The sequence below is a fragment of the Eublepharis macularius genome, chromosome 4, assembly GCF_028583425.1.
Source record: "Eublepharis macularius isolate TG4126 chromosome 4, MPM_Emac_v1.0, whole genome shotgun sequence".
In the NCBI taxonomy this organism is placed as follows: Eukaryota; Metazoa; Chordata; class Lepidosauria; order Squamata; family Eublepharidae; genus Eublepharis; species Eublepharis macularius.
The window spans coordinates 184905985-185023100 of NC_072793.1; the positions used below are offsets into that span (position 1 = coordinate 184905985).

A 117116-nucleotide genomic window follows, 5' to 3' on the forward strand; every position below is an offset into this window, starting at 1 on the left:
AAGGGGTGTGGCATATGCTAATGAGGTATGCTAATGAGTTCCTCCAGCTCTTTTTCTACAAAATGACCTCTGCATATAGCTAATGTTCAACAAGGTTCTATCTGCAGATAATTCAGTCCAGGAATTCGCATCATGAACAGGAAAACCAGGACATTCCAGAAACTTAAGAAAAGTCCCAGGTTTGCAGGAAAAAATGAGGGGGGAAATACATGGGGCGGGGGGAGGGTTTAATCTCCTGCAAAGAGAGAAGCAGTATCTGTAGCTGTAAGAAATGAGTGATTTCAGTGGCTATTCTAGGGGTTTCTAGAAAACCACACCAGTATTGCCAGCCTTCAAGCCTTGGTTTCTGTTACTGTAAGGCAGAGGGAGAGGGCAAAGCTCTTTCCAGGGCTGTTTTGGTCTTTGAGGGAAGACTAACTGGGACTGCTCAGGCCACTTGGTACCAAGCGACTTGTATGATTCACCCAGGCTTATCTGCTTGCCAGTGTTCAACAGCACTATACCAGCAGCCACCTCCTGAGATAGCTACTATGGAATAGTAAAAGCTTCATACTAGGGCAGCAATAGCGAACCTATGGCACGCGTGCCACAGGTGGCACACAGAGCCCTCTCTGTGGGCACGCAAGCCAAGTCGCTGGATGACTAGGTCCAGGGCTCATTCGGAGGGGGAACACATTGGAACGGCGTTCCGTAGCTCTGAACAGAGATCATATGGGTTTTGGCCCTGCCCACGTGATTCCTTTTCCTCAATGCTGCCTCCCTGCTGTGGGTCTCTTTAGCAGCAGGAAGTGGAGGCAGCAGCTGGGCTGGCTTTCTAAATGAGGGCAAGCTGCTTTGATTTCACTTGCTTTGCTTTCATTTGTCACTCCTCAGTGAGTGAGTGAGTGAGTGAGTGAGTGAGTGAGTGAGTGAGTGAGTGAGAGAGTGTTTGCAAGCCGGACTGCTGGTATAACGGCAGGCAAGCTGCTTTGATTTAACTTGCTTTGCTTTCATTCCTGACTCCTAAGTGAGTAAGTGACTGAGAGAGAGAGAGAGAGCTTGCAAGCTAGGCTGCTGGCGTAAAGGAGGGCTAACTGCTTTGATTTCACTTGTTTTATTCTCATTTGTGGCTCCTGAGTGAATGAGAGAGAGAGAGAGAGATGTCAATTAGTTCGGACAACTGTATGACTTGTTTTTTCTAAATTAAAACCTCAGTATTCAGGTTTAATTGCAGTGTTGGCACTTTGAAATAAATAAGTTGGTTTTGTGTTGCAGTTTGGGCACTCAGGCTCAAAAAGTTTCGCCATCACTGGACTAGGCTCTGGGAGGCCCAGGTTGAAATCTACACTTAGCAAGAGTCGCATAACCTACTGGCAGGGCCGGCGCCACCATTGAGGGTGGGAAAGAGATGAGAGCAGGGAAAGGGGAGAGGATATGGGGGCTGCCAGAAAGAGGGGATACAAGGGTAAAATTTGGTCCCCCGCTGCCAAGTTGTGTATTCCCCACTTGTCTAATTTCCCCTCAGCTCCGATTGAAAAATCCCTTGAAGATTGGAGCTGGCTTTTCTTCTCCATTTCTGAGGACTGTTTTTACTGATAGTGTTTTACTATTTTATTTTATTATAAGCTGCCCAGAACATGTTCTGGAGGGTCGGGAGAGAGACACCTCAAATACGCTTATTTATGTTTCTTGTCTTGACTAAAATTTGCCCTTCAGGCCAGCTCTCCGGAGGCTCCGCTTGGAGCAGGCAAGCGACTCTGTAGCCAAGGAGTAGCCTGGCTGCAGAAGGACTAAGACCCCCCCCCCCTCCCTTTCCCAGACCACTTCAGTGGAGGGTAGAGGAGAGCTTGTGGGCCTGTCAGGTGACCCCCCCCCCCAAAGGAAGAGACATTACTTACCTGTTGCTCTTTCATAGCTGCTCTCAGGACAACGATTTTTTTCTGTAGAGAAAGAAACAGCAGGTCAGATCTGAAACTCTTAGTTCAAGAGAATTGAGGTGCCTCATTTACCCACGGAGAGGAACAGAGAAGTCCCTCCCAAGTATCAGAGCAGAGGGGGACCAGAGCAGACCCCCCCCCTTCCAGGCAAGAGGCTTCAGCATATTCAGAGGTGCCGTGCAAGAAGGGAGGGGGAGCGGACAGGCCTCCGTTCCTAGAATTGCAACATCAAAGGAAATTGCCTCTTTAAAATGAGAAATATATTTATACGCCAGATGCATTCCACAGAAGTTGGTGGGGCTTAATTCATTCCCGGCGTGTTTAAGGTTCTGGGTGAAAATCCAGCCAGGGGACAAGATGACCTCACTTGCCTTTCACCCCCCTGAAATTTGGATTTTGTAGGTTCAACATGAGAGGATTATTTTAAGTCTCATGTCCCGAAACATCCTGCCTCTTCAGCAAGGGGGAGGCCTAGAGGCCCTTGAGGCCAGAGTGGGGCGGGTTCCAGGCAGGGCTGGGGGGGGGGACAAGATGCTCAGCCCCTCCCTCCCCTCCTGCCTGAGGCACTGAAGGGACCCCTGGCCTGGGGAAAGACCTGTGAGCTGTCCCACCTCGGAGTGGGGGATTTTTACTGCTGGTTCCATGTCCTGTCGTATCTGTTTGGTATATGACTTTTGCTGTCAGCCACCTTGAGTCCTGCTTTTCGAGAGAGAGAGGCGGGCTAGAAGTAGTTTAAAGCCAACAAACACTTTCCAGTCCATGTTCAAAATATTATGTGAGGGGAGAGATTGTGGATCCCACCAGATGTGGGAGCTCTGCTGCTGCCCGAAACCCTTTGCTTCCACCACAGTCCTCAGTGGGAATCTACCACAAGAATCAGTCACAGACACGCCTCCTACACACACACACGCCTCCTACCCAGCCGAGGCATTCCCTGTTTACTTACTCAAGTAGTAGGCAACTCCAGCCCCCAGCAGGATGAGAGCAGCCAGGACCCCCAAAAGGACTCCCACAATGAGCCCCACGTTGGATGCTGAGGACGGAATGGAAGAAAAAATACCGTTATTCAGCCCGGCGGCAGCTCTCCGAGGCCTCAGGCCTTGCTGTTTCCAGATGAAGGATTTCAGGGTGCTCAAGGTGGTAGGCGTTAAATTTAGGAGTTTCTTTGTGCAACTCCACGCTCCACACGCAGTTCCTACCCCCACTCCCCCTGCCAGAGAGGGGCCCCCAGAGCCCCCCTCTACATTCTGCCCCGACTCACTAAGTCCCACCCCTTTAACAGAGGAGTACAAGCAAACAGGTGAATACCCCCAAGCAAGCACTGGGGGCTACTGGGAGATGCTGCTGTAAACTTTGACATTGTGTGTGGGGTGGTTGGCGGGGGTGTCATGGAAAAGGAAAAGAACTCAGATATCTATAGTTAGGTACACAGAGCTCAGGGGCTGGATGGAGAGGCAGGGACAAAAGCAGGTATCTTGTGTTAGTGTATCGAAATAGCAGTGACTGAGGGGATCGAGGGAAATATCCTGAGACAAAGCAAACTATTTCGATAGGCTGAATTTCTTGGGTGGGTCTATTTGTAGAAAAAGAGCTGGAGGAACTCATTAGCATAACATATTAGCATAACTTATTAGCATATGCCACGGCCCTTGACATCACTGGAAATGTGTCATTAGCATGACTGATTTGCATATGCCACACCCCTTGACATCACCTACCCTGGCTGCTTTGGACCCAATCCTGGCCATTCAGGGCCGAAATTGGGCCCAAAATGGCCAAAAGGGGCTGGAACTGGCCAAAAAGGGGCCCAAAATGGTCAGGATTGGGCCGCTGCTGAACAGGAGCATGATCCACCACCCGTCAGAGGCCCGATCCAGGCTGTAACGGGCCCAAAATGGCTGAGAGTCAGGTGGGTGGGGGCCGCCTGACATATGACCTCTTTGGGGAACTGCCGGAACTGCGTTCCTGCGCATTCCCCCTCAAAATGAGCCCTGGGTCTATTATTTATTTATGTCACATGACATTTATATTGTTTTATTTACGTTTTATTTATGTCTCACTGAAACTCAAGGCAGATTACATAGTGTGAGATTTGTACAGTCAGTATCAGGGACATTTCTGTAAACTATGCCACAGGGCAAATAAATGCAAGTTTCCAAAGGCAATGCCTTAGCAAGACTCCAATACAGAGTTGAGGAAATGGTGAAAGAGAGCATAAGCAATTCGAGGGCTGACATTAGACAACAGGAAGCACGGCTATCACATAGGAGCACACATTTAAAGCAACATATACAATGGAAGGCAGCATAACGGTGAAGTCGATGGTCCCTAACTCATTAGTGAAGCATCTCTGAGACCATCTCCCTACAATACAGTCCTCCTATATTAATTAAAAGGTGTTTTGAATAGTTCAGTTTTGCGTCGTTCCATCTTTCTCTCTCAGGCAGATACAGCCTGTCATTTCAATCAAGGCGGGGTGTGTGTGAGCGATTGTAATTTTGTTGAAGCAGAGTCCTGCTTTCCCCTCCTGTAAATAATTCTAATTTGTACTCCTTGCTTTATCCACCAACCCAATCAGCGTCGAGCCCGTCTAAGGAAGAGAAAAATCCACTCATGACGTTCATTGTGGAACAAGAAGCAGCTGAAATGACCTCCGGTTCCCATTGTGACCTCCCCAGTGTCTCTCTGTGACAGCAGCATGTATTTGTTCATATGGCCTCAATGGCCACTTGCAACTCAGGCCATAATAATAAAATCAACTTGGTCACTGCTGCTGGAAGGTGTGATAGGAGAGATTGGAGACCCCAGAAAGCACCTGGCGGTCTCAGCCTCCCCCCCTCCTCTATAGGCAAGAATTCACACTCCATACTCAGCTCCTATCCAACCCCAAAGGGAGACAGCCTTGCCCCCCCCCCCCACGTCTCTCACCTGGCTCTTCCCAAGCTAAATGCAGGGGCTCCCGCAGGCTGTCATGTCCCACCTGGCACCGGTAGCGGCCCCTGTCCTTGGGGTCCACCTCGATGCTGAGCCAGGTGTGGTAGGTCCCATCTGAGTTGGGGACAACACCCCCTGTCAAGGTGTCCTGCCACTTGACCTCCCCATCCTTTGTCCAGGCGATCTCAATCTCCTTGGGGTAGAAGCCGTGGGTCTGGCAGATGAGGGTCTCCTGGCCACCGTAGCCCTCCTTGCGTGCCACCTTTACTGTTGGGCGCTCTGTGGAAATGACAATGTCATCCTGTGTTAACTCACTACATCTCCGGAGGTGACAGATTGGAGGCTGGCCTTGAGGGGAACCCCATGGGGTCATCTAGTCCTACCCCAAACCTGGAGCATCTCCTAGAGCTGAAACACTCCCTAGAAATGGATTCTCTAGCCTTTATTTCAAAATTAATGGTGCCTCTGAGACAGGCCCAGTGAACATTTCAGGGCTTGGGGGTGAACATCCTTCCTTTACCTGCATTTCATTTTTTACTCTAAATAATAATATTCATTTAGTGAACCCATCAAGAAGCAACTCCTCCTTACACCCCACATATACACACTGTCAGGCCTGGCTAGGGACTCTCTCGGGCTCTATCCTTCATCAGACACAGCTGTATGAGTTAAAGGTCTTTATTATGAGATTTCCACTAGTAGAACACTGTACAGAGCAAATTGCCTGAAATGCCAAAGCGAAGCCCTCCCAGAAAAGTTGTCCCCCACCCATCTCCTCCCCCTAGTCCAAATGAAAGTCAGTTGAAGTTGGCGCATAGCTTCTAAGCGGGGAAAACCCAAGGAGAGATGCAGAGCTCAGTCCTCCAAGTGGGTCGGCTCCCAGATGCTCCCTCCCACCTGCACGGATAACACCGTTCGGCAGAGGCAGCAGCGAACGCCCAGCCAAGAAAACAGCGAAGCAGCTGGTCTACTCCCCATCCCCTCCCAATAGTTAGACCCCCACATGAATGGCTTGCTAGCCTGTCTGACGTTATCCCCCCACCCCAAACAATCTTTATATCACAATTACTCCTCCAATTCATTGAGGGGAATAGTGCAAGGAGGAAGGCAGAGGGAAAAGCGGTAATTCATCAAACGTATTAGCAAGGCTTGTTTTAATAAAGAGCGGGAAGCATTGGCATAACTCCCCTCCCCCAGGCAAGACTCTTGCACGTGCCTGCCTGGCTCTTGGGCAGGATCTATCTGCATGGGCAGTCCTGGGGTGGGGGAGGACTGTAGCAATTTAACCTGTGGGGGGGGAGGGAAGAAGGAGCCACTTCTTTAAGCGCGCAGCCTAACCTGAAGACTGGGCTGGGACAGGAGAGGGAAAGATCTTGAGCCCTGGGAAGGATCTTTTGACTCATGGGGAGTGCCCAGACCCAAGCCCCAACGGAGCCCCCCAGAGGATGCCTCTACCCCCAGGTTCCTCACCTGTCCTCTGCAGAGCCTCCTTTCCATACTCCAGGCGCTTTTGCAGCCAATCAATGCATTTCTCGTCCAGGTAGGACATGCATTGCTTGGAATAGTTCAGAAGGGAGTCCAACTTCTGCTTGGAGATCTCGGCCTGCCTATCTGCCGCCGTCCAGCTGAGGGTCTCCTTGTCGAAGTCCAGGAAGTCCTCCCCATCATAGCCAAACTTCCAGTACCTCAGCCCAAGCTGCTCTTCTGTTCCCCCCTCACAGCCATACGTGAGCTGCAGCGTGTGGAGCCCTGGAAGAGGCAAGGGGAGAAGAGATGTGTCTGTATATGGGGAGGGGCCTCTCGCCTCTTAAAAGGAAGCAACAGGGGAAAGAGGCTTGAAGAACAGGGGGCTGCAGACTGCTCTCCCTCTCCCTGGTGGCCCCAGCCTCACAAAGGCACCCCTCCCCCAGGGGTCCCTGCCTGCCCATTTGCAAAGGGGCTGTTCAGACAGGAGCTGAAGCAGGGAGGGAGGAGTAGATCTTCCTTCCTATCCAGTCTCATTGGAGAACTGTTCTGCACCCCTGCAGTGATGGGGGAGGATTTCCTAGGAGGAGGAAGGATCATGGAGGTCATGAGATTAGGGCATATGTACAAAGGAGTCACCCTCGCCATATCTCCTGCTTGGGGTTGCTTCCAGTGGCCTGTTGGCGGGCAGTCCAATTGAATTCAGGTCTTGCTACCAATCCGCACCCCCTCCCCATTCCTCAGGTAAGGAGGCCTAAAAATTAAGGACGGAACTAAAAGCGAGTCTGGTGGAGTGGTCAAGAGCGGCAGGACTCTAATCTGGAAAACCAGGGTTGATTCCCCACTCCTCCGATTGAAGCCAGCTGGGTGACCTCAGATCAGTCACAGCTCTTTCTGAGCTCTCTCATCCCCAGCCACCTCACAGAGTGATTGTCATGAGGATGATAGTAACATACTCTGTAAACTGCTCTGAGTGTAGCATTAAGTTGTCCTGATGGGCAGTATATAAATCAAATGTTGTTCTAATAGCCTAATATTCTTGAAACCCAACCCGGTACTTGGGTGTTTGTTTCTAAGTTATTTTGGATGATCTTTTATGTTGAAAATTCCCAGGAACTTGAAAAATTTACTGCATCCTCTTCCACACAGCATTGCCCATGCAAGCCCTTCCTCCATTACACATTTGAAGGGCCTGTTCTCAGAGGGTCAGTCTAGATGTTCTCAGGAGATCCCCAAGGCGTGTCAGCACCTGGGACCTGTTGGTCTCAGGAAATGTTTCCCAAACAGAGTTCTGCCGAACCCTGGGCTTCCATAGATCATCATCTAGGGTTCCATTAGAAATTGTGGGACAAATATAAAGTATGGTGAAAAAAACCAAAAATTGCTCAAAAGATCACAGTTATTAACATTCTATTTAGTTGTATTGTGCCTGTGTTTGTTTCCTGATGTTACACAGCACTGACGATACAAATGACAATAATTTAGCAGTAACAGAATTGTTCTCGCTGCCATCAACTTTTTCTGGCCTGCAATTAATTTCATAGGCAGGGATTCCTCGGGGTTTGGAAAATTGATTTGGGGGTTCCTCCATGGAAACACGATTGGGAGCACTGGTCTAAGGGAACGTTCCAGCAAGGAAAGCCATCTTTCCTCCCTCCCTCCCGTTGTAACACCTATGGAAGGGAAAAGTGGGAGGCGGATTTCCGCACCCATCCTCCTTCCACCTCCCTTCCCCAAGTTGTAGGGATTGCAACACCCCTCCCCCCAGGCTCTGTGCTGCACAATAAGGAAACTTTGCTGCTGTGGGTGGGGGCAACTTTTATTCTAGCCTGCCCCCCCAGAACACCCCCCTGCGCTGATTACTGGCTTTGCCAGGTGCTGAAGGGGAGGTGCAGCTACCCCACTGCTTTAGTTGGCATCAAAGTCTGCCAGTGAAAGAAAAGCCAGAATTGGTGTAGTGGAAAGGAGAGAGGGCTTCTTGTCTCCTGGGAGGAGCCCCCACCTTTTCCTTACCTCCTGAGCAGCAGCCCCGCCTCCTTCTCTTATGCTGGGGAGGGATGGGGAGGCGGAGACACTCTGGCTGGCTCCTCCCACCGCCACTCACCTGTGCCACTGGTCTGGTTGTAGCTATTCTGCAGGGCCACTAAACTTTTTTTGAACAAATCCTCATTGCGTAGCAAGGCTTGACTCTCTGCACTCCAGTCCCTGGGATTGTCCTTCTCCACCTTCTTCATCCAGGGGGCAACAGGCACCTTTTCCTGAGTGTTGCTGTCATAGTGAGTGATGGGCTGGTCATCTATGTACACCACAACGATGAACCGGGGCAGCCCCTGGCTGGGCTGAGATACCCCCGTGTAGAAATACCGCATGGAGTGTGAGGTAGAGGAGGAGCCTGGAAGGAGGAAGAGAAGCTGAGGGGGGCAGAGTTAAGGGGACGGCAGGTGAGGAAGGAAACTCCCAAACCTCAGTCCCTGATCCAGAGACCCAGTCTGTAGGGGGGGGGGACTACACAGGAGAGAACAAAAATTGTTACAAGGGACTTCAAGGAACGGGGGAGGGAGTTTAAAAGCTGGGGAGGGGAAGGAAAGAGGAGAGGAGGGTGGCACACCTCTGTAGAAGGAGAGACCTTTGGGATGGAGAGAAGATTGTCTGGGCTCCCGGGCATCGCCCCGTCTCCTCGCCAAGGCTTCCGCAGTCCCACATAATCCTCTGGGCTGGACTGAAAGGAAAAGATTCTTCAGAACCAAGTGGAAAGCTTCTGGATTGCTGGCAGAGACTGGGTGAGTGATTCAGCATTCGTTTATTTAAAATACATTATTTTGAATTATATAAAATATAAATTCTCCCCTGGATTAGCCTGCATGAAGAAAACCCTGTTGCCTGGAGAGTCCCCGCCAGCAAGCCAAGGGGCGGACTCTGCCACAGCACGCAAAGAAGGCCTCAGCCAGGCAGTCCGCTCAGCAAACAGGGTCCGCCGCTTGCTGGCCTCAGGTTGCTGACCTCCAGCATTGCAAGGGATTCCCACCCATACAACCGACATCCGATTGTACTTGTTCTGTCAGTGTCCCAGCTGCAGTTCATACTAAGTTGCGCCGTATACTCCACCTTGGGTCTCAGTGAGAAAGGTAGACTATGAATGAATGGCTGAATGCACGCATGAATGGCATTATGCACTGGGTCTCTATGGCATTATACAGCTCTAGATCTCCTGGAATTTCTGAAGATTGAGTTGACAACTTTAGCTTGACTCACCGGGGGGGGGGGGCAAGTCACAGGAAGCCTTCAGCATATATTATGGGGTGGGGGAGAGACAGAAGTTCAGGGAATCTTCTGTCAGAAATGCGGCCAGAATGAAGCAAACCATAGGGGGAAACGCCCCCCCCCGCAAAGGCCTGAAAGCTCAAGGGGGGGGAGTTCCCTGGAATTCCCCCAGCTTTAGAAAAGAAGGTACCTGGGGACCCCCCTTGAGCTTTCAGGCCCCCATACAGGCAAATTTCTAGGAACAGGGCGGGGGGCACTTTAGGCACTGGAAGCGCGGAGTTCCAAGGGGAGGGGGCGCCATTTAGGGAACTGGGAGCCAGGCGCTGCAAAGAGGGGAGAGCAACGCGGCGCCTGCCCCGAAGCACTTACAAAACGCGCCAGTTAAAGAAAGGGGTTTTGCAAAGAGCTCCGGGTGGAGAAACGCACCCCCTCCCCCAACACACACACATACCCCATGCATCATCCCCCGGCCACTATTGCCCTCCCTCCAGCAATTAAGGAAATGTTGGCACTCACCGTAGCCCCCCACCAGCAGAAGGGCGACTACCCCCAGAAGCAGGCGGCCCCGCGGGAGCGAATTCATCCTTCATTGCGGAAGAGCCATGGCCACCTTTTTGATCCTGCAAAGTTCGCGCGGAGTCAGTGCGAACCTGCGAGCGGTCCCAGGAAGAAGGCGAAATTGGCAGGAGAGGGGGCTAGTCCTCCAATCGGGAAGAGGCACTCTAGTTTCGTCATCGGTCGCCAGGCAGATCCTCCGGCGGCAGCCTGAGCGCTCGCTGGGAATTGAGGAAGCCGCTTCGGCGGGGGCGGGGGCGGTGCAAAGGAGACTCTGCACGAGAACGAGACCTTGCCAACCCGACGGGAGAAGCTCCGGGGGGGGGCGCTGTAAAGGAGGCTCTTTGCAGGAGAACAAGCCCTTACCAACCCGACGGGAGGAGCCCCGGGAGCGTGAGCACGGCAGGAACTCCAGAGGGCGGCCGAACCGAAGCGAGCGGGTTGGAGCAGAAATCCCGGTTCCCCTGGGCTAGCAGGGCAGCGTTTCTTGGCTGTCCTGCTTGAGCGCTGGGGCTCGCTGGTTCTCGCGTCGGGAAAAGAGTCTCAAAAAGAGCCTCAAAAAGATCTGCTGGGGACGGGGTAGAAGCCGGGACGGGCTTGGAGCCGGCGCTAAACAAACAGAGGTACCCCAAAACAGTGGGAAGCATTAAAGACTCTTACAGAACAAGATTTTAGAAGTGAAAACATGGAAGTAGCATGCTTTTATTAACCCTTTCCCAGCTAAAATTGCTCCCGGGCTCTCACTGAATACTAGAACCACCCAAACCGGTGGGAAGCATTAAAGACCCGGGAGAACAAGATCCTCGAAAGGGGGTTCCTCCTTTTCCTAAACCCTTTCCGTCACAGGTCCCACCCCCCAAATCTCCAGATTTTTCTCCAAGCAGGATTTGGCGCCCCTAAAACTGGGGAGTCCAAGGATGGTGGTTGGAGCAGCCAACGTCCTCCTCGAGCATGTAGCAACAGGCGAGGAAGAGAAGGGGCTTCCAAGCCGGAGCAGGTTTGCTATTCTATTTCTGGGGGACTGGCCCTCAGGAGGCCAGACCTCCGACTGAGTTCTGCTGGCAGCTGAGCGTGGAGGAAGAAAGGCGTCCCCAAGGACCCTCAAGAGACCCCCCCCAAAAAACTAGGAAAGCTTAGAAAGCGCGCATTAGTGTCTAGTCGGAGGGCCAGGCTCTTCCTCCATGGAGGGAGGAGGTAGGGTGGAGAAAGTCCTGCAGCTTTGGGAGTGGAGGCGGGAGGCGTGGCGTTGGGCTAGGGGCGGGACTTCAGTGGAGCATAACGCCAAAGGTCCCCCCCCCCCTCCAAAGCAGACGTTTTCTCCAGAGGAACTACTCCCTGCATTCTGGAGATCAGTTACAATTCTGGGAGATCTCCAGCTCTCCCCTGGAGGATGGCAGCCCAAGAGGGGCTGAGGCAGTGGCCGCTGCCCCTCTCCTCCCATCTGGGGACTCGCCTCATCTCCACCCACCCATGGGGGGCGTGGGGGGCAGAAAAGAGGGGCTGTATGTGGACAGAGGCCCGTCTGGAGGGTGGATTCCCAGATGCTTGTGCAAATCTGTTGTGCTTTTTAAAATTAATCCATGCTTCATCTTAACATTAAAGAGCATAAAACCACGGCTGCTGAATAATAGATGAAATTTGCTGGGGAAAGGGGGTCCACCATTCTGATTCCCCCGCCTCCCCTCCACCCACTTAGGCAACAGCCTCCACCTCTCCCCTCCTCCACCCGTTTTTCTAGCCAGTGTTTTGAGTGGGCAGGGATTAATGGCTACATGGAACCTCCCTCTTCAGTGGCAGTGTACCTGCCTGCCTGGCTTGTGGGCTTGCCGGGGTCACCTGGCTGGCCCTCCAGGAAGCGGTGTGCTAGACTAGATGGGTGCCCCTTTGGATCCAGGAGGGCTGTCCTTTCTAGAGTAGCCGCTTAGCGGATGCCCTCCCCCAACTGATAGATATAGGGAAAGTTGCCAGCCTCCAGTTGGGGCCTGGAGATCTCCAGGATTGCAACCAATCTCCAGGCTGAAGAGTTCTTCCCCTGGAAAAATGGCTGCTTTGGAAGATGGACTCACCAGATCTCCAGGAATTTCCCCAATCTGGAGTTGGCAACCTCAGTTTATAGTCCGACTATCTCGTTTGAGTGGCCGTAGCGTGTTATGTATGAGTGCCCCATTTCAACCACTTTTAAGGACAGGTGGGAAAACCCAGGCCTACCCACCCAAGTGCTTTGAACAAAAGAGGGGCGGAAATAATCCGTGCACCTTGCTGGACCATTGGCCGTGTCTCCCTTCTCTTCAGGCTCTGAGAAGACCCCTGTCAGGGCCTGTTATCCATTGTGACTCCATGTTGTATTCAGATGCTTTCTCATACTGTAGTTTCCCAGTGCCTTTCTGTCCACAGGTTGCAGATGCGTTCCCAGGGAAACGGGAAGGCATCTTATCTCCTAGTCCTAAGCAGCGCCCTTCGAAGTTCTCCCTCGCATTCCCAGGCTTCAACTGTAGCTAGACCATGGGGGGGGGGGATTCTGAGGGACTGTGTGATATACTGCTTTTGGTATCTGTCAAGTCATTATCAACAAAGCTTCCCTGTCAGCCAGAAGCTTTGATGCCTTTGGATTAATTATGGACACTTGTGCTATGAATGTAATCTTTCAATAAAGAACCTTTTGAGTCAAGACCTTGGATTTCTTGTAGCAAGGGGTTGGGAGATGAATTCAGAGTAACTTGAATTCCATAAACTGACAACCCATTTCCTCACAGCATCCAGAGACGGCTCATCACCTCCAAGGAGCAAAAGGCCCACCTGGTCGCCCTGAAGATGGCCCTTCTTCTGCTCCAGGGGCTTTTCTGCTCCTTCCACAGACTGTCCTATCCCTCCCTCTGGATAAAATGCCTGGGGTGGTCCCTCCCTCCCTCCCTCCCTCTTGGAGTTCACCCCCCAAGCCGAAATCAGTTTCCCTCTCTTGCGCTCAGAGCTTCCGGACCAGTTCCCAAGATGCAGGGAGAAACGGCCCACAAGTCTTCCAATCATAAAGGTTTACAATGGTAGAAGAGACCCCAGGCCTTCCCGCACCATTCTTAATATTAGCTGGCTTAATGTGGGGTGTGGGAATTGCCGGCGGGGGGCATTGCCACCTATCCTGCTCCTAACACCAGCTGGGTTAAGGCAGGCGGTGGGCATTCCCATCTGGTCCTCTCATAATATCAGCTGGGTTAAGGCGGGAGGGTGGGAATTGTCAGGGTGGGCACTGCTACCTGCTCTGCTTCTAATACCAGTTGGGTAAGGCGGGGGGCAGGCATTGCCACCTTCTCTGTTCCTGACCCCAGCTGGCTGAAGAGGGGTGCCCATTGCCATCTGCTCTGCTTCTAATACCACGGGAGTTAAGGCAGTGGGTGGGCATTGCCATCTACTCTGCTCCTAATACCACCTGGGTGAAGGCAGGGGACAGGCATTGCCACTTGCTTAGCTCCTGATCCCAGATGGCTGAAAGGGGGGGCATTGCCACCTATTCCGCTCCTAAAACCAGCTAGGTTAAGGTGGGGGTGGGCATTAACACCTCCTCTGCTAATAATACCAGCTGGGTTAAGGTGGGGGTGGGCATTGCCACATGCTCCACTCCTAATATTAGCTGGGTTAATGTGGGGTGTGGGAATTGCTGGGGGGGGGATTGCCACCTATCCCGCTCCTAATACCAGCTAGGTTAAGGTGGGGGTGGGCATTACAATCTGGTCTGCTCCTAATACCAGCTGGGTTAAGGCATTGGATGGGCATTGCCACCTACTCTGCTCCTAATACCAGCTGTCTTAAGGCAGGGGTGGGCATTGCTATCTGCTCCACTCCTGGTCCCAGATGGCTGAAGGGGAGTGGGCATTGCCACCTTCTCCGCTCCTAATGTCAGCTGGGTTAAGACAGGGGGTGGGCATTACCTGCTCTGCTCCTAATACCAGCTGGGTTAAGGCATTGGATGGGCATTGCTACCTGCTATGCTCCTAATATTAGCTGGGTTACTGTGGGGTGTGGGAATTGCAGGGGGTGGCAGGCATTGCCATCTGTCTCGCTCCTAATACCAGCTGATTTGGGGGGCATTGTGATCTGGTCTGCTCCTAATACCAGCTGAGTTAAGGTATTGGATGGGCATTGCTGCCTACTCCACTCCTAATACCAGCTGGGTTAAGGCAGGGGGTGGGAATTGCCGGGGTGGGCATTGCCATCTGCTCTGATTGTAATAGCAGCTGGGTAAGGCTGGGAGCAGGCATTGCCACCTGCTCTGCTCCTGGGCTCAGATGGCTGAAGGGGAGTGGGCATCGCAACCTGCTCTGTTCCTAATATTAAGTGGGTTAAGGCACTAGACGGGCATTGCTACCTGCTCTGCTCCTAATATTAGCTGGTTGTGGGGTGTGAGTGTGTGTGTGTGTGTGGGGGTGACTATTACCATCTGTTCCGCTCCTAATACCAGTTGGGTGAAAGCGGGGGTGGTGGTATTGGCACCTGTTCCCCTCCCAATCCCGGCCTTCCTGTCACGGCATGTTTTCTCCAGGGACATGGTGCCTCACCTGGGCTTCTCTCTGCAGCAGCGCCCTCTGGTGGTGCTGCAGGGTATAAAGTGAGTTGTCTGAAACACGCTTATTCAATTATATAGTAGGTGGTATATGTCTCCAGATAAATGAGCAAAAATGGGTAAGGGAATGTCAAAGAAATGCTGGAAATGTGATCAACACGAATGAACATTTTTATCAGTTTTGATGGAGTTGTCTTAATACAAAAAATTTTTGGTGCAAATTCATATGATAATAACAGAAAATTTTGAAGATCAATATACAGCTTAAACCGGAAGCCTTTTTGTTGGGACTAATGGACAAAGAGATGGAAAATAAACATGGCACCCTATTTTTATATATGACAACAGCAGCTAGGCTTTTATATGTGCAAAAAATGGGGAAATACAGTACTGCCTTCTGTGGGTGACTGGATTGTGAAAATGACGGAGTTAGCAGAGATGGCTAAACTTACAGTTCTGATCAGAGATAAAACACTGTCTACTTTTATAGTAAATTGGAAGCCCCTTATTGACTTTCTGCATGGGATGAGAAAAAATGAACTGATGATGATTTGTGGATTTGATTTCTAAGAAGATACGTTTGGGAAAACTAAATAGAAGGGGGCATTACTGAACAGGCAAATTTTGGCGCTATCAAAACAAGTATGATGTTTTAAAAGCTATGATAGGTGCTGTAGAGAAAAATGATTTTTATATATGTAGTTTTCTTTGTGCTTTTTCTTTAATTTTTGTTCTATTCTTTTTCTCTCATTTTTTTCTTTTCTCTCTCTTTCCTTTTTATAGGGATTTTAAATTTATCAATAAATAAAAAGTATTCAAAAAAGAGCAACTATTATTCAATATAAAGATAGAAATATATTTAAATAGAAGTGAAAATTAATTAATTGAATTTACTTTATTGGATTTCTTCCACGCCGCCCCTGCAAGCCAGCTCAGAGCAGGTTACAACACCATTCCAGTGATGCAATACATTAAAACAACAATACTGAATAGGGATAAAACTCCACCATTTCATTGTTCCAATACAAAAGTAAATCAGCATTAAATGGTTCACCATAATACATCCCACACACCAGTATCATGGAGGGAGGGCAGGCAGGTCACCAAGAATGTAAAATAAATGGACCAGAGGTTGCAGCAGAGGGGCCAACTGGGCAGTTTGCCCACACCTCAACCACCTCAAGTCTGGCAGAACATCCATCTTACAGGCCCGGTGAAATTGTATCGTGTCCCAGAGGCCCTAGCTTTGATGGAGAGTTCCACCAGGCTGGAGCTAGGGCCCTGGCCCTGGTTGAGCCAAGGTGAACATCCTTGGGGACAGGGACCACAAAAAGGTGTTTGTTGGCAGAATGAAGTGCCCTCCGGGGAACATATGGCGAGAGGGGGTCCCAAAGCTATGTTGGTCTGAATGAGGGGTTATTTCATAGAAAAAGAGCTGCAGGAATTCATTAGCCTAACTCATTAGCATATGCCATGCCCCTTGACATCACCAAAAGTGTGTCATTAGCATAATTGATTTGCATGTGCCATCACATATCCTGGCTGTTTTGGGCTTAATCCTGGCCATTCAGGGCCGAAATTGGGCCCCAAAAGGGAACATGGCCGAAAAGGGGCACAAAATGGTCATGATTGGGCTGCTGCTGACTGGGAGTGGGAGTGATCCACCACCTGTCAAAGGCCCAATCCTAGCCATTTCAGGACCAATTCTGGCTGTTTTGCACCTGATCCTGGCCATTTTGGGCCCAATCCTGGTGGAAATGGGCCCCAAATGGCAGAAAGTGGCCATTTTGGGCCCAGATTGGGACTGAAATAGCTGGGACCAGGTCGGTGCTGCGCAGGGGAGGGTTCCCTCACCCAGCACCGACCCAATCCAGGCTGAAATGGGCCCAACATGTCTGAAAATCAGGTGGGAATTGCCAGTTGACATGTGACCTTCTTGGAGAACTACCGGAACTGCGTTCCTGTGCATCCCCCCTCGAAATGAGCCCTGGTCTGAATCCATTAAGGGCTTTCAATACCTTAGTTAGTACCTTAAACTTGACCCAGAACTCGACTGGGAGCCAGTGCAGCTGACGCAAAACAAGTTGAAGCTGCATCCTAACCAGAGTCCAAGTAAGGATATGTGCCGCCATGTTGTGGACCAGTTGTAACTTCTGGATCAGCCTCAAGGACAGCCCTGCGCAGAATGATTTACAGAAATCTAACCTGGAGATGGCCGTTGCTCGGATCACCGTAGCTAGGTTGCCACTTGAGAGGTAGGGAATAAGTAAGCCACCTGATCTGATGAAGATAGAATAATGCAGATCTGGCAACTGCCATAACCACGGCCCCCATTGACAGACATCCAGGATCACGTCCAGGCTCCTCACCGGCATAGGTGCCAGCGTTGCTCCATCTAGGGCTGGGAGCCGTATTCCCGTACCTATCAATCCTTAATACAGGTAGAAGACCTCTATCTTCGTAGGGATCAACTACACTCGACTCTGCTTTATCTATCCAGTCACAGCTGCCAATGCTCTAACTAAGTATGTATATAAGCAAGTTTTATATAGTTACGTGATTTAATTGATGAACTATGATTTAATTGACAGTATGTTATACATTATGTACACACACACAAATAAAGATGATGTGTTTGGGTTCATATATGACCTAGATGATTACTGATGACCAAAACCGTGGATCAGTGTAGAGTTATGATTTAGATTATTATATTATGTAGTTTATATTTTATGGGTTTATGTTGATGAGTTTATTATTTGAAATATATAATTAACTATTTTTAAAAAATAAAGTATTGGCAAAATTATTCAAATTTAAATAATAACCATATCTTTGAGGGAATAAAAATAAAAAGCAGGGAAGGTCTTCCCATCACAGTCCCGAAGATAAAAGTGTTTGACAAGAAGAGGCTGGATGAATACTTGTCAGAGATGCTTTAGGCTGATCCTGCACTGGGCAGGGGGTTGGACTAGATGGTCTGTATGGCCCCTTCCAACTCTATGATTCTGTGATTCTATGATTCTATTCTATATATTCATGCTCTCAAATTCCAAAAGAAAAGTTATATTGAGGTAACAGAGATGTAACAACCCTTGTCCATAAATGAAATAACTGTTCAATTTTTATATTACAGAATCAAATCTATCAAACGACTAAGAAATCAAAATTGGCAAATGTTACGAAACAAATGATGAAAAAACAGAATAAATCCAGGCGGTATTCAGTTCTCCTTTTGACTAAATGTGAAGAACGTTGAAAGACTGATGTGAAGAAAGCTAACTGCGATTAGGTGGCTTTCTTGTGGTGTAAGGTAAGACAGCAACTGTGGGCATAACTCTTTCAATTTTCCAAGCATTCATATGGTTTCTCCCTTGAATGCATCTTTTGATGCAAACTTAGTTTGTCATTCCGAGAAAAACTTTTTCCACATTCCAAGCACTCATATGGCTTCTCCTTTGAGTGAATCTTTTGATGCACAGTTAGGATGCAGTTCCGAGAAAATCTCTTTCCACACTCCAAGCATTTGTATGGCTTCTCTCCTGTGTGAATCCTTTGATGCACAATTAGGCTGCTATTGTGGTAAAAGCTCTTTTCACACTCCAAGCATTTATATAGCTTCTCCCCTGTGTGAATCCTTTGATGTGCAGTTAGGTGTTGATTCTGAGAAAAGCTCTTTCCACACTCCAAGCATTTATACGGCTTCTCCCCCGTGTGAATTCTTTGATGTGCAGTTAGGCTGCCATTGTGGGAAAAACTCTTTTCACACTCCAAGCATTTATATGGTTTCTCCCCTGTGTGAATCCTTTGATGATAAGTTAGGCTGCTATTGTGGGAAAAACTCTGTCCACACTCCAGGCATTTATATGGCTTTTCCCCTGTATGAATCCTTTGATGCTTAGTTAGAGCACTACTGGCAGAGAAGCTCTTTCCACACTCCAAACATTTAAACGGCTTCTCCCCTGTGTGAAACCTTTGATGTATAGTTAGAGTACGAATGTCAGAGAAATTCTTTCCACACTCCAAGCATTTATATGGCTTCTCCCCTGTGTGAATCCTTTGATGTACTGTTAGGCTGCCATTCTGACAAAAGCTCTTTCCACACTCCAAGCATTTATATGGCTTCTCCCCTGTATGACTCCTTTGATGCTCTGTTAGGTGGTCATTCCGTGAGAAGCTCTTTCCACACTCCAAGCATTTATATGGCTGTTCCCCTGTATGAATCCTTTGATGCTCAGTTAGGGTGCTATTCCGAGAAAAGCTCTTTCCACACTCCAAGCATTTATATGGTTTCTCCCCTGTATGAATCCTTTGATGCTCAGTTAGGTGGCCATTTCGTGAGAAGCTCTTACCACACTCTAAACATTTATACGGCTTTTCCCCTGTATGAATCCTTTGATGTGCAGCTAGCCTAACACTGAGATGAAAGCTCTTTCCACACTCCAAGCATTTATATGGTTTCTCCCCTGTATGAATCCTTTGATGAGCAGCTAAGCGATAATTCCAAGAGAAACTCTTTCCACATTCCAAACATTTATATGGCTTCTCCCCTGTGTGAATCCTTTGATGGGCAGTTAGCCTGACACTGACATGAAAGCTCTTTCCACACTCCAAGCATTTATATGGTTTCTCCCCTGTATGAATGCTTTGATGAGCAGCTAAGCAATAATTCCAAGAGAAGCTCTTTCCACATTCCAAACATTTATATGGCTTCTCCCCTGTGTGAATCCTTTGATGTGCAGTCAGGAGTCCATTCCGTGAGAAGTTTTTTCCACATTCAAAGCATTTATACGGCTTTTCTCCTGTGTGAATCCTTTGATGTGCAGTTAGGCTGCCATGCTGAGAAAAGCTCTTTCCACACTCCAAACATTTAAATGGCTTTTCCCCTGTGTGAATCCTTTGATGTGCAGTTAGGCTGCCATTGTGAGAAAAGCTCTTTCCACACTCCAAGCATTTATACGGCTTTTCTTCTGTGTGAATCCTTTGATGTGCTCTTAAGGGATCAGTCTCAGGGAAGCTCTTTCCACACTCCAAACCTTTATATTGTGTTTGCCATGTTGTAATGTTCTGGTATTTTTTCAGACTGAATTTGTAGCTGAACTTTTTCTCAATTACGGGACCTTTCTGTCTTCTCTTTCTAATCTGCATTTCATCTTCAGCTGGGGCTGCCTGCATTTTTCTGCTCTGAAAAGCAACCAATCCCTTCGTCTGAGTTTGCTTTGCTTCTATTTTCCATCTGCATTGTCCGTCTGGTACCCACTGATCTCCAGACGTCACTTCCGCACACAGATCTTCCTCTTTTTCCACAATCCCTCTTCCTGATTCCTTCTCACTTGCCCTCTCTCGTCTATCTGCAACTGAAAAAGAGAGAGAGGAGTCAGTGGGGATGAAAAGGAAGAGAATACTAATTAGCAGGTACGGACAGTAGAGAAGGACTTTTTCCACAGTGAGAACCAGGGAGCTGGAAAAACCTTAGCAATATCTAACCACATGCTAGTTTGTTTTGGAAACAGAGAAAGTGATAAGATAGAGAGTTGCTGTTAAGGTTCATCTGTTTTTTGTACTGATTTAGGATGCACACAGATACAGAATGGGAAAAGAAATGCTTTTTAAAAAGTCATGAATTTTACTGATAGTTTTTGTTTACCTGAAAGGAAAAAACTATGGAAAGAGTTAAATCCAGAGTCTGAAGTCATGAGCAGACAAGACAGGTCCTCATACCTGAAAGAAACCCAAGTTTGCAGAAGAAGCAGAAATAGTAAAAAGAAATAGATTGCCAGGATGGGGGAAGGGATGGGGAGCTATAAGAAACAAATGTCCTTGGTTGCTGTTGCTAGGCAACCGCACAGTATTGCCAGCTTTCCTGTTTTGGTTTCTGTCAGACAGAACCACAGTGATCGGGCACGGCTCTTTCCATGGCTAAGGGACAACTCATCAGGGTCTGCAGCAACCCCTGGGTTACTTTAGACCACACGAGTTGCATAACTCACCCAGGACCGTCTGCTTGCTACTAGTCAACAGCAGCCATACCCAAAAATACAGTGTAAAATAGTTAACAGTTTCAGTAGTTGGGACAGTTTTTTGTTTCCTTGACATATTTCTCCGATCGCCTCCTGTGTCTTCTGAACCAATTCAGTAGATAAAAGTTTGGAAGTGGCGTGACGTGGAGGACATTACTGCAGCTTACCACTCTGCACCACAGGGTTCTTTCTAGGGGAATACAGAAAGGGTAAATTTTTGAGGTATTATGACTACAAGTATAGTATCTGTAAGGATATTACAGGTATTGTAGAGAAAACTGAAAATGATTTCTTACATATGTATTATAGATCCAGAGGAGTTAGCCGTGTTAGTCTATAGTAGCAAGAAAGAAAAGAGTCCAGTAGCACCTTTAAGACTAACCAACTTTACTGCAGCATAAGGTTTCGAGAACCACAGGTAAGCCCTTTTGTTTCTCCACAGATGAGAAAGGAAGTCAAGAAAGGGAGTGTGGGAACAATCTCCTGCTTTACAAAACAAAGGAGGGCAGGGGGGTTAAGAACATCCCTAAAGTATTGAACTTTAGTGGGCAGTGTTCCCCCGCTCCGGAACTTCTAGCTTCCCTGGCAACTCTGGGTGTCTCTCAAATAGTGACACATGAAAGCGGCCACACCCGATACTTTACACTGAGCCTTTGAGGGAAAACCCTATTTCAACATTGGAGGTTCAGTCTGGGCAAAGTGATTGAGAGAGCAGTGGCTGACCACTTCCAGATCTTGGCTAATTCTAGTGCTCTGGACCCTTTCCAGTCTGGATTCAGACCACCGCATGGGACAGGGACAGCACTAGCTGTGTTAGTGGATGATCAACTGAACAGAGACAAAGGCCATGCTTCCTTATGGCTCCTCCTGGAGGTGTTTAAATAGTTTTTCATGGAATGGACTCAAAGGGTTGCCGTCTAAGATCAGCTATCTCCAGAATGGGAACTATCTTGTGGGGTTCCGCAGGGCGCAATCTTATCTCCCATGTTATTCAACCTCAAAGTTTTTAGGAGAACTCATTTACAGCTATGGAGTAGGATGTCACCAATATGCAGATGACACTCAACTCTGTATCTCGCTATCTCTGCTGAAACAGAACATAAATCAGTTCTAGGACTGACATTAGACACCATGAAGCAGAGGTAGTACAAAGGACATAGGAGTAGGTATTTAAAGCAACAGATAATACGTAAGGCGACCTAGTGGTGAAGTCTATGATCCCTATCTCATGGGTGAAGCATCTGAGACCCCCTCCCTACAATACAGCTCTCCTATCTGAGCAAAAAGCCCTTTCTGAACAACTCGGTTTTTCCATCGTTTGTGGAAAGCCAGGAGACTGGGAGCAATCCTGACCTCTTCAGGCAGGCCGTTCCACAGGGAGGGGGCACACAAGAGAAAGCCCGTTACTTATTATTACTTATTGTTGTTATTATTATGCTGGGGGTGGGTGGGAACATTCTTAGTAGCAGCTGGAAGAAATCTTTGCCTGGAACAGGATGTTCTTGGCTGAGTTGATGAGAAAACAGCGACACAAACAAACAAAAACAAAAATAAATAAAAGACAAATATCAATGCCAGTGCTGTCTAGCGTTTGGAGTGTGCCAGTTTTGAGTAGTCAGGAGGACTCTGCCCTAGAATCTGAACACAGAAAGGCCGGAGAGGGAAACAGGAGGGGCAGGGTTTGGCTAGCGTGAACCTAACCGAGTGTTGTCCATCTCTCCTGAACAGGGCTCTCTTCAAGCACAGATTTCTCTTTACAGAATGAGGGTGTCTAATGCTTTCATTCACAGGGGATATAGATTCCCCAGGTGTGGGACATCCGTTTCTTCCTCTTTGGTAAAGGAAGGGGTGTTCTGAAAACAAAGAGGGCCAAAGGAAGGTAACACCCCCTCGCTTCTCTTCCATATTCACAATCTAAGGGGAAAAAATCCTTACCAAGGGAGGCCACGGTCTGGTAATTTTCCTCCATCACCTCCCAGTAGAGTTTTCTTTGGCCTGGATCCAGCAGAGCCCATTCCTCCTCCGTGAAGAACACGGCTACCTCCTCAAAGGACACGGGGGAGCACTGAAAGAGGAAAAGATTTTCCACCTGTTCATTTATTCCTGTCCATGAGCACTCAAGAAAGAAAGAAGACTCCCATTGGCCAGTCAATGGATTCAAAGAATGCAATACATGAAAACAGTGGCAAGAAATTTGGATTGCATCAGGTCTTGCAATCTCCAAGATTAGATGTGTTCCCTGTTGAATGCTAGAAACCCTTTTCAGATTTTTTAATCCCAAAACATATCAATTGTACAATGAGATCTTTGACTCTGGTTTCTTGCCAGTCTTCCCATATAATGTTTGTATTACTGCGATTTCAAAAGCTGCAGGCACAGCACTCAATGTGCATATTTCCAACCCATTTCTTCGATGAATGCAGATACTAAAATATTAACTGATGCAGAGGAGTTAGCCGTGTTAGTCTGTAGCAGCAAAATCAAAGAGTCCAGTAGCACCTTTAAGACTAACCAGCTTTCGAGAATCACAGTTCTCTTCGTCAGATGCATCTGATGAAGAGAACTGTGATTCTCGAAAGCTTATGCTACAATAAAGTTGGTTAGTCTTAAAGGTGCTACTGGACTCTTTTTGATTAAGATATTAACTGCTATTGCAGAAGTTACTTATCTGTTCCCGTTTTTTAAATGGAGTGTGTATGTCACTGAAATATCAATTTGACCCATTTTCACATATTAAATTAACATTATCGGCCAATCCAGATTTAAAAATTGGGAGGAAATCTTTTCTAGGAAGGGCTTGGAAAGACAGTGGGATCTTTACTTTGGATCCACTGGGATGATGACATGGGGGCTTTCTTGACTGCCCCAAGCAGACTGTTTCACCAGGGGGGCAACACAGGGAACATGCAGGTATAGGGAGTCCTTAATTTTGCCCATATGCAGGGTGGCGCTTACAGAAAGCCCTGCTCAGACAAGCGAAGCTGCCGTGGGGGAGCATAGGGAGAGAGCCAGCCCCATAGATATCAGGAGTGATGCCAAGAAGGGCTTTGTAAGTGATCGGCAAAAGCTCAGTACTGTGACACTGAGAGATCTCTGTCTTTTGGTGCTACACCTCTGAAGATGCCAGCCACAGCTGCTGGTGCAACGTCAGGAACTACAATGCCAAGACCACGGCTATACAGCCCGGAAAACCCATAACAACCATCAAAAGCTCAGTAACTGATGGGAAGCCAATGGAGTGAGGGCAGAATGGGGGGGCCAGTACAGCAAAAAAGTCCTTCTCCCAGTTTAGACTAGCCTGGAAGATGGCCCTTTTCTTGATCCAATAGATCTGGCCGCATGGATTCATGCCATGGTAACATCGAGACTGGACTACTGTAATTTACTTTACACAGGTCTCCCCTCAAAGCTGACTTGGAGACTCCAGCTGGCACAGAACACAGTGGCTTGTTCACTCTCAGGAACGAGGAGCATGCAGATAACTCCATTTCTATAGCCACTCGATTGGCTTCCCATCCATTACCAGGTCCAGTTCAAGGTCACGACTACCATATTTAAAGCCCTTCATGGCTTTGGGACTGCACATCTGGGACTCCCCCTATGTTCCACCAAGGCAGCTTTGCTCACCTGGACAGGGCATTCTGCAGAGACCACCCTACAAGTGGGGCAAAATCAACAGCTGCCCGTACACGTGCTTTCTCTGCAATAGCCCCTACTTTATGGAAAGGCCTGCCTGAGGAGGCAAGGAAAGCTCCCCCTCTCCTGGCTGTCTTCAAAGTATGCAAAAGTGAATTATTCAAGAGGGCTTTTTACCCCAATAACAGGACTGTGTCACAAAAAATAACTCATAGAGATGCCTTGGTAGGGACAAGGACTATATGCTATGCTACTGGGGACTGCCTGCTGATGTCGATACTCGCCTACTAGAGAGTTTCTATGCTGCTAAACATGCCATAGAAATTAGTTATGCTTTGTTTTAGAAAGATTTCATCTTTGTATTCAGATTTACATTTGTTTTCAATTTGTCTGCAAACATATCCTATTGTATCTGTTTCACTGGATCGCCTAACTGTTGTAGATTACTTTATTTTGCTCAGTGAATGTCCTAATTGTTGACTATATTGTATTTCACTTGCACTGTATAATCCACCTTGGATCTCAGTGAGAAAGGCATTCTATAAATAATAGTAGTAGTAATAGTAACAACCACTGAGCTGCAGTGTTCAGCACCTACTGGTGGTCTCTGAGCTGACTTTGAGGGGAGACCTATGTAGAATGCACTGCAGTAGTCTAGACTTGCTATTACGTTAGAGGGGATCCAGGTGGCCACATCAACTGAGTCAAGGCAGGAGACCATCTTGTGGGCTAGACTGAGTTGAATGATGCATTAACGTGCTTTTCTAGCGCTAATGATGCACCCCCCCCCCCCCGCTTGTGACCGTTGGACACCATCAAAACTGGAGGAGCACTTTTGCCTTGAATAGGAGATCAGTGCTTTTACACATGAGGGAAAGTATAAAATCACCAAACTTGTGGATAGAATTTACAGCGGTAAGTTTTATTTGTCATAAGGATAAGGGCAGCAAAGCCAGCCAAGGTTTCAGAATTTGCAAATTCGAAATTTGGCCTTTTCAGTTCTGGGACTGCAAATGAATGTGCAAAAGACACCTCCGTGTGAGTTTCTGACATTGCATAGTTTAAGGATGAGCTTTTTGTTCTGCCTAGTCCCTGTGGCTAACTTCGGACCACAAAATACAGCTACTGGCCTCAGTGAGGAAAAGATCTCGTTTTTGCTTTCTCAGAATCTGGAAGAAAATCCATGATGTGATTAGGGCTCCCTCACTCTTGAGTAGGAGGTTCCTCTGCCAACCATCCCACGCCCCATAAAGGTTAAACAGGCTATTTAATACAAAACAGACTGCTTGGAGGGGACGTTATTCTTGTCTATACTAATAAACTGAAAGGAGCTTGCCAATGACTGAGGGTGGGCGATGCAAGATCAGCGGGGAAGGGAATTGCCCCGTCCGGACCCCCAACCTCCCCGGAACACCCCTCGGCTCTTTTGCAAGGGCGGTTTACTCCCGAGAAGCCCGGAAGGTGGAGGCAGCGCGGACGGGGAGGGGGACGAGAAGGGGGAGACCCAGTTCAGAGAATCCCTCTCCCGAGGAAGCCACGAGCCAAGCGCGGCCAGAGCCCTCCTCGCCTGCGGGGACCAAGGGCGCCTTTCGGAGCCAGCGCGGCGAGGGTCGCTTCGGGGCCCAGAAAAGGACCCTTCCGGATCAGACCGGCGGCCCGTGCAGCGGCTCCGGAGGGAATCGGCCCAGGCGGCTTGCAGGGGGCGGGGGCACAGGCAGCCATCTTGCCCGGGAAGCTGCACCGTCTCTGCGCTCCCCCCGCCCAGTCCTGCCTCATTCACACGTGTTTTCTCCCCCCGCCCCAGATCCCTCCGTGCAATCCCGAACTCACCTTCCCTGCAGGCGTGCAGAGGCCAAAGTCTCCCCCCGGCCAAGGGAGAGGCGGCAGAGGAGAGGCCCCGCGGAACTCCATGCCACCAGGATCGCCTTCTCTCTCCGAGGGGAAACAAAGCCCCGTCCCCGCCTCGAAGGCGCAGGCTCGCCTCGCTGGTGCTCGCGGAGCCTTCTGGGGATTGTAGTACTCTGGGACTACAAGACTCCAAAGTGGATTTGGAAACTTGGAAGAGGAGGGGCCTTGGCTTTTCCGTGCAGGCGAGGCCCGCTGGATAGAGCCTGAAGAGAAACAAAAACCGAGGGGAAGAAACCTCTCCAGGATAAGTTTATATACTGCTCTTCAGGACAACTGAACATCCACTCAGAGCGGTTTACAAAGTATGTCATTATTTGCTCTGCGACAACAATCCCCCTGTGAGGTGGGAGGGGATGAGAGAGCTCTGAAAGAGCTGTGACTGACCCAAGGTCACCCAGCTGGCTTCACCTGCAGGACTGGGGAATCAAACCCGGCTCTCCAGATTAGAGTCCTGCACTCTTAACCACGACACCAAACTGGGTCTCAGTAACCAGTTTCAATTAGTGTAACCTCTTGGGGGGGGGGGGTCCTATGGGGTTAATTTAGGAACACAACTTGCAACACACACCTCAGTTAACAAAATGCCTTTAAACCAAATCTTTCAACCCTCAGAACAGTCTTTTAGGGGCGAGAAGCTTGCAGCCAGTCATGACCTTTAAGTTCAGGTAAGTAACTGGTTGTCTTGGAAACCCCTCAGGGTAAGCCGGGCCCAACTTTTTGGGTCCCACCAAGAGCTGGAACCCAAGCGTCTCTCTGCAGCTTGGGAATGACGGCCCTTATTCAAGGTGGCAAGAGCAGGAAAAATGTCCCCCCAGCTCCCCCACCCCACCGGCCTCTTCCTCAGCTGCCTGCCCCAGAGAGGGACTCCGCCCGCCTGGGCTAACCGAGTTCGCTCCTGGGGGCTTCTTCATGTCCTTCCTTTCCAAGGCATCCTCCCAGCAGGAAGAAGGTCCTCCTGCCCGGCTAGAGTAGCCAGGGAGGAGATGGTACTAGCCAATCTATCTAACTCTATGGTTCCTGCCTTCCTTTTGTTCCGCTTGCAGTTTTGCAGTCTGAGCCAGAGACATCGCCAGTCTAACAGACCCCCCTCCCCGAGAATTGCCCCCTCCTGCAAGTCCTGCTCCGGGGAGGCACCCCCTGCATCAACCACCCCTTGAGAGGGGCGCATCCTGTCCAGGCAAGGTGCTGAGAAATGGATGGGGGGAGATCCAGGCTGCTTCTTGGTTGGGGCTGCCCTTGGCGCAGGGATGGGATTTGGGGTGCCCAAGTGCCAGGCGGGGCGGGTCTCCCTCTCCCCCCTAAAGTCTGGGCAGGCATAGGAGCTGCGGGGCTTCCCTCGTGGGGCTTTTGTGCAGAGGGAGCATCTGAGGGGAGAAAAGGGTGCATGGGTCTTTCCAGGGCCTGGTGAAGGGCTGAGAAGGCTAAAGGGGGAGCCCAAAAGTCTTTGGGAAAGGGAGGAGGGGGAAAAGGTGGGCTGGGGTCTGAATGCAAGAGCTGAAACAGGGAAAGGGTGGGATGCATGTGTGTGCACAGAGAGCCCCCTCCCCAGTTCCCCTCCTGCCCTACTGAGAGCCTCTTGGCCTTCTGTGCAGACCAGCCTGTGGAGGCATGAGGCTTAGAATTGGAATCCGGCACCTTCAGAGGCTGCATGGGTTCCAGTGCTCCGCAGAGGGACCTGAGGGGGAGATTTCGGGTCGAAGCTTGGGGCAGATATGAGGGAGGGGGCTGAAGAAGATTGAGGGAGCTGGGAAGTGGAGTGTAGAGTGGGGGACATGGACTGTGTCTGTGGCACCAGGGAGAACTTGTTAAAAAGATCAGAAAGCTTCAATGAGCTTATAGAGCTTTGTGGGTGATATCTAGGCTGGCGTGGGTGGGACCTATCTAGCGTGTTACCTACAATGTGGTTAAGGTCCCACCCTATCAATAGCCCCCCTTCGGCAAAGGCTGCCAAATCAGACAGCGATTCCTGGATAAATTCCAGTTGGTTGCTATTAGGGGCATAAACTGACACCAGTGTCACTATAGCGCCATTTACCTTTCCCTTGACCCACAAGTATCTCCCTTGGGAGTCAGCCTTAACTGCCAATGATTGAAACATGATATTTTTAGCGACCAGGATAGCCACCCCCCCCCTAGCTTTAGAGGATCCTGGTGCTTGGAAGTGGTATTGGAACCAGTTTGACTTGAGAACTTGGGGCAATTTACCCTTCAAATGGGTTTCTTGCAACAGCACAATGTTAGGGCGTTGCTTGACTAAGCAAGACGTCACTCGCTTCAGTTTAATAATGTTGTCAAGCCCCCGGCAGTTAAAAGAAATTACCTTGAGGTTTTCAGACATGGCTTATTGTAGTAAATGCTATTCCCCTACAGTGCTGGCGATTTCCCTGCGCAGTTGCGCCTTCTGAGACAGAAGGGAATTTTTCATTGAGACTGAATCTAGTGTGGTGGATAGCGAAGAGCGCACCGTGATCGCATGGCGTCTTGAAAGACCAAGGGAATAGAACAACAAGGTTATAGGCCAGTTCCAGGTCACTATGATTAACATGTTGCAAGAAAAGAGCAGCCCATTTAATACACCTTTCTGAAGTGTTGCCAAGCAGATTTAACACACACCCCTCCCCTCCCACCCCCCTTCTTACCTCCTGTACCCCTTCCCCTCTCACCATTCCCCCCCTCCCTCCCCAACTCCCCACCCAAAACTAACCAAACATGAAAAACAGTTAGAACAGTAAAATCAAAAGAGAGTCCAGTAGCACCTTTAAGACTAACCAATTTTATTGTAGCATATGCTTTCGAGAATCACAGTTCTCTTCGTCAGATGCAAGTGAGAACAGTACTAACTCCTCCTGCAGAGGAAAAACTCCAGCTGCACTGTATTGTCGAACGCTTTCACGGCCGGAGAACGATGGTTGTTGTGGGTTTTCCGGGCTGTATTGCCGTGGTCTTGGCATTGTAGTTCCTGATGTTTCGCCAGCAGCTGTGGCGAAACGTCAGGAACTACAATGCCAAGACCACGGCAATACAGCCCGGAAAACCCACAACAACCATCCAGCTGCACTGTTGAGAAACAGAGCAATGAGGGCACTGCACCCTCGTCCTGGAGGGCCCTAACCCTATGTGGGGGTAAAGAGAAGTCACCCCCCCCCCACGTCTCCAGCCGCGTCAGAACAGCTTGAACAACCTGAGGACAGAAAAGCGGTTAATAACAATCAGGTTGGTAGATAGGGCCAATTGGCTAAACAGCAGCTACACTGGCCTACTCACTGACATATAGCAAGACGGGCAGTGGGACTACTGTCTATCAAGCATCGATCTGGTGGGAATCTTGCTTCTTTTCTTCCTGGTGTCGGTTGACAAGTCCGATTCAGTGTCGGAGTCAACATTGGCGCGTTTATCAGAGCATAAGTTTAAGCCCTTCAGAAGCCTCTTGCCGGAGTCAGCGTCGTGTGCTTGATAGGAGCGGCCTTAATGGTGGACCAGGAGTTTAGTAGAGGAGATCCATCTGTATCTGATGTTTTCTTCAGTAAGTTTAGCCGTGGTGGTTAAGCATCTCTAGGGCGGATGCTTGAGAATCTGACAATAATGTCCTTTCCCTGTTTAAGCTTAGAGTTGCGAGGTGAGGCTTGTCTGTATGCATAATCAATTAAGGGTGCTTATGCCCTCCTCTTAGCTCAGCAAGGCTGGCAGCCAATTGGCTATAAAAGACACCAGTTCAGAGGAGCCTTCTACACTTTCATCAAAACCTCGAAATTTAAGATTATTGAAATTCAGTTTGTTCTCAAGATCAAGGATTCGTGCCTTCATCCAACTGCCCTTCTCTTGTAAGCTTTTAGTTTCTTCCTGCACAGCGAGCCCAAGTTGCAGCGCAGTTTCAGCCGTTTTAGCCACTTGCTGAATGTTGCTATTCAGCTCCTGAAGCTGCAATGTCAGGGGCTTTAGCAAAGCTTCCAGCTTATTGATTAGCTTGCTCTCAAGCAGGTCTACTTTAAGGGAGATTTCCTTGTCTAGTGCAAGGATTGCTTCTTCTTTGCCTGCCTCAGGGCTCACAGTGGCCATCTTGGAGCACTTAGCAGCGCTTTTATTAGCTGATTCTTTAGGAGGCCCAGAAGGAAAAAGGCTTTTACAGAGTGGGAAGTGGGTTCGGCTGTTTTGCCCTTGCCTCCCCCAGACTTTCCCGTTACTTGCTATTTCGGATGGTGTCCTTAGGGTGCTTTTAAGCGGCTGCTGGAGACGCAGGAAGACAGAGCTCTCTTTTTAGGCGTCCGGCATCGTCGGCGCCCCCTCCCTCCCTCAATGGAACGTTATTTTAAAATGAATTTCAGCAGAGAGAAATGTAAAGTTCTGCAGCTAGGTTGGAAAAATCAAATGCATAATTATAGTTGCAGGAGACTTGTCTTGGCGGTAGCATTTTCGAAAAAAGATCTAGGGCTCTTAATAGACCATACACTAAATATGAATCAGCAGTGTGATGAGGCAGCTAAAAAGGCAAATGCGATTTTGGGCCCTATCAACAGAAGCATGGTGTGTAGATCACACAAAGTGATGGCATCCCTTTACTCTGCCCTGATTAGAGCTCACCTAGAGTATTATGTTCAGATTTGACCACCGCAATTTAAAAAGGATATAAACAAGCAGGAACGTGTCCAGGGAAGGGCAATGAAGATGGTGAGGGGGTCTGGAGACCAAGTCCTCTGAGGAAAGGTTGAAGGAGCGTGGTAAGTTTAGCCTGGAAAGGAGACAACTGAGAGGTGATATGATAACCATCTTCAAGTACTTTTTTGTTTTCCTTTTTTTTAAATCAATATATCTTTATTTAAAAAATTATAACAATAAACTATTAAACTATATACAATCATGAATTTGCAGTCATACAAGAAGTTAATACTAAAATCCATTAATAAATACATACATCAAAATTAATAAACATAACATGTCATCATAAGTAACAACTGCGTGCACTTTAAAACATGTATTGTCGAAGGCTTTCACGGCCGGAGAATGATGGTTGTTGGGGGTTTTCCGGGCTGTATTGCCGTGGTCTTGGCATTGTAGTTCCTGACGTTTCGCCAGCAGCTGTGGCTGGCATCTTCAGAGGTGTAGCACCAAAAGACAGAGATCTCTCAGTGTCACAGTGTGGAAAAGATGTAGGTCATTTGTATCTACTCAGGAGGGGTGGGGTTGAGCTGAGACATTCTGTAAGAGTTTCCCAGGGTGTGGAATGCTAATGGCGGGAGGCTTCACTGAATCCTGAGGAGGTTCTTTTGCATATGGATTGGTGCTTGATGTGCTAATCTTCTCTGCAGGGCTATTGTCGGGTGTGGAGTGTTTTGTTGGCCTGGTGTTTTTCAGAACTGGAGCCCATGCTCTGTTCATTCTTAAGGTTTCTTCTTTCCTGTTGAAGTTTTGCTTATGCTTGTGAATTTCAATGGCTTCCCTGTGCAGTCTGACAAAGTAGTTGGAAGTGTTGTCCAGTATTTTGGTGTCCTGGAATAAGATACTGTGCCCTGTTTGAGTTAGGCTATGTTCAGCCACTGCTGATTTTTCAGGCTGTCCAAGTCTGCAGTGTCTTTCATGTTCTTTTATTCTTGTCTGGATGCTACGCTTTGTGGTCCCGATGTAAACTTGTCCACAGCTGCAGGGTATACGGTATACTCCTGCAGAGGTGAGGGGGTCTCTGCTGTCTTTTGCTGATCGTAGCATCTGTTGTATTTTTCGGGTGGGTCTGAATACTGCTTGAAGGTTATGCTTTTCCATAAGCTTTCCCATCTGATCAGTAATTCCTTTGATATATGGCAAAAACACTTTTCCTGTAGGTGACTGTTTTTCCTTGGTTGTTTGATTCATCCTGGGTTTGATTGCTCTTCGGATTTCATGACCTACATCTTTTCCACACTGTGACACTGAGAGATCTCTGTGTCTGAAGATGCCAGCCACAGCTGCTGGCGAAACGTCAGGAACTACAATGCCAAGACCACGGCAATACAGCCCGGAAAACCCCCAACAACCATCGTTCTCCGGCCGTGAAAGCCTTCGACAATACATCGAACACCTCTACGGGGAGGAAACATTCCAACAGACCCGAAGATTGGAAACACTTCGGAACAAGAAAGCACATCTACTCTGTTCTTTGACCTTTCTTCTACGCTGCAGGGACACAAGAACCATTCCATCTTTTCTCACAACTAAAAGAATCTTCAAAACCACACAGGCGAACCGCATTTATGACCGTCTAGAACAGGCCCTCTTACGTGAGAGAATCCACACTACCCGCAGAGAACTTGCTGCCACAGACAAGGAGCTATTTTGCTTGCATATCAACACCAGCCATAAAATGAGAAGTCAGGATTGGGACAAGGTCGATAATCTCACCTACAGGAAGATGGAACAAGTGTTTACCAACCACACATCCAGACAGAAGCAGAAGTTTAACAAACTACAGGAAAAAAGACAGACAAGCCCAATGCTCGACAATGCACGCATTGTCATCAATCTGACAGACCGTCAACTCTCACCAGAAGAAACCTCCATCTTGGCAAAGGGAGGAAACTTTGCAGTCACCCCCACCAGAATTCCTGTGGAAGACATCATTGCAAATGTAGAAGCTGCCATCCGTCATCTACCGGAAGAGGAAGCTGAGGAAATAAGAGGAGAGACAGCCAGGATTCTACGAAAGGCAAAGCTTCCCACCAGCAATTTAACACGCAAGGAGAGAAATGCCATCAAGACCCTCAATGCAGATCCAGACATCATCATTCTACCAGCTGATAAAGGCAATGCTATAGTGATCATGAAAACGGAGGAATACAAAAAGAAGATTAAGGAACTCCTGGACCCCTCCACCTACAAAAAACTAAAACGAGATCCCACTTGCAAAATCACCAGGCTAACAAATGAGCTGATCAAGAATTCCTCACTACATCCCGACACGCACAGAAAACTATGCAAGACTGAAGCACAGCCACCTAGACTATATGGACTCCCCAAAATACATAAAGATTCAGTCCCACTCCGACCCATTGTGAGTGCCATTGGTTCACCGACATATGAATTAGCTAGACATCTGGCAGATCTCCTGCAGGACCACATCGGGAAAACCTCGTCTTACATCAAAGATTCAGCAGATTTCATCAACAAAATCAGTTCTCTGAAACTCAATCCACAAGACATACTTGTCAGTTTTGATGTTGTATCCCTGTTTACCAAGGTTCCAGTAAAAGACACTATTGCACTGATTAATCAGATTTTCCCAGAGGATGTAACAGCCTTATTCCATCATTGTCTGACAACCAGTTACTTCCAATGGGACAACGAATTCTATGAACAGATGGATGGGGTGGCCATGGGGAGCCCACTCAGCCCAGTTATAGCAAACTTCTACATGGAACATTTTGAAAAAACAGCTCTAGAATCAGCACCCCACAAACCCAGTGTATGGTTCCGGTTTGTGGATGATACATTCATCATTTGGAGCCATGGGGAGGAAGAATTGAGGGAGTTTTTGAATCATCTCAACAACATCCACCTGAACATACAATTCACAATGGAGAAAGAAAGTGAGGGAAAACTCTCATTCCTGGATACCTTGGTCATCCGCAAAGCAAACTTTCAGTTAGGTCACAAGGTCTACAGGAAACCAACTCACACTGATCGGTACTTACACAAAAACTCCAATCACCACCCCCGACAGAAAAGAGGCATAATGAAAACATTAGTGGATCGTGCAAGACGGATATGTGAGCCGCGCTTTCTCAATGAGGAAATTAATCATCTAAACCACGCACTTCAGGCAAATGGCTACTCCAGAAATGAAATCCGAAGAGCAATCAAACCCAGGATGAATCAAACAACCAAGGAAAAACAGTCACCTACAGGAAAAGTGTTTTTGCCATATATCAAAGGAATTACTGATCAGATGGGAAAGCTTATGGAAAAGCATAACCTTCAAGCAGTATTCAGACCCACCCGAAAAATACAACAGATGCTACGATCAGCAAAAGACAGCAGAGACCCCCTCACCTCTGCAGGAGTATACCGTATACCCTGCAGCTGTGGACAAGTTTACATCGGGACCACAAAGCGTAGCATCCAGACAAGAATAAAAGAACATGAAAGACACTGCAGACTTGGACAGCCTGAAAAATCTGCAGTGGCTGAACATAGCCTAACTCAAACAGGGCACAGTATCTTATTCCAGGACACCAAAATACTGGACAACACTTCCAACTACTTTGTCAGACTGCACAGGGAAGCCATTGAAATTCACAAGCATAAGCAAAACTTCAACAGGAAAGAAGAAACCTTAAGAATGAACAGAGCATGGGCTCCAGTTCTGAAAAACACCAGGCCAACAAAACACTCCACACCCGACAATAGCCCTGCAGAGAAGATTAGCACGTCAAGCACCAATCCATATGCAAAAGAACCTCCTCAGGATTCAGTGAAGCCTCCCGCCATTAGCATTCCACACCCTGGGAAACTCTTACAGAATGTCTCAGCTCAACCCCACCCCTCCTGAGTAGATACAAATGACCTACATCTTTTCCACACTGTGACACTGAGAGATCTCTGTCTTTTGGTGCTACACCTCTGAAGATGCCAGCCACAGCTGCTGGCGAAACGTCAGGAACTACAATGCCAAGACCACGGCAATACAGCCCGGAAAACCCCCAACAACCATCACTTTAAAACAGTTTAGAGGATTATATCTGAGTATCTATCTGAACAAATATAAGGAGAAAGTACTTGTAAATGCTAACGTATTAAACTGACAGATGACTTATATATTTGCATATGTATGAAAGAGTTTAAGACCAGGTAAGGAACTATTATTTTCGAGGTATTCAAAGAAAGGAAACCATTTCTCAATAAAGTTGGTTGTTCTTGGAAAATTTTCTACTTGGTAAATTTTATCATATAATTTTTCTGATATATAATGGTCCCAGATTTTTTTGTGCCAGTTATCAATTGAGGGTGTAGACTTGGATTTCCAAAAGGTAGGTATTGCGCTCTTTGCGGCTACTAGTAGGGTGGCTATTAGGTCTCTTCTTGTTGTTGAAATTTGGTCTTGGTATTTGTCCCATTGGTCCAATAGAATAATTTCTGGCATCAGGGGATTTCATATCCTGTTATTTTCTGAACTTCCTTTAGCACTGCTTTCCAAAATGATTCAATATGTTTACATCTCCACCAACAATGGGCAAAGTTCCCTTTCTCCCCACAATTTTTCCAGCAGTTAGGTGGAGATGTGGAAGAAATCTGGGAAAGTTTCTTTGGTGTTATATACCATCTGTTAATTAATTTATAAGTTTGTATTTTGGTAAGACAGGGTTAACATACCTGTAACTTATGTTCATCGAGTTCTTCTGTGCCGACACACATGGGTACTGCGCACACGCAGGCCAGCCGCCGGAAGATTCTTCAACGCTTACCCAGCTCCGAAGGGGCCGTTTGCCGTGCGCCTCAGCGACCGTTTCCCGCCCAAACGGTCACATGCTCCTCCAGCGGCCAACGGCCCCTTCCCTCAGTTCTCCCTTGCCGCCGCTCATCCAAGACACATAGCCCTAACTTCACTAGGGAACTCATGTTATAGCCCATATATGTACAACAAAGCAGCAGTGGAGTTCACAGCGGGGCAGGAGGGAGGGTTGTGTGTCGGCACAGAAGAACTCGATGAACATAAGTTACAGGTATGTTAACCCTGTCTTCATCTTCGTTCTTCTGTGCCTCCACACATGGGAGAGTACCAAGCTTCACACAATAAGGAAGGTGGGGTGAAATCCAACTCAATTTTATTATGTACAGTAGGAACAACACATATACATACGCACACATGGATAAACATACTAAACCCCACAATATTCAATAAAGTACATATCTACAACTATATACAGTGCCCTCGTCTCCCCCATCAGAGCAGATTAAACCAACAAACTCCTAGGGGAACAAGGAGTGGAGGACGGCCCTAGCTACAGCCACATCCTCATTAGCATTTACATCAACAGCGTAATGTCTTACAAAAGTATCAGCGGACGACCATGTTGCAGCCCGACAAATATTAGCTAAAGGTACACCCCTGAGCAGAGCTGAAGACGCTGCCTGGGACCGTGTGGAGTGGGCCCTGATACCCAAAGGACAGTCCACCTTGGCTGAAGCGTAGGCCCTTACAATGGCTGTCACAATCCAACGGGACACCGTCTGTGCTGACGCCCTGTGGCCCTTGTCTTTTGCCCCAAAACATACAAAAAGGTGGGGGCTGTTCCTGAACACCTTTGTCCTCTCCAAATAAAAGGCCAATGCCCTCCGCAGATCCAAAGTGTGGAGGGCCTTTTCCCCTTTAGTAGAAGCCTCAGGGAAAAACACAGGTAGAGAAATCTCCTGTGAAAGGTGGAATGTTGACACCACCTTGGGCAGGAACGAAACACATGGGCGCGAGACCACCTTATTCGCATGAAAGCGAAGGAACGGAGGGTCTGCCCTAAGAGCAGCCAGCTCACTGACCCGCCTGGCAGAAGTAATCGCCACCAGAAATGCCACCTTGTAGGAGAGCAAGTCCAGAGGACACGTAGCCAGAGACTCAAAGGGGGGCAGCATCAACCTAGCCAGGACCAGGGAGAGAGACCACTGGGGCACAGGGGGTGACACAGGTGGGTAAAGGTTGAGCATCCCCTTCAAAAACTGGCGGGACTGACGATGCGAGAATACAGTGCAGCCATCCACCTGGCCGTGGAATGCGGAGATGGCTGCAAGGTGCACCTTCAGAGTCGCCACACTAAGGCCCCGGTCTTTCAGCTCACAAAGATAGTCCAAGACCATCCCCAAGGGGCTGCACCGAGGCGCCACCTTCCTACAGGCGGCCCAAGCCTCAAACCTACTCCACTTTGCCTTGTAGGTACGCCGTGTGGAGGGCTTCCTAGTGTTTAAGAGGACCCTCTCGACCGGCTCAGAGAACCCTAGGGACGGGGTCGAATCCGCCAAGCGGTAAGATGTAGTTTCCTGGGCTCGTGGTGGAAGAGCCTCCCGTGCAGGAGGAGATCCTGCCGGGGTGAAAGGGCTACGTAAGTACGGGCGGACATCTCCAGCAGCTTCGGGAACCAGAGCTGCCGCGGCCAGAACGGGGCCACTAAGATGCAGTCCGTGTTGTCCCTCTCCACCTTGCATAACACTCTGGGTATTAGAGGGAAAGGTGGAAACATGTAATGTAGCCCCTGGGCCCAAGTAAATTGGAAGGCATCCCCAATAGAGAGGGGATCGCTCCCTGCCCGGGAACAAAAAACCTTGGCCTTGGTGTTCGCTGATGTCGCAAACACGTCTATGCTCGGGCGACCCCACTTCCGAAAGATCGGCCCAACGTACTCTGCGTTGAGCCCCCACTCGTGATCCAGCATGTGCACCCTGCTGAGGGTGTCTGCCTGCACATTGTCTGACCCAGCCACATGAATGGCGCGAAGTGTCACCCCGTTCCTGATCGCCCATTCCCAAATGAGCGTGGCCTCCCTGCAGAGGATCATGGACACCGTGCCGCCTTGCTGGTTCAGGTAATACATGGCGGTAGTGTTGTCCGTCTGCACCAGCACCTGATGGTTCTACAAGAGCGCTGTGAATGATACAAGTGCAAAACGAACAGCCCTCAGTTCAAGCACATTAATATGGAGACCCCTCTCTCTTTCTGACCACACATCCTGCACACAAAGCTCCCCACAGAGGGCCCCCCACCCTTGCAGGGAGGCATCCGTGGTCACCGAGAACTCGGGATGATGGTAACCAAAGGGGGTCCCTTTAAACAAATTAACATCCGACAACCACCAGTCAAGGGAGGAGATAATAGAGAGTTTTGTCGTCGGAGGATGCTGTAAGGGATTATACCTCCTCACAAACCAATTTTGGAGCGGGCGCATCCGCAGCCTCGCAAAGGGGACCACCGAGGTGGCAGCAGCCATATGACCCAGCAAGCATTGAATCATGCGCACAGGCTGAAAACGATTCCTTTTAAACAAGGACACCAGGCCCTTCAGGGAACGTGCCCTTCCCAGGGGCAACAGAGCTTTGGCCTCCACTGAGTCCAACACCGCCCCAATATAAGGCACAACACAGACAGGTGTCAGCCTAGATTTTTCAAGGTTCACCAGGAGGCCCAACCGTGTGCAAGTGTCCAGAACCAATTCCACATCTTGCAACAGCTTAGTCTCCGAGCCTGCCGTTATAAGCCAATCATCGAGATAGGGGTAGATGGTACAGCCCCGCTCTCGAAGAAAGGAAACCACAGGAGCCACACACTTTGTAAACACACGCGGAGCTGTGAAAAGGCCGAAGGGGAGGACCTTGTAACGGAATACCCGCTGCTTATAAACGAAACACAGGAATCTCCTGTGCTCCTCTAAAATCCCCATGTGGAAATAAGCGTCCCTTAAATCCAGGACAGCGAACCAATCCCCCCTCTTCAAAAGGGCAATTACAGCAGGCAATGTAACCATCCTAAACTTGGTTACCCTTAAAAAGGCATTTAGCCCCCTCAAATCCAAGATAGGACGGAGGCCCCCGTCCTTTTTGGGGACCAGGAAGAAGCGGGAAAAGAAACCCCTTTCGGATTCCCCATATGCCACCTCTTCCACAGCCCCCTTAGCCAAGAGGGACTTAATTTCATCCTCCAGCTCAACTAAAGTATTATTCACCGCACTAAGCAGTGAAGTACACATTGGCAGTTCAGTGAATTCCAGCCCATACCCCTTATCAACAATTGTTAAGACCCATGAGTCAGATGTTATTGACTCCCATTCAGACAAGAAGGGTCTGAGTCTGTCCGAAAAGTTCAGAGCTGCCGCAGGGCTGGGCCTTCAGAACTGTCTTCCAGCCCCTTGCGGATCTTTTTGCTGGGGCGGAGGCTGAGACAAGCGGGGCTTGAATGGCCTACGCCTCCTGCCCTGGTGCTGCGCCGGGGTGTACTGGCGCTGTGAGGAAGGGTACTGTTGGTAGTATGGACGGGGCTGATATCTGCCACGGTACTGGTAGGGATTATACCTCGAAGAGTACCGAGGCTTGAACGTGGACCTGTCCGCTGGGGTGACCCCCAAGGAGCGTGCCGTCTGCCGGTCCTCCTTCTTCTTTTTAAGTGCCTCGTCGGTGGTGGTAGAGAAGAGGGAGTCACCCTCGAAGGGCAGGCGTTCAATCTTGGCCTTCACCTCCTGCGGGAGGGCAGTCGACCGCAACCACGAGTGCCTCCTCAGGAACACCGCAGACGCCATGCCCCGAGCAGCCGCGTCCGCCACATGACTCCCGGCGTTCATCTGCTGCTTTGACAATCGTACTGCCTCCGTCTGCAGCAACTACACTACCGCCTTCTTGTCAGCAGGGAGGTCAGTGACATAGTTAGCCAGCTTCTCCCAGAGGTAGAGTTGATAGCCCGCCATAATCGTTTGATAATTGGCTATCCTGAGGGCTAAAGCAGCAACCGAGTACTGACGCCTACCCAGTGCGTCCATCTTCCCTCCTTATCTGGTGGGACGGAGGAGGACCCCAACCTCTTGTGCTGAATCTCCTCGGCTATCAAGGATGACGGTGGGGGATGCTTGATGAGGGACTGCCACGTCCCTTGTTTAATTTTATACATCTGCTCGATGCGTTTGGACGTGGCAGGCAGGTCAGATGGTGACTTCCAGACCTTGTCGATGATCTCCTCCAAGCCCTCCAGCATAGGAAAACCCACTGTAACCGGGTTCTCCCCATAGATTCTGCACAACAACTTGTCCTTCGTCTTCGGGACCACAGAAGACACGTCAATCTCCAGGGCCTTGGACATGCGGGCCATTTGATCCGCGTAAATCTGCAGGTCCTCGAAGGGTGAGCTGGTGGACGGGCCCACATTGTCGTCCGGGGTCGGTTCGGAGAAGGACTCGGAACGGTAGCCGGCTCCTACGTCGTCATCCTCATCCGAGGCCGGAGCTGACTTCCCCCTCCAGGAAGGGTGGCGGCAGCCACTCATGATGGCCAGACGACGACGGCCCTGGATCCGATGGTCTGAAACCACGTGGAGCCCCTTTCCACTGGCACCGGTAGGCCTCTGGCATACCTGAAGCCTGGTGGTGATGCGCAGCCGCGGACCGCTCGGATCCGACTCGCTCGGATCCGACACTCCCCTCGGACCAATACCGTTAGCTACGGGCGGAACATGCAGGCGATGGTCCCCTAGTAGCCTCTCGGATCCGACGACGCGGAGCCGGGCTCAATTCCGGCGTAGGCGAGCGCCGCCCGCTCGACAGGACCACATAGGCCCCTGGATCCGGCACCTCTTCCTCAAGGAGGGGATGGTCTGGGGAGTCCAGGTGAGGCGATGGCGTAGGCGGGGACACCAGGACCACCTCCTCTGCCGACCAGCGCCAAGGGGACCGAGAGCGATGCTTGGCCTTCTTCTTAGTCTTCTTCGGAACCGGCTCGGAAGAAGCCCTCGGAACCGACGCCCTCTTGCTCGACGCCTTCCACGCAGCCTCCGGTCCCGGGGCTGCAGCAGGCTGTTTGACCGACGCCGGGGCTGATCTTATCGGATCCGATCTGCTCGGTTCCGGCCTCGGAGGCGACCCCTCCGGTTCCAACCTCACCGACGCCGATTTTCGCGGCGATTTCGATGACCTCGCCACCGAGCTTGCCCTTGATGCCGACTTACTTGCCGGGCGGGATGCAGGCACAGACTTTGAAGACGCCACAGAGCCCGCCCTAGATTGTCCCCCGGCATGGGTGGGGACTTGGCCGGCCTTCTTCGCGGCCCCCGGCATCTCCGCCTCGGAGGGCCCCGGGGCATCCAAGACCCGCTGCCACAGCGAAGCCTTGAGGCGGGCGGAACGCTCCTGCCTGGCCTTATGTGTAAAACCCTGGCAGATCCTGCAAGTGGGGACTACATGTTCCTCCCCAAGGCAGAGCAGGCAAAGGCTATGCCCATCCGTTTGGGCCATCTTAGTACGGCACTGGGCACAGTGCTTAAACAGGGCCGTAGAAGCCATTCCGAGGGGCAAGCCAAAACGCGACGTCAAACACAGTCCGGGTCAAATACACTACCAAGATCAGTCCGTCCAAATCACGAAGCAGAAGAAAGGTCGAATCCAGAATCCAAGTCAAGTCACGAAAAGGCAATCCAAAGACACAAGCAAAGCACGGAGCTACAAGCGGAACGTTCTCCTCAAGCGGCGGCAAGAAGAGAACTGAGGGAAGGGGCCGTTGGCCGCTGGAGGAGCATGTGACCGTTTGGGCGGGAAACGGTCACTGAGGCGCGCGGCAAACGGCCCCTTCGGAGCTGGGTAAGCATTGAAGAATCTTCCGGCGGCTGGCCTGCGCGTGTGCAGTACCCATGTGTGGAGGCACAGAAGAACGAAGATGAACAATAGATTTTGAAGTATTAATGTTGGACGACCATATGCGATTCCATCTATCAGTGGATTTTTCAATTTGGCAGTCTTGAAACCTTTGGTCCTGATACTTCCATGTTCTAGTTGTTTGGGTAGATAGTATTATATTATATGTTTTAGATATCATTCCCTTGCTATGATTCAAAGCTGAATCTATTAGATTCTCAAATTCTGATTTGGGAGTGTCATGTAATCTATTCAGGTCAATGTGGTCAGCTAGATTCTGTAATTGAAGGTATCTAAACCAGTGATTTTTTTAATTCATTATGCAGTCTATTTCTGATTTTTCCAATAAACCTCTGAGATATCTACTAATCTAGATAGCTCTACTCTACTCCAGAACTCAATGAAGGATTTGTCTAGTCCTAGTGGAGACCAGCATTGATATGTGAAGATAGAATACCTTGATATCTTTGGTACTAGATTTTTCCTGTTCTTGTCCCATATTTTCAGCAGAGAGGTTAAATAGATGTTATGTCGGATTGTTTGGGGACGGTCCTTTGGTCCATTCCAGACTACATTGCTAATTGTAAATTGTTTTAGGAGTTGTTTGAATATATTTGCCCAGATTGGAGGTTCTGGGTGGTGCAACAATTGTAGTAAACTAATCTGGCCGCAGTATGGTAAAGTAAAAGATCTGGGTAATTAAGACCACCATTCTTATTTTTTTGGTGGAGTATATCAAATGCTATCCTCGGTTTCTTGTTCTCCCAAAGACATTTGTTTAGTTCTCCTTGCCATTGCTGTAGTAACTTAGCGGAATATAAATTGGAATGGTTCTCAGGATATAGAGTATTTTAGGAAGACAAATGATTTCACTAGATGGAATTTATCATACCATGACAGGTGCATACTGGCCCAGTCTTTAAAAATTGATTTAATTTGTTCCATTGTTTTCATATGGTTTAGATTGATAAGTGAAGATGTATTAGGTGTGCTATAAACTCCTAAATATTTAATTTGTCGCTCAGCTATTTGATATTTGTATTCCTTAGATAATTGCTTGCATGTTTTTTTCTCTAAGTTAATTGGAAGAATATGAGATTTTGAAGTATTAATTTTTAGGCCAGCAATATTTTCGAATTTTGCTAGAAGTTGCTGTAAGTGCTCGAGAAATGATTGTAGGTTAGTGAGATATATTAACATATCATCAGCGAACAGACTAATCTTACAGAGTTGGATTCAATAGTGATACCATTTATATGCTGATGATCCCTAATTGCTGCTGCTAATGGTTTGATGGCAATAGCAAACAAAGTAGGTGACAAACGGCATCCTTGCCTGGTACCTCTTTTTATCTCAAAGGCTTCCGATAAATGCCCATTCACTTTAACATTGGCTAAGGAATACGAATATATTGATTTAATTGTTTTGAAGAATTTATTTCCAAAACCCATATGTTGAAGAATAGACTGTAAATATATTGGTTCTAGTGAGTCGAAGACCTTTTCAACATCCAGAGATAGGAAAGCTGCTTCTATTTTGTTTGAATTGCAGTGAGATATGAGGTTCAATGTTTTAAAGATATTTTCTGTTATATCTCGGCCTGGAAGAAACCCAGATTGGTCTACATGGATATATTGTGTGATAAAGGTGTTTATTCTTTTAGTTAAGATTGTGGTAAAAATTTTATAATCATGATTCAATAGGGAGATGGGCCTATACGAAGCAGGGTTTGTTGTCTTTACCTTGTTTTGGAATTACTATAATATTAGAACTAGTCCATGATAAAGGGATGTGGCCTGTCTCCATTATTGCATTGCAGACATCTCTGAGAGGGTTTAACAACAATGTATTGTATTTTTTGTAGAACTCAGACGGAAAACCATCTGGTCCAGGGGCTTTTCTATTTTTCATTTGTTTAATTGCATTCATTAATTCTTGATAAGTTATTATAAGTACTTGAAGGACTGCCATAAAAGGATGGTGCAGAGTTGTTTTCTGTTGCCCCAGAAGGTTGGACCAGAACCAATGAGTTGAAATTAAATCAAAGGCATTTTCAGCTAAATATTAGAAAGAACTTCCTGACAGAGCAATCCCTCAGTGGAACAGGCTTCCTCGAGAGGTGGTGGGCTCTCCTTCTTTGGAGTTTTTAAAGCAGAGGCTAGATGGTCATCTGACAGCAATGCTGATTCTGTGAACCTGGGCAGATCATGAGAGGGAAAGCAGGAAGGGTTACATCTGAGCGTAGTGGCTCGTGGCTCCTTGTTTCCATCTTCTGGGCATGGAGCAGGGGTCACTACGGGTGTGGGGGGAGGTAGTCGTGAATTTCCTGCATTGTGCAGGAGGTTGGACTAGATGACCATGGAGGTCTCTTCCAACCCAATGATTCTACGAGAGTACGTTTTCCATGCTCAATTAAGATTTTTACATAATCCTGAAATTTATATGGTTTCTCCCCCCGTATGAATTCTTTGATGAGTAGTAAGTTGTATACTTTGACTGGCAGCCCAATCCTAAGAGGGGCGGGGAAACTGAATAGGAACCGAACTAAGGCTTGCGACGGCGCATCTGGCCCTTACGCCCACGTAAGTGGCCCTCCGCCCGCGCTGGGATGCGGCGCTGGCCCACCGGTGGGCCAGCACCAGTGCAAGCCACAGGCGCCCGGGTGGCGGCGCAGGAGTGGCATAGAGCCCTACGCCGACGCAGGGGGGGCGGGGAACAAGGCGGGGTCAGAGTTAGTCCGCTCCCTAAGCTCCTCCAGAAGCGGGAATGCCCACAGCGGCGCAAAAAAGCTACGCCACGGAAAAAGAAGGCATAGCCCATAGGCGTCCATGGAACGGCGAAAAATCAGCCCCCTCTCTGAGCGCCCAGCCCCGCCCCTATGGCCCGAATGAGCATAGGATGAGAACTATCCCGGGGACCAATCAGCATGCGCGCCCGGCGTGGACAAGCCCCCCTCTCTGCACCCAATCATCTGAGAACCCGCCCTACAAAACATCCGGCCAGCGCCGCCCAAACCCCCAGGTAAGTGAGCACTCTGCCGGAGGCTCTGCCCGTGTGCTGAGTGGCATTGCCCCTTTGAAAACCGAAACGGGCTGAGGGCATTCACGTTGGCAGGCGCAGAATGCACTCGGGGGACTTTGCGAAAAAGTGGGGGAACTTCTCGTAAAGGGGAAGAGGTGCAAATGTCTGCCTAACTCCCTTTCTACCGTGATAGAAAGAATGACTCAACATCTAACTGGACTCATGCACGCTAGTTGCTTCTAACTAAGCACAAACAAATTAACCCTTCCGAGGCAGAAGGGAATGACACTTGGCAAATTAACTGCAGCCTCTCCTGTTTCCTTGCAGGTGCCCTGACTCTGGCGCTCCCGCCTTTTGATGACCGACAGAGCACTGACAGGTGAGGAGGAGGGAGGGGGGGCTGTTCCGCAGATTAGTGCAAACCGCCCATTCACCTGAACCCACCCGCTCACTTGCTGCTTTGGGTGAGGCCTAGCAGGGGTGGGGGGGCAACCATGGCCGCCCCGGCCGCCTCAGAGGCAGGCGCCCCGAAAACCACATGTGACCAGGTGTTTGTTATGACCAGCTCATTCCCTCCCTTAAAGGTAAAGGCTTGCTAAGGCCGAGCGCATCCTCGCCAGACTGTCATGCATCAGCTGGTTGCTGCTGGCGTCGACTATATGCATCCTCCTGGATGGCGGAGTGTGGGGCTTGCCTCGCCAGTGGAACGAGGCAAAGCCCACATGTGTCTTTTCCCCCCACAGGCACGTCCAGGGCAGGGCTGCTTCCCTGCGTCCCGCCCTTCCCAAACATCTCTGACAGACGGTTGGCTGCAGCCCAGGAAGCACTTTCACGCTGTGGCCTGCATCCCAGCCCCACCCCGCCGAGTGGGAAGGAGGGCTGTGAAGAATTCCCCGGCTCCCTTGCTAGCCTAAAAACAAACCCACTTATTCCAGTGCAATAAAACGAGTTGTCAAACCACTGCCTTCTGTTTCTGCGAGTCTGACTTTGTCCTCTGCTCCTCCCCCAACACTCCTGTCACATATCTCCACCTCCACATCGCCACAAATGACCCCGTTCTGCCTCCCCGCCCCCCCTCCCCTCACAGTAACGTCAGGTAGAGGGTTGGGGCAGGGCATGTCAGCGAGGAGGGGGGAGCCATCGAGGGTGATCAGTCCCTGGTAGGGCGAGCAGCTGGCACCTGATAATAAGCCAGGGAGAGGGTTGCCAGGGGTGCTGCTGTAGGGGGGCGGGAGATGGCAGGGGAAACGGTCTGCTCTCCCAAATCCTAGCCACGCGCCAGAGGAGGGAGCAGCTAGAGGTGCATGCCGCATGGGAGGAGGCGAACAACTGCGGGCGGGAGTTCATGGCCGCGGTACTGGAGGTGGGAGAGGGGCTCCGCGCCTCTCAAGCCCGTGCTGAAGCCCTGCTCGGGCGGCTCGTCACCATCCTGGACCCGCCGGCCCCGCCCGCTGCAGCAGCTCCACCTGCCCCAGAGGCGCCCCTCCCTCGGGCCCAGTTACATGCAAGAGGCCAGGCCAGTGGACGGCCAAGGGGGTCTGGCTGCCGGCCTCGCCGGTGAGCCCCACTGCCACGTTCCGGGGGGTGGGGTGTTCTGCTAGACAGGCGGGGCCGCAGACAAAGGTGTTATATAGCTGCTGGAGACAAGGGGGAAGGGTCCTGGAGGCGGGGGCAGTGAAGCAGGGCTTGGCCGCGTGACCTGGTTGCCGCAGCCGGGAAGGCTGGGTGGTGAGGCAGCTGCTTCTGACCATGCACTCGCACAGGCGCTGGACGGCACATGGGGTGAGCAGGGAGGGGGCTGGTGAGGCAGCGCCTGGGCCGTCGACGGGCCCCTGCCTGCCTTTCCTTCCAAATGGGCTCTGCCCAGCCCTCGACACCCTGCCTCTCCTACACGCCTCCCCTTCCTCAAGTCTGCTGGGGGAGGTGGGATGGTATAATAATAAAGACTGATTTCTGTGCAACGGGTGTCTGTGGTCTTTGCCTTGGGACGGGGACTGGGGCAGGCCCGCTGTGTCTGCCTCTTGGTGGCGGCCTCAGGCCAACCCTCCCCTTCGGTGTGACTTGGTGGCTGTTCCCTACTCCCGGGACTGGCTGCTGCCCTGGATTCCTCATGGCAGGGCGCCTGGCAGTCCCATGCCAACCTCTCTGGACGCAGCTGCCACAGACTTGGCGCTGCATTGGGCAAACGAGGGAGAGGCTCCTCAGACCACGCCCACCCCTCTCCTTCCCGACTGCGAGCCCCGCCCAACGCACGAGCCGGGGTGGTCTGCCGGCATGGGCGCGATTTGCCTGCTGCTCTGGGGCCTGGCCGGGATCGCGTGCTGCCCATTGGCTGCGCCTTTCCTGGCCCCTCCCCCTGCTGCTTGTGGGGAACAGCGCCCTTTGGCTCCGCCCGGCGGCGGCCGTGCATCAGACCCGCCCACAACACTTTCTGGTTCTCCCAATTTGCATCTCTCTGCTGCTGCCGGCGCTGCTGCGGCCACACTTTGCTGGCACAGGATCCGGCCCGGCGCCGCCGCCACACCGCTGGTGCAGCTGCGCCGGCGTTGGGGCCGGCCATAGGATTGCGCTGTTAATCTTTTTCCACACTCCAGGCATTTATATGGTTTCTCCCGTGTGAATTCTTTGAATGGATGTCATGTGTTCATTCTGACTGAAACTTTTTTTGAATTTTTATGTATTTTATTTAAAAGAAGAAAAAGACATTTGAACGTACATAAAGGATCTTGAACAGAGTACAGAATAACAGATTTTAGCTATAACAAAAATATAAGCAAGTTATATGACACAGCTAAATTTCATAACACTGCTTCTCTCCCCTCTCCTCAATTACTTACACTCAAAAGTTTTATACTCAATAGTCTATATTCAATCCTATATATCACATTTTATATTCAACATTTTTTAAAATCTTAGTTTTAAAATTGCTCTATATCCATGTTAACTATTCTTAATATTTCTTAATTTCCAGCTATGTAAACAAAAAAATCTCTCAATTTTTCCTGGCATTCCTGTGTTGGTCCGTTATGCATATAAGAAGTTAATTTAGCCATAAAGGCATATTCATACAATTTATCAACATTTTATATTCAATATTTTAAAATTTTAACTTTACAGTTGATCTACTTCAGTAATAGCCATTCTTGGGTTTTCTTAATTTTCTGCTACCTATTCAAAAAAGAAAAGTCTTTCTTTGTTTTCTAAAATTTTAGGATTGGTCCATTATACAGAAAAGAAGTTAATTTAGCCATAAACACATATTCATACTATAATACTTTTAGGTAGAATATCTGATAACATGTTTTTAGAATTCAACAGAAGGCGACAATTTAAACTTCTTATATTCAACATTATATTCAGCCTCATTCAGTTTATTAGCTTATTAATTTAACTATATAGCTTAACAATCTATTTTAATATTAATTATACCTTCTAAATTTAATGAATTGTCCTGTTGTGTATATAAAAAATTATCCATGAAAAAACAGCAATACGAAAGATATTGAAGAGGAGAGAAAGAATATTCTATAACATAGTTGTATAAATCAACAATTATTGTAAGTAATATAAACTCCAAAATGTGTCTCCCTTCCATCTTTATTTGTATTTCTTTCCTTCATGCCTTCTTCCAACTTGCGTGCCTTGAACTGATTCTAGTAGTTTGCTCAGTTTCCAAAAAAGCCATATATTCATTGGATCATACTGTGAGGGGCCTCCTGGATCAAAGTCACCTTGCTTCATCAAACAGTCTTGTACTAACCCTCGAAATGCAGCCTCTAAATCCAAATTGACCAAACGTTCTCCGATTTCGCAAAACCCCTGATTATTACTTCTAAATTCCGTTTCCAAAATGCCCAGTCTCTGGTCTGCTCTCATCAATGGGCTTGCTTGTAATGTTCGTATTGATTCAATTTTTTCTTGTATCTCTCTGAATTCTTTCTGCTGTATTTTAATCTCTTGAATGTCTTGATTATTTTCTTGAGTTCTCTGAATTATTTCTCATAATCCAGAGAGTAATTCAGTTCTTAGCTTCTGAAAATCTTCCCTTATTCCGGTGAAAAATCCTTGAGTCGTCCGGTCCATTCGCTATAGTTGGGTTAATGATGCCGTGTTTTCCAGCACTACTTCTTGAGTCTCCATATCAGTTTGTCGCTTCTGGTTTAAGGCATTTTTATACTCTTGCTTTAATTCTGTGAACAAAGTTTTAATTTGACTTGAAAGAGATTTTTTTTGAGATCTATCAATGACATCTTCTGAACTTAGTTCAGAACTTAGAAGTTTAATTAATAACAGCAACAACAATAAATTAGTTCAGCTTTAGCCTTTTTCATTGCTGCAGCCATTTTTTTTCAGTTTCTTACCTCTGAAATACCACAAAAGGCCTATCCTTAGAATAGATTAGTAAGAAAAAAAGAAAGACAGTTCATTCTTCAAGCCAGTAGGTGGTGATTATGTAGCTGTAATTGTTGAGCTAGTGAGCCAAGAAGCATGTCTGTGTCTTGCTGTTTGTATCTGTCATGTCACTGCAGATGTAAACGATCTATTTGACAGGTCCTTGGATGATGCAAGAGCAGAGAAACTACCTACGTCACTTCACCTGATGTGCTGTGATTGGACACTGGGGGTGCTACTGGGGGATATAAGCCAGCAGTGTCCTGTGCTGGTGTGGGACTTGTTCCATTAGGTGTTTGGCGAAGCACTTTGACGCTGGGAACGAGATTCTGTAAATAAGTCACTGTAAAATAAACTGTACATACACTTGAATGTTATAAGTGTGTGGAAGCCTCATTCTTAGCTCAGCCACAGTTCTAACCACGCTGCGCCAACAGTAATTCCTTCTTCAAACCAAGAATATATTTTTAAAAGATAATTGAAAGTTCAATCTCAGTTCCTTCTTCAAGCCAGAGATGGCAGTATGGCCAATGATATCAGAGTTTAGTACGTAATTTTCCAAAATGTTCAACGTTTGGCCATTTCCCCCCCTCACTTAAAGCCACATGATACAACAACAATAATAATGACATTCGATTTATATACCGCTCTTCAGGACAACATAATGCCCACTCAGACCGGTTTACAAAGTGTTATTATTACTCCACAACAATCACCCTGTGAGGTGGGTGGGGCTGAGAGAGCTCCAGAGAACTGTGAATCGCCCAAGGTCACACAGCTGACTTTGTGGAGGAGTGGGGAATCAAACCCGGCTCTCCATATTAGAGTCCCGTGCTCTTAACCACTACACCAAACTGGCTTTCCAAAAAGTATTATAGTAGCAACAGTTATAAGTCCATAATACACATTTAAAAGATGAGCTAGTAGTTGATTTTTTACTGAAGAATGGGCTTTATAGCTATAACTTTAAATCCATTCTTGATGTAAGTTATTTTGTAATCCAAAGTTAGTCCAGTGAGCCAGACACTTTGAAATCAAATGTCACATCTTTAGTTCCTCTTTCCACACTCCAAGTATTTATATGACTTCTCCTTCATGTGAATCCTTTGATGTTTAGTTAGGCTACTAGTATCATAGAAGTTCTTTCCACACTCCAAGCACTGATACAGTTCCTCCTTCATGTGAATCCTTTGATGTACAGTTACGCTGCTATTGCGAGAAAAACTCTTTCCACACTCCAAGCATTTATACGGCTTTTCCCCTGTATGACTCCTTTGATGAGCACTTAGGTTGCCATTCTGAGAAAAGCTCTTTCCACACTCGAAGCATTTATATGGCTTCTCCCCTGTATGACTCCTTTGATGCTTAGTTAGCTGGTTATTGCAAGAAAAACTCTTTCCACACTCCAAACATTTATATGGCTTCTCACCTGTGTGAATCCTTTGATGAGCACTTAGGTTGCCATTCTGAGAAAAGCTCTTTCCACACTCCAAGCATTTATACGGCTTTTTCCCTGTATGAATCCTTTGATGTACAGTTAGGTTGCGATTCTGAGAAAAGCTCTTTCCACACTCGAAGCATTTATATGGCTTCTCCCCTGTATGACTCCTTTGATGCGTAGTTAGCTGGCTGTTGCAAGAAAAACTCTTTCCACACTCCAAACATTTATATGGCTTCTCACCTGTGTGAATCCTTTGATGAGCACTTAGGTTGCCCTTCTGAGAAAATCTCTTTCCACACTCGAAGCATTTATATGGCTTCTCCCCTGTATGACTCCTTTGATGCTTAGTTAGCTGGCTATTGCAAGAAAAACTCTTTCCACACTCGAAGCATTTATATGGCTTCTCCCCTGTATGACTCCTGTGATGCTTAGTTAGCTGGCTATTGCAAGAAAAACTCTTTCCACACTCCAAACATTTATATGGCTTCTCACCTGTGTGAATCATTTGATGAGAACTTAGGTTGCCATTCTGAGAAAAGCTCCTTCCACACTCCAAGCATTTATACGGCTTTTCCCCTGTATGACTCCTTTGATGCTCAGTTAGGTTGCTATTGCAAGAAAAACTCTTTCCACACTCCAAACATTTATATAGCTTCTCACCTGTGTGAATCCTTTGATGTACAGTTAGGCTGCGATTCTGAGAAAAGCTCTTTCCACACTCGAAGCATTTATATGGCTTCTCCCCTGTATGACTCCTTTTATGCTTAGTTAGCTCGCTATTGCAAGAAAAACTCTTTCCACACTCCAAACATTTATATGGCTTCTCACCTGTGTGAATCCTTTGATGAGCACTTAGGTTGCCATTTTGAGAAAAGCTCTTTCCACACTCGAAGCATTTATATGGCTTCTCCCCTGTATGACTCCTTTGATGCTTAGTTAGCTCACTATTGCAAGAAAAACTCTTTCCACACTCCAAACATTTATATGGCTTCTCACCTGTGTGAATCCTTTGATGAGCACTTAGGTTGCCATTCTGAGAAAAGCTCTTTCCACACTCGTAGCATTTAAATGACTTTTGCCCTGTATGACTCCTTTGATGCTCAGTTAGGTTGCTATTGTAAGAAAAAGTCTTTCCACACTCCAAACATTTATATAGCTTCTCACCTGTGTGAATCCTTTGATGTACAGTTAGGCTGCGATTCTGAGAAAAGCTCTTTCCACACTCGAAGCATTTATATGGCTTCTCCCCTGTATGACTCCTTTTATGCTTAGTTAGCTCGCTATTGCAAGAAAAACTCTTTCCACACTCCAAACATTTATATGGCTTCTCACCTGTGTGAATCCTTCGATGAGCACTTAGGTTGCCATTCTGAGAAAAGCTCTTTCCACACTCGAAGCATTTATATGGCTTCTCCCCTGTATGACTCCTTTGATGCTTAGTTAGCTGGCTGTTGCAAGAAAAACTCTTTCCACACTCCAAACATTTATATGGCTTCTCACCTGTGTGAATCCTTTGATGAGCACTTAGGTTGCCATTCTGAGAAAAGCTCTTTCCACACTCCAAGCATTTATACGGCTTTTTCCCTGTATGAATCCTTTGATGTACAGTTAGGCTGCAATTCTGAGAAAAACTCTTTCCACACTCATAGCATTTATATGGCTTCTCCCCTGTATGACTCCTTTGATGCGTAGTTAGCTGGGTATTGCAAGAAAAGCTCTTTCCACACTCGAAGCATTTATATGGCTTCTCCCTTGTATGACTCCTTTTATGCTTAGTTAGCTCGCTATTGCAAGAAAAACTCTTTCCACACTCCAAACATTTATATGGCTTCTCACCTGTGTGAATCCTTTGATGAGCACTTAGGTTGCCATTCTGAGAAAAGCTCTTTCCACACTCGAGGCATTTATATGGCTTCTCCCCTGTATGACTCCGTTGATGCTTAGTTAGCTCACTATTGTAAGCAAAACTCTTTCCACACTCCAAACATTTATATGGCTTCTCACCTGTGTGAATCCTTTGATGAGCACTTAGGTTGCCACTCTGATAAAAGCTCTTTCCACACTCCAAGCACTTATATGGCTTTTTCCCTGTATGAATCCTTTGATGTACAGTTAGGTTGCTATTGCGAGAAAAGTTCTTTCCACACTCGAAGCATTTATATGGCTTTTGCCCTGTATGTATCCTTTGATGTCTAGTTAGGCCAACATGCTGAAAAAAGCTCTTTCCACACTCGAAGCATTTAAATGACTTTTGCCATGTATGACTCCTTTGATGCTCAGTTAGGCTGCTATTGTAAGAAAAACTCTTTCCACACTCCAAACATTTATATGGCTTCTCACCTGTGTGAATCCCTTGATGTGCAATTAGGCTGCATTTGTAAGAAAAGCTCTTTCCACACTCCCAGCATTTATATGGCTTTTGCCCTGTATGAATCCTTTGATGTGCAGTAAGGCTGCTCTTGTGAGGAAAGCTCTTTCCATGCTCCAAGCATTTATATGACTTTTCCCTTGTGTGAATCCTTTGATGTGCAGTTAGACTGCCTTTACAAGAAAAACTCTTTCCACACTCCAAGCATTTGTATCTTTTCCAGCATGTTGTAACATTCTGATATTTTTTCAGACTGATTTTGCAGCTCAGCCTTTTCTCAACCATGAGTCTCTTCAACCTTCTCATTCTCATCTGCATTTTATCTTGGTCTGGGGCCTCCTGCACCTTCTGGCTCTGGCAAGCAACCAATCCCTTCCTCTGCTTCTTCTTTGCTTCCATTTTCCATCTGCATTTTTTATCTGGTACCAACTGATCTCCAGATTTCACTTCCATATGCTGGTCTTCCTCTTTTTCCACAATCCCTCTTCCTGGTTCCTTCTCACTTGCTATCTCTCTTTTCTCTGCAACTGGAAAAGAAGAGAAGAGTCAGTGAAGATGAAAAGGAAGAAAATACTGATTAGTGGGTACAGTCAGTGCTCAGCAGTGAAGAGCATTTTCTACAGTGAGAGCAGGGACCTGGAAAAACTTTAGCAATATCTAACCACATTCCGGGACGTCTTGGAAAGGGAGAAAGAAATGATAAGAGGAGGTTTTTTGTTCCATTGCAGAAAGTTGCTGTTCAGTTTAATGTGTGTTTTTTTGTATTGATTTAGCATGCACACGCAGAGTGAATGGGAAAAGACATGCTTTTTAAAAAAATCTTGAATTTTACTGATAGTTTTTGTTTACACGAAAAGGAAAAAATCTGCAAAGAATTAAATCCAGAGAGAGGAACCATGGAGAAACAATTAGTCTACTTAACTGAAACAAACTGAAGTTTGCAGAAGAAGCTTAAATACAAAGAAGAATATGTTACTGGGGGAAGTTTAAAAATCTTTCTTACCATATAATTGAGTAAGCGTGTTTCAGACTACTCATTTTATACCCTGGTGCACCACCAGAGGGTGCTGCTGCAGAGGAAAGCCCAGGCAAGGAACCATGTCCCTCCAGAAAACATGCCATAGTGGGAAGCCCAATATTAAACAATTAGCTTACCCGTGTAATCTTACTAATAACTTCAGAATTTATTTGAACTATATATGACACATATAATCATCTCAATTGTATAATTACAAATAACGAAATCACATATATCTTCAACAACCCTATTACCAGTCTGAAAACCATTTTCACACGTCCCTCCAGGCTTCTATCATTGTTAATAAAGTGCTAAGTGCTCAAAGTGCTTTCAATAATTATTATTGCACAAGATACTAAAGTGCAAATGCAGATATAAATAGAGCACCATACAAACACCAGTCTTTATAATAACATCTAAGATCCCAAGCACTGCGTGTCCAGACCATAGGGTAGTGTGTGGCTGTAAAAATTCACTTTCAGTTGACTGTAAGAATCACAGTGCATAAATGAAGACAACGACATGTACTAATATCAAAGAGAACATCTACAAAATGATCTATCGTTGGTACATGACACCAAAGAAGATTGCGCTAGGGAATTTGAATACTTCTAATAAATGCTGGAAATGTAAGAAGCATGAGGGCTCCCTCTATCATATGTGGTGGTCGTGTGAAGTAGCTAGGCAGTACTGGGGGGAAATAATAAGAGAAATGAGTGAAATTTTACAATTTCAAATTAATAAGAACCCAGAACTCCTGCTACTGAACTTGGGAATGGAGGGAATTCCAGCCCAATACAGGACGTTGATATTTTATATGACAGCAGCAGCTAGACTTTTGTATGCGCAAAAATGGAAAGTACAAGAAGTGCCAACTATTGAAGATTGGATTTATAAATTGCTGTATATGGCTGAAATGGATAAGATGACAAGAAAACTGAGAGATCTGGACTCAGGGCAGTTCAACACAGACTGGGAGAAGCTGAAACAACACCTGGAGAAGAAATGGGAGGTGGGAGGAAAACTGTGGCAGTTTGAGAACTACTGAAGTACTGAAGTAGAGGGGGGAGACTTTACCGGGGGGAGAAGAGATAAATGTGAATTAATAAGCAGTCAGATTAATAGATTGACATATATATAGATATATATAGGTTAACAAACAGAACATAGATAGAAAATAATTAACTATAAGGATTAAATATAAGGATTGATTAACTAACAATATTTTCTTTTTTTCTGGTAAGTTTTGTACCAAACTGAATGTCTGAAGATATAGATGAGTCAAATTGATTGACTACGTGATGAGAGATATATAGAATTATTACAAAAAGATAGAATGAGTAATATATAGAGAATAAGTCAAATTGTTTGATATAAATGAATGTATGATTTATATGGTTTAGGATATATAGAAATATTTGAAATTGAAAAATGGGATAAATTGTTTATCTAAGATGGAAACAAAGACTTACAGTTTGGGCATACAATGTTAAAAATAGTTAAGGATGTACTGCTTAGAATAATGGAGAATATATATTCGTTTTAGATAGAGGAATCTAATAGAAGTAAGGGAAAGGGGACAAAGGGTCGGAAAGCTGTTGGAAGTCAACAAAAGGGGGGGAAAGGGAGGGGGTTAGAGATGAAAAAATTGGGGAAAATTGAATGTAAATGTAAAAATAATGGATTCTAACCCAATAAAAAATTTTTCAAAAAAAAAAAAGAATCACAGTGCATAAATAATCCTTTGTTAATTCTTCATGTACGAACAGAAATTCTTCTGTGATAACAAATCTTCTAACGGGTGGTCTAGATCCTTATCATGCCCGTTTCAAGAATATCTTTTTCAAAGAATACAGTCATTATGGAAAAGTAAAAGAATCAGTAACAATACACAACATGTGGTCTTAAGTCAATTGCAATACATACAGCACATACAATAATAGCAAACACTTACTTTATCACTTCCAATCATATCTCTTGAGTACCCAATAATATATCCAATTCCTATGGCATTACTGTAAACATATCTCACTATCATTAGGCCTTATATACGAAATCCCTACCGCGCCCTTCTATTGGGGAGAGTCTCTACTTAAAGTGGTCGCTTCAAAATTACTATTTTAACCTAAGCATGAAAAATCATTGGCCATATTTAAATCTCTTGGTGCCAGACTACATAGTTTATCAATCCAAAAGGGCTCCGTTAGTACAACACTATATTGAAAAAAAGCATACTGAAGCATATTGATTCACAATATTATTTAAGGCCAACCCTAGGATTCCAGCTACTGCTAAGAGGGAACTCTGCAGGAAGGAGACATTTTGGAAAGGAGATAGTGGGGCAGGCAGCCATTCCCTCCTCCTCCATCACTGATCCTGGCCGGTGAAGGAGAGGGCTGGGCATTGCCAACTGCTCCACTCCTATTACCGGCTGTCTTAAGGTAGAAGGTGGGCATTGCCACATGCTCCTCTCCTGATCCCAGCAGGGTGAAAGGGGAGAGGGGATTGCCACCTGCATTTCTCTTCTCATCATCCCCACCATTTGAGACACAATTTACCACATGGCCCGTACCTTTGTTTGAAAAGGAATTCCACCAGACCAGCAGATTATTATAAAGCCAGAGATTCTTTGAGCCGAGAATTACAAATGAGGAGTTATCCGGAACAAGTGATCAGCACGGCAATACATAGGGCAGCCCACAGGCAGCGACCGGAAATATTTAGGGAGAAAATCAAACAGACGGAAACTTCCATCAGATGGGCAGTGGATTATACACATTTGGCTAGGGACATCAGCAGGATCGTCAAGAGACATTGGCACCTGGTGTGCCATTTACCTGGGTGTCTGGACCCACCATCGGTAGGTTTTCCTCACACAGCCAATTTGAATGATAGGTTGGTCCATTCCCATTTTGCAAATATCAGCACTACAGAATCTGGCCCTAAAGGGCACTTCCCGTGCGGGAGGTGCAATGTGTGTAATCTGGTGGCCGCGGGGGCGACATTTAGGGTCTCCACATCGGGCTGAGAGATACCTTTAAATCATTTCTCCACCTGTAGTACCAGTGGGGTAGCGTGTATCATTGAATGCAGCTGTCCACGCATTTATGTCAGAAGCACAAGCAGGCAGATTAAAGTGCGCATGCGAGAGCACATCTCTAGATCAGGAAGAAATGTTTTGATGCACCCCTCACACAACATTTTGTGGACCATCACAACACAGAAAGACAGTTCAGGTTCTCAGTTCTACAGGTCATACAAAAGGAAAGATTCAGGGACCTTAATAAGGAACTGATGAGAAGGGAGGTGTACTGGACCTTGGAGTAGACTGTTTAGGACCTTTTGGTCTGAACACTCTCATTGACTATTTGGGGTTTGTGTAGTAACATCATCTTGAGCTATTGCTGATAAAAACTTGAGAATTGTAACAGTGTAAGTCTTTGGAGCCATGGCAAATGGGAACTGTAGCTTTAAGATTTCATTCTATGATTTACGTTCAAATACTCGGTGTGTAGAGCGTTTCCGCACCAGCCTTTGACCAAGCATGAGATGCGGTCGTGAAATTTGTCAGCTGGAACCGAATGAGTAAACACATACTTAGAATCCTGTTGTAAAAGGTGGCAGGTAGGGGTTATTATGTTCTTGATGTTTTTACAGAGAAGCAATTCCCGTGAACAAGAGGGCAGTGAAACAGGAAGGCTTCCGGAATCCTGTCGGGAGATTAGCATCATCATTTATTTTCATCCCGCTTCTGCGGGGATCACCATTCAAGTATTTTCCACCACCAAAGAAGTCACACCAGAACTAATTATGGGGTTTTGTGTTTATGGATTGATTAATCTGTAATTGGAGGAGAGTTGTATCCAGCCGTACAGTTCCACTGCATGCCAAATACAGGCATAATTTGTGTTTATGTATTACAACACTTTGATCTTGTTGGTGTTTTCACACCCGATATAAATAGTGGTTGAATTTGTTTACTTTTTCATACGGGGACGTTTGTCTTTCTTGGTATTAGGAGCAGAGCAGGTGGCATTGCCCACCCCCTTCAGCCAGTTGCGATCAGGAGCGGAGTGTTGTGGGCTCTGATTCCTTGGAGGATGAAGACTTCATGGAGGATGACAGGGGAGAGCACGTGGAGGACCAGCAGGGAGTAGAAGAGCAGGAACCCTTGCCAGAGCAGGATGGAGAATCCAGGGCAGAATCAGAGACAGAAGCTGTTCCCTTACCTGCACCAGCTCCTGAGACCAGGGCAACATCCCCACCCAGCTCCCCTGAACGTGATAAGCAGCGTAAGGTGCAGCGGCGTCTTGATGTACAGGAAAGGAGACAAAGTGCAAGGCTTCAGGCACTTACCCAGTGGCGTAGCGACCTTGAGTCCTAGCAGGATGCAGCACTGCCTTGGAGGTGATTGCTTTTAAGCCAGGACACCCTTTCCTTCATTGCAGAAGCACTTGCGCAAAGACCCACCCGGCTCTACTGCGACCCAGCTCTGCTCTATCTGCTCTCTCGGCTCTGACTTTTTGGACTCGGCTCTCTGGACTACACTCCCTGCTTTATTCCCTGGTTGGCTTCATTAAACTCTGGACTTTAGTGAGAATTGTGTTGGACTCTCTGCCCGCATTCCAGTACACAGAGCAGGTGGCAATACCCGCCCCCTGCCTTACCCAGCTGGCATTATGAGTGGGGAAGGTGGCAATGCCTGCTCCCTTTCAGCCATCTGGGACCAGGAGCACAGCAGATGGCAATGTCTGCCCCCCCCCCTTTCAACCAGCTGGTATTAGGAGTAGAGCAGGTGGAAATGCCCACCCACTGCCTTAACCCAGCTGGTATTAGGAGCAGAGTAGGTAGAAATGCCCATCACCCCTCAGCCAGCTAGGATCAGGAGCACAGAAGGTGGAAATGCCTGCCCCCAGCCTTACCCAGCTGGTATTAGAAGCAGATCACGTCATAATGCCCACCCCCGCACCTTGCCCTGCAATTCTCACCCCCTGCCTTAACCGAGCTAATATTAGAAGCGGAGAAGGTGGCAATGTCCACCCCCGCCTTAACCCAGTTGGTATTAGGAGCAGAGCAGGTCATAATGCCCACCCCCACACCTTAACCTAGCTGGTATTAGGAGCAGGACAGGTGGCAATGTCCGTTCCCGGTACTTCCCACACCCCACATTAACTCAACTAATATTAAGAGCGGAGGAGGCAATGCCCACCCCCACCTTAAACCAGTTGGTGTTAGGAGCGGAGTAGGTGGCAACGCCTATCCAATACCTTAACTCAGCTGCTATTATAAGCGGTGCAGGTGTTTTTTTTTAAACTTTTTATTGGATTAGATATCATCAAATTATACATTACAATCAATTTCCTTTAATTTTTCCAATTCTAACCCCCTCCCTTTCCCCCCCCTTTTGTTGACTTCCAACAGTTTTCCAACCCCTTGTCCCTTTTCCCCTTACTCATTTTAAATTTATTCTATCTATCAAACGTAAACTTTCACTTTCTTCTAAGCTTCTATATAACACAGTACTCCTTCTGTCTTCCTACTTACTTTAACAACTAAATGATACATATGGTTGTTGTGGGTTTTCCGGGCTGTATTGCCGTGGTCTTGGCATTGTAGTTCCTGACGTTTCGCCAGCGGCTGTGGCTGGCATCTTCAGAGGTGTAGCACCAAAAGACAGAGATCTCTCAGTGTCACTGAGACACTGAGAGATCTCTGTCTTTTGGTGCTACACCTCTGAAGATGCCAGCCACAGCCGCTGGTGAAACGTCAGGAACTACAATGCCAAGACCACGGCAATACAGCCCGGAAAACCCACAACAACCATCGTTCTCCGGCCGTGAAAGCCTTCGACAATACATTAAATGATACATAACTAAATAATACATTCTTGGCATATTTTCTTTTAATAATAATCATTTGGCTAATTCTGGTACTCTATATCTTATAGTCTCATCTTCAATATGGGACAAACAATTTATCCTCATTTAGCATAATTTAAAATACTTCTATAAACAGTACATTCAATATAAGTCAACCAATTTAACTTATACTCTATATATTACTTTTCTACATATCTTATCTTTATACTGTTTTAACTACATAATTATATTATTCTTCCATTATGCAACTATCCACCAAAAATAGTCAACCAATTTGACCCATATATACCTCCAAACCAATTCAATCAATTTAATACATCATCTATACCTTAATATATATTTTCCCATCTTACTGGCAGCCCAATCCTAAGAAGGGCGTGGAAAGTGAATAGGAACCGAACTAAGGCTTGCGACCGCGTATCTGGGCTTTACGCCCGCGTAAGTCGCCCTCCGCCCGCGCTGGGACGCGGCGCTGGCCCGCCGGCGGGCTTGCACTGGCGGAAGCCTCAGGCGCCCGGACGGCGGCGTAGGAGTGGCGTAGAGCCCTGCGCCGGCGTGGGGGGAGGGTGGGGCCGGAGTTAGTCCGCTCCCTAAGCCCCTCCAGAAGCGGGAACGCCCACAGCGGCGCAAAAAAGCTACGCCACGGAAAAAGAAGGCGTAGCCCATAGGCGTCCATGGAACGGCGAAAAATCAGCCCCCTCTCTGAGCGCCCCGCCCCGCCCCTATGGCCCGAAGGAGCATAGGATGCGAACTATCCCGGGGACCAATCAGCGTGCGCGCCCGGCGTAGACGAGCCCCCCTCTCCGCACCCAATCACCTGCGACCGCGCCCTACAAAACATCCGGCCAGCGCCGGCCAAAACCCTCAGGTAAGTGAGCATGTCGCCGGAGGCTCTGTCCGTGTGCTGCGTGGCGTTGCCCCTTTGAACACCGAACGGGGGTGAGGGCATTCATGGTGGCAGGCACAGAATGCACTCGGGGGACTTTGCGAAAAAGTGGGCGCACTTCCCATAAAAGGGAAGAAGTGCAAATGTCTGGCTTAACCCCCTTTTTACCCCGATAGGAAGAACAACTCAACATCTAAGTGGACTCATGCAAGCTAGTTGCTTCCAACTAAGCACAAACAAATTAACCCTTCCGTGAGAGAAGGGAGTGACACTTGGCGAATTTACAGCAGCCTCTCCCGTTTCCTTGCAGGTACCCTGACTCCGGTATTCCCGCCTGGTGTTGACTGACGGAGCGCTGGCAGGTGAGGTGGAGGTAGGGGAGGGGGGATTAGTGCAAACCGCCCATTCACCTGACCCCACCCGCTCACTTGCCGCTTCGGGTGAGGCCCAGCAGGGGTGGGGGGCGACCATGGCCGCCCCTGGCCGCCCCTGGCCGCCTCAGAGGCAGGCGCCCCAAAAACCACATGCGACCAGGTGTTTGTTATGACCAGCTCATTCCTTCCCTTAAAGGTAAAGGCTTGCCAAGGCCGAGTGCATCCTCGCCAGACCGTCATGCATCAGCTGGTCGCTGCTGCCCTCGACTACGTGCATCCTCCCGGGTGGCGGAGTGTGGGGCTTGCCTCGCCAGTGGAACGAGGCAAAGCCCACATGTGTCTTTTTCTCCCGCAGGCACGTCCAGGGCAGGGCTGCTCCCCCGCGTCCCGCCCTCCGCCAAACATCTCTGACGGAGGGTTGGCTGCAGCCCAGGAAGCACTTTCGCGCCGCGGCCTGCATCCCAGCCCCGCCCCGCCGAGCGGGAAGGAGGGCTGTGAAGAATTCCCCGGCTCCCTTGCTAGCCTAAAAACAAGCCCACTTGTTCCAGTGCAATAAAACGAGTTGTAAAACAACTGCCTTCTGTGTCTGCGAGCCTGACTTCGTCCTCTGCCCCTCCCCCAACACTCCCGTCACATCTCCCCACCTGCACATTGCCACAAATGTATCTGACAGACCCCGTTCTGCCTCCCCGCCCCCTCCCTCCCCTCACAGTAACGTCAGGTAGAGGGTTGGGGCAGGGCATGTCAGCGGGGAGGGGGGAGCCACCGAGGGCGTTCGATCCCTGGTAGGGCGAGCAGCTGGCACCCAATAAGCCAGGGAGAGGGTGGCCGGGGGTGCTGCTGCAAGGGGGAGGGAGATGGCACGGGAAACAGTCCGCTCACTGGATCCCTAGCCCTATCAGTGAAGAAACTAGGGTAGCGGCAGACAGATGCCATATCCCAGGCAGGAGGTCTCGTGCGCCTGGGGAGGGTCGCTCCCGTTGCAGCCGCAGCCACAGCAACAAAGTCCCATGAGCGGCTGCCTCCCAAAGTGGGTCCAGCCCCTCAGGTGCCTGCGGCAGCCCCATTGGTCATTCCAACACCCTCCACCCCGCGGTGTCCCGCCTCACATCCAATCCCGCGGGGCAGTTGCCAGCCTCCCACGCCAACATGCCATGGTTGTTGGGAGGGGTGGGGTGTGTCCGAGGCTGCGCGTGGCTCCGCCCTGGCCCGGCGCCGTCTCCTGCTTTCAGCATCCGTGGCCGCTTGCGTTGCCTTGCGGGGGGGGACCCACTCCTAGGCTGACAGCCCCACCAATCCTGCAGGGCAGGCCGCTGGCCCCGCCCACAGGGGCAGTGGAGGAGTACGCCACCCGCACAAAGTGGCCGAAACGCAGAAGCCCGGGGTCCCCTGGCTGGCTACCACAGTGCTCCCCCCCCCGCCCGGGCCATGCAAGCTGAGTGGCCACCCCAGACCCCGGGAGGGGGAGGGGGAGGGGGAGGGCCCACCCAATGGCAAGTTGCGCGAGCACCCCAACTCAGGGCGGCATGCCAGGCAGGGCAGGTGCGTCAGGGCGATATGGAAGACATGCCAGAGCGGCCCCTGGCCAGTCCTTGTGCATCCTTCTCTTTCCCCCCCCCCCCTTTTGGAAGGGATGCGCTGTCAGCGCGGGCCTGGTCATGGGCCCCTGGCTGCCTGTCCTTCCAAATGGGCTCTGCCCAGCCCTGCCTCCCCATGGTCCCTTGACACCCACCCTCTCCTACACGCCTCCCCTTCCTCACGTCTGCTGGGGGAGGTGGGATGGTATAATAATAAAGGCTGATTTCTGTGCAACGGGTGTCTGTGGTCTTTGGCTTGGGACGGGGATGGGGCGGGCCCGCTGTTTCTGCCTCTTGGTGGCGGCCTCAGGCCCACCCTCCCCTTGGGCGTGACTTGGTGGCTGTTCCCTACTGCCGGGACTGGCTGCTGCCCTGGATTCCTCATGGCAGGGCACCTGCCAGTCCCATGCCAACCTCTCTGGACACGGCCGCCACGGACTTGGCGCTGCGTTGGGCAAACGGTGGAAAGGCTCCTCGGACCACGCCCACCCCTCTCCTTCCCGACTGCGAGCCCCGCCCAATGAACGAGCCGGGGTGGTCTGCTGGCATGGGCGCGATTTGCCTGCTGCTCTGGGGCCTGGCCGGGATCGCGTGCTGCCCACTGGCTGCGCCTATCCTGGCCCCTTCCCCTGCTGCTTGTGGGGAACAGCGCCCTTTGGCTGCGCCCGGCGGTGGCCGCGCATCAAGCCCGCCCACAACGCTTTCTGGTTCTCCCAATTTGCATCTCTGCGCTGCTGCCGGGGCTGGCGCCGCTGCACTTCGCTGGCACAGGATACAGCCTGGCGGCGCCACTGCTCCGTCTGTGCAGGCACGCCGGCGTTGGGGCCGGCCATAGGATTGCGCTGTTAAATTCCTTCATTGCAATTATAAAATTATCTCCATTATCCAAAATTGCCAGAAATAAAATTAATTAGTTTCTATCCTTATAATTAGTTATTCTATTATTATAATTCTTGTAATAACACCTATAATACTTATTACTATATATAATAGTCTAATAAAATAATTGCTTAGAAACTCTCATTTGCCTCTCCACCCCCCGGTAAAGTCACCTCCCTCTACTTTTATTGTATTTCAGTAATTTTCAAACTGCCACAGTTCTCCTCCCACCTCCCATTTTTTCACTAAATATTGTTTCAGCTTCTCCATGTTAAACTGTCCTGGATCAAGGTCTCTCAGTTTCCTTGTCAATTTGTCCATTTCCGCCATGTACAGCAATTTATAAATCCAGTCCTCGATAGTTGGCACTTCTTGCACTTTCCACTTTTGCGCGTATAAAAGTCTAGCCGCTGCTGTCATGTAAAATAGCAACGTCCTGTATTGTGCTGGAATGTCCTCCATTCCCAAGTTCAGTAGCTGGAGTTCTGGGTTCCTATTAATTTGAAATTGTAAAATCTCACTTATTACTCTTATTATTTCCCCCCAGTACTGCCTAGCTACCTCACAAGTCCACCACATATGATACAAAGATCCCTCGTGCTTTTTACATTTCCAGCATTTATTAGACGTGTTCAAATTCCCTAGCGCAATTTTCTTTGGTGTCATATACCAACGATAAATCATTTTGTAGACATTCTCTTTGATATTGGTGCATGTCGTGATCTTCAACGTATTTTTCCACAAGTATTCCCACGCCTCCATTGTTATTTCCTTATTAAAGTTTATAGCCCACTTCACCATTTGCACTTTAACTGTCTCATCTTCAGTATACCATTTCAACAGTACTTTATATACCTTAGAGATTTCCTTTTTATCCTCTTGTAAAAGTGCCTGTTCTAATTCCGAATTCTCCATTCTTATCCCTCCCTTCACACAGTCCGAATTATAAAGATCTCTAATCTGTCTGTACTGAAACCAATCGTAACTTGGAGACAACTCATCTTGCATCTTTATTTTAGGTTTAGAAAATTCCATTCGGGTTATCTCCTTATATGTTAAACACTGTTGTTCATTATCAACAGTTCTCGGATCTGTTACTTCATATGGAACCACCCATGAGGGGATTCCATCTTGTAGGTAATTTCTGTACTTCTTCCAAGTTGTGAATAGGCTTCTCCGAATATAATGATGTAAAAACATAGAGTCCGCTTTTACTTTATCATACCATAAGTATGCATGCCATCCGAATATTTTTTTATATCCTTCTAAGGCCAGTAATTTCCGGTTTTTCAGCATCATCCAATCTTTCAACCACACTAAACAAATTGCGTCATAATAAAGTCTTAGGTTGGGCAGTTGCATTCCACCTCTTTCTTTTGCCTCTTGTAACACTTTCATTTTCACTCGAGGCTTTTTGCCTGCCCAAACAAAATCTGATATTTTCCTCTGCCATTTTTCAAACTGCTTCGAGTCTCGGATAATTGGTATTGTCTGTAACAGAAACATCACTCTTGGCAACACATTTAATTACTGCAATTCTTCCCAACCATGACAAGTTCAGTCTATTCCATTTAATCAAATCTTGCTCTATCTGAGTCCACAGTTTTTCATAGTTGTTTTTAAATAGATCTATATTCTTTGCAGTCAATTCAATTCCCAGATATTTCACCTTGCTTGTTACTTCGCAGTCTGTTATTTCCATTAATAGTTGTTGTTTTTGTTTGGTCATATTTTTACATAATATCTTTGACTTCTTTTTGTTTACGTAAAATCCTGCCAAATCTCCAAACTCCTTAATCTTCTCTATTACTTTTGGCATATTCTCCATTGGATCTTCCACAATTAGCATTATATCATCCGCAAATGCTCTGACCTTATAGGAAAAGTCCTTTATTTTTATTCCACGGATTGCATTGTCTTCTCGTATCTGTATCAACAGTATTTCCAAAAACAAAATAAACAACAGTGGAGACAACGGGCAACCTTGTCTTGTTCCTTTACCTATAGTCAATTTCTTGGTCACCTCGTCATTCACCACAATTGCTGCACTCTGGTCTCTGTAAATTTCCTTTACTGCTCTTATGAATCTTTCTCCCATTTGTAGCTTTTCCATGGTGGCAAACATAAAGTCCCAGTTCAAATTGTCAAACGCTTTTTCAGCGTCCACAAAGAAGAAACCAACCTCCTTATCACGACGTTTGTCATAGTATTCAATAGCATTTATAACTGTCCTTAAATTGTCTTTGATTTGTCTATTTGGCAAAAAACCAGCCTGCTCCTCCTCAATAACTTCAGAAAGCCATCCCTTCACTCTTTCCGCCAGTATCTTCGCAAAAATTTTATAATCATTATTAAGTAACGATATAGGTCTATAGTTTTTCACGTTAGTCAGATCTTGCCCCTCTTTAGGGATCAGTGATATATTAGCTTCACTCCAAGTATCTGGGATCCGTTGATCCTTTAAAACACCATTAATCACATCTTTTAGGACTGGTGCCAGTTCATTAGCCATTACCTTATAAAATTTGGCTGTAAATCCATCCGGTCCTGGCGCCTTTCCCAAATTTGTTGACTGTATTGCCTTTCTTATTTCTTCCTCCGTTACTTCATTATTCAATTTGTCTCTCCAAGCTTCCGAAATTACTGGGAGCTTCATTTTCTCCAAATATGTCGCTATTGAGTCTTTATTCACCTCCTTTTTGTTATACAATTTGGCATAAAATTTATAAAAGGCTCTGCTAATAGCTGTCTGTTCCAGGTACACTTTATTGTCCTCACAGATTTTATTTATTACTTTCTTCTCCTTTCTCTTCTTCAATTGCCATGCCAAATATTTCCCAGGTTTATTTGCGCCTTCAAACGCCTTTTGGTTCATTCTCTTAAGATTCCATTCTAATTCTTTGTTGTTCATTGCTGTCAACTGTTCTTGAAGAATTTTAATATCCTGGTAGATTTTCTTTTTCCCTGGTCTTTTCTTTAACTGTATTTCTTTGGCTTTTATTTTCTCCGTGATCTCCCGTCTCTTCTCCTCTTTTTTTTTCCTGGCTCTTCCATTTAAGTCCATTAATATGCCCCTAATTACTGCCTTGTAGGTATCCCATACCTTGTTGGTTGGTACTTCTCTATTCATATTATATTGTATGAAAAACTTTGTTTCTCTTCTCAACATCTCCATATTTTCTCCCTCTTGCAGCAAATCCTCATTTATTCTCCATCCTTTCCTTTTACTCCTTTTCCCCAACTTCCACATAATTGGATTATGATCTGAGCCTACCATAGGCATTATTTCCACATCCTTAGTCCAAAGCGCTAAGTCTTTTGAGGCCCAGATCATATCAATTCTTGATAGCGTAGAGTGTCTCACGGAGAAAAACGTATATTGTCTGCCTTTGGGATTTTGTCTTCTCCATACATCTTCTAAAGTTTCCTGTTGCATCAATACAAAAAACGTCTTTGGTAATAGTCCTCTTTTCTTTTGTGCAGTTGCTGACTTTTTGTCTAGTTCCAAGTTTGTCACTCCATTGAAGTCTCCTGCAAGAATTATCTGGTCATAAGAAAGTTCATCTAATTGCTTCCTCAAGTCCTCAAAGAAGCTTTCTTTTGCTCCGTTAGGTGCATAGATTCCAATCACCAATATTCTCTTTAAATTCCATATACATTCCACAGCTAAAAATCTGGCATCCGCATCTTTCATTACTAATTTTGGCTGTAGCTCCTCTTTTATATACAATACCACTCCCCTTTTTTTCTTATTAGAGGCTGCTACAAAGTCATTGCCCAATTTATTCAATTTTAGATACTTTGCATCTTGTTTTCTAATATGAGTCTCTTGCAAACATACAATATCACATTTTTGTTTTAATAGCCAGTGGAAAATACTTTTTCTCTTATTCGGTGAATTAAGTCCATTTACATTCCAAGATAAAACTTTGCACTCCATATTCATAATCTTGTTGCAGGTAAGTCCTTTTCATTGTCCCTTATAAACTGCTCCATCTCTGATTCAGCTCTAATACACTTTTTCGCTCCTCCAAATTCAAAGGACACTCCTTCTGGTAGTTCCCATCTGTACCTTATTTTCATGTCCTTCAGAATCTGAATTAGAGCTTTATATTTTTTTCGATCTAACAACACCGATCTGGGTAGTTCCTTCATGATAATAATCGTCTTGCCATCAATCTCCAATGGATCTTGAAACTGTTTAGTCACAATCTTCTCTTTTATATTTCTGGTCGTGAATTGCACAATCACATCTCTTGGTAGTTTCCTCTGGGTCGCAATTCTTGAATTTACACGATATACCACATCTAGGATAGCCACAACTTCCTCCTCCTCCTTCCCCAGGTATTCAGCTAACACCTCAGTGATCTGTTCTTGAGCTGTCTTTCCTTCCACTTCCGGCAAGCCGCGAAACCTCAGCTGCTTCTCCATGTATTTACTTTCCGCAACCGCCATTCTCCCCCTCATCGCCCTCATCTCTGTTCGTTGCGTATCTGCTAAGTTCTCCACCGCGCTTTCCACTACCTTGACTCTTTGCTGTGTTCCCTGCAAGTCATTTTGCATTGTTTCCATACCTTTTTCTTCACTTCTGCCAGCTCATTTTTTACTGTCTCTTTAACCTCTTTAACTTCTTTCACCAACTCCGGTTTCATATCCTTGAGCTCTTTAATCACTTCTAAAAAATTTTTATCCAAATTCTCTATCGCCAATTGCCACTCTTTTTTCGACATTGTGGGGCTTGCTTTGGCTCGCTCCCACGAGTCCGCTCTCTTCCTTAGCTCCGTGGCGCTTAGTTTAATGTCCTTTTAGTTTAAATGTCCCGGTCTTTCCAAAAAAAAACTTTTAAAGAGTCCAAAATGTCGGGCGTCTTTTCTCTATGGTTCCTCTATGATTTTTATAATCCAATATGGCTTACTTCCTCTTTCGCTGAAGCCGCGGCTCTTCCCCTTTTAAAAATGGCGATTCCCTGCTTCCTGCCCTCTGGCAAGGGCCGCCTCTCTCCAGCAACTCTATTGTTGTTACGTACTTCCTGTTTCCCGACTTCCCACAGCAGTTCTCGCGATGGTGAAACTTTCTCACAGCCTGATATCTCCTTCTAGCCACAGGTATTCAAAACAATAGTCCAATTTCTTTAAAAACTTCGTTTAGCTTAGTCCTTTTTCTAATATAATTCTTGCCGGGTCCTCCCCTCCTTATACTGAGTCTGTTGCAGTTTAAAAGTCTACTTTAATTCTTCTTTACTTTAAGTAATCTGTCCCGTTTCAAGAGATAGTGATCTTTACCTTCTCATTCACTTTCCGTGGGTTGTAATCGCTGTTTCAATCTTAGATTCCCATCCACTCTTCTTTCCCCTATTGAAGCTTGGGCATAGGGGTCTTATGCCAACCGCATTGGCAACAGGACTGCCGCAGAGATTATAGCCGACCTGTCTTAGGGTGGGACCTCAAGGGTCGGGAGAGGATCCGTTGCGTAGGACCCCCCCTTGCCCGAGATCGACGTGCCCTGAGGTGCTTGAGCGTTCTATGCCTGTTCTCCGCCTGAGAACAGTCGGCCGCGGGCTTGATTTGCCCCGCCGGCCACTTAAACGGCAGCCCGGTCAGCTCCACGATTAGAGCTGCATGGATCCCAAACCGGAAGTCACCATAAGCGGTGCAGGTTTTAATGGCCACTGTCCACCTTAACCAACTGGTATGAGTAGCAGGACAGGTGGCAATGCCCACCACCCCTTCAGCCATCTGCTATCAGGAGTGGAGAAGGTGGCAATGCCCACCTTCTGCCTTCACCCAGGTGGTAATAGGAGCAGAGCAGGTGGCAATGCCCACACACTGCCTTTGCTCAGCTGGTATTAGGAGCAGAGTAGGTGACAAAGGCCACCTCTCTTCAGCCAGCTGGGATCAGGAATGGAGAAGGTGGCAATGTGTGCCCCCCACCATACCTAACTGGTATTAGAAGCAGAGCAGGTGGCAATGCCCACCCCTGGCAATTCTCACCCCCTCTCCGCCTTAACCCAGCTGATATTAGGAGAGGACCAGATGGGAATGTCCACCCCTGCCTTAACCCAGCTGGTATCAGGAATGGAGCAGGTGGCAATGCCCCCCCTTCACCAAGCTGAGAGCAGGAATACCAGAAGGCAATGCCTGCCCCACTTCACCCGGCTGGGATCAGGTGCCAAGCAGGCAGCAATGCCCATCCCCCTTCAACCTGCCAGAATCAGGAGCAGATCAAGTGGCAATGCACACACCCCATTCACCCATCTAGTATTAGGAGTGGAGTAGGTGGCAATGTCTACCCTCTGCCTTAACACAGCTGGTATTAGGAGCGGAGCAGATAGCAATGCCCACTCCCACTTCTGCCAGCTGGGATCAGGAGCAGAGCAGGAGGCAATGCTTGCCCCCCTGCCATAACCCAGTTGGGATTAGGAGTGGAACAGGTGGCAATGCCCACCTCGCACCTTCACCGGGCTGGGATCAGGCACAGACCAGGAGGTAATGCCCTTCCTCCCTTCACCCAGCCAGGATAAGGATTGGAGTGGCAATACTCACTCCCTTTCGACCTACCGGAATAAGGCACTGAGCATGCAGCCATATCCACCCCCTTCACCCATCTGTAAACAAGCGTGGAGCAGGAGGCAATGCCTATTTCCCCTCCACCCATCTGCAATCAGGAGCGGAGCAGGTGGCAATGCCACCCCCTTTACCCGTCCTGTATCAGGTGTGGAGCAGATAGCAAAGCCCCCTACCTGTTCATGTTACCAAGATCAGGCATGGAGCAGGAACCAATGCCCGTTTCCTCTTCACCCAGCAGGGATCAGCAGCAGAGCAGATTGCAATGCCCCCCTTCTTTACCCAGCCTGTGTCAGGCGTGGAGCAGGTAGCAAAGCCTGCCCTTCATGTGGCTGAGATTACACATGGAGCGGGTGGCAATGCCCAATTCCTTCTTCACTGGCCACGATCAGTGACAGAGGAGGAAGGAATGCCTGCCTATCCGCCCTCCCGCTTTCTAGAACCCGTTGTATTTTTCCCCACAACGGGCTTTGTTGCTAGTTCACAATATAAGGGAAAAGATCCTTACCAAGGGAGACCACAGTCTGGTAATTTTCCTCCATCACTTCCCAGTAGAGTTTTCTTTGGCCTGGATCCAGCAGAGCCCATTCCTCCTCCGTGAAGAACACGGTCACCTCCTCAAAGGATACGGGGGATCTCTGAAAGAAGAAAAGATTTCCCACTTGTTCATTTATTTTTGTCCCTAAGCATTCAAGAAAGAAAGAAGACTCCCATTGGCCAGTCAATGGATTCAAAGAATGCAACACATGAAACCAGTGGCAAGAAATTTGGATTGCTTCTTGTCTCTCCGAGATTAGATGTGTTCCCTGTTGAATGGTATAAAACCTTTACAGAGGTGTAACACCAAAAGACAGAGATCTAGAGAGCTCTGTCTTTTGGTGCTACACCTCTGAAGATGCCAGTCACAGCTGCTGGCGAAACGTCAGGAACTACAATGCCAAGACCACGGCCAGACAGCCCAGAAAATCCACAACAACCATTATTCTCCGGCCGTGAAAGCCTTGGACAATACAAAAAAATTCAAGTTTGCAACATGCTAATCCAAGGATATTTTAGAATTTAGTAATTAAGAAGGAACATGCATATATGAGTGTATATATGTGGAGAGAGAACGAGATAAAAAAGAGAGGTGTATTTAGTTAAAAACTTGACTAATACTGTTACACAAGCAAAACTCAAAGACAGAAAAGAAATGGTCATGTTTACAATTGTCACATGCATCACACAAAACATTACCAACAATGAAAAAACTCTATGAAATCAGTTTCAGGACAAGAAACCCATTCAATACTGTCCCTAACAAACCCAAGGCCTATTCTCTGCTGGCCGTGATCCTTGGGACTTGGCGGGTGGAAGAGGAAAGTACAGAAGGCCCAGGGCAAACTTGCTACCTCAGGGACCTTTCCAGGTATTGGTGCATGTGGAATACCTAATGTTTGTAGAACCTGTCCTTGAACTACTGCGTTATCTTGTCCACTTTTCGCTTTCAAACAAAAGAAAAAACCAGTTTAATTAATTCATTTATATTACTTATGCATTGCTAACTTTCTCACGAGAACCCCTGATGGATTACAACAGTGTAAGTCAATAAGAGCAACAGCCAGGAGATTCAATAAACAAAGCAACAGGGTTTGCAAATGCAAAACTTACAGAAGTTTCAAAAACAAGCAGAAATCGGTTATAGCGCTTAAACAGAGTGGGAGTGATGAAACACGATTTATTAATCAGCACAGAAATTACCCAGCAGGGAGGGACTTACAGCGACAGACAGTATGCAGCACCTCTCCGAGCCATTTCCTCACAGCACAGCCCTCCCACCTGCGCAAAAAAGCCCTCCTGCCTCATTCAGATTTGCATTTTGTATGAAAATCAGGAGGGTGGGAGTCTTCATGACCTCCCAGGCGGGCCGTTCGACCAGGCGGGGGCCAACACAGAGAACGCACAAGAACAGGCAGTCCTTGATTTTGCCCCTGTGCAGGGTGGTGCCTACAGAAAGCCCTGCTTGGATGAGCGAAGCTGCCGCGGCAGAGCGTAGGGAGAGAGCCAGCCCCACAGATATGAGGGGGGAGGCCAAGCAGGGCTTTGTAAGTGATTGGCAAAAGCTTGAACTCAGTAACTGCTGGGAAGCCAAGGGAGTCACGGCAGAACGGGAGACCCAGCGGTGCTGCTAGAGAAGCAAAAAGGCCTTCCCCCAACTCAGACTAGCCAGGAAGGTGGCCTGGACCCAGCTGATCCGGCCACCTGGATTCATGGCACAGTCACATCGAGACTGGACTACTGTAATGCACTCTACACAGGTCTCCCCTCACAGCTGACTCAGAGACTCCAGCTGGCGCAGAACGCAGCAGCTCCTTTACTCTCAGGAGCTAGATGGAGCACGCCTGTCACTCCATTTCTATAGCCACTGGCTTCTCATCAACTACCAGGTCCGATTCAAGGTCATGATTATCACACCCAGAGCCCTTCACGGCCTCAGCCTCTCCTATCTGTGTGACGGCCTCTCCCCCCATGTTCCCCCAAGGCAGCTTTGCTCACCTGGGCAGGGCCTTCTGCAGAGATCGCCCTACAAGTGGGGCAAAATCAACAGCTGCCCGTACACGTGCTTTCTCTGTGTTAGCCCCCCCCCCTTTATGGAAAGGCCTGCCTGAGGATGTAGGCAAAGCTCCCCCCTCTCCTGGCCTTCTGCAAACTATGCAAGACTGAATTATTTTTACCCAGATCACAGGACTGAGTCATATGAAAGAACTCCTAGAGATTCCTTGACAGGGATGGGGACTACACGCTACGCTGCTGCGGATGTAGGTACTTACCTACTAGGGAGTCTCTCTCCATGCAGATAAACATGCCGTAGAAATTAGTTGTGCTTCCGTTCAGATAAGATTTTGGCTCTCTGTGCTCAGGTTCATGCTTGTTTTCAAATTTTCTGGAACCGTAACCTATTGTATCTGTTTCACTGAGAGAGCAGGTCTACTCAGAACCCAATCAAGTCTGTTCAATGGGGCTTACTCCCAGGAAAATGTTTTCCCTAGGGTGGCACTGCAACTCTCCCAACAATCGTTCATTGTTTTATTTTGCTCGGTGAATGTCCGAGCTGTTGATTATATTGTATTTCACCTGCAGTGGGTAATCCACCCTGGATCTCAGTGAGAAAGCTGGAGCGTATATAAAAGTAATAGTAACAGTAATAATAACAGCAACGTTCACTGAGCTGCGGTGTTCAGCACCAACTGGAGCCTCTGAGTTGACTTTGGGGAGGGAGGCCCGTTTATCGATAATAATAAAATGAAAGTGGGGAGCCGCAAAGGGGGCCACCAGGCTCAGGGTGGGCGATGCAACCGCTGCGCTTTGGCAAGGGCGCTTTGCTCGCGAGAAGCCTGGACGGTGGAGGCAGCGCAGGCGGGCGAGGGCGGGGGATCCCCTCTTCCCCGAAGCAACCCTCCCGACCAGTTGCCAACCCACAGGTCATCTGGAGGGTGAGACGCGTTGAAATCCCGGTCCAGAGGGAGCAACGCTGGAAAGAGTTGGCAAGAGGAGGAGCGCGGCCCGCCCGCCCGGACCAGGAGCGCCTTCCAAAGCCCGCGGGGCGGGCGCAGCCATCTTCGGACCCCGCAGGGACAAAGGACCCTTCCGGATCAGGCCAGCCGTCCGCCCAGTTGCTCCGAAGGGAATCGGCCCGGGTTGCTCGCAGGGGCGCATTCAAGGGGCAGGACACGGGCGCCCCATGCAGACTTCTTGCCCGAGGAGCTGCTCTGTCTCTCTCCCTCCCTGAGCTCCCCCGACCCAGCCCTGCCTCGTTCACACGTGTTTTCTCCCCCCGCCCCAGATCCCTCCGTGCAATCCCGAACTCACCTTCCCTGCAGGCGCGCAAGGGCCAAAGTCTCCCCCCGGCCGAGGGAGAGGCGGCAGAGGAGAGGCCCCGCGGAACTCCATGCCGCCTCCACGAGGCTCGCCTTCCCTCTCCGGAGGGAAAAATGCCCCTTGCCCGCCTCGACTGCGCAGCCTCCCCTCGCTGCTGCTCGCGGAGCCTTCTGGGGACGGTAGTTCTCTGGGACTACCAGACCCCCAAACTTCACATGGGACCTTGGGAGAGGAGGGGCCTTGGCTCCTCTGTCCACCTCCTCCTGGCGGCCCCCTGCGGGCGTGGCTGCGGGAGAGAGCCTGAGGAGAGGCAGGCGGCGAGGGGCAGAAACCCCTCCAGGGCTCCCGGGGTTGCGGGTGCTGCGCTGGGCGCTCCTGCTGGAGAGGAAACAGGGGATTTCAGAAGCCGAAGCCCTCCCCTTGTATCAGGGGGGTGGAAGAGGGTCTTTCCTTTTCACTGGTTGCAGGGAGAGTTTGGCTCTTGCTTGACTGCAGGGAAAAGCCAGTTTAAGATTTCCTAAAGGGCAAGACTGGCGGGAGGGAGGAGAGAGAAAGGATACGCGTGAAAAGAGGGAAGGAACAGGAAAGAAAAGGCAAGGGGCTGGCTGGAGAGAATTTGGGGGCAATCGTGTGCTTGTTCTTTAAAAAAATTCTGGTATTCTTATTAAAAATAATAACTGCTAACAATAAAAGTAATCCTCCCTTTAGTTCTTCAGACTCAAAATCCAGCCATCTCTGCTAATATTGCAGTTTGTCCGCCGTATGATTATTTCTATTCCTCTTTAGGAATTTTCAGGGTAAATCCCAACTCTCTTTTTTTTTCCTTTTTTTTTTTTAATAATTTTTTTAATTAAGCTTTATAACATACAACAAATAGAAATCAACGATGAACATCAACTGTAACACAACAACTAATCAATAATAGTTTACAAGTTTTGAAGAATATGAACATTACAATAACTTTTAAACTAAGCATACATAATATTACCAAATATCAGAAAACTGAGTCAACGTCTGAGCAATTCTTATTTTGGGATGTAAATCATGCATGTCTATAAATTCAAGAAAAGGGAACCATTTGTCATAGAAATTAGACCTGGCAGGAAAGCGTTCAGCATTGAGGAGATTGTCATCAATTTTATCCAGGATGAAATGGTCCCATATCTTAGAGAGCCACATCTCTTTAGTTGGCACTTTCTTTAGTTTCCAGACTGAAGCTATCGCTGATTTCGCTGCAACTAAAAAAATTGCTATAAGATTCCTGATAGCTTTTGGGATCTGCAGAATATTCCATTGGTCTAGAAATATAATTGAAGGCGATAATGGAATATCGTAACTCGTAATCTGTTTTATTACTTCCAATATTTCTTTCCAAAATGTGGCTATCCGTGGACAACCCCACCAACAATGAGAGAAGGATCCTACCTCATTGCAACCCTTCCAACACAGGGGAGAGCAAGAGGATGATATTGTAGACAATCTTTTAGGCGTCAAGTGCCACCTGTGAATAATTTTAAACGTTTGGAGTCTTATAGAAATTACTTTTGATGTAAATATTGAAGATGACCAGATTTCCTCCCATTTTTCCTGTGTTTTTTCAGTATTGCAATCCTGATGCCATTTGGATTGGCAAGGTAAATCAGTACTTTTTAAACAAGAGAGCAGAATAGCATATATTTTAGATACCATCCCCTTTTTCTCCCTCTGTGTATAGTTTAAAATTTGTTCAAAATCAGTCAAAGGGGTACTCATAATTTTTTTAAGATTTATACTCTCTGTCATGTTTTTAATCTGCATGTAAACATACCAATGAATTTTCTTTTGCGTTTTATTTTCCAGTTCCTGTTTTGACATAATATCTTTCCCAGAAGCTATGTCTATAAGCCTATTGAGTTGCATGTCTTTGAGGACCAAGTTATAATTACTGTTTTTTCCTGGTGGAAACCATGTTTGATTGTGAAAAGAGGAGAATCTTGAAATCTTAGGAACTATTTTATCTCTTATTAAATCCCATTCTGATAGTATTGCTGACAGAAATATGTTATTATGTAATGGAGGGCGATCCTTTCTTTGATTCCAAATCAAGTCACCAAGTGAGAATGATTTTGGGAGTGAACACAATGGTATATTCCAACTAGAGAGTTCAGGCGCTGATAAGAGTTGTAGAATGTTAAACAGACTAACTGCTTTTTGGTAAATTGCCAAGTCAGGAAAGTTTAAACCTCCTTTTGAATGTTTCAACGAGAGGATATTAAAAGAATCCCAACTCTCTTGAGATGCAGGAGCTTGCTTGGGTTCACCCTGCCCAGACTGTAGGGGTTGCAAAATGCACAAAATGCATAGAAGCAGCTGAGAAGAAGCGTGTTTGTGGTACTCTACACACAGCGCCTCTCCACCTCGTGCCCCCACCCCATCGAGGTCTGGGCTGAGTAGGTCTTAGGTTTGTTAGAAAAAAAGCTACAAAAGGCATGATGACCATAACTAGGACAACTTTGGTTGTCGAGCAGGATGCAAGCTTTAGACTGGCACAGAACTCCTCTTCAGACAAAAGCCATTTAAAACAGGAGGGTTGCATGCAAATGCCGTCTCCATGTGTTTCTAAAGTGAAGCATGAGAGATAATAAATACATACATTTAATTTTTTTGGTATTATTTGGTCTGTTCCCTTGTCATCCAATTACTAGTATGTAGAGTTGGGGTCTTCTTCCCTAAATGCCTAGGAAGAGAAAGACAGAGGAAATGTTTTCTTCTTTCAGGCACACACCAATGTCCTTTGAGAACAGAGGAGGAATTTGCCGTGCTGAATACAGCCCAAAGAGCTCTCTGCTGGGAAGTTAAGAAAGGAAATGACGAGACTGCAGCCTCTGTGGGTCAGGATTGCCCCCCCCTTTTATCGGGAATACAGAAGAGAAGGAAGCACAGAGGTCTTCATTATAAAAGCGTTACATGCTTTTGTCTGCCCAAGGAATGACGGCAACTCCCCCATCTCCAGATGTTTCAGAGGCTGACAAGAAACGCCCTCAGTACAGGCAATAAGAGGAAACCCATCACTGGAGAAGGCTGCGGTCAAAGGGGACAAATCATGTCTTAACTGAATGCTGTCAGATCCCGGCAGCCACTTTCTTATCCTGCAGCCTTTCTCTTCTGGCATGGAGCAGTTCCCCCACAGTCCTATGCTTGTGTGACTCAGAGCAGAACCACAAGTGACAAAAGGCACAGATTGGACACTTGTCAGCTACCCTCAAGTTTTGATGGGAAACGTAGGCGTCCAGGTCTCGCAGCTTGGCTCTCCGACTGCTGTCCAACGGACTTTTCAACTGTCACTTGTCCAGCGTTCCGCCAAGCTGCCTACATTTCCCATCAAAACTGACTGACGGGAGAAGAGTAGAAATCGCACTGGACTGGTTATGCTATCCTGAGGGTTTTCAGCCTCCAGGTGCGGCCTGGAAATCTTCCAGAACTAGATTGCTGCACTAGGGCCTCAGAGAACCAGGTTTGAATCTCCGCTTTTTATCTCCCGGAAGTACATCTGGTCTCCAGATTACAGAGATCTGCTCCCTTGGAGACAATGCCAGCTCTAGAGACTGGACTGCCTGGCCTCGCCTCCCTGCGCAGCTCCTTTCTCTCTCCAAATTCTATAGGTCGCTGAACAAGCTGCCTTCAGCAGCCGATCCGAGCTTGTCCTAGAGAACCAGCAAAGCCAAACTCTGCTGGGCTGGATTATCCGTTGGCAGCAGGGAGCTAGCGGTGGCAAGAGGGCAGGAGGGGAACTGTGCCCCACGCTGCCGCTGCAGGAGAGTGGCACGAGGCTGGTGGGGTGGGGGAGGAGGTGGCAGGCAGAGTGGGTGCCCATCCCATTCTGCCCTCCCTGCCCGAGCTCCGAAAGAGCCCTTCAAACCACCACCACCCACCTTTTAAAACTCCACAGCTTCCCTTCAGAAATTCCCAACAGGACTCTCTGGTTTGAGACAGGGATTCTCTAAGCTTGCAAGGGAGTCATGTTGAACCACAGAATCCCAAGCAAGCAAGAGGCCCAAGCCGGAGAGGGAGATGGCTGCCTTCATAGGAAACAATAAAGAGTCGCTGGGGACTGCATGCTCAGGGCCCCCAGATCTGGACCCCAGGGTCTCAGCCTCCTGACATTAGAGGGCTCTACAGGGTACGAGGTTCCCTTCACATTTGGTGTCGTTGGCTTAACCCACCCCAACCCCAGGGCCCCGTTTCTCACAGGGAATAATCGCTAGTTAAATAGGGGGGTTTCTAACCTGGATTAGAAGATCAGACCCAAATTTCAGGAATTCTGAATGCTTTGTTTTCAAAAGAAAAGAAAGAAACCTGGATATGCATCACCCAGGTTTCTTTTCAAAAAGAGTCCAGTAGCACCTTTAAGACTAACCAATTTTATTATAGCATAAGCTTTCGAGAATCAAGTTCTCTTCATCAGGCATCTGATGAAGAGAACTTGATTCTCGAAAGCTTATGCTACAATAAAATTGGTTAGTCTTAAAGGTGCTACTGGACTCTTTTTGATTTTGCTACTACAGACTAACACGGCTAACTCCTCTGGATCTATGATCAGGTTTCTTTTCTTTTCTTTCTGGTGCACAGTCATATTTACAAGCCAAGACTCTCACAGATGACTGAGTGCTGGAGTTCTGGGCATGTCCCTGTGTCTGAAGTCTCTGCTGTGGGCATAATGCCAGTTACCTGTGTGTCAAATTCGATTCATTAGAATTTCTTAGCAATTCTTCCTGCTTTTTCTTCCAAAGATTCGAGCATCTTGAGTGAGGTATTCGCCACCCTGGCAGGGCTCCTCTTCTGGAACCTGGTCCCATGAGAAGGACTGCTATGGACTGAGTCTGTGAACAGACGGGGAAAAATCCTGGAAAATCTCATGAAACGGTTTATCATCTTGCTTCCTCTCCATATCTATACAATAGAAAGAAAAACCTCAAAGGTCTACAGAAATAGTTATATATAAATTTTGTACATTTTTAATATTTTTTTCTGTAATTTATATAAAGTTCAGTGCATAATACAAAGCGGTAAAGTGCTGATAAATAATTCATAATATACCAAGGACATATTTTAAAAAGATTTACGAGAACAAATGGAGCAATGGACTTATGATCAGGTAATTGTAGCTGGAGATCTTAATGGAGTGGTAGATTTGCAATTGGATAAAAGTTCATCAACAAGTAAAGTAAGGACGGGGAAATTACCAAAGTCTTTTTTTGAAATCCAGGAACAAGAAAATTTAGAAGATATCTGGAGAAAATATAACCCTAAAGTGAAGCAGTATATGTTCTTTTCAACTAGCCATCAATCTTTTTCCAGAATAGATATGATTTGGGTGTCTAAAGAACTGGTAGTGTTTACAAAAGAGACTGACATTTTACCAAAAATTAGCTTGGATCATAATCCTGTGATGTGGAGATTAGGAATGAGAAATAAGAAATGGAGATGCAGAATTAATGAGGACCTTTTGGGTGACCCAGAATGTGTCGAGGTGCTTAGAAAAGAAACGAAGTTCTTTATTCAGTGTAATGTGGATAAAGAGGTGTCAACGTATATGGTCTGGGACACATATAAAGCAGTAATTAGAGGTGTGTTGATGGACTTAAATGGTAGAGACAAGAAGAAAAAAGAAGTGATATTAAAAGAGATTCAGGAAAAAATTATCCAAGTAGAACAGCAATTGAAAAAGAGGCCAGGTAAAAAGAAATTGTTGTATGAAATAAAGTTATTGCAAGAACAAATCAGAGTTATGGAAAATAAAGAAGTGGAGTGGGAGTTGAAGAGAATGAAGCAAAAATCATTTGAAGGAGCTAATAAACCAGGGAGATATTTGGCATGGAAATTGAAGAAAAAGAGAGAAAAAAGAACAATAAGTAAAATTATGGAAGAGGGGAAGGAATTATATGATCAAGGACTGATTGAGAGAGCATTCTATCAATATTATGCCAAACTATATCAGAAAAAAACAGTGAACTATGAAAAGATAAGAGGCTATTTCGACATGATTGATTTACCGAAGGTGCTGGAGAAGTTGAAAGGGAAGCTGAGTGCTGAGATAACAACAATGGAAGTGGTACAAGCAATACAAGCTACTACAGTTGGCAAAGCTCCGGGACCAGATGGAATTACAGCAAAATTCTATAAAGTGAAGGTGGAGGATTTGAAACAGCTGATGCAAAAATTGATGAATGAGATATTGGCGGGGGCAGAGATGCCAGATACATGGAATGAGGCTAATATTACATTGATACTGAAGGAGACATTAGACCTAAGTAATGTTAAGAATTATAGACCAATATCTCTAACTAATAATGACTATAAAATATTTGCTAAGATATTAGCGGAAAAACTCAAGGTCTGGTTAGTGGAATTTATAGATGAAGACCAAGCTGGCTTTTTACCGGAAAGGCAAATAAAAAATAACTTACGAGTGTTGTTGAATGCCATTGAGTACTATGATAAAAATCCAGGGAAGCAGGTTGGCTTTTTCTTTGTGGATGCCAAGAAAGCGTTTGACAATTTAAACTGGGATTTTATGTTTGCAACAATGGAGAAGATGCAGTTGGGGGAGAAAATTATACAAGCAATAAAGGCAATATATAAAAATCAATCTGCAAATATAATTGTTAATTCGGAGGTGACAAAAAAGTTGGACATAAGAAAAGGAACAAGACAAGGGTGTCCGCTTTCCCCACTTCTGTTTGTAATGGTATTGGAGATTTTACTTAGGCAAATAAGAGAAGATAATTTAATAAGAGGACTGAGGACAAAAGGATTTGAATATAAAGTGAGAGCTTTTGCTGATGATATAATGGTGATAGTGGAGGATCCAATAGAGTGCATGCCAAAATTGATGAAGACAATGAAAGACTTTGGAGATTTAGCGGGATTTGTAATAAATAAGGTGAAGTCCAAAATACTGTGCAAAAATATGACTAAACAATAACAAAAGGAGTTGATGGATAAGGTGGAATGTGAAGTAATGAACAAAGTTAAATACTTGGGAGTGGAAGTGACAGCGAAAAATATTGACTTATATAAGAATAACTATGACAAGTTATGGCAACAAATAGATAAAGATATGACTAGATGGAACAAAATGAACTTGTCATGGTTAGGTCGTATTGCAGTAATTAAGATGAATGTACTTCCAAGAATGATGTTTCTACTACAGACAATACCTGTTGTTAAGGATAGTAAACAATTAGAAAAGTGGCAAAGAATGATGTTAAATTTTGTTTGGGCTGGAAAGAAGCCCAGAGTTAAAATGAAAGTACTTTATGATGCAAAAGAAAGAGGAGGTTTACAATTACCAAATTTTAAACTATACCATGATGTGGTATGTTTGGACTGGTTAAGGGAATGGTTGTCACTGAAGCATTTGAAGTTATTAGCATTGGAAGGATACAATAAAATATTTGGATGGCATGCATATCTATGGTATGATAAAGTAAAAGCAGATTCTATGTTTCTACATCATTATATAAGAAGAAGTTTGTTTGTCGTATGGACTAAATACAAGAAATATATGGAAGAGACTATAACAATGTGGATTATCCCTGCGGATGTAGTAAACCCAGAACAGAATATGCAGGGGAAGACTGATTGACATATAAAGAGATTCTTGAGATAAAGCAGAATAATTATTTGCTCAAAGTCAATGATGAATTGCCATTCCAATATGGATGGTTTCAATATATGCAGATAAAAGACCTGTGTGAGAAAGACAAAAGGAAAAATGGTTTTAAATTACACAACTCTGAGATTGAGAATTGTTTGCTTCAGGTGGGGAAGAAAATAATTTCTAAAATATATAAGATATTACTGAAATGGTTTACAGAGGAGGAGGTCATTAAAGTTCAGATGGTTAAATGGGCAATAAATTGTAATAGGGAAATTCCAATGGAAGCTTGGGAAAAGGTATGGAAAAATACAGTTAAAATTTCAGCATGTACCACGGTGCGAGAAAATGTTTATAAAATGATGTATAGATGGTATTTAACACCGAAGAAGTTGGCCAATGGTAATAGTCAGATGTCTGATAAATGTTGGAAATGTAAACAGCATGAAGGTTCATTCTGTCATATGTGGTGGACTTGTGATAAGGCAAGGCAGTTCTGGGGGGATATAGTAAAAGTTATGTGGGATATTTTACAAAGGAATATAAATAAAACCTCGGAATTGCTGTTATTATGCATGAACCTAGAAGATTTTGATAAAATGGACACAGTTATGGTGTTTTATATGATCACGGCGGCTAGAATGTGTTATGCACAGTTGTGGAAGACTCAGGAGATACCATCTATGGAAGATTGGATTCTGAAAGTTCTGAATATGGCAGAAATGGACAAGTTAACAAGGAAATTGAAAGAACAAGATGAATTGGACTATACATGATGCTGGGAAAAATTCAAGAAATATGTGGAGAAAAAGTGGGACATGAAGGGGAAATTGTGGTCTTCGGAAAATTAAAGGGGAGACAGAAACTTACTTACGGTCAAAAGGGGGTATATTTTACTGTATCCTATTGGATTAGTATAGAGTTATAGTACTATAGTATTAAAAGGGTAAGAGTAAGATAGTATATTCATAGGGGAAAGTATAAGATTGAATAATAAGGTTGAATAGGTTATAGGGAGTATATATGATATTTTAGCGATGTAATAGATCTATAATATAGATAATATGTCTAAGGAATAGTATATTACACACACACACACACACACACACAATGCTCACTGCATTATTCCAGTAGCTTGAAGGGAGTGAGTATTGCCACCTGCTCCGCTCCTTATCCTGGCTGGGTGAAAAGAAGGGCATTACCTCCTGGTCTGCACCGGGTCCCAGCCAGGTGAAGGTGCAGGGCGGACATTGCAACCTGCCTTAACCCAGCTGGTATTAGAAGCAGAGCAGGTGGCAATGCCCACCCCCTGCAATTCCCACCCCCTGCCTTAACCCAGCTAATATTAGAAGCTGAGAAGGTGGCAATGCCCACCCCGTCTTAACGCAGCTGGTATTAGGAGCGGAGTAGGTGGCAATGCACATACAATGCCTTAACCAGCTGGTATTAAAAGCAGAGCAGGTGGCAATACCCACCCCCTGCAATTCCCACCTCCTGCCTTATCCCAGCTAATATTAGAATCGGGGAAGGTGGCAATGCCCACCCCAGCTGGTATTAGGAGCAGAGTTGGTGGCAATGCCCATCTAATGCTGTAACCCAGCCCACCCACACACACACCTTAACCGAGCTGGTATTAGGAGTGGGACAGGTGGCAATGTCCACCCCCAGCACTTCCTACACCCCACATTAACCCAGCTAATATTAGGAGCAGAGTAGGTGGCAATGTCCACCCCCACCTTAACCCAGTTGGTGTTAGGAGCAGAGTAGGTAGTAATGCCTGTCCAATGCCATAACCCAGCTGATATTATTAGCGGAGCAGGTGGTAATGGCCAACCCCACCTTAACCCAGCTGGTATTAGGAGCGGGGAAGGTGGCAATGCCCACCCCCCTTCAGCCATCTGGGATTAGGAGCAGAGCAGGAGGCAATGTCTGCCCTCTGCCTTAATTTATGAGCTTATTATTGTATTTATTCATTATATTTATTGTATTTGCACTTAACACTTTGCACAATTTAAAATTTTCTAAAAAATTGCCAAAAGCTTTCATGACTGCTTGTTAACTGTTTTTCGGCCCGGCTCATGGTTGTAGTTGCTTAACGTATCCGGGTATCCCCCCGCTTGTTCGCTGTCTGCTCCTAATATTAGCTGGGTTAAAGTGGGGGTGGGTATTGCCACCAGTTCTGCTCCTAATACCAGCTCGGTGAAGACAGGGAGCGGGCATTGCCAGCTGCTCTGCTCCTAATATCAGCTGGGTTAAGGCATTCGACAGGCATTGCCACCTGCTCTGCTCCTAATACGGGCTGGGTAAAAACGGAGGGCTTGTATTGCCACCTGTTCCCCTCCCGATCCTGGCCTGGCCTTCCTGCCATGGCACATTTTCTGAAGGGACATGGTGCCTTGCCTGGGCTTCCCTCCATGGCAGCGCCCTCTGGTGGTGCACCAGGGTATAAAGTGAGTTGTCTGAAATACGCTTACTCAATAATATAGTGACTTTATGCATGCAAGAAGAAAAAATGATTTGTGGATTTGATTTCTAAGAAAATAAATTTGGGAAAACTGAATAGAAGGAAGGCATTATCGAAAAGATAAATTTTGGAGCTATCAAAACTATGTGTGATATTTGTAAAGTTATGACGGGTGTTGTAGAGAAAAATGTAAAATGATTTCTTATAGATGGATCCTTTTTCTTTAATTTTTATTCTCTTCTTTTTCTCACTTCTTTTCTCTCCTTTATCTCTTTTTCTTTTCTTTTCTTTCCCCTTTTTATAGGAATTTTAAACTTATCAATAAAATACAAAGTATTCAAAATAAGAACAAGTATTATTAAATATAATGATCGAAATATATTTAAATACAAATGAAAAATTCGTTAAATTTAATTTATTGGATTTCTTACCTGCCCTCCCCACAAACAAGCTCAGGGCAGGTTATAACAACATACACTAATACAGTAAATTAAAACAACAATCCATAGTAGGGCTGGCAGTTCACCAGAATGTCAAACAAGCAGGCCACAGACTGCAGCAGAGGGGCCAACCGGGCAGTTTCCCCATGCCTCAACCACCACCACAAGCAGGGCAGAACATCTCTGTCTTTCAGGCCTGGTGGAACTGTAACACATCCTGCAGGCCCTGGTCTCGATGGAGAGTCCCTCCAGGCTGGAACAAGGGCCAAAAAGGCCCTGGCCCTGGTTGAGGCTAGGCAAACGTCCTTAGGGCCAGAAAGTGTTCGTTGGCAGAATGAAGTGCCCTCTGGGGAACATAGGGTGAGAGGTGGTCCTGAAGGTATGTTGGTCCCAGTCCATTAAGGGCTTTGAATGTCATAGTTAGTACCTTAAACTTGACCCGGAACTCAACGGGGAGCCAGTGCAGCTGACACAAAACAAGTCAAATGAGCATCCTAACCGCAGTCCCAGTAAGGATAGCCATTGTCCAGGACGGGAGAGATATGAAGTGGTGATGGTTCCTCAGAGGGGGAGTGTGACACGCTCCTGAAGAAGGTGGCACGAAATCTGTGTTCGTAGCCGGCCCCAGATTGAGCGTGGCGGTCCTTCTTTCCCCTTTACATTGAGAACGGTATCACCTACCTGGAAGAACCTGGGATTGAAATAACAGCATGAGAGGAATGAACAAACTAACTAAAGGAAGTATTTGAAGGACTAGAGCTGGACTGAGTTTCTACCAAACCTAAGTCCATTTGTATACTGTGCCGTCTTTGGATTATTGTATGTTTAGGAATCGTAGTTATGAATGGATTTGTAACACTGTTTGAAGAAGTAAGAGGCACGTGCACTTTGTAAATCAAATATTTATTATTATAAGAGAGATTTTGCACATTGAGTGTTGTTGCTTCCTGCAGGGAATTTTCCCTTCTTTTTTCCAACCGGTATTGTTGCAGAAACAGCCATTTTTGGGTTGGTATCTGGAGAGGAGCAGGTGGTAAGGGCTACCCCCTTCACCCAGCTGGGATCAGAAGTGGAGCAGGTGGCTGTGCCCATTCTCTGTCTTAACCCAGCTGGTATTAGGAGCAGAGCAGGTGGCAATGCCCACCACCCTTCACCCAGCTGGGATCAGGAGTGGAGCAGGTGCCAATGCCTGCCCAGCACCTTCACCTGGGTGGGATCAGACATAGAGAAGGAGGCAATTCCCTTTTTCCCTTCACCCACCTGGGACAAGAAATGTGGCAGGTGGCAGTGCCCGCACCCTTCAACCTACTGGAATAAGACACTGAGCAGGCGGCAATGCCCATCCCATCTTCTCCCTGTTGCAATCAGGCGCCAAGCAGGCAGCAATCTTCACCCCCCCCCTTCAACCCACCGGAATCAGGAGCAGACAAGTTGGCAATGCCTGCACCCCCTTCACCCAGCTGGGATCAGGAACAGCACACATAGCAAAGCTCGGGTCTCTTTTTCAGCTGGAACCTGGTAGAATGGAGTTCGGGCACATCTTGAAAATGGTCACATGGCCGGTGGCACCGCCCCTGATCTCCAAACAGAGGGGAGTTTAGATCACCCTCCGCACCACTGGAGCAGCGTGGAGGGCGATCTACACTCCCCTCTGTCTGCAGATCAGGGGGCAGGGACACTGGCCATGTGACCATTTTCGCTAAGGTAAAGGTAGTCCCCTTTGCAAGCACCAAGTCATTACTAACCCATGGGGGGATGTCACATCACAAAAAGTTTTTGGCAGACATTTTACAGGGTGGTTTGCCATTGCCTTCCCCAGTCATCTACACTTTACCCCCAGGAACCTGGGTACTCATTTTACCGACCTCGGAAGGATGGAAGGCTGAGTCAACCTTGAGCTGGCTACCTGAACCCGGCTTCCACCAGGATCGAACTCAGGTCATGAGCAGAGCTTCGATTGCAGTACTGCAGCTTACCACTCTGTCTTTCGGTGCTACACCTCTGAAGATGCCAGCCTCAGCTGCTGGCGAAACGTCAGGAACTACAATGCCAAGACCACGGCCATACAGCCCGGAAAATCCACAACAACCAAAGATAAATGTGTTTGATATATTCATGCTCTCAAATGCCAAAAGAAAAGTTACATTGAGGTAACAGATATGTAACAACCCTTGTCCATAAATGAAATAACAGTTCAATTTTGATGTAACAGAACAAAATCTATCAAACAACCTAAAAAAATCAAAATTGGTAAATGTTACAAAACAAGTAATGGAAAAACAGAATGAATCCAGGTGGAATTCAGTTCTCCTTATGACTACACGTGGAGAATGTTGAAAGACTGACGAGAAGAAAGCTAACTGCGATTAGGTGGCTTTCTTTGAGGTAAGGTAAGAGAGCAGCTAGGGCAGGGGTGGCCAAACTTGTTTAATCTAAGAGCCTCATAGAATTAATGTCAGATTTTTGAGAGCCACAAGACATGATGTATTGAAGGGACTTCAGGTGAAGAGGTGGGTTTGGGGGAGTGTCCTGAAAGTGACATCACAGGAAGGGGTGGGGTTTGGGTGCAGTATGCTGGAAGTGACATCATCAGAAGTGGTGGAGCTTGGGAAGAGCCATCACCTGACCTTTGACTTGGAAGTAACATCATGAAAGTGATGTCACATCCTTGCTAGGCTTCACCCCCAAAGTCCCCAGGTATTTTCTGAGTCAGACCTGGCAATCTCAACATTTTTATTGAAAATATGAAAGACATGGAAAGAAGGAAAGAAAAAGGGAAAGGGAGGGAAAGACATGGAAAGAAAGAAGGAAAGGGAGGGAAAGACATGAAAAGAAAGGAGGAAAGGGAGGAAAAGGAGGGAAATAAACTAAACTAAACTAAAATGTAAGGCCATGGCGATACTCGAGACCACTGGGAGCCACATAATATGTCTAGAAGAGCCACATGTGGCTCCTGAGCTGCAGTTTGGCCACTCCTGAGCTAGAGGCATAGGTCTTTCAAATTGACACGCATTCATATGGCTTTCCCCCTGCATGAATCCTTTGATGCGCATTTAGATGGTGATTCCGAGAGAAACTTTTTCCACGCTCCAAACATTTATAAGGCTTCTCCCCTGTGTGACTCCTTTGATGCTCAGTTAGGAGGCCACTCTGAGAAAAGCTTTCCACACTCCAAATATTTCTATGACTTCTTCCTTGAGTGAATCTTTCGATGCACAGTTAAGCGGTAATTCTGAGAAAAACTCTTTCCACATTCCAAGCATTTATATGGCTTCTCCCCTGAGTGAATTCTTTGATGCACAGTTAGGCTGCCATTGTGAAAAAAGTTCTTTCCACATTCCAAACATTTATATGGCTTCTCCCCTGCGTGAATTCTTTGATGCACAGTTAGTCTGCCATTTCGAGAAAAGCTCTTTCCACACTCCAAGCATTTATATGGCTTCTCCCCTGTGTGTATCTTTTGATGCACAGTTAGACTGCTATTCCTAGAGAAGCTTTTCCCACACTCCAAGCATTTATATGGCTTCTCCCCTGTGTGAATCCATTGATACTCAGTTAGGTGCCTATGCTGAGAAAAGCTCTTCTCACACTTGAAGCATTTATATGGCTTCTCCCCTGTGTGAATCCTTTGATGAGCAGTTAGGCCGCCACTGTGAGAAAAGTTCTTTCCACACTCCAAGCATTTATATGGCTTCTCCCCTGTGTGAATCCTTTGATGCACAGTTAGGCTGCTAAGCTGAGAAAAGCTCTTTCCACACTCCAAGCATTTATATGGCTTCTCCCCTGTGTGAATCCTTTGATGCTCAGTTAGGCTGCCATTATGAGAAAAGGTCTTTCCACACTCCAAGCATTTATATGGCTTCTCCCCTGTGTGAATGCTTTGATGCGAAGATAGGCTGCTAAGCTGAGAAAAGCTCTTTCCACACTCCAAACATATATATGGCTTCTCCCTTGTGTGAATCCTTTGATGTGCAGTTAGGGTCCCAAACTGAGAAAAGCTCTTTCCACACTCCAAGCATTTATACGGCCGTTCCCCCGTGTGAATCCTTTGATGAACAGTTAGATGGCATCTGCGGAAAAAGCTCTTTCCACACTCCAAGCATTTATATGGTTTCTCCCCTGCGTGGATCCTTTGACGTGCAGTTAAACTGCCATCGTGAGAAAAATTCTTACCACACTCCAAGCTTTTATATTGCTTTTCTCCTGTGTGAATCCACTGATTTGCTCTTAAGGGACCAGTCTCTGAAAAGCCCTTTCCACACTCCCAAGATGTATATCTTTCTCCCCGTGTTGTAACGTTATGATATTTTTTCTGACTGAATTTGTACTTTTTCTCCATTCCAGGACCTTTCTGCCTTCTCTTTCTCATCTGCATTTCATCTTCAGTTGAGGCCTCCTGCATTTTTCTGCTCTGACAAGCAACCAATCCTTTTGTCCGCTTTTGCTTTGCTCCCACTTTCCATCTGCGTTGTCTATCTGGTACCCACTGATCTCCAGACGTCACTTCTGCATGCAGGTCTTCCTCTGTTTCCACAACCACTCTTCCTGGTTCCTTCTCACTTGGCGTCTCTCTTCTATCTGCAACTAAAATAGAGCGAGAGAGGAGTCAATGAGAATGAAAAGGGGGGGGGGAATACTAATTAGAGGGTACACAGTCAGTCGTGAAGGGTATTTTCTATAGTGAGAACCAGGGACCTGGGAAAACTTCCCCAATATGTAATGAAGTGCTGGTTTGTTTTGGAAAGGGACAAAGAAATTAAAAAAGGATTTTTTTCTGCTGCAGGGAGTTGCTGTTAAGGTTCATCTTTTTTTGGTATTGATTTAGGATGCACATTGAGACAGAATGGGAAAAGAAATGCTTTTTAACAAGTCGTGAATGTTACTGATAGTTTTTGTTTATCTGGAAGGAAAAAACTATGGAAAGAGTGAAATCCAGAGTCTGGAGCCCTGGGCAGACAAGACAGGTATGTCTATATACATGAAAGAAACCCAAGTTTGCAGAAGGAGCAGAAATAAGAAGAAATACATTACCAGGATGGGGGAGGGGATGGAGAGCTATAATAAACAAATTTCCTCAGTTGCTGTTGCTAGGCAACCAGACAGTATTGCCAGACTTCACGCCTTAATTTCTGTCAAACAGAACCACAGCAATCAGGCACAGCTCCACGACTGGTTTGGTGTACAATATAATTGACTGCAATTGCCCTTTAATTTACATCAGCAGTACAACTAGGATGGTAAAGGTCCACATTCGGTAGCGTATCTCTAGAACTAAGAACAACTGTTTGGAAGCACCATTAACACAGCACTTTTTAAATCACTATAGAAATGAGAGAGTTTCAGTATTCTGTATTACAGGTGATTGAGACTGGGAGATCTACGGATACTAGCAAATAACTGCTAAGGAGAGAGGCATTTGAATGAGATGCCATTGGCGCACACGGACTAAACTCATTAATAGACTATTCTAGTTTCTTGTAGAAACTGTAAATTTAGATTGAGATGGGAGAGAATTTAATTGGTCGAGACATGCATCTTTAAATAATGATACGAGGGAAGGGTTCTTTGTTCCCCTTATAAGCCACTCCCTTTCTAGTTTACTCTACCAGCTATTGGACCAGAGGAAACACCTGGTGAAATATTGGCTGGCCGACAATGAGTGAGGAGAGAAAGATTTGAATTAAAATCTGAATACATAATGTGAGTGGGATGTAATTGTTTTTGCAGTAAAAGAGTATTTCCCCTGGGAAGGTTGTGCTATGATGAAACAGGAGATTAGCTAGCATCCTGTTGGGATCGTTTTGTGTATCCCTATATCCATCGGGGTCCCCTGTAGCAACTTTATTTGTTGAAGATCTCGCCTACATTGGAAGGCCACTTGGGCTGCGTCTCACTTTGAAAGATTGAAAGACACGTACCTTACCATCACAGGGACTATTTAATACAATTACACAGGAGAAGAACAATTACTGGATCCACTCTACTTTCCTATGTACCATTGGGTTGAAAAGACACTATATAGACTGTGATATTTTTGTACTTTTGGACTATTTATGAAAATTGCTGCTTATTGTTGTATTTATTGAACATTGTGAAAGTATTGTCAACTACAGTAGGATTACCCATGAATTCAATTTATTGTTGTATATGTACTATTCTCTTATTTGAACTCCTAAGGGAACTCCTAAGTATCATAAATACTGTACATTATGATTGCATAGCATTTGCACTTTATATGGTTTATTAGCAGTTGAATATATATTGGGAAATTTGTACTTGAGATTACTGGATTTATTACGGGAACACAGTGTGTTTTTTTCTTGTAGGTATTAGGAGCAGAGCAAGTGGCATGCCCACCACCCTTCAGCCATCTAGTATCAGGAGTGAAGCAGGTGGCAATGCCCACCCCCTGCATTGACCCAGCTGGTATTAGGAGCAGAGCAGGTGGCAATACTTGCTGCCCTTCAGGCAGCTTGGAACAGGAGTGGAGCAGGTGGCAATGCCCACTCCCCACTTTAACCCAGCTAGTATTAGGAGCAAAGCAGATGGCAATGCCCACACCCCGCCTTAACTCAGCTGGCATTAGGGGTGGAGCAGGTGAGATTAGGAGTGAAGCAGGTGGTAATGCCCAAACACACACTCTTCAGCTAGCTGAGATAAGGAGCAAAGCAGACAGCAATGTCCAACCCCCCAACATAACCAAGCTGGCATTAAGAGCAGAACAGGTGGCAATGCCAACTCCCCCCCCCGCCACCTTAACCTAGCTGGTGTTAGAAGTGGAGCAGGTGGAAATGCCCAACCTCCCTTCAGCCAGTTGGGATAAGGAGTGGAACTAGTGGCCATGCCCGCCCCCCTATATTAACCTAGCTAGTATTAGGAGTGGAGCAGGTGGCAATGCCCAACCCTGCCTTAACTTAGCTAGTAATAGTAGATTTGGTGGCAATGCCCACCGCCTTCAACCTACCAGAATAAGGTCCTGAGCAGGCAGCAATGGGCACACCAACTTCACCCTCCCGGAATCAGGAGCAGAGCAGGTGGCAATGCCCACACCCCCTTGACTCAGCTGGGATCAGGAGTGGAGTAGGTAGCAAAGCCCACTCCCCGCCTTTGTCTGTTGGGATCAGGTGCAGAGGAGGAGGCAATGCCCACTCCTCCCTTCACCAAGCAGTGAGCCTGATCACCCAGCTGGGATCAGGCTCGGAGCAAGCGGTAATTCCTGCCCCCCTTCACCCAGCCGTAATCAGGCTCAGAGGAGGAGGCAATGCCTGTTTCCCCTTCTCCTGGCTGGGATCAGGAGTGAAGCAGGTGGCAATGCCCACCCCCCACCTTCACTGGCCAGGATCAGTGATGGACGAGGAGGGAGTGCCTGCCTGCTCGCCCTCACAACAGCCTTTGTTGCTAGTTACTACAGTGCTGATTGCAGGAGGTTTGGGGGGCATTCTTAGTAGCAGGTGGACGAAATCTTTGCCTGGAGCAGGATGTTGGATGAATGCCCCATTTCAGTGCAGATCTGGTAGGGATGGGGTTGGGCTTGATCACAGAAGACTGGTTTTGCCAAGGAAGCTCACTGCCTATCCCACCTCCCTGGCATCCCAAGAGCTGACGATTAAATGGCCCGTTTCCCCTACCTCTACTCTAACACTGTAGAATATCAGATCGGGGAAGCACAAATCTGCACACCTCCATGGGAAGTTACTGTCCTGTGCTTTGCAGCATCACCTGGCCTGGGCTCCTCAGGAGAAGGAACACCAGGTGGGCAGGATACTGATACTGAACTCATTCACAGCTATGGAGTTGGATGTCCTCAATATGCAGATGACTCCCAACTTTACATTTTGCTATCTCCGCTGAAACAGAACATGATCAGTTCTAGGACTCATATTAGACAACGTGTAGCACAGGCAGGACATAGGACTTAGGAGTAGGTATTTTAAAGCAACAGATAATATGTAAGGCAACCTAGTGGTGAAGTCTATGATCCCTAACTCACTAGTGATGCATCTGAGACCCCCTCCCTACAATACACCCCTCCTATCTGAGCAAAAAGCCTTTTTGAACAACTCGGTTTTTCCATCGTTTGTGGAAAGCCAGGAAAGTGGGGGGGCTCTCCAGACCTCCTCAGGCAGGCCGTTCCACAGAGTAGGGGCCACCACAGAGAAAGCCCATTACTTATTGTTATTATTATGCTGATGCGGGGGAGGGGACACTCTCTTAGTAGCAGCTGGGAGAAATCTTTGCCTGGAACAGGATGTCCCAGGCTGAGGTGACGAGAAAACGGCCCCCTTTCAACCCCACATCCACTCTTATACCGTGCAATAGCAGATCGGGGAGGCACAAATCTGCGTGCCTCCATGGGGTGTTACAGTCCTCCGCTTTGCAGCCACCCCTGGTCTGGGCTCCTCAGGACTAGGAACATCAGGTCGGTTGGTTACTGAAACTGATTGTACTAATCTCACCCTGTGGAATCTGTCTTGAATCTCAGTGAGAAAGGTGGAGTATAAATGACAGAAATAAATAATAAGTATGAATGCCAGTGAGGTCTAGTGGTTGGAGTGTGCCAGTTTTGAGTACTCAGGACTCTGCCGTAGAATCTGAACACAGAAAGGCCGGAGAAGGAAACAGGAGGGGCAGGGATTTCCTAGCATGAACCTCACTGACTATTATCCATCTCTCCTGAACAGGGCTCTCTTCGTCAACAGATTTCTCTTCACATCGTGAATGTATCTAAGGCTCTGGTTCACAGGGGCTATAGATCACCCAGGTGTGGGGCATCCACTTCTCCTCCGTATACACGATTATGAGGGGAAAGACCCTTACCAAGGGAGGCCACGGTCTGGTAATTTTCCTCCATCACCTCCCAGTAGAGTTTTCTTTGGCCTGGATCCAGCAGAGCCCATTCCTCCTCCGTGAAGAACACGGCTACCTCCTCAAAGGACACAGAAGATCTCTGAAAGAAGAAAAGATTTCCCACTTGTTCATTTATTCCTGTCTGGGAGCCGGAGAACGATGGTTGTTGTGGGTTTTCCGGGCTGTATTGCCATGGTGGTCTTGGCATTGTACAATGCCAAGACCACCATGGCAATACAGCCCGGAAAACCCACAACAACCAATCTCCAAGATCATTCGTGTTTCCTGTTGAATGCTATAAACTCTTTTCAGATTTTTTAATCCCCAAACTTATCAATCGTACAATGAGATCTTTGAGTCTTGTTCCTCACCCGCGTTGCCATATGATGATTATATTATTGTGATTTCAAAAACTGCAGGCGCTCGTCTCTCACATAGTAAAGAATCCAGTAGCACTTTTAAGACTTACCAACTTTATTGTAGCATAAACTTTCGAAAGCCACAGCTCTCTTCGTCAGATGCATGGAGGGTATGAAGAAACAGGCCAGGGATATATAGGAGGGGAGGGGGGAGGGGGGCAAGGAGTAAGGGCCGTGTATATGTAAATCGTATTTTCTGGCGAGATATAACAACAATAACAACATTTGATTTATATACCACCCTTCAGGACAACTTAATGCCCATTCAGAGCGGTTTCCAAAGTATGTTGTTATTATCCCCATGGTATCACAAACAAGTATGTATGAGTGTACATGTTGGGGCACAGGAGAGAGAGGTGCATTCAAAGATCCAGAGGAGTTACCTGTGTTAGTCTGTAATAGCAACATAATAGAGTCCAGTAGCACCTTTAAGACCAACCAACTTTATTGCTTTGTAAGCTTTCGAGAGGCACAGCTCTTTTCATCAGATAGCTTTCAAGAGGCACAACTCCCTTTGTCAGATTGCATCTGACAAAGAGAGCTGTGGCTCTCGAAAGTTTATGCTACATTAAAGTTGGTATATTCAAAGAAATACTTTAATTCAAAACCTGACTAATATTGTTACAAGCAAAACACAAAGACAGTGTCCGAGGCCCGACACGCCGGCCTCGGACTCCCCCCACCCCCACCCCCCCGACGACGCAGGGCCCACCTACCGGGCGGGAGAGGCCAAGGACGAGGCCCCACCGGCGGACGAAGGCCCCAGCAGCTGCGCCGCCGCTGCCCGCCGCCGCACCGGAGAGAAGGATCCCGAGCGGCCGCGGCAGCGGGCGCACTCGGAAGCGGCGGCCGGCACGGTCAGCGCTCTGGCAGCGACGGCCCCGTCCGGGCCGCGGGGGAGGCCGCGGCGAGCGGGGCGAGGCCGCGCCGGGCTGCCAAACGCCGGCGCAGGCGCCCTCGGCCGAGCGGGATGGCGGCTGGGGCCAGCAGGGGGGAGGGAGGAGCAAGCCAGCCTGGGATTGGAGGGCGGCTCGGGGAAGGGCCGGATCGCCCCGCCAGGGGCCAAGCCCGCCGTCCATCACAGGGCAGGAGGGCAGAGGGCAGGAGGCATTGGAGGAGAGCGGGGCAGCCCGGCTAGCAGCCCACCAACGGGGTAGAGGGAGGTGGGCCCAATGGGCGGGGATGCAGGTGGCACAGGTGTTGGGATTGATGGTGGGTGGAAGCACTCGGGGGTGAGGGTGGAGCTGGAGTGGGAAAAGTATTTAAGGAGGCTCTGGAGGCAGGCCGAGGAGGAAGGTACTGGACAAGACAAAGCAGGTGCCCTGCGTTCTAAGGCGAGCATCCTGCCATTTGTCAGCTGGCTGCCCTGAAGGCTAAGGCACAGCCGGCCGGGTGGAGCCACGTGCTGACCGGCCCGCCGGTCAGACAAGGGCCGCCCTAGTCTGAGGCCGCCTGTGAAGGAGCCTCCACGCTTCCTTGAGGACCCGCCCAGCCGCCCCAGGCTACCAGCACGGACCCGCCGGGACCGCCCCGCCCAGACCCGCCGCCAGGGGGCGTGCCACAGCCTGACAGACAGCAAAGAAATTGTCATGCTTACAATTCTCACATACATCAACACAAAACATTACCAACAATAGAAAATAAACTATTAAATCTGTATCAGGAGAAGAAGCCCTTTCAAAATTATCCCTAACAAACCCATGGCCTCTTCTCCGCAGTCCATGATCTCCGGGGCTTGGCAGGTGAGAGAGGAAGGTACAGAAGGGCCAGAGCAAACTTGCTGCCTCAGAGGCCTTTCCAGGTATTGGTGCACTGGGGAATGCCTACACTTCCTAGAAAGTCAGGAGGGTGGGAGCTTTCCTGACCTCCCCAGGCAGGCTGTTCCACCAGGCGGGGGCCAAGACAGAGAATGTGCAGGTTTAGGCACCCATTGATGTTGCCCATGTGCAGGGTGGCGCCTACATCTCGCCCTGCTCGGATGAGCGAAGCTGCCATGGCAGAGCATAGGGAGAGAGCCGGTCTCCGTAGAGGCGAGGGGTGAAGCCAAGCAGGGCTTTGTAAGGGACAGGCAAAAGCTTGGACTGAAGGAGGAATGGAGTGAGGGCAGAATGGGCGACCCAGCACTGCTGCTCGAGAAGCAAGTAAATGCCTCTGCAAAAAAGGATTTCTCCCAACTCGGACTAGCCTGGAAGACGGACCCTATCTTGGCGCAACCGATCTGGCCACCTGGATTCATGCCGCAGCCACATCGAGACTGCACTACTGTAATGCACTCTACACAGGTCTCCCCTCAAAGCTGACTCGGAGACTCCAGCAGGCGCAGAACGCAGCAGCTCGTTTACGGTCACGCGCGAGATGGAGCACGCCCGTCACCCCCTTCCTCCAGCCCCTCCACCGGCTTCCCACCAGGTACCAGGCCCAAGTCAAGGCCGCATTCACACGGCCACATTCAAAGCCCTTCACGGCCTCAGCCTCTCCCCGCATGTTCCGCCAAGGCAGCTTCGCTCACCCGGGCAGCGCCTTCTGCACAGACCGCCCTTCCACGCCCGCTCCCGAGGAAGCCACGAGCCAAGCGCGCCCAGAGCCCTCCTCGCCTGCGGGGACCGAGGGCGCCTTTCGGAGCCAGCGCGGCGAGGGCAGCTTCGGGGCCCACAAAAGGGCCCTTCCGGATCAGGCCGGCGGCCCGTGCAGCGGCTCCGGAGGGAATCGACCCAGGCGGCTTGCAGGGGGCGCATTCAAGGGGCGGGGAGGACACGGGCGCCCCATGCAGACTTTTTGCCGGAGGAGCGTCTCTCCCTCTGCGCTCCCCCGACCCAGCCCTGCCTCATTCACACGCCCCAGATCCCTCCCTGCAATCCCGAACTCACCTTCCCCGCAGGCGCGCAGAGGCCAAAGTCTCCCCCCGGCCAAGGGAGAGGCGGCAGAGGAGAGGCCCCGCGGAACTCCATGCCACCAGGATCGCCTTCTCTCTCCGAGGGAAACAAAGCCCCTTCCCCGCCTGGAAGGCGCAGCCTCGCCTCGCTAAGCCTTCTGGGGATGGTAGTTCTCGGGGACTAAAAGACTCCAGACTGGAGTTGAGAACCTGGGGGGGGGGGGTCTTGGTACTTGTGTCCACCTCCACCTGGTGGCCCCTGCGGGAGAGGCCAGCCGGGAAGAGCCTGAAAACAGAAGGCGAAGGGCGGAAGCCTCTCCAGCCCTCCAGGGTCTTTTGCCCGGGGCGCTCCTGCCGGGAACTGCGCCGTTCCAGCCCGGACCCCTGAAGGGGACTGACTGTTTTCCTCCAAGGGCGCAGGAGAGTTGACAAGCCGAAGCCCTGCCTTCCCTCCCCTCGTCTCAGGGGGCTAAAGAGGGTCTTTTCACTGCTCAGAGGGAGAGTTTCGCTTTTTGACTGCAGGGAAGGTGACTTCCTAAAGGGACTAGAGAGAAAAAATATGCTTGAAAAGGAGTGAACGGGAAAGAGAAGGAGGAGGGCCTGGCAGGAGAAAACAGGGAGGAAATTTGCTTGTTCTTTAAAGACCCCTGAATGAGTTTTGTGTAATCAACTTGACATTATTCTTATTAAAAATAAGAACTATGAACAATAAGAATAATCTCTTGAGATGCAGAAGCTTGCTTGGGTTCATACTGGCCGGACTTTACGTATTGCAAAATGCACAAAAAGTACAGAAACAGCCGAGAAGAAGTGTGTTTGTGGTACTCTACACACACCATCTCTCCACCTCTTGCCCCCTCCTCATCAAATGTGTTTATTTCCAGACTTCCCCCCCCAAATATGTTTCACTTTAGAAACACACAGAGATGCCATTTGCATGCAACCCTCCTGTTTTAAATGGCTTTTGTCTGAAGAGGAGTTCTGTGCCAGTCTAAAGCTTGCATCCTGTTTGACACCCCAGATTGTCCTAGGGAACCGGCAAAGCCAAAATCTGCTGGGCCGGATTATCCAGCTGCAGCAAGAGGGCAGATGTGAAACTGTGCCCCACACTGCTGGTACAAGGCTGGTGGGGTAGGGGAGAAGGTGGGTGCCCATCTCATTCTTCCCTTCTCCCTGCCCGAGCTCCAAAAGAGCCCTTCAAACCACCAATAGAAAATAATAGCTAATTAAATTGGAGATTCTATATCCTATATCTACCCTGTATCCTGTATTCTGTATTCATTCTTTCTTTCTCATACCTTCATACTTTATAGTTTTAAATTGTATGAATTATATGAATTATCTGATGTAATTTTAAATTTGTGCGTAAATTGTGATCCGCCCTGAGACTGCTGTCATAGGGAGGGCGGAATATTAATCTAATCAATTAAATTAAATTAAAATTTCTGATTCCTCAGAGCATTGTAGGAAGCGTTTTCTTTTTATGCCATTGAGAAATGAGGTGTGGAACAAAATGCCCTTCAAGATTTTAGTCCACCAAACTGAAAACAAGTAGAGGAAGTACTGGGGGGGGGAACAGAAATTACGGGGTGGAACAGCAGATTTTTTGGACATTTCCAATGAAAAATTAGCAAGCCCCGTCATTTTCTCCAAGGGCATGAAAGCAGGGGCATTCCTAGTGCGCATTCAACTCGGACCCTGAGAGCATTCCCCAAGACCGAGACGGGAGGGCTGAGCCCCCCCCCCCCGTCCCTCCTCTCTCTGCTTCAGGGAACGCCAGTCTGGGAATTCGAGACATTTGCCCTCCAGCGTGAACTCCCTGCCCACCTCCCCAGGAACTCTCCTGACTTGGAAGTGCCAGTCCCTCAAATAAAAAAGTGGAAAGCATTAAAGACACTGATCTGGCACACTTTTATTAACCCTTTCACAACCAAAATGCTTCCAGAACACCAAATAACAGGCCAGAACGAGCACTAAATAAACGCTAGTACCACAAAAACAGTGAGAAGCTCTGCTCGTGGGGGCCTCTTCCGTCCCACAGGGCTTCCCATATTGTTGGTTGAGGCCTTTGATTTTAAATTTGTGCGTAAATTGTGATCCGCCCTCAGCCAGCTGGTGTAGGGAGGGCGGAATATTAATCTAATCAATTAAATTAAAATTCCTGATTCCTCAGAGCTTTGCAGTATGTTGGAGGAAGATGCAACTGGTTTCTTTCAGAATGAGAAAGATCTCTGTTTCATGTAGCGAAGAACCGACAGGAGACGAAATCAGGATCCAAGTCTGACCCTCCTTTTGGGAGGCGAGTGCTTTATTAGGGACTTTCAGGAAGTCCGAGAAAAGAGCAAGACCAAATAAGTCAGTAGAAAAAGTTACAATATTCTAAGACCGTCACAGGCGACTAGGCAAACATGCTGTGGTCAGCCTTTTGTCTTATCTGTGAAGCAAAGCACATTCTTGTAAGTATATTGTGCAGCTCTGTGAAGAATGAAAGGACAGGCTGAGACATACTGAGAAGGGCCCAAGGCTGGGGGGTGCACTGATCACGGTGTGCCTATTGATCAGGACCTGCAGAGTGGGGCTGCCAGGCTGGCTGACGTGCCAGGTCCAGCCCACAGTTTCATAGACACTGCAAATAAGATCTTCAGCAGCCTGCTCGCCTAGCGACTCAAACAAGAACGGGATTTTCTCACCGTCCCATTTGTGGCAAACTAGAACCAGTGGAGTGAAAATTGGTGGAAGGAACATTAACAATTTGAGATACGCAGATGGCAGAAAATAGTGAAGACTTGAAAGGACTACTGATGAAGGTTAAAGGAGAAAGGGCCAAAGCAGGATCGCAGCTGAACATCAAAAAGACTAAAGTAATGACTAGTGAGGAATCTCACAATTTTAAACATGACACTGGGGAAATGGAAATCGTTTCAGATTTTCTATTCCTTGGTTCAATTAATAGGAAAACTGCAATGAAGAAATCAGAAGAAATTTGAGACTTGGAAGAGCAGCTGTGAGGGAAGGAGGAACGATCCGTAAAGATAAAGATGTCTCTCTGGGGACCAAGATCAAGATAACCCAAACGGTGGTATTCCCCATGACCATACCCCATTCAAAGCCCTTCATGGCCTCACCTTCTCGTACCTGTGTGACGGCCTCTCCCCCCATGTTCCCCCAAGGCAGCTTCGCTCACCTGGACTGGGCCTTCTGCAGGGACCGCCCTGCAGTGGGGCAAAATCAACAGCTGCCCGTACACGTGCTTTCTCTGTGGTATCCCCCCACTTTATGGAAAGGCCTGCCTGAGGAGGCAAGGAAAGCTCCCCCTCTCCTGGCTTTCTGCAAATTATGCAAAGGTGAATGATTTTTACCCAGATTACAGGACTGTGTCATAACACATACAGATGTCTTGGTAGGGACGGGGACTACATGCTATGCTACTGGGTACTGCCTGCAGATGTAGCCACTCGCCAACTAGGGAGTTTCCATGCTGCTAAACGTGCCACAGGAAGTAGTTATGCTTTGTTTCCGACAGATTTCATCTCTATGATATATTGTCGAAGGCTTTCCGGGCTGTATTGTCGTGGTCTTGGCATTGTAGTTCCTGATGTTTCGCCAGCAGCTATGGCTGGCATCTTCAGAGATGTAGCACTGAAAGACAGGGATCTCTCAGTGTCACAGAGAAGCCCGGAAGGTTGAAGCAGACCCGGAGGCGGGCAAGCATCCGCTCTTCTCCTCCAAAGAGAACCTCCGGAGGCCAGTGGCCAGTTCAGAAAGCGGCGCTCAGTGGGATTCCCGTTCCAGGAAGCCATGAGTCAAGCGCGGCCAGACCCCTTCTTGCCCACCCGCCCACTCGCCCGCGGGGACAAGGAGTGCCTCCCAAAGCCCGCAGGGCGAGCACAGCCATTCTCGGGGCCCGTAAGGACAAAGGACCCTTCTCGATCAGGCCAGCGGTCCGTCCAGTTGCTCTGAAGGAAATCAGCCCAGGTGGCTTGCAGGGGGAGGATTCAAGTGGGGGGAGCACAGACATCATGCCCGAGCTGCTTCTCTCTCTCCCTGCGCTCCCCCGACCCAGCCCTGCCTCATTCACACGTTTTCTCTCCCCGCCCCAGATCCATCTCTGCAATCCCGAACTCACCTTCCCTGCAGGCACGCAAGGGCCAAAGTCTCCCCCCGGCCAAGGGAGAGGCGGCAGAGGAGAGCCCCCGTGGAACTCCATGCCACCAGGATTGCCTTCTCTCTCCGAGGGGAAAAAAATGTCCCTTCCCCGCCTCGACGGCGCAGACTCACCTCGCTGGTGCTTGCTGCGTCTTCTGGGGATGGTAGTTCTCTGGAACTACCGGACCCCTTCCTTGAAGGGAAGGAGGATCTCAGTGCGGCTTGCTGCGCTGAGATCCTCCTTCCATTCAAAGTCCCCCTCCCTCCTCCAGCTGGTTGGAACGGGGAAGGCTTTGAAGGGAAGGAGGATCTCAGCGCCCCAAGAACGACAAGGCTACCATCATTAATGAAACACAACTTCCTCAAAGGGGCAGAAATGGAGTACACCTCTGTGGACTCAGTGATGCAAATGGATGATGCGGTCCACTACCTTCTGGAGCTCCTCAGCATGCTCAACCCTCCTGACTTCCCAGCTCACAAGCTTCTCCTCAAAGTGAGGGTTCCAGTGATGCTGCTCCAGAACCTCAGCCCACCCAAACTGGTGGTAGGAATTGACTTGAGGGAGGACTGCTTCTCACATGGGCAGTTCGACGTGACCTGCTTCAGAGTGAGCTCACCCAGCAGCCTGGTGATCCCAGCACCTGAGGGAAAACCACCAATGAGTTCTACAAGGAGGTCCTTCAGTAGGAAAAAAAAGGTTGTTCGTATTTTTCACGTTATTTATTGCACTATAATTTTTTCCTTTTAAAAAATCTCTTCAATAAATGTTCCATGCTTCACTTTATTCAAACAACTTTGTGAAGCTCAGGTACTATGCTATTATACTACAAAACCAACAACAAAAAAAGCCCACAAACCAAAAAATGTTACATACCCATGAGTATTATAACTGGATTTAAAGCAGTTAAATACTGTAGCGAGGGACGGGTATCCAGCTAGTTTCAGTAATAACCATATCCACCCCCCAAGTGAATCTTTTGATGCTCAGATAGGAGGCCATTCTGTGAAAAGCTCTTACCACACTCCAAACATTTATATGGCTTCTCCCCTGTGTGAACCCTTTGATGCGCAGCTAAGCGATAATTCCAAGAGAAGCTCTTTCCACACTCCAAGCATTTATATGGCTTCTCCCCTGTGTGAATCCTTTGATGCTCAGTTAGGCTGTTATTGGAGGAAAAGCTCTTTTCACACTCTGAGCATTTATATGGCTTCTCCCCTGTGCAAATTCTTTGATGCACAGTTAGGAGGCCACTCCTAGAAAAGCTCTTTCCACACTCCAAGCATTTATATGGCTTCTCTCCTGTGTGAATTCTTTGATGCGCAGTTAGATTATCACTGCGAGAAAAGCTCTTTCCACACTCCAAGCATTTATAGGGCTTCTCCCCTGTGTGAATTCTTTGATGCACAGTTAGGAGGCCACTCCGAGAAAAGCTCTTTCCACACTCCAAGCATTTATATGGCTTTTCCCCTGTGTGACTCCTTTGATGCACAGTTAAACTACTATTGTAGGAGAAGCTCTTTTCACATTGCAAGCATTTAAATGGCTTCTCCCTTGTATGAATCCTTTGAGGATCAGTTAGGTGACCATTTTGAGAAAAACTCTTTTCACACTCCAAGCATTTATACAGCTTCTCCCCCGTGTAAATTCTTTGATATTTAATGAGGTTACTAGTCTCAGAGAAGCTCTTTCCACACTCCAAACATTTATATGGCTTCCCCCCTGTGTGAATCCTTTGATGTGCAATTAAGTAGTGATTCTGAGAAAAACTCCTTCCACATTCCAAGCATTTATACAGCTTTTCTCCCATATGAATCCTTTGATGCACAGTTAGTGTACTAGTGTCAGAAAAGCTCTTTCCACACTCCAAGCATTTATATGGCTTCTCACCTGTGTGAATCTTTCGATGCAGAGTTAGGCTGCCACGCTGAGAAAAGCTCTTTCCACACTCCAAGCATTTATATGGTTTCTCCCCTGTGTGAATCCTTTGATGCTCAGTTAGGTAGCCATTACGGCAAAAGCTCTTTCCACACTCCAAGCATTTATATGGCTTTTCCCCTGTGTGAATCCTTTGATGTTTAGTTAGGGAACTACTGCAAGAGAAGCTCTTTCCACACTCCAGACATTTATATGGCTTTTCTCCAGTGTGAACCCTTTGATGTTTAGTTAGGGAACTACTGCAAGAGAAGCTCTTTCCACACTCCAAGCATTTATATGGCTTCTCCCCTGTGTGAATTCTTTGATGCGCCGTTAGGAAGCCATTCCGAGAAAAAGTCTTTCCACACTCCAAACATTTATACGGCTTCTCCCCAGTGTGAATCCTTTGATGTGCTTTTAGGGTGCTATTGCAGTAAAAGCTCTTTCCACACTCCAAGCATTTATATGGCTTCTCCCCTGTGTGAATCCTTTGATGTGCAGTTAGGCTGCCATTCTGAGAAAAGCTCTTTCCACACTCCAAGCATTTAAACGGTTTCTCCCCTGTGTGAATCCTTTGATGTGCTTTTAGGCTGCTATTGAAGTAAAAGCTCTTTCCACACACCAAGCATTTATACAGCTTTCCCCCTGTGTGAATTCTTTGATGTTTAGTTAAGGAACTACTGTAAGAGAAGCTCTTTCCACACTCCAAACATTTATATGGCTTCTCCCCAGTGTGAATTCTTTGATGTTTAGTTAGGGTACCAGTCTCAGAGAAGCGCTTTCCACACTCCAAGCATTTATACGGCTTCTCCCTTGTGTGAATCCTTTGATGTGCTTTTAGGCTGCTATTGTAGTAAAAGCTCTTTCCACACTCCAAGCATTTATGTCTTTTTTGCTGTGTTTTAACTTTCTGATATTTTTTCAGACTGAATTTGCAGCTGAACTTTTCCTCCATCACGGGACCCTTCTGCCTCCTCGTTCTCATCTGCGTTTCATCTTGGACTGGGGCCTCCTGCATCTTCCTGCTCTGACAGGCAACCAATCCCTTCCACTGCTTCTGCGTCACTTCCATTTTCCATCTGCATTGCCTATCTTGTACCAACTGATTTCCAGATTTCACTTCCGTATGAAGGTCTTCCTCCCTTTCCACAGTAACTCTTCCTGGTTCCTTCTCACTTGGCATCTCTCTCCTATCTGCAACTCAAAAAGAGAGAGAGAGGAGTCAATGAGGATGCAAGGGAAAAAATACGAATTAGTGGGTGCAGTCAGTAGTGAAAAGCATTTTCTTCAGTGAGAGGCAGGAACCTGGAAAAACTCCAGCAATATCTAACCATGGTTGTCTTTGAAAGGGATAAGGTTTGTCTTTTTTTTGGTATCGATTTAGGATGCACACAGAAACAGAATGGCTAAAGAAATGCCATTTTAACTGATATTTTTTGTTTACCTGAAAGGAAAAAACAATGGAAAGAGTTAAATCCAGAGTCTGGAGCCAGGGGCAGACAAGACAGGTCTTTCCACATACCTGCAAGAAACTCAAGTTTGCAGAAGAAGCTGAAATACTAAGAAGAAATACATTGCTAGGATGGGGGACGAGTGGGGAGGTATAAGAAAATAATGTCCTCAGTCCTGTTGCTAGGAAACCTCACAGTATTGCCAGCCTTCCTGCCTTGCTTGCCATCACACAGAACCGCAGTGACTGGGCACAGTTGTTTCCCCAGCTGGTTTAGTGTTTGAGAAACAACTCGTCAGGGTCTGTAGCAACCACCGGGTTACTTGAGACCACACAATTTAGATGACTCACTCAGGACTGGCTGCTAGCTACTAGTCAACAGCAGACACCTGAAGACTGCATACAACTCACCCATATAACAGCATATTTATATAACTCACCCAGCCGGGATAAGGAGCAGAGCATGTGGCAATGACCACCCTCTTCAACCTACCGTAATAAGCCACTGAACAGGCAACAGTGCCCACCCTGTCTTCACCCTGCCAAAGTTAGGAGCCAAGCATGCAGCAATGCCAGCCCCCCCCCCCTTCAACCTGCCAGAATCAGAAGCAGAGCAGGTGGCAATGGCCACACCCCTTTCACCCAGCTGGGATCAGGAGCAGAGCAGGTAGAAAAGCCCCCACCCACCTTCACCTCTCAAGATCATGCATGGAGCAGGAGGCAATTTCCGGACCCCCCCCCACCTTCACCCAGCTGGGATCAAGCTCGGAGCAGGTGGCAATGCCTGCCTGCCCACCCTCCCCTTTCTAAAGCCCGTTGTATTTTTCCCCCACAATGGGCTTTGTTGCTAGTTTATAATAATTAATAAACACTGATATTCAACAGATATCAAAATGAGCTGTTCAAACTATACCAATAAATCTCATGTGGCTGTTTGAGTCTTCTTATCTCTGTTTTAAAACCAGACCAGGATCAAGCAAATACATTTTTATGAAAGAAAAAAAATGAAATAAAGATTCTATGATATTGAATGTCAATTCATTTTTCAGTGCAATCCATTCTTCAAACCACAGATGGACAAAACAAACAAAAAGATGAAAAACTAGAAAAAAACCTATCAAGTCTTTCTTCAAGCCAGGGTGGTAGTAGAGTTCTATTTATGGATCTGACGAAAATGAGAAGGCGTAATACAATTCTAACCTGCAGGGGGCAATAGGATTCAATTTGTAATTTTTCAGTGTTCTTATTTTTGCTTTCAACTTAAAACAAAAAAGACAGGGGAAAACAATTCCTACAGAGCTTTTTAGAATAGGACAGCTTTATAACTTTGAAGCCTTTGTATAATATAGTTCAATCAATAATAAAATGCCTTGGAAGAAATATTTTTGTAATCCGAAAGCAGGGCAGGTTTATTATGAGTTAGTCTGGTAAGCCAAAGAATTTAGTGTCCATTATATTCTCTCAATTCTTCTTAGAAGAAAGCAAGAAATCAAAAAAGGGAAGATAATATCCAAATTTTGGCAAAGTTCCTTTAATAGCCAATATCAGATGGGTAGGCAAACAATCTTCATACTGAAATCTTTGTCCAAATAAGATCCACGGAATATTTTGAGCACAAAACCAAAAATATAGTTTTAAGATCAGCGTCCAAATTATATTTGAAAATCCAAAGTCCAAATAAAACATAAGCAAATGTGTTTTATGAAGAGTTGTACATTATACTGGCTCTCTTTCTTCATGTAAAAAAAAGTCCTGTTTTTTTTTTAGTTTTGAGTCAAAGTTATGTGTAAAGTTTATAAAAAAAGAGAAAGGGAGGGGGGGAAGCAATCATAATACAGTCCAGAAAAATATCATCTAGTACTTGCAAATAGTCCTTGGCAAAATTACTCAATCTGCGGCTGGCCTTAGTCTGTTTCTGCAATAATGGTTGCTGCATCTTCGGGACACAGAGGAATCTTGAGCTCTCTAGTTAAAAAGAGCCCCCAGCTCCCCCGATCGACTCCACTCCTGCTATGCATAAGCTGGTGGGTTGCCTAACAGTAAGGAAACGGGCCCTGGCAATGGGCCCAGGAAACAGAGCTGGCACAAGATCCCACAAAAGTGCATCTCTCCGTCAGTCGCCATGTTGATCGCCCCAAGTTTCAGACTGGGACCTGAGAGACCCAGTTCATATCTCCATTTTGCCAGAGTAGCTCACCGGTTCACACTCACTAAGCCAAACCTACCACACAGGGTTGTTGTGAGGATAAAACGGAAGAGAACTGTCTAAGCTGCTTTCAGTCCCTATTTGGGAGAAAAGTGGAGTATAAATGAAGTAACTACATTTCTAAAATGTATGAACTTGCATTGAAATTTCAGATGGAAGAAGAATGTGTTAAAGATTGTCTGATAAAATGGGCTAAAATTGTTTGGTATAATATACAAATGGACCAGTGGGAAAATATGCAGGTAAAGGGGTCAAATTAACTTTGAGTTCCATAATTTTATAAAATGAAGAATAGGTCGTATATGTCTCCATATAAATTACCAAAAAAGGGTAAGGGCATGTCAAAGAATTGCTGGAAACGTGATCAACATGAAGGAACATTTTATCGCTTTTGATGGAGTTGTCATAGATCTAAAAAATTTGGCCACAAATTCATACAATAACACAGAACATTTTGAAGATCAATATACGATTTAAGCCAGAAGCCTTCTTGTTGTGTCTAATGGACAAATATTGGGAAAATAAATATGGTTTCTTATTTTTATATATGGCCACAGCAGCAAGGCTTTTATTTGTGCAAAAAAGGGAAAAGTACAGTTCCGCCTTCAATGGATGACTAGATTATGAAAATGATGGGAGTTAGCTGAGCAGGCAAAATTTTTACAGCTTTGATCAGGGACAAAACATTGTCTCCATTCATAACAAATAAACCCCTGATTGATTTTCCGCGTGAAACTGATCGTATGTGGATTTGATTTCTAAAACATAAATTTGGGGAAATTAAATAAAGGGGGGATATGGAAGAGGTAAATTTCTGAGGTATTGAGACTACAAGTATAGTGTGTGTAAGGATTATTAAAGGTGTTGCAGAGAAAATGATTTCTTACGTAAGTATTATTTTTCTTTATTTCTTTTCTCTGTTTTCTGTCATTTTCCCCTTTCTTTCTCTTTTTCTTTTTCTGTATTTCTGTTTTCTCACTTTTTTCTTTTCTCCCTTTTTAATGGGATTTTAAATTTGCCAAAAAATGTACAAAATTTAGCTGAATGTTTAGGGCACTTAAAAAGGTATGTTGGCTGGTGGGTGGGAAGGAGAGAAGGAAGCAAGAAAAAGTGAGGATATTGGGGGGGGGGCTCAAGGAAGGAAAGAGGAAATCGTGTGGGGCAGGAGATATAGTGGAAAATGAGGTCCCTCCCAAAAACTTCGCTGAACACAAAAGAAATTGGAACACCCTGCACCACGCAATCCCCAGGCACTTGCTTCAGGATAATGCTGGGGCTTGCGGAACCAAAAATGAAGGGAATCGGACCGTTCTGGCAGAGATGAGCTCTACGACAACCCTCTGCTATTTGTAACAGAAGAAGTTTATTTACAAGCACCCAGGGAAGTGCCAGAAAAACAGACACAGAGTGTGGAAAATACCCCCTCTGTGAAAAAACACAAGGGGCTTAACCAGTTCCCTGAATTGTCAGTGCCTGTGTGGGGTAGTGGTTAGAATGTTGGACTGGGATCGACGAGATCTGGGTTCAAATCTGCACTCTGCCACAGAAAGTCACTAGTTGGCTTTGGACGAGTCACATGTTGTCAGGCAGAACTACCAAGGTTCTAACATGGATGAAGTGGAAGGGGATAGAACAAGGTAAGCCATTTTGTTTCCCCATAGACAAAAAAGGACACAAAGAAAGAGAGCGTGGGAAATATCTCCATTATAAAACAAAAGAGGGTTTAAGAACATCCCTGAGGTATTGGAGTTTAGTGGGTAAAGTGTCCCCTGGGTCCCGAATTTATAGCTTCCCTGGCAACTCTGGGAAGACGTCTGGAAAGACACTGGCAAAAAACACACATGGAAACTGATAGAACATACTACAGAACCTGGCGGAGGACCTATGAAGCGGAAATGAAAGCGTCAAAGAAACGTTATTTTCTCGGCAACCATTGCCTCAGTGAGTTCACAACCATCCCCAACTATTTAAAATGTCCAGACACCTTCTAAATCTGAACCTTTACAGTCCCAAGAACAGACAATCAGCTGCGAGGCCTTTGCTAAGATAAAATAGCACAAATACACTCGGATCTAGATGCTTGCTGCAATGCAGACAAGATGGAAGAAACTATTACTGCACCACGTGGCTTACATTTGGACGCCTTGAACAGATTACAATGACAGATCTTAACAGGACATCTACGAAAACCACTACTTGTGTACTTGACCCTTGCGCATCTTGGCTGTTAAAATTAAGTGAGGACCACATGAGTGAGCCACTGAGGCTAACCTTCCCCCAGACGCTCAAACAGGTGGGTATCCGTCTGCTAATTAAAAAACCATCCCAAGACAAAACTGATGTGGCCTATTATCACCCAGTCCCTAACCTGTCTTTCTGGGGAAAGTGATTGAGAGGGCAGTAGCTGACCAACGCCAGATCTTCTTGGAAAACTCTAGCGCTCTAGACCCTTTTCAGTCTAGATTCAGACCAGGGCATGGGACGGAAACAGCACTAGTAGCATTAGTGGATGATCTCCGTCTGAATGTAGATAAAGGCCACGCCTCCTTACTGCTCCTCCTGGATTATCTGCACTGCAGCCTTTGACACAGTAGACCACGCCATCCAGTTGGACTGGTTTAAATAGTTTCTCATGGAACAGACTCAAAGGGCAGCTGTCGAAAATAGCTGTCACCAGAATGGGAACTATCTTGCAGGGTGCAATCTTATCTCCCATGTTATTCAACCTCTACATAAAGCCTCTAGGAGAACTCATTCACAGCTATGGAGTCGGATGTCACCAATATGCAGATGACACCCAACTCTATATTTTGCTGTCTCTGCTGAAACAGAACATAAATCAGTTCTAGGACTGACATTAGACACCATGAAGCAGAGGTAGTACAAAGGACATAGGAGTAGGTATTTAAAGCAACAGATAATACGTAAGGCAACCTAGTGGTGAAGTCTATGATCCCTATCTCATGGGTGAAGCATCTGAGACCCCCTCCCCACAATACAGCCCTCCTAGCTGAGCAAACAGCCCTTTCTGAATAACTCGGTTTTTCCATCGTTTGTGGAAAGCCAGGAGAGTGGGGGCTCTCCAGACCTCCTCAGGCAGGCCGTTACACAGGGTAGGGGCACACAAGAGAAAGCCTGTTACTTATTATTACTTATTGTTGTTATTATGCTGGAGGTGGGTGGGTGGGAACATTCTTAGTAGCAGCTGAAAGAAATCTTTGCCTGGAACAGGGTTTTCTAGGCTGAGTTGACGAGAAAACAGCCCCCTTCCTCCCCCCCCCCACATTCACTCTAATACTGTGCAATACCAGATTCGGGGGGGGGCACAAATCTGCACACCTCCGTGGGCTGTTACTGTCCTGTGCCTTGCAGCCTCACCTGGTCTGGGCTCCTCAGGAGTAGGAATACCAGGTTACTGATACTGATTGTACTAATCTCCCCCTGTGGAATCTGCCCTGAGTCTCAGTGAGAAAGGTGGAGTATAAATGACACAAACAAACACAAACAAATAAATAAAAGACATACATATCAATGCCAGTGCTGTCTAGTGTTTGGAGCGTGCCAGTTTTGAGTACTCAGCAAGACTCTGCCCTAGAATCTGAACACAGAAAGGCCAGAGAAGGAAACAGGAGGTGCAGGGTTTGGCTAGCGTGAACCTAACCGAGTGTTGTCCATCTCTTCTGAACAGGGCTCTCTTCAGCAACAGATTTCTCTTTACAGAATGAGTGTGTCTAATGCTTTCATTCACAGGGGATATAGATTCCCCAGGTGCGGGACATCTGTTTCTTCGTCTTCGGCAAAGGAAAGGGTGTTCTGAAAACAAAGAGGGCCAAAGGAAGGTAACACCCCATCACTTATCTTCCACGTTCACAATACAAGGGAAAAGACCCTTACCCAGGGAGGCCAGGGTCTGGTAATTTTCCTCCATCACCTCCCAGTAGAGTTTTCTTTGGCCTGGATCCAGCAGATCCCATTCCTCCTCCGTGAAGAACACGGCCACCTCCTCAAAGGACACAGGGGAGCTCTGAAAGAAGAAAAGATTTCCCACCTGTTCATTTATTCCTGTCCATGAGCACTCAAGAAAGAAAGAAGACTCCCATTGGCCAGTCAACGGATTCAAAGAATGCAATACTTTAAACCAGTGGCAAGAAATTTGGACCGCATCTGGTCTTGCAATCTCCAAGATCAGATGTATAAACCCTGTTCAGATTTTTGAATCCCAAAACATATCAATTGTACAATGAGATCTTTGACTCTGGTTTCTTGCCAGTCTTGCCATATAATGATTCTATTACTGTGATTTCAAAAGCTGCAGGCACCGCACTCAATGTGCCTGTTTGCAACCCATTTGCAGATGCTAAGATATTAACGGTCATTGCAGTTAAATGGTTGCTTCAACTCTGGGACACGTGAACTCTGGTAGGGTTCATATGAGGCAGGCAAGAGTGTGAGACTCTCAGACTGGGTGCTGAGCTGATTGCCTTAAATAGGAAGAGCTTTGATCAAGATTCTGTTCTCTCACATGATGCTGAAAACACTGTAGACAAAAAATACTAGATATTCATTTTTGCAACATTCTGGCAATGTGGCTTTTTTTTGAAGTGGATTAGAATTTTTTATTCATCTTCCAGATCTAAGTTACTGACTAACTTTCCCCCAACCCTAGAAATATTAAGCTTATGATTTTGCTCAATGGCAACCAGTTGATTGCTGATATACCTTTGGATCTGGAGAGATGAGCAATTTTCAACTAGTCCTTATGGGGTAAAGTAAATATACGCAAAATGAATACACAAAATGGAATTCCATTTCATATACTTTCCAGGCATAATCAGAAAACTCAATACTCAATTTTCTGATATTCATGTGGGGGGCTCGTAACCACCTTGGATTTCTCTAAAAGGGGTGCCACTTGCATTTAACGGAGGAGGATTAACTCTCCTGATCTTAGTTTACTTGTTAACTTGTACTAATTATTGAGATTCCTCCTTCCATGTGAATCATTCATCTTAAGTCCTTTTGGAGGTTACATGTCTGTCCCCCTTCTTTCAATGGAGTGTGTATATCACTGAAATGCCAGTTTGACACATTTTCACATACAAAATTAACATTATTGGCCAATCCAGATTTAAAAATTGGGATCAACTGATAGGCTGTGATGATGAGTTTGTGTCTCCCATCCAAAAAAACATACAAACATAGAGCTGAAAGGGACACCCAAGGGACATCTAGTCTGGCAATGCCCGCCCCCGCCTTCACCCAGCTGGTATTAGGAGCAGAGCAGGTGACAATGCCCATATGTGGCGAGAGAGGGGTATATTTTATTAAAAACCTGACTAAAGCTGTTACAAGAAAAACACAAAGACAGAAAAGAAATTGTCATGTTTACATTTCTCACATACATCAACACAAAACATTGCCAACAATTAAAAAAAACCCAAACTATTAAATCTGTACCAGGAGAAACTATTAAATCTTAAATCTGTATCAGGGAAAAAAGCCCATCCAATACGGTCCCTAACAAACCCAGGGCCTATTCTCCCCAGTCCAGGGTTTGCAAATGTAAAACTCACAGACATTTGAAAACAAGATATAGAGCAGAAACAAAGCTCTACAAATAACAATATACAACATATTAAACAGTGCAGAAATTACCCAGCAGGAAGGAACTTACAGCGACAGACAGTATGCAGCACCTCTCCGAGCCATTTCCTCACAGCACAGCCCTCCCACCTGCGTAAAAAAACCCACCTGCCTAATTCAGTTTTGCATTTTGTATGAAAATCAGGAGGGTGGGGGCTTTCCTGACCTCCCCAGGCAGGCTGTTCCACCAGGCAGGGGCCAACACAGGGAATGTGCAGCTTTGGGCAGTCCTCGATTTTGCCCATACGCAGGGTGGCACCTACAGAAGGCCCTGCTTGGATGAGCGAAGTTGCCATGACGGAGCGTAGGGAGAGAGCCAGCCCCATAGATATGAGGGGTGAAGCCAAGCAGGACTTTGTAAGTGATCGGCAAAAGCTTGAATTGAACTGGGTAACTGATGGGAAGCCAATGGAGTGACGGCAGAACTCAGCGCTGCTGCTAGAGAAGCAAGTAACTGCGTCTGCAAAAAGGCCTTCTCTCCACTCGGACTAGCCTGGAAGATGGACCCTATCTTGGCGCAACCGATCCGGCCACCTGGATTCATGCCGCAGCCACATCGAGACTGGACTACTGTAATGCACTCTACACAGGTTTCCCCTCAAAGCTGACTCGGAGACTCCAGCAGGCGCAGAACGCAGCAGCTCGTTTACTCTCAGGCGCGAGATGGAACACGCCTGTCACTCCCTTCCTACAGCCACTCCATCGGCTTCCCACCAGGTACCAGGCCCACTTCACGGTCACATTCACACGGTCACATTCAAAGCCCTTCACGGCCTCAGCCTCTCTGCCTATGTTCCGCCAAGGCAGCTTCGCTCACCTGGGCAGGGCCTTCTGCAGAGATTGCCCTGCAGTGGGGCAAAATCAACAGCTGCCCATACAAGTCCTTTATCTTTATGGAACGGCCTGCCTGAGGATGTAGGCAAAGCTCCCCCCTCTCCTGGCCTTCTGCATACAATGCAAAAGCGAATTATTTTTACCCAGATTACAGGACTGTGTCATAAGAAATAACTCATGCAGATTCCTTGGTAGTAACCGGAGCTGCATGCTATGCTGTTGGGTACTGCCTGCTGATGTAGATACTCACCGACTAGGGAGTTTCCATGCTGCTAAACATGCCATAGAAATTTGCAGATAAGATTTTGTCTCTCTACTTGGGTTTCTGCTCGTTTTCCAAATTTCTGGAGCCATACCATATTTTATCTGTTTCACTGAATCTAATGGTTTTTCATTATTTTATTTTGCTCAATGAATGTCTCAGCTGTTGATTATATTTCACTTTCACGGAGAGAGTGGTGGGCTATAAATAAAACTAGTACCAAGAGCAAAGACAACAGCAACAGTCGCTGAGCTGGGGTGTTATTCTTGTCTATAATAATAAACTGAAAGGACCCTCGAAATGGGCCACCAGCAACAGGCTGAAGGTGGGCGATGCCTTTTTAGCAAGGAAGGGAATCGCCCCGTCCGGACCCACAATTGCCCCGGCACACCCCTCTGCTCTTTCTTTAAAAAAAAATATATATATATTGCTAATACTTATTCTCCATACAATGATTAAATAGAATTTCTACAATGTAAAATACAACTAACAAATTACAAAATTTTATACTTTTAAAATTCCCAGTTTCAAAATTACAACATTCCAAAATTTTCAAACTGTCAGACTTTCCTAATTACAAAAGTTCTGAGAGTTGATAACTAGTATATAACTATGAAAAAGTTTGCAAAGTGATGAAATACAGAAATTTACAAATATTTTAAACATATTCTAAAACCTGAAAGAACTTTAGACCTGGATGAGACCTGTTACTTTCTAGATACTCAAAAAACGGAAACCACTTCTCCACAAAATGTGTACTATATAGAAAATGCTCTGCCTGATAAATCTTATCAGTCAATTTTTCAGAGATAAAATGATCCCAAATTTTTGTGAGCCAATTTTCAATCATCAGGGCTTGCTTAGACTTCCATAAAGTCACAATGGCACTCTTTGCCGCAACCAATAGGGTTGCTATAAGGTCTCTACGTACCAAAGGAATATGGACCGGGTTTGTTTCCCATTGATCAAGGAAAATGATTTCTGGTGACAAAGGAATGGAATAGCCTGTCATTATTTGGATTTCTTTAACTGCTCTTTCGCAAGGGCGGTTTACTCCCGAGAAGCCCGGAAGGTGGAGGCAGCGTGGGGTGGGGATATCCTGCCCTCTCCGAGCCAAACCTTCGGACGCGACGCTCTGCACGGAAAAAGGAGCAGCAGGAGCAAAAGGCGCCCAGACCCCTCCTCGCAGGGACAAGGAGCGCCTTCCAAAGCCCGCAGGGCGAGGGCAGCCATTCTCGGGGCCCCTAAGGACAAAGGACCCGTCCGGATCAGGCCAGAGCTCCCTCCAGCTGCTCAAAAGGAAATCAGCCTCCCATTCACACGTGTTTTCTCCCCCGCCCCAGATCCCTCCGTGCAATCCCGAACTCACCTTCCCCGCAGGCGCGCCGAGGCCAAAGTCTCCCCCCGGCCAAGGGAGAGGCGGCAGAGGAGAGGCCCCGCGGAACTCCATGCCACCAGGATCGCCTTCTCCTTCCGGAGGGGAAACAAAGCCCCGTCCCCGCCTCGAAGGCGCAGGCTCGCCTCGCTGGTGCTCGCGGAGCCTTCTGGGGATGGTAGTTCTCTGGGACTCCAAACTGGAGCTGGGAACGTGGAAGAGGAGGTTATTTGGTACCTCTGTCCTCCTTCACCTGATGTCCCGCCGCAGGAGAGGCCAGTTGGAGAGAGCCTGAAGAGGGACAGAGGAGTTAGCGGCGTTAGTCTGTCGTGGCAAAATAGTAGCGTCCAGTCGCACTTTTAAGACTAACCAAGTATATTGTATGTAACATACGCTTCCGAGAACCACAGCTCTCTTTGTCAGATGCAGGGAGGGAATGAAGAAAATGGCCAGCGATATATAGGTGGGGAGGGGAGGGGGCAGGCAGTGAGGGTCGTGTAGTTGCAAATAGGTTGCAGCAGTCAAGAAAGAGGTGGAAGGTGCATTCCAGGCTGGGTGTGACCCCCTCCCCTCCATAGCTGAATCGGAATGGGATGCCTGAAAAGCCAGAGGGGAGGGGTCACACCCAGCCTGGTTTGCGCATGGCACCTCTTTCATGACTTTTGCCAGGCAGGCAATGGCAAACCACCTCTGATAGTCTCTTGCCATGAAGTTAGAAAACTATGAGACTACAGCCTCTGTGGGTAAGGATTGCCCTCCCCCCCCCCGTATCATGAGTACTATTGAAAAGGAATTCCTGTCAGTCATCTAAGCCCTGCTGTGCTAGGAGGAACCCTTCTTAGGGGGTCAGTCTAGATGCTCTCAGGTGCCTTGGTGCCAGCTGTTTCCTGGATCCTTGTCAAAGCAACTTTTTGCTTCCCAACAAGGAAAGTCACCTTTCCCCTCCTCCTTCCCTCCCAGGCCACAAGGCCCCATAGCCACAGGACAGGCCTTTTTATGCTGTTGCCACCCCCCTCAGAACAGCCCCTCCTGCACTGCCTGCTTGTCGGGAATGCCGTGGGCCACGAGGGCACACGCGTGCCTTTGAGCCCGCCCAAAGGAGTCATTCCACTACTTCTGTGGGCACAGCTCCCTCTTTGTAAGGTGGCCCAGGGCAGAGACCCCTTCTGCTGCCACGCGCCAGTAGGCACAGAGGCTTGAGGTGGCGGAGCTGCCCTCGGCAGTGGCAAGGGACGCTCTGGACTCATTCCCCACCATCCGTCCAGCAGCCCCCTCTCTGTCTCGGTCCGGTCAGGCTGTCAGAAGTGAGCTGTGGCTCACGAAAGGTCATCCCCTACCACTAATTTTGTTAGTCTTATAGGTGTCACTGGACTCTTGCTCTTTTCCACTGCTACAGACAGACTAACATGGCTACCCATCTTGATCAGTTTTATCATTTGAGCATCCAGGGAGAATTCAGACTTGTTTTGAACTAAAACCCATTATTTGTCTTTTTTGCCCTCCAGGGTATCCATAAAACTCTCCTCCAGCCCCACATTTCAAATGAATCAATGTTCTTCCTGTCAGCTTTCTTTACTATCCAACTTTCACATCCATACATGGCAATGGGGAATACCATAGTTTGGATTATCATGATCTTGGTCCCCAGAAATGTTTCCTTATTCTTAAGGATTTTTTCTTCTAAGTCTCAATCTCCTCATTTCTTCATTGCAGTCTCCCTTTTGGTTGACGATTGAGCCAAGGAATAGAAATTTTTGAACAATTTCCATTTCCTCATTGTCAACATCAAAACTGTGAAATTCCTCAGTAGTCATTCCTTCCGTCTTCTTGATGTTCAGCTGTAATCCGGCTTTGGCACTTTCTCCTTTAACCTTCATCAGTAGTCATTTCCAGAGTTTGTTATTATCTGCCAGTAACGTGGTGTCATCTGCATATCTCAAATGCTTAATGTTCCATCCACCAATTTTCACTCCACCTTCTTCTAGATCTAGTCCAGCTTTCCTTATGATATGCTCTGCATAGAAGTTGAACAGACAGGAAGAGAAAATGTCTAACTACCCAGGGAATCTTAGTTAATCTGTCCCAGTTTGTAAAGGCCAGTCACTGTGAGGTGCCTGCTATTTGAAGTTTCGGTGAATGGATACTCACATACGTACACTTGGCTAGATTACTGGTAGCAAGAGGCACCTATATTATTATGTACTATGCCATACCCATAGGCAAATAAGAGAGGTCTCTTTCTGAGTTGATCATGCTAGAAGTAGCTGCAGAAGACCAGCTGAACTTTGCTCTAGAAAACAAGGCCACAGAGAGAAGGACTTCTGTCCTTTCCGCTAGATTAGCAGAACTTGTCAAGGACGTGAAGAGCTCCCAAGTGTCAGAAGGGAACCTAAGTAGCTTTAGAAATAGTATTTTGCTGGCAAAGCACAAAATGTTGCTAATGGAAGAAATCTTATCTCCGATAAGATACTGAGAAGTATGTATATTGTAATGATGTCCAGAACTGCTCGGGCAATGTGTGACCACTGGAACAGTAGGAGGCCACTGGCTTTAACCAATGCAGTTCTAAGGTTGTAACTTATATAATTTATGCTAATTGACCCAAGGGTACAAATTCCTATGTTGTAGCGTCATAGCTTCGAAGAACTGACCCATTTGTACTGTTTTTCCTTTGCTTATAAGCAAATAAAAGGCCTATGTTTATTTCCCTCAGTAGGACTCCTGCATATTCTCTTTTACTAATTGAGCAAAAATAAGAAAAGGCACT

The 117116-nt window shown here is 47.1% G+C and overlaps 3 protein-coding genes across 5 annotated transcripts; all 3 read right to left on the minus strand.

Annotated features, from left to right (window-relative positions):
- Positions 1 to 227: 227 nt before the first annotated feature.
- On the minus strand, positions 228 to 10229 carry LOC129328023 (major histocompatibility complex class I-related gene protein-like). The gene is made up of 8 exons (XM_054976762.1): positions 10092 to 10229; positions 8923 to 9033; positions 8419 to 8706; positions 6321 to 6599; positions 4845 to 5129; positions 2863 to 2949; positions 1878 to 1919; positions 228 to 235 (listed from the first exon to the last, which is right to left on the minus strand). Exons 1-8 carry the CDS (start codon positions 10156 to 10158, stop codon positions 228 to 230), a joined length of 1167 nt encoding a protein of 388 aa, XP_054832737.1. The 5' UTR covers positions 10159 to 10229.
- Positions 10230 to 17459: 7230 nt separating this feature from the next.
- On the minus strand, positions 17460 to 70521 carry LOC129328024 (zinc finger protein 208-like). The gene is made up of 4 exons (XM_054976763.1): positions 70488 to 70521; positions 50194 to 53330; positions 47929 to 47939; positions 17460 to 19663 (listed from the first exon to the last, which is right to left on the minus strand). Exons 1-4 carry the CDS (start codon positions 70519 to 70521, stop codon positions 18025 to 18027), a joined length of 4821 nt encoding a protein of 1606 aa, XP_054832738.1. The 3' UTR covers positions 17460 to 18024.
- Positions 70522 to 86058: 15537 nt separating this feature from the next.
- LOC129328453 (zinc finger protein 420-like) lies at positions 86059 to 114427 on the minus strand. Of its 3 annotated transcripts, XM_054977528.1 has the most exons (4): positions 114344 to 114427; positions 110130 to 110259; positions 101626 to 103779; positions 86059 to 88499 (listed from the first exon to the last, which is right to left on the minus strand). In XM_054977528.1, exons 1-4 carry the CDS (start codon positions 114422 to 114424, stop codon positions 87562 to 87564), a joined length of 3303 nt encoding a protein of 1100 aa, XP_054833503.1. In that variant the 5' UTR covers positions 114425 to 114427; the 3' UTR covers positions 86059 to 87561. The 3 variants fall into 3 exon arrangements, with proteins under 3 accessions (XP_054833503.1, XP_054833506.1, XP_054833504.1); XM_054977531.1 differs by lacking the exons at positions 101626 to 103779; positions 110130 to 110259; positions 114344 to 114427 and adding exons at positions 93198 to 93327; positions 94363 to 94424 and having other exon boundaries at positions 86059 to 88964; XM_054977529.1 differs by lacking the exon at positions 86059 to 88499 and having other exon boundaries at positions 101409 to 103773.
- Between the last annotated feature and the right edge of the window lie 2689 nt (positions 114428 to 117116).

Excerpts from the sequence above, each read along its gene's own strand:
- LOC129328024 (XM_054976763.1), bottom strand. The coding sequence starts at position 70,521 with ATGGAGGAAAATTACCAGACTGTGGTCTCCCTTG. Across the intron at positions 53,331-70,487 it reads CCAGACTGTGGTCTCCCTTG|TTGCAGAGAAAAGAGAGATA; the intron begins GTAAGGATCTTT and ends CTTCTTTTCCAG.
- LOC129328023 (XM_054976762.1), bottom strand. The coding sequence starts at position 10,158 with ATGAATTCGCTCCCGCGGGGCCGCCTGCTTCTGGGGGTAGTCGCCCTT. Across the intron at positions 8,707-8,922 it reads AGGTCTCTCCTTCTACAGAG|GCTCCTCCTCTACCTCACAC; the intron begins GTGTGCCACCCT and ends TCCTCCTTCCAG. Across the intron at positions 5,130-6,320 it reads GGAGGCTCTGCAGAGGACAG|AGCGCCCAACAGTAAAGGTG; the intron begins GTGAGGAACCTG and ends TCATTTCCACAG.
- LOC129328453 (XM_054977528.1), bottom strand. The coding sequence starts at position 114,424 with ATGGAGTTCCGCGGGGCCTCTCCTCTGCCGCCTCTCCCTTGGCCGGGG. Across the intron at positions 110,260-114,343 it reads TCGGCGCGCCTGCGGGGAAG|AGCTCCCCTGTGTCCTTTGA; the intron begins GTGAGTTCGGGA and ends TTCTTCTTTCAG. Across the intron at positions 88,500-101,625 it reads TCAAAAGATTCACTTGGGGG|GGGAGAAACCATATAAATGC; the intron begins GTGGATATGGTT and ends GGATCCACGCAG.